Source organism: Agelaius tricolor, unplaced genomic scaffold (genome assembly GCF_023055355.1).
Source record: "Agelaius tricolor isolate 1412-34295 unplaced genomic scaffold, bAgeTri1.0.p SCAF_19, whole genome shotgun sequence".
Classification (NCBI taxonomy): domain Eukaryota; kingdom Metazoa; phylum Chordata; class Aves; order Passeriformes; family Icteridae; genus Agelaius; species Agelaius tricolor.
In genome coordinates, this window is record NW_027269279.1 from 11219849 (window position 1) to 11334536 (window position 114688).

A 114688-nucleotide genomic window follows, 5' to 3' on the forward strand; every position below is an offset into this window, starting at 1 on the left:
AGGATCTCATCTCTTACATGGAGATTACAGCTTAAAAGCAATGAATCCTTTCCATGAGTTCAAAGTAGGCCACTCAAAGATCTGTGTGGGGACAGGATAATGGGATTTTCTTCTGTAGCTGAAGTTGGGGCCAGAACCTGCAGCCCTCCATAATCCCTTCCTCACAGTTTAGGTACCTTTAAAGTTATTTTTGGCCTTGCTCCAGGTGCCCTCTCCTATCTGAATGACCCTGTTGTTGAGCCTTGGGCAGCAGCTGAGGTATCAAGACCTTATTGAAGTGATCCCTTTTACTTTGTGTGCAGTGCTTTTCCTGACAGAAACAAAAGTCACAGCAGGAAGTTGGTCTTGTGGCTGGAACAATTCTCTGAAACTTGTCCAGCAATGTCCAAATGTTTATCAGTCTGTGTTTATCTGTCTTGAAACTATGTCAAGAGGGACTTGTAGAGAGTTAAAGGTGTGCACAGGTAGTCCAGGAGATCAGGGAGGGAATTATCCTGAAATCAGCTGTAAGCAGGATGGTTGTTAAGGTCCTTACTGTACTGTAGAATTTGCCTAATGCTCTCCTGTCAGGCTGTGAAACCACATCTTTATGCTGGGGTATGTCCCTTCTAATTCACAAGTCACTTCTGCTCAGTTTAAAGCCATTTTCTGCTATTTCAGGTTTCACTCCCAAAAAATTGCTGAAATTCCGCCCTTTTTAATGCAGTCCTCGTTCTGCAAGCCCTGTGAAAAAGCAGCCAGGTGCCCTGCAGATGTTGGTAGCTGTGATCACTGTGGGCAAGTGAAAACCACACTGATCCAGCTTTATTTTTCCTGGCCTGAAGAGACAAACTCTGCCCCTGATTACTCTTGTGGGTACCAGCTGCCTGGGCTGCTGTGTCCCTCAGCTGGATGGCAGCTGTTCCAGCTGCTGGGTGAGCCATGCAACATCCCTGTATTTGCTGACAGCAAAATCATTAAACCCCCCCAAGGACCAGAAGTGAGGCACTCAGGAGAGCTGACCAGGCTGGGTAATCCAAAAGTGCAGGAACTGAGAATTCTCCTGGCTATGTGTGTGAGCTATGTGCACAGAAGGAAAAGAGAATAAGACAAAAGAATATGTCAAAGAAAGAGTTATTGTGCTCTAAACTCCTTGGGCTGTTCTTGTGGAGGGTTCTTAAAATCCTGACCCAGGAAGATGGGGATAACTCCAGCAGAGCACATCCAAAGCTAATTTGTGTGAGTGCTGTCAGGAGGCACTGTGGGAGAGAGATGATGACTTTGTGCCAGCACAGGGTGTCTTGAGCACCAGCTGAGTGCTTCAGTTGTGAGTTCAGCTTAGTTTTGAAGTGTCTGAAGTTCTGTAATGCCACTTTTAATTTTAAAGTGGTTTTGAGTATGTTAGGCTGAAAGAGAAGATACAGAGGACTCCTTCAGCACAAAACTGTGACCTGGGCCAGCTGTATTTCACTGGACACTGGTTTCAGGAGGATTTCAGTGCTGCACATGAGCTGCTCTATTTGCTTCTCAGATATTTTGCCAGGCAAGATGCCCAGTGATTATGCACTGAAAGATCAAGAGACACACTGGTGCTCCTAACCAAATGATTTCACTTTCAGAGCATGAGGAACTCATGCAAGTGACAGGTCAGAGAGCGGATTAATTTGAGCACAGTGTGCTTCTCTTGAACAGTCCTGCTTGGAGGGGAAGTGTTTCTTCTCAAAAAATAATAATTAAACAAGAGTGAGTTAGATTATGTACCTCTGGATATGCTTTGCACTGCTCTGTCTCTCATTAGCTCTTGCAAAATTACTGGTCAGAGAAATATAACTCATCTGTTTCATGGTGCCTCTATCAATTAGGAGCAATGACATTATGCAAGAAATTAAAAGAGGATAAAACCTTTCATGGCTGAACCTAGTCTTTTTCCTTGACCCCCCTTTTCTCCTGGCATCCATTTCATTTTATTTCTCAGAAAATGGTCAAATTACTGATTAATTGATTAATGCTATGAAATACAGAAATTTTTCTGCAGAGCAAATGGAGTATTTCTCTTGCTGTGCTGTTGGTTGGGTGCTGCTCTCAGTGGCTCATGGCAAAAGGGCTCAGAGTTTCCTGGAGCAGTCAGAGCAGTGCATTAAGAAGCTCAGAAATACTATTTTTTTTTTCCTTTTTTGTCTGTCAGCTATGACACTTTCCCATCTGCCTTTGTAAGTCTCTGGATTGTTGTAACAGCATTAATCAGCATTGTTGACAAAACCCAAATGACAGAGAAAGACCCAGAGTTGCCTCATCCATGCTTTTGTAGGGGCTGAGCAGTCACATTCTGCCTGAGCTGTCAGCTTCCTGCTCTGCTCTGAAACATTCCCTGGGCAGCAGAGTCAGGGAGCTCAGGTCTGGCTCTCAGTGTCTCCTGGGGAGGGGCTGTAGCAGGATCTGCTGGCAGGAGTGTCCTGGCCTGTGCCTGCCTGTGATGTGCTTTGTGCAGAGGAATTACTGGAACTAAAGCAGCAAACACTCAAACACTCAAAAAGTGTGAAAAATTCTGTCCCTCCCAGCTGATCTGGAAGGGCTGGTTATCAGTACCCTGTCCAGTGGCATCCTCTGGGAATAAATCACTTCCAGGACAAAGGCAGGAAATGTTGATTTAAGCCTCTTACACTCCTGACAGAGTCACTCATCAGCCACTCACACAAAACCAAAGCTGATGCACAAGGACAATGCCAAATGGGCTTCCACATTCCTGGGAGCTCTGTGCCCTGTTCCCCTTCCTTAGCCAGCTTGGTGCTGCAGCCAGCAGTAGCAGAACCTTTCTAGCTTAAATTTATAACCAGATTAAAAAACCTTTGGCAGCATTTTTTGAGTAAAATCATTATCCTGTGACTTACAGTCTGCAGTATCTAAGGCTGCCCTTAAAGTTAAGAAGGGTTTTAAGATGTGGAGCTGCAGCATCCTAATCACTGAGGGATGGCTTGTGTCTAGAGCAGACTACACCCAAAGCAAAGCTAAAAGCAACAGGCAGTTTCTAATGATGATTTATAATAGATAATATCTTTAGCCCTAATTGTGTTTACTGTAAGTGAGGCCCTTGAGGGAAAACCAATACAAGCAATTTCTCAGTCAAGAATGGAGCCACAAGACAGGCACATAGTTTAAAATAAAATCCACTGCCTGCTAGTGAGCTTTACATTTTTGGAAGGTGGAATAACAGTTGCAGGGTAAATATTTGCCTGTTAGGGTGATGCTGACTCCTAAAGCCCTGACAATTGTGTCAGCATTGGCACAAATGGAGACATCCTGGCTTGGCAGCTTCCTGGTTCCTGTGACTGGAAAAGAGCTGAGTTTTTGGCCCTGGGACAGTGGATTTGGAATAACTGACAATAGTGTGCTTTTCTGTGTTGCCATAAGAAATAGTGCATAGTACCTCAAATAGTCCCTATTCCAACACCCCAAATTAAGACAGATTTTTTTTTTTTTTAGTCCATATTATCCCTGCAGACCCAGACCACAGGCTGCAGTAAAACACTGGTGTGGACTGGACACACATGGCAAGATGAGAAGCCCAAAACCAATACCAAGATTGCTCCAATGCAAGAGCATTTTTTGGGTTCTGTGCAGAGAGCAGCCATGAAGTCAATTAGGGAAAAGGAGAGAGAGGAAACATCAAAGCTGTGGAGCTGCTTTGTCCAAGGGCCATTGCTGCTGTGCTTTTTCCTCTGACACTTTTCCCCTCTGTGCCAAACAAGTGGCTGCCCCCAGGTTTTATGCTCGAGAGACAGCAGAGTGTTTAAAGAGCTGAGAAATGTGTGTAGCTTGGGAAGATGGAAAAACTGCACCAGGCTGTGGCCTGGGATGGGAGGGGAGGGAGGGCTCAGATCCTGCTCCTGAGCTCTCCTGATGCTCAAAAAGCTGACATGCAGATGCTCACCTTCACCAAACTAAGGGGAATTCAGAGTGAACGCTGCAACCCATGAGCAGGGAGTGCTCCTGCTGACTCCTAGTTTGAAAAATCAGGTGTTGCTGGGGTATTTGAACTTCAACAAGATTACATCTCCTTATTTTCAAGTCTGTTTTATCAGCACATTTTCCTTTGTTATGAAAGCACCTGAATACATCATGAGGAACTTGAAAATATGAATAATATCTGGTTTAGTTTGGTTTTAATTTGGTTTTTTTTTGTTTGTTTTTTTTTTTTTTTTTCTTTGTTTTATTTTGGTTTTTATGGTTTTTGATGTTTGTTTGGGTTTTGGTTCTGTTTGTTTGTTTATTTTCTTTTTCACATGCATAGATTGTGAATGTCTCAGACAAAAGGGAGATCTGGGGCTGACCAATCTTTTCAAAAGAGAAGCAAGTCATCCCTGAACAATTGGGTACCTGGTGGCAGCACAGTGGTGAGGCTGCAGGGCTGCTTCTTCGATTGCCTGGCTGAAGTGAAAAATTGAAAGCAATTTCACTCTGAATCAGCTCAAAACAAAACATGGACTGAATTGGAAAATACAGGTTGCATGAAATGGATCATTGTATTTGGCATAAAGCATCTCTGCTATGATGCAGCATTTAAGAAATAATAATAATAATAATAATAATAATAATAATAATAATAATAATAATAATAATAATAATAATAATAATAATAATAATAATAATAACAGTCTAAACCTATTACTGAGGTGGTATTTCCAGAGGCTGTAGAGTGATAACCTTGATGGAGTTGCAGCAGATTCAGCTTCAGAATGGGGAATCACCACACTGCTCACAGAATGAATTTAGTGAGCACTTCTTTCCAAGTCAGCCAGAAGATTTTATTCCTCTCATGTCTGCTGAAATATTTATGTGTCTAGGTTAAGTATTGGACCATGTACAAAAATTTATATGATTAATAAAATCAACCTTTATACAGCAAATTCTGGTGCATTGGTCCAGAATTTGAGAGTGCAGGTGGAGGATTAATGGAAAAGCACAAGGTTACAGGAGAAAATTGTAAAAAGAAATGAAGGGCAGTGCTGCAATACTGTTGTCACCTGGATACAGCCTATACCTGGAGAAACCCTAAAGAACAGGAGCCCTCCTCCTTCTTTAGTGTTTATGATCTGGAATGTTGTTTCCTGTTTATTCCTATTTAGTCCTCCTTACTTCAGCAGAGACTGGAGGAAGTCATGGCATCATCTGAATGTTTAATTGAACCAAATATTGATTTAATATCACCCTGAAAAAATCAGAGCTGGTAAGGGCTTCTGTCTCCTGTGTGCTCTGCTTTCCCAAAGGTTAAAGGGTGTTAGACACATCCCAAAGCTGTCACTAACCCATATAAAACTGAGCATGTATTGGGGTTATTGTTCCTAAACAACACTGCACAGGAGTGACTCTCTACAGGCTGACTGTGAAATCTTTCCTGGGGTCAAAAGATAATTAGAGATCAGCAGAAAGGAATTCAACACACACAGAGCTCTGCAAAATCTGGAGAGAAGGATGAGGTGCAAACTGACCTGATGAAGTCGTAGGAAGTGTTATACTGATTTCTTCCTAAAGATATAATTTAATTCAAACAATGTCTCTAGGAATTTTAGTATTTTCCAATGACTTGTTGCATCTTGAGGAAATACAGCTGATGAAAAGAGAGCAGATACAAAAAATTCCCTGATCAGACCAGTCTTATTTTGGCTTTCTCCTTGTCAGCTGCCATGGTGTTGGCATAAAATAATTTTCAATAGTCCCTAAAAACCAACAAAGATGGGACAATTCTGCACCTCTGCAGCTCATCACAAGCAGAAAGGACAGCCACTTCAAGCTGCCATCTTTGTGCAAACACCTCTCTTATGTTTCCAATCTTCCCCTGCTTCATACCCTAGTGCAATGCAAACATTAAATCCTTCTATTTTTGTATTTACCATACAAAGAGGAATTAATTTTTTTAGTATTGCATTAATGCCTCAGAATTTTCTGAAAATAACAAGAAATTGTGAGGCTGCATTAAATTCTTTGGTTGTTTTTGTTTTGTTTTTTCAAGAATATAGAGCCAGTGGCTGACTCTGCTAAATAACTAATGAAATAAACACCTGGAACTGTCAGTTTAAAGAGTTAAAAAAAAATTACTGTGATGCCTGCCCCTGCATGGCCAGTTCCCACTGCCAAAGCATCCCAGCCAGTCACTACAGAGAGAATTTTTGTGACAATTTCTCCATGCTGTGAGAACAGCCCTCAGTTGAAAGGAAGGAAAGGCTAAAACTAAAGGCAGATCCTGTGAGCCCTCCTGGTTTTATCCTTCTTTTGCTCCTGCCCTTTCCCCACCCTGAGGGCAGGAGGAGGGAGAACCCCAGGAGACACTGAAGGCTCAATCTGCCTCCACGAGAGAAACCTGAACTGTGGAAGAAGGAATTTTCTCAAACACTTCTCTCCCAAAACAGAGGCAGGAAGCAGTGAGGAGGATGGCAAAAGACTGGGAGCAAGGTAGCTGAGTATTTCCTGTTTGCTTTCTCTGAAACAAAAGGGCTGGGCAGCATTTCCTTTGGTGCTGGGAGCAGGGTCAGTGTGGGAAATGTGTGTGTGTAACAGCTCCAGAGCCATGGCCAGCCAGAGCTGAGGACAATTCTCCACCCTCTGTGCTGCAGAAGGTTCTGGAGGCTGCACAAACAAGGTCACAGGGACACAGAGGGATGGAGTGAGCCCTGGGGGGTTCCCTGCAGGAGCTGCAGCACCCCTGTTCCAGATCCTTCCCCCAGAATGGCTGCAGGGAGCCTCAACACTCATCCATCCAATGGACATGGCGCTGCCTGGAGATTTTAAATCTTATTTACTTGTTGACTTAATACATTTACTCCCTTACTCCATCAAATTTGTACAGAGGATTTGACCTGTTCTTGACTCTCTCCACATGCACACGTTTTTGAGCAGCGTTTTCTGATATTTGAGCTCCCGAGGAAGATTCAAAATTAGATGAACAATTTCTATTCATTTTCTATTCATTTTCTATTTCATTTCTATTCATTTTCTTAATTGTCAGTTTCTTCGTCAGTGTTTGGTCTTTCCTTGCACACAGACTTGCAGAAAGTACATTGAACTCCTTGCATCAAGGGTTGTTTGTGTTTGCCTGTACCACACACAAATGTTTCTGTCAATATAAAATACAGAGTGATACATCTCTACCCACTCAGTGCAGTTTCTGTGCATTGATCTATATGTTGATTTACAGGATTAAATGGTTGGTTGTATTGGGACCCCCTTTATGTGTTTGAAGGGTTTCCTCAGAGGTGGAATGCAGCAGCAGTTTAAATGGAGAAGTGTGCAGCTCTGCAAGAGAATGAGTGAAAATATTCCCATATATTTTCCACCTCAATACACTAATGACTATTTTCTTACCACTCATCTGATCTAGAGAAGTACTCTCTGAGAATGTTCCAATCATATTTAAACAGGTTTACCTTTATCAGCTCGTCCTGTCCATCAGTTTGTAAGATGCCATCACTTGTGGCTGTCCTGGACTTCACCCAAAGGACTGTACAATTGTCATTATTGTACAGCCCTTTGAAATAAAGCACAGCTACATTTTCTCCTAATCTCTATTCAAGTTGTGCAGTAGAGAAATATGAAGTGCCATAAAAAGAACCTGTGAACGTTGTGGAAAGCATAAACAAGCTTCTTTCTTAAGGACAAGCTGCAGTTAGAAAAACAACAGCCCCACTGTTTATTGGGTGGCTTTAACAAGCCAGATCAGTCCTGCACCTCTGTAAGGAGAGGTTTTAATCCTTGCATACATCATTCCCCTTCTCCTGCCAACCGGAATTCTCACTAAATCTCTTTCAAACCAATTTTGATTTCTGCAATTTAGATATGAGTATTCATGGCACATCATAATCTAAGCATCAAATGCAGGGTGTAGCCCTGTGCCCAAAGGAGGGCTGTGCTAATGAGCTCTCACAGCTCAGGTTCTGTCCATGGGGCTGCAAGAGAATCACCAGGGTAGGGAGCACTATTCAGTTTGCTTCATTTGCTTCAGTTAGAGCAAAATAATTTCCTAGGAACTATTCTCTGCAATGCAAGATGTCACTAACCTCAGCACTTCACTGAAATTGTGGAGGGAGTGGGGTTTAGTCTGTTCTTCTGTCTGAATTGATCTGAGTCTACATCTGGAATGTGAATCTCTTGGGGATCTGTGTGGTCTTCAGTCCTGAAGCTCTCAGTCAGTGCAGTTCTTTTTGATAAGAACAGTCCAAGGTTTATTAATCCAATGGTGAAGGGATTACAGGATCACCTATTGATGAGAGGAATCTTCTGTATGAAAAAAAGAGTCCAGAACCCAAGCTCCCCCTGAGATGATTTGTACATTTGGGCCAACAGAGACAGCTGAGAGACTCAAGCAATCTTCTCTTCCCTAGGAACTGCCCTTGCTGGAGGTTCCCACATTCATTGGGATGGGTCAGGACTCTAAAAAGGGGGAAAAGCACCAATCCCCCTCTGGCTATTGTTCTGCAGAAAGGAATGGGGTAAATATTTTGGCTCCTGAAGGGAAGGAGGGTTGGGAACCCCAATCAGAGGAGGAGGAGCCTATGGCTGAAAGTTCCTCAGTTCTTTTCAAAAGATGACTTCAGGCACTGTTTTCTGACTATTTGTCAGTTTTATTTCCTATATTCCATCAGCCTGACATGTGCTCCATGGGGCTCTAGAACAAATGGTGTGCCCCACTGCCTGGCTGAACCCAAACCCAGCCCATGTCTGTGCTCACATGCACCCTCTGCACAGCTCCTCTGCATGTGAGAGCCTTACATCTGTCCACTGCCTTCCAAGAAAAAATTTGCCTTATTTCAACATTGTAAAAATTTCCATTTCCTTTAATTCTAAGTAAAAAATGCCACCAGCATGAAGGATATTCTGAAATTGGCTTTGTCAAAGCCAATTTATCTCAAGGCCATCTGCCCTTTTATGGCTTCAGTGTGCCTCTAATGGAACAGGGCAGAGAGCTCTGCCTCCCCATCTCTTTTCCTGGCAAGTGTAGCCATTGGCTGCTTGGTGTGAGAAGCCTCTACAGGTCTCCAGCACAGCCTGATTGCACTTTCTGAGACTCTACAGACTCGTATCTAAAAAAAGAATTGATTAGGACAATGAATGCTAAGACTGGTCATTAAATATTTAAACCTGGTAGGCTTTCAAGAGGGCAGGCTTGCCAGCCTGTGAAAACATCCTTGTTTTGCCAGATCTAACTTGCTGTTGTTAGTCTTCAGAAGGCTGGGGGTAATGTGTGCATGAGATTTAATATTCAGAGTCTTTTAAGGGAAAAAAGAAGACAGAGACTGTGCCTTTAATTGTGTCTTGTAGATTGAAACAAGTAACCATACATTAAAAAATGTAGCTGGGAGAATGCCTCTCTCCCTCCCTGGCGTGGGAGTGAAAATGCTGATGGAATCATTGCCCAAAATTAAACAAACACAAATATTCTAACCCATATATCACATTGATCACTAACACAGGAAATAGCATCTTGTTACATGGACTGTGGCTGTGGGTCCTGCTCCAAACTTCTGGAAACAAGAGAGCACAGAATCTTCTGGATGCCAGGACATTGGAGCCTGGTACTGCTCTCTCCCCATCGTATTATTTTCCATCTCTGTTTTCATTCACTTGATAGATCTAGCACCATGGGAATTTTTATCTAAGCCTTTTCTCAAGAAAAAAAAAAAAATTCTAGTTATTGATAGTTTTTTCTTGCTGTGTAGTGCATTGCATTTTCAAGTGTTTTGGAAGAATCTATTTGTCCAGGTAATTCCTATTGCTAATAAGAGTCAATCTTTCACCAAAAGGGAGGAAAAGATATTTGTATCAGTTTAACCACAGCTATGACAGAATGTCTATTGATAGTGAACAGAGCTCTTTGTAGGATACAGAGTTCAAGTGTAGATGTGACCTCTGCGTGCAATTTGGGATCTAAACAGAATTTAGACAGACTGGGAAAAGAGGAGAACAGTGCATAATCTGAGGATGGACAGGTAGTGAGGGAAGAAGAAATGTGGAAATTCCCCCAGGTAACTCTCCACAGGCAATTGCCATCTCTCAAGGCAGGTCACAACAACACCCCAACCCACAGTGTGGGAGAGGATTGTTTTGTAGGCTCTTTTTCACCACAAAGATTTTCCTGTGTATTCATTTGGACAGAGCATAGCTACTTTCTCTTTTCTCTTTTCTTTTCTTTTCTTTTCTTTTCTTTTCTTTTCTTTTCTTTTCTTTTCTTTTCTTTTCTTTTCTTTTCTTTTCTTTTTTTTCCTGTCTTATCATCCTTACAAATTATGTGATCATTATCATCATTCTTCATCATTGTGAATTATGAATATTATCATCCACTGTGTGGTGAAACAAATGTATTTAAATGACTGCAGATAACACAACATGATCTATATGTGCAGTTTTCTCAGAGTGGCTCAGCAGTCTGACTTGCTGCCATCTTTGGATCATGACAACTGTCAGAACTAGTTAAATATGAGTCAGTTTGATCTTTGCTTCAGTTCAAATTTGCAAACTCGTATGAAGGCCATAGCAATGTGTTTGTTGAGGAGCTGCTTTTACATTTTGCACTCCAAAAAGCAGCTGCCTGATTCAGTGCTGTGCACAGTGAGCACACTCAGAATGCTCACCCCTCCTCAGTGCTTGTGGTTGCTTTCTGCCTTGCAGATTAGCCTTGGATTAACCCCTTGGTGACACTCTGTACTGGAAAGGAAACTGCAGCTGTGCTGCTGCATCTCTCTTCAATGTTGATGCCTTTGCCTATCAGCTCCTGCCTGACCCTCAGCCTGCATCATGCAAACCCTGGGGTCTCAGTGAAGCATGCAAAGGAAGCTGCTTGGCAGCTGGTGCTGAGTTCCTGGCAAACAGGACTGAGCAGTGCTGAGCTGGCCAGGGATGGAAGCACAGGAGAAGCTTTCAGGAGGGGCAGAGGCTGAGGGATGTCAGTCTGCACAGGGCAGGCAGGGTGGCAGTGAGGCAGCTGGTGACAGTGACTGAGAGTGAGGGTAGAAGATGGCAGCTGAAGAGCAGGGAGCAGAGGACAGTATTTTATTTGTGTCAGGCAGTCAATATTAACAAAATGAAAAGCAAATGACAGAAACAGTTCTTCTTGAAGGCCGTGTTTTTCTTCTAGAATGGGTTTGGGTTATTTTAAGGAAGACTTTTGCATGAGAAGTAAAACCACCAAAAAGGCAAAACATCCCAACATCCTCTTAAAACATCCCAATTTCCCTGGAGCCCACCTTGCTGAAAAGCTCAGATTTTCTGTGCTTCTACTTCAGCACAATCCATAGGTGTTATTTTTCTTGAAGTAAAAAACTTATCCTTTTGACTGTGAAGACAAACGATCTGAAAAATCAGATTTGAGAGCTGAATGTTAAGTGACTGTACCAGGACCAACAGAGAGACAGCCTGACTGACCTTAAAATCTTTGGCAGCTGTGTAGCTTCTGACTGATGTGAAGCATCAAAAGATTCCTCTGCTTGTGATAAACATAATTCTTCTTTAGAAGGAGTGGAGCCTGAAAAAAAGATAGCAAAGAGAAAAAATAATCTTCAATGACTGGGTGGGTTGTGCCACCTGCCAACCTGCTCACTGATGACTTCTGCACTGCTATGGAGTCCCTTGTTTCCTGATAAAGAACCTGGAACTGTTTTGCTGTAAGAAAAGGAAAAAGCAACATAAGAAGATATCCCTGCTCAAGGCAAGTTTGTGCCAGCTGTCACTGTTTCACCAGCCAAATGAAATAGCCAGCTGGCCAGATTAGGAGTTAAGCAATACCTGTTTGGTAGGGTTTTTCTACACCTTCCAGGATGACAAAATGGGAGCTGATTACAACCTGGAGCTGACCTGCTCCTTGTCCATGACATTGTGTCCCAGGCTTGGCTGTGGGGTTCAGGAATTAATTTCTCACCCTATTATTAGGAGCGCTCTGGATTTGATAACTAAGTGTGGGGGCTAAATCCTCCCCTGAGGGAAAGGTGGAAAGATGTTTATTAAATTCTTTTTGAGACGGTTGTGTTAGTGCTACTCTCAGTACACTGTGTTATTGATGACTATATGGCAATTTGGGTCTTTGTTTTTATTATTTCAAATCTTTGTAAACTATTTGCAAGGTTATTTGTACCTTTTGTTAATGTGAATTGAATTTTAACCCTAACCACAGAGGATGATTTGTTTCTTTGTGAGCATTTTTTCCCTGGGTCTTGCTGCTATGATTTATCTGAGAACATCAAAGACATCCTCAGTTCCTACGCTTTGCAAACTGAACAGAGCTCATCTGAAGCATGATTCAGAATTACAGATGATTAAGATAGTGAGAGCACACAATAACTTGTCAGATGCCTGGTAGGAAAAAATGGATCTGGGAAAATAGAATGAGTGTATCCCATGATGTAGTAAACAGCCTTAAGTGAAAGGCAGACCCCACTCTTGGGGCTGGCACAATGTGGGTTCCAGCCAGCACTGGGACTGGACACGAGAGCATGAAGTGCAGTAGAGCAATCTGGACTCAAGCATACTTAATATGCCACATATTCAAGGAGTTAAGGGTACTTTTCCTCCTATTATTCTCTATTACAATCTTATTGCTCTAATCTTTAAGAGCCTGTTCCTAATTTCCAGGCACAGTTCATTCACGTCCAGCCTACACTCTCTGTGCTTGTGCCAACCATAGCTCTTAGATTAAATAGTTCTGAAGCCCAACTGGAAATCAGGATTGTCTTTGTGATGTGTGGAGCAATCCTAGGCCAATTCATGCCTTTTCAATAGAGGTGGGCAATATTTGCCCTATGTTGACAAGCAGCACCCATCTAATTATTTCAGAGCTGTTGAAGCCTCCTCATCCTTGCAGCAGCACAGGGACATGTATCACCCACCATTACTAATGAATCACATTACCTGATACATCTTCCCCCTACACACTCATTTCTTTGACTCAAATTGTGCGAGTAATTGCACTTTGAATACTCTAAATGAATGAAAAGGGGTATAATGATGCTATGCTATCAAGAAATCCTTCTGTTTCTTTTTTTTTTCTCCTGTCAGGACTGTTGAGGGAAATGCTCAGTCCCTGCAACAGCCCAGAGCAGTGTCTGAGTAAGCAGGGGATCACCCAGCAGGAAAGAGAGAGGCAGGTGAGTCCTGCAGCTCTGGACCTCCTCCTGCCCTCCTCCCAGCTGTGAGGTGCTCCTTGCTGGCCCAGCCCAGCAGCACTGGCTCTCGGGAACATTCCCAGCCCTGCCTGCATCCTGGGAAGGAGCTGCCCTGCTGCCGGCCCCCCACACCAGGGACAGAAGGAGCAAGGTAGGCACGAGGGCTGGAAATGATTAACTGATGGTCAATAATTGTGCTGAGAGAAAGGAGAAGGGCAGGGAGACAAGTTGGAGTTTGGGGGAAGCTGGAACATCTCCTGTCTCCAGCAGCTGTTGAAAAACAGAGGCAGGAAAATTCCCATTTCCTGGCTGTGGTAGCTGGGGGTGCACTGCACTCACACCCATAGGAGGGTCCCTCAAACCCCCCCTGTTGCTGGAAACCAGCCTGAGGCTGTGAGCATCCATTGCCATGGAACTCCCATGGGCTGTGAGTGTCTGCCTGGGAAGCAGAGGGAGAGAGGGAAGCAAGAGGGATGACTCAGGAGTGCTGAACCTTCGAGGAAAGAACAGCTGTAGTCCCAGATTGTGGCTGGGGGACTGCTCTGAACGGTGCTTGCTCATGCAGTGCATTCATCCTCCTCCACCTTGGAAAAAGCAGTTTTGGCACACAAAACAAAGGAGAAAAGATTGCCAGGAATAAATATTTAATTGTAGCTTTAATTAATATTTTAAGCAAAAGGAGTCATCAGTCCTGTAACTGTACCTTAGAAAGAGGTGAGATCTTGTGTGGAACAGAATGGGATGGAGAGGTAAAGTACTTTGGAAGAGAACCATGTGGTTCACATAGGAAGCTGGTTGCTGAATATTATGAGGCCTTTTCTAGATGCCCTGTCTCAGGTCAAACACACTCTGTTATGGGTCTTCTGTTTGCTTTTCCTCATGAAAAAAAAAAAAAAATGGCCTGCTAAGGTTTGTGTGCAGTAGTTTTATCACAAATTGTTTTGTGCCATGTCTTGTGTGATTTTGGCCAGCTAAAAGAGTGTATACTTCTGTCTCCAGAGTCTTACCTTTGTAATGATATGAGGGCATGCTTTGTCTGGTATCTACAAGTGGAAAAGAACTAGAATGGATTCGCTTTCTAAGCTCTCTTTGTAAAACTATCTTTAAAAATACTGTGGGTTATTATCAGCTAGGGAAATAATGCACAAATGAAAGCATTGCTGAAACTGGATGCTGGACGAAGACAGCACACTTTGTCCCAAGGTCTCTCAGGGATTTTTGTGCTCCCAGTAAAGTCCGTGACCATTAACTGGGAGCCTGTTGTCACTGCTGCCCCGGGCTGTGCCATCAGCTGTCCTGCTGCAGGCCCTGTGTGACAGCTCTGCTCACGCAGGAGATGCCAAGCACACCCAAATGATGACAGCACAGAGCACACACCGTGCGCTGTGTCGGCAGCGCACAGCACAGCCGTGTTCCTCGTCCCCACCGCGCCGCTCGGGAGGATTCACCGGGCAGGATTACCCAGCTGGAATTCCGCTGGTTCCACGGCGCTCTCCGCCCGCGCCATCCTTCCCTTCACACCGATCCCACTCGGCTGTTGTGTTTTACCGTCGTGCCGCCGTTCTGTGCCCGCAGCATCCCGGACAAGTTGCGGCGCTGTTGGCCGGGCCAGGTGTCCCCGGGCGGAGCGGGGCGGAGCGGGGCGGAGCGGGGCTGGCCCTGCCCGGCCCGGCCCTCCCGGCACAGCGACCGGGCCAGCCCGACACAGCCGGGGCAGCGGGGCCGCCGCCAGCCCGTCCTGCCCAGCCCAGCCCAGCCCGGCCCGGCCCAGGTGAGCGGGGTCTCTCCCGGAGCATCCCTCGGGGGGTTGGGTGGCCGGGCCGGGGGGAGCGGGCTCGGGGAGCCCCCGGGAGGTGCCGGTGCCGCCTGCTCCTCCTCCAGGGCGGTGGATTGATTTCGCCTCAGAGATCAGGGCCAGTTTCCTTTGTTTTGGTTTGTTTGTTTGTTGCGTTTTTTTAACACTTTCGCCTTCTTGTTGCGCTTGGGACCGGCGGGTGTGACATTGTTCCTCGGAGGGTGGCTCGTTCTAGAGATGACGAGCGAGAGAGACAAAGAGCGCTAAAGCAGCGCTTTGGAGCCCGGGGGAGAGAAAGGACTCAGCGCTGGCTGCTCAGAGGGGCACTGCAGAACTCGGAGCCTCGCTAAAGGCTCTGTTGCTGTAGCGTGAACTGCCCGCTCTGAGAGTCAGCACTTCTGCTCGGGAGAACGGGGAAAGCAAAAAAATCGAGAAGCAACCCTTTTATCGTGCTCCCTCGGCATGTTGGATGTGTGTGCGTGTCACTTCTTGCTCTTGCAGAGAAGCCTCCGAGGCTGATTTTTGGATCTATGCCTCTGAATTTGGCTTTCAAGGAGGGGAATTTGAGCTCTTTTCTGATGCTGTTTTTGCTGGCCCTGTCGAGCTACTTCTGAGAAATGTTTGCAAAACCTTTTGTGGTGTTAGATTTGATTTCTTAGAGAGTCTCAGAAAACTTTCAGGCTGCTTTGTTGTGACTCTCCTCGTCGTAATTTTTGCAAGGTTGAAAGGGTTTTTTTGACTGCTGTTCTTAACCTTTACTTTCTGACTATTATCTTATGTTTGGCAAACACAATTTCTGTCCTTCTGTTGATTATTAATAATGGACGATAGCAAGGCCTGTTAATGTAGCTGCAGAGGGCTCTGGCTTTCACAAATACATTTTAGTATCTCATTAAATCTAAAGAGGTTTAACTAACATACAGCAGTAAAGTTAAAAAAAGCCCCAACTCATATGAAGGCTTTGGGTGTTTACAGGAAAAAAAAAGTTGTGTGTGCCAAAGAAACTGTAGGAAAGATGAGCCTGTTCTCTGACAATGGGTTTATTTTCACTTTCTGTGTGGGGGTGTAAAGGAGAGAAAGCATGTGTTTTTCCTGGTGGCCCTTAGCAGGGGCAGAGCTGAGGCAGGAGCTGGTGCCACGGCCCCGTGTGTGCTGTGACACCCATGTGTGACCTGACCCAGGGTGTGGTTGTGATGCTGCCCTGTCCCCTCTGTCCTGGGCACGTGCTGCTGGCTGCAGCTACCCTGCACTGTCCCGAGCTTCTGCCTCTGCTGTGCCCAGGGTTGTAAATATTTTGACCAGCACCATCCTCTCCTTTACTCACGTGTATGTAAGCACAGAAATGCTTATCTGCAAGTAATTTGAAATTAGCCAGATAAGGCCAGGTGATGCTGCCTTCTGTCTCCTCTTACCACTGTGGCTTTCTGGGTAGTGCTGTCCTTAGGGTGAATCCAGGGGTTATATCCAGCTGTAGAATGAAACCCACCATGAACATGAAGGTATCTGCTTCAGTAAATACAGCAAACTGCCAGGCCCTGTTCATGCACCACACCAAATGTTGTTCCTGGGGGGAAATGTGGTGTGTGGGGCTCTTTCCAGGTGATAGGACCAGCACTGTGCCAAGGCTGTTCTCGGTGTCAAGCCTGACAGTGACAGAAGAAAATAAATCCTTCCCCTGCTTCCATTTCACCCTGAGTGGGCTGTGGGGTGTAGAAGGGGTTGGGGTCTCTTTTATTGTGGCCGGGGTGTCTTCAGGGTGAAAGCTGAAGTTGTTTATTGCATCTTTTGGTCTATTTTTGTCTCAAGTTTCTGTAAGGAACAGTTTTTGAATCACTGGGCATGGAGTAGAGTTGGCAGGGATTGATAGTAACTGCTTGAAACTTGGGAAAAGACTGATGGGGATCAGCATTAGCAAAATTTATTGGTATTGTAACTGTTCAAGTCTAGATTGATAAATATTCTGAATGTTGGTGGTGAGAGTTGTTGATTAATCTGCCCCTCATCTGGAAGGTTTCTGGCAGAGACTAAGGAGAAGAATTCAGCTTGCAAAGTGTAAAGCCCATTAATATCAAGGGGAAGGATGAGTGGGGATCACATCCCTTCTCTGGGGTGGCAGCTGCCATCTCCTGGGGCCAGTAGGCTGGGAACAGCATTGTGCACAGCACAGGGGTGGCAGTCTTTGAAGAGGAAAGAAAAAAAAGGGGATGAAATGTTTGTTTTTCTTTCTGCACAACAGTTTTAAAAACTCTAATCCTGCTTTTTGCAACAGGTTGATATGGAAAACCAAACAAAAACCCCAACTGAAGCACTGTAAAGAAAGGAGAGATGCAGAGAGATGATTTGGGTTTGCATGATGCATCAGTCCCCAGCACTGTCCAGATAAAATGAGAAACAGAAAGCATTCATCTGACTGACTGAGCAGGGCAGAGGCAATTGTTCTGCTTCCTCCTCTCGCTGTGTCTTTTCCTGGTTCCTGAGGCAACTCCCATGAGGAATCAGTGATCTTTATTTCCTCCCTCCCGCAGTGATTGCGGCTCCCGGCTTTGTGCTCCCGGGGCTGCGGGGGCTCCTGCGTCTGCCTGGAGAGGCCTCAGCTGGGCAGGGGGCTCCAGGGCCTGTCTGAGCCACCCTCAGTGGGCCAGGCAGCTCCTAGGGTCTGTCTGAGCCACCCTCAGCAGCTCCCAGGGTCTGTCTGAGCCACCCTGAGCGGGCCAGGGGGCTCCCAGGGCCTGTCTGAGCCACCCTCAGCAGCTTCCAGGGTTTGTCTGAGCCACCCTGAGTGGGCCAGGGGGCTCCTAGGGCCTGTCTGAGTCACCCTCAGCTGGCCAGGGCCTGTCTGAGCCACCCTCAGCAGCTCCCAGGGTCTGTCTGAGCCACCCTGAGCGTCCCAGGGGGCTCCCAGGGCCTGTCTTAGCCACCCTCAGCTGGCCAGGGCCTGTCTGAGCCACCCTCAGCAGCTCCCAGGGTCTGTGTGAGCCACCCTGAGTGGGCCAGGCAGCTTCTAGGGTCTGTCTGAGCCACCCTGAGTGGGCCAGGGGGCTCCCAGGGCCTGTCTGAGCCACCCTGAGTGGGCCAGGGGGCTCCCAGGGCCTGTCTGAGCCACCCTCAGCTGGCCAGGGCCTGTCTGAGCCACCCTCAGCAGCTTCCAGGGTCTGTCTGAGCCACCCTGAGTGGGCCAGGGGGCTCCCAGGGCCTGTCTGAGCCACCCTGAGTGGGCCAGGGGGCTCCCAGGGCCTGTCTTAGCCACCCTCAGCTGGCCAGGGCCTGTCTGAGCCACCCTCAGCAGCTCCTAGCATCTGTCTGAGCCACCCTCAGCTGGCCAGGGTCTGTCTGAGCTACCCTGAGTGGGCCAGGCAGCTCCTAGGGTCTGTCCGAGCCACCCTCAGCAGGCCAGGCAGCTCCCAGGTCTGTCTTTGTGCTGCTCTGCTGTGGCTGCCATGCTGGAGCCCACGTTGGCCTGCAGAGCCCAGCGAGCAGGGCGAGCGCTGTGCTCGCCGCCGCTTCCCGAGAATAAACAGAGGCCTCCTGGCTTTTGTAAACAAGCAGAGCACGATCACTTTCTGCCGTGATCTTGGTTTGCCTCCCTCAGCTAGTGGCTGAGAAAAAGGCTAAGGTACGGAAGATGCAGAGATGGGATCCCCTCTGACAGGAGGTGACACCTCGGAGCATCGTCCCTGCCTCGGTGGCAGCCGGGAGAGGAACCAAACTGACGCTTTCTTTGTCTCTGCATTGTGCAGGAAGACACCCGGCTTTTGTTCCTGTCATTTTTGGGGCATGTGGAGCACACTAAAGTGGTGTGTTTGCCTCCCCCCCCCCCCCCCCCCCCCCGGAGGGAAGCTGTGCTATCCCATGTGAGTCAGATCGCATCTGCCCAGGCTTGGCTGTAGTGCCCCGGGGTAGCTGGGGTGTGGGTGCTGCCTGGGAGCTGAGCCTGCTCTAATGGACCGGCTTCAGCAGCCTGCAAACCCCTCCTGCCTCACTGAAATCAGCTGCATCCGTGTGGTTCCTCCCGTGCTACAATCCTACTGATGGACTCCAGGGCTTTGCTGGTTCTTTATTTGCCATTGGTTTGCACAGCAGCTTTTTTTCTTTGGGTCGATTTAAAATATAGATAGATAAATATATATATAACAAAGTAACCTATCCAATCTCTAAAAAATAACGATTGTCTTGGTTGTAGTGCCACTCACATTGAGGCTCTTGCATTATTAATGCAATTTGGAAATTGAATAGAAGTCTAAAGAAAATGAACATTAAATTTTTGATCCATGGTGCGAGTGTTAGGCTCTGCTTACCTTGAATTGTGTATTTCTGCAGGGAGGAGCTGGTGATAGAGTCAAGGTCTCAACAGATGTTTAAATAGGGCTGTTTCAAGGACAGCAATTGTGAATTTGACCTTTGGGTGCTTGCCCAGCTGTTTGGGTAATAATTGGTGGCGTGTGACCACACTTCTTGCCCAGCACTGGGATCTGGGAAGGTAAACCTGGGCTTGAGCTGCAGCTTCCCAGTGATCAGACAGCCGAGGGGTGAAGGCACACAGGGAACAAAACAACCTGCAGTTAAATCCCAAGGGGGTTGTGAACTGCAAGGGAGGGCTCTATTACCTCTCTCTGGAAAAAGCAAGCAGGCCTGTGTGCACCGTGTGTTCCTTACCCAGATGGCTCCATGCCTGATCTGATCACAGAGCGCTTTGTGTGGGACCAAGGAAAACAGAGAACCTTGACCTGGTATTTTCTCTGGAATATTAAACCTTGCTGGTCCTGTGCCATGTCTCATGAGCAGCACATGACTGGGGAAGTGACAGAGCACTAAGAGTTAAGGCTGGTCCCAAGGAGGGAAGCAAAGTGTGTGCTGGTGTTATCCAGGTGGGAGCTCGTGTGCCAAAGTGCTGGGGACTGCCTGGGAGCTGAAGCCAGGCTGGATGGGGCACTGATGGGGCTGCAGCCAGGAGGTTCCAGAGGAGCGTGGCCAGCATGGGAAGAGCTCCCACAGCACGCTGGCAGAGCCTCTAGCAAAGGGTCTGTCCTGCTCAGCCACTTGTCACATCAACCATGGTGTACTCATCCCATGGGGGAGGACGGGCTGCAGCTGCCTGCTGCAATTGCAGATCTTGGTGACTAACAGCAAAACCAAAACGTAAAATTGCTGAGAACTGGAGTGGGAACCTCTGCTTCCAAAGGACTGTTTATCAGCTGGCTGTTTGCAGGAGGTTTGCAGCCCATTCAGCATCTGATGTTCACCATGTCTTCCCAGAGCTGGTTTTGGGCAGGGTGGGAGGCCTGGTGACTTCTCTGCCATGGGGTGTTCCTCCAGGCACAACTCTATTTTCCAGGAGTGCTGCTTTTCCCAGGGTTTCAAATTCTTTGCCATTTGCTATTTAAGAAAATGACCAGACAAAGACTAGACTGTGTCCAGGAAATAAACATTTAATCTTGCCTGTCCAGTGGGGGAGGAATTTTCTTTTTATGTCAGTCCTGGTTTAATGTTTGGTTTGTTTACGTTGCACAGCCAGTCACGCTGATGGAGGCCCTCTGGCAAAATGGACTATACTGTTTCATGTGCTCCTGCCTTCTCAGTGCTTCTTGTCTGCTGCCTTTCCCTTCATGATATGATTTCAGAAGGCTGGTCAAAGGCATTTGCTTGTTTTCAGTTACATCAGTCATTTGATAAAAGAAAGTCTTGGTCGTGATTTCAACTTGTCAATTTCTTAAAAGGGTAAATGAAACTGCCAGAAAGCAACGTCAAAGAATTTCCTGTTTACAAAATTTATGCCTCTTGCTGGAGTGTAAATACACATTAAATACATGATTTGGGTCTTCTCACCCAGCTCATCAAGGCAGTGCCTTTCTGTGCAGTGGCAGGTGCAGAACAGGAGCGCTGCTGATCTCAGCCAGCAAAGGCAAAAAAAACCTGTGAAGACTGTGACTTTATTTTCTCCAATATTTGAAGAAAATCTAGCAATGAGAATTATGAAACATGGTGATAGCCTTTTTATGGAGCCTCTTTGTGATGGAGACTGGTAGGAGGAGTTCTTAAAGTTGTTTCAAACTATTAAAGTATTGGGCTCTTCATTTTACAGGTAGGGGAGACAGTAAATAGAGTGACTATCGATTTTCTGCTATATGGTGTTCCAGAAAGTGTGTTTGAATCTTACACAGGTCTCAGTTTCTGAATAAACATGTTCTCTTCTTTTCTATGCAGAAGGATGATTTTTCTCTACCCTGGGAACTGTGTCAGTCCTAGAAATTATTCTCACCAATGTTTAGGACACCAGGAGTTGAAGGAGTATCTTAATATACTTAAATATTTGTGCGGTTCCACTGGTTTCTGATAATTATTTTTTTGCATTGATTTTTTCTTTTCTCCTTGTACCAGCCTTAGACAAACATGGTCTCTGTCCTGGGGGATGTGTGATCCACTGCAGGGTCTTTTACCCATGGCAGCAGGGATTTCAGGACAGGAACTCACTGCTGGAACCCAGTCCAGGCTGAATCTGGCAGAACTGCTGCCCAGGCAATGCCAGCAGCATCTCAGCATCATGATGTCACCATGCTGCTGCCTGCACTACCCATTTTTCACATGCTCACCTTTCCTTCCATCCCTCAGGCTCTTCTGGTAGACAAACCTCACCTGAAAAACATCCCAGAGGAATAAAATTAGAAACAAAGGTAGTGCAGAGCTGTCTCAGCACTTACCACAGCCCCATGGGGACAAAAGTGGTTTTGCTGGCCACTCACTAGACTGGTACAGCTGGGGTCTGGGATTTTAATCAAATTTGTTCTTGAACATTGCAGTGTGGCTGCATTGCCTGTTCCCTGGCTTGAGTCCTGAGGAGGAGCCCTCTCTGGTACCCTGTGATGTGGAGCTGTGCAATCTCCTGGCCAGCAGGACCAGGGTGAACCCAGGGGATGTGCATGCAGTACCCTGATATGGCTTATTCTGGGCCTGGGGCTTGTTCCTGAGGCAGGCAGACCCTGAGGATCCTTAGCTGTGTAACACTGGGTTTCACACAAAGCATGCTCTAGATAAAAATAACAAAGGCACTGTTAAATATATCCCTGTCTTTGTTTCTTTACTGATCTCACATCACTCTTGGTAGTGGCTCTGGCCCAGTTTCATAAGGTCATGTAGCTATTAGCATGTGGCTAAACAGGCAAACTGAATCAAAACAATCCTTCAGAAAGGCATTCCCTGCTGCTCCTGTGTGCAGTGTTTGCTCTTCTTGTGTGTCCCATTGCCCCTGTGATTGAAGTAGATGCAGTTTTTTGGGGTAGTGATTGCTCTAACATAACACTTTAGTACAATTTCCTATTAAACATGTGTTTCTATATGGAGGTTTAGTTTTATACCTGAAGAATGTACATGCCTCAAGATTTGCCTGCTTTTTTTCAGCTACAACACTTGATTTTTACCTTGCCTGAAAAGCTTGAGTTGCCCCTTTGTGGTATTTGCTGGGTCCCCAGGACAAAGGAGGAATTGATGAATCTGACTCCGTGTTCTTAGAAAGCTAATTTATTATTTTATGATATTGTATTAAAGAATGCTATACTAAAAATGTAATAAAGAATAGAGAAAGGATACAGACAGAAGGCTTACCAAGAATGATAATAAAAACCTCGTGACTGACTCCTCAGAGTCTGACAGAGCTGATGGTGATTGGTCATTAATTAAAAACAATTCACATGAAACCAATCAAACATGCACCTCTTGGTAAACAATCTCCAGCCACATTCCAAAGCAGCAAAACAGGGAGAGGCAAATGAGATAATATTGTTTTTTCTCTGAGGCTTCTCATCTTCCCAGGAGAAGAAATCGTGGCGAAGGGATTGTTCAGAAGATCTGGCAGTGACACCCCTGCCCTTGCTGTGGTCTGTGCTGGCCTTTGAGCACTAACACAGCAGCCACAAACAACACAAAACCAGTGCCTGTGGTTCTGGACAGCTCTGTCCTGCCCAGCACAGCAGTGGGGCCGTGGCTCTGGAACTCACAGAGCAGTGAATGGTTTTGTTTGGGTGAATAGGCACGAAATGCAGCCCTGCACACGTGCCCGTGCTGGCTCTGCGGTTTTGCAGCCACTGCAGCACAGTGTGACTCCTTCTGCCATTGCTGAGAGCACAGGCTGGATTGCTGAGCCAGAAAGACTGGTTTGTGCACACAGGATAATCAGGGAGGCCAGTCACACTCCCCACAGGCCCATTTCCCCATGTGGTGCCTGCAGTAGGCTGGCTGGACTAGGGGTACTGTAAGCATTTTTGAGACTTAAAAAGAATTTTTTCCCTAGAACTCTAAAGTGCATCATCAGTGGTGTTTTCCAAGCTGCCATACGAGAGGATGTGATGGAGGGTGTGTAGCAGCCAGAGGATTTGGGGTGTTTATTGGGGTGGCTGGTGTCCCTGGAGCAGCTCTGGAGGCTGAGAGCTGTGGGGTGTGCTCTGGAGGCATCACAGGTCTGAGTGCATGTGTAGGGGCTGCTGTCAGTGCAGCAGATCACACAGAGCTCTGTAAAGCAGCAGCTGGCAGGGGGGATAGGTGTGCTGCCAGGACTGAGCAGCTCTGTGAGGCAAAATGCTACATTTTCTGTTCAGCCAAGGAGTTTGGTTGTCTGTGTTAGCTTACATATTCTTTGTTCCACCAGTTGTTTGGTTATGTAAGAAAAACCAGACCTGTGCATCATATATATTTATGTAATTCTTATCCTGTAGACTTCAGTTAAACATATTAAGGCAGTTTCAGCTGAGAGTTCAGAGGTAACCATTAGTTTTACAGTGTTGATGGAGCACTTGCCTCCTGCTGGAGCATGAGGACACTGAGAGGGTCACAAGCACAAACTTGTGTACAGCATGGTGAGATACACTGGAAATTGTGTTGAGAGATGTAATGGAGGGGAGAAAAAACAGAAATGCAGTTGTTGAGTGGGCCTGTGATATTTAAATATCTATCTATCTATCTATCTGTTTTTCCATTAAAATTTAGGTCTATCATCCCACCAGATGCAGAGCATTTTCTGTTTCTTAAAGTATTTCAGTCAATTTTATATCTTTTGGCCATTACTTGATATTGATGTAGGTTCATAATTCTGTCTCCATCACAAACCTTTTGTTTAATTGATTTCTGAGTGATCTTTTTGAAATAGACCCAAGTTATTAATCTGAGATGCTTAAAAATATGCATAGAAAGTGTCAGGCAGTGAGGCTGGGATGTGTTCTGTGCATTGGGATAACCAGAAAGTAGAGCCTGGCCTGCCCAGAAGGGCATCTGGGGTCTCTGGGTGCCTCACAGAGCTGGTGTGAGGATGAAGCTGGTTTTGAGTGGTTTCTGACTCTGTACCCTGCCAACTGCATCTTGCTGCAATGCTGGCAGATGAAATACTCTCAGAGGATTTTTTTCCTTGCCAATACACGTATGCCTCATAAATTTCCATGGTTATAGATCTCTGTAATGTGAACTGTTTTCCCCTATTGAAAATGTTGATTAGGGAGGAAACACAGTGAGCTAATTGTTCTGAGTAACACTTGAGCCACATAAATATTTCAGGGGATTTCAGTAGCCTTAAAAGGCTCAAAGTTGCACATGAACAAACTTAACCACAATTGTGCCTGAAGTTTTGTGATGTCAGAGGAGGCTGAAAAGGGGACAACTTTTCAAAAGTGCCTAGGGATTTACATATGTATAACTTCTTTGTAATAGTATGACACTGCATAACCCATTTGCCTTGTAGATGAGCTTTAAGATGCTTAGACACAAGACACATGAGAGATTTTCATGTTCTGGTATAAATATTTTCTGCCAATATGAAATAAATCCTGGAATAAATTCAAGGAGGATGCTCCAGCATGGAAGCAATGGCAGAGGGAAATCTTCAGACTTGCAAAAAGACTGAAGGAGGAGCTGGGTTCCAAAGCTGGAGAACAAGCACTGGAAGGGACAGAAAGTTCCCTTTTCAGCCATATATTGTGTTTTGTCTGGGAAACACATCAGCTCACTGTGACTGAGCATGTTAACAAGTTTAGGATGAGATATATGAAGTGTTGCCTCTGCTATCCCAGAGCAGAGTTCCCAGCCCTGGCTAATGGAGGAGAGATGAAGGCAGCAGGAACTTGGAGTGACCAGCACAATGGTTCTGTGCTGGGGACAATAAAACATTGAATAGATAATATCTGCTTTCTGGCCCAAAACAGCCATCTTGTTGACAAAGCTAAATCTTCAGAAATATTTGATACTAGTGGGGTTTATTGTCTAAGAAAGAGTCATGGCAGCCATTCAAGTGACAAAGTGGGGAGTGTTTTGTTTTAAAAAGGCACATGGTTTTTAATTTGTGCTTGGAAATTTAAAGGGGAGGGGGGCAAGATTACCAGAAACAGCTTGTAACTATTCTTGCTCTCTATCCTCTTTATGTCTCTTCTGCTAGAAAATTTAAGGTTTGATTTATGAATAAGTCTGTACATCCTTTCCTGTGTGCTCCTCTAAGCTAATGTTTTTTTTCCATTTGTTTCATTATTCCTTTTCTAATTTATTGTTGCCTTTCAATCTCACTGTCCTTTCTTAATTTCCCTGTAAAAAGGGCCTCTCCTCACAGTCCACTAAAAGGAGTGGAGGCCCTTTCTTCATAGATACTTAAGCTGTGGGATTCCTTGCCACAGGATACTGCAGAGGTTAAAAGATTATATGAGCTCAGGAAGGGCCTGAAAAATCTCCTAGGAGGTTATTAAATACCACTATGCAACTTTTAGTTGGCCATTTCTTTAAATGAGGATGCAGGAAAGGTGTTGATGGTAAGCAATATATACATAATAATAATAATACATGCTGCTCTCACCTTGTATTTAACTCTGACCTGGGCAGCTTCACCTGGCTACCAGTGTTGGATCAAGTAAAGTCATCCTGATGATCCCCAGCTTTACTGCAAGGCTCCTTTGGGATCTCCCTTCACACTGCCCTGTACCCTAATCACAGCTCTGAGGACACTGGGGACACCAACACTTGCTCCTGGGGGTGACCTCTTGTGTGCTTGGCTTCAGGGAAGGGGCACCTGGCTTGGAGCTGGGCTTTGGGAGCTGGTGTCTGTGCTTCTGCTCTGGGTTCTGGCACGGTGGGGGCACCTGGCAGTGGCTTTGGGAGCAGCTGGGCACTGCTGTGACAGGGTGGCCCTGCTGGCAGTGGCTTTGGGAGCAGCTGGGCACTGCTGTGACAGGGTGGCCCTGCTGGCAGTGGCTTTGGGAGCAGCTGGGCACTGCTGTGACAGGGTGGCCCTGCTGGCAGTGGCTTTGGGAGCAGCTGGGCACTGCTGTGACAGGGTGGCCCTGCTGGCACAGGAACAGCCAGGGCTGGAGCCTGGCAGCTCACCCAGCTGGCAGACCAAAAGCAAGGCAGGATGCTGGGCATCTCAGCCCAGGCTGGTGCTGGCTCAGTGCCCCTGGGTGTGCTGCGGGCACAGGGATGGGTGTGCCAGCCCATCCCACAGGGCACTGCCACCTGCCTGGTTGGTGACAGGCTGTGGTGTCCTGCCCAGGTGAGAATCCCCACCTTTTTCTGCTGTTATTTAAATACTTGATTACATTAACCAATATTATAGGTGCACAGCAAATTAAGTCGCTGGGCAACACTTGCACCTAATTACCACCATCATCATCTTCAACCACCATCTTCAGCCTTGCCTGGAAGAGCTCCCAGAGGAGGATGCTTGTCTGGAACCTGTCACTGCTTGTCCAGGCTCACCACGAGCTAGGGAGAGTTTTCCACCTCCTGCAATCTGTTCTTTAAACAAAAGGAGCTGGAAAAATGAGATTTTATAAGCAAAGTGAGGGCCTGGGCTTCTCCTGTGAGAGAGTGTGAGGGAAGGCGTGCTGGTCTTGGGACAGCTCCGTGCCATTCCCAGCACTGTCCTGAGGAACTTGCCTTACCACTGGCTGGTGGTGTGCTCTGCTCCCACTGAAGTACATTTTTACAAGGGGCAGGATGGAAGCTGGTCCTTCCCATGTGATTGAGCACACTCTGTCCCCTGGCAGCTGACAGTGCATTTGTTACAGCCTCCTGTGCTCACTGACCAGTGGAGGACCCTGGCTAGCTCTGCTCAGCTTGGAGCAACAAGTTTGTGCATCATCAATCATGGCAAATGCTGGATTTCCAGTGAGAGAGAATCCTGATTCCTCTGTATTTTTGATAAAATGAGCCACAGGGTATCACCATATATCCTTCAGTATAATCCTAAACCAGTTGAAACATGTACTTAATCTGACTAATCACTCACTCAGTTCCTTCACCTAAACTTTTTTTTCTTTGAGCTTTCATGAACAGTGGAAAACATGGGACTGCAGGCAGTCCTCATCTCTGTCAGTGTGCTGTATAGGCTGCTGATGACTGAGTTCCTCCCCATCCCTCTCTGTGAGCACTGCTCTGCAGGGTGGGTTTGTGCTGCCTGAGCAGGGTTTCCTTCAGACACAGACACTGCTCACTGCAGGAGCAGAAGGGCACCCCCAGCATCTGGGGACAAAATGTTCAGTGCTGAGATTGCTTGGAAATAGCTGCTACCGTTTGTAAACTAAACCCTGCTTTAACCCAAATTAATTTGTACACCCAAACAAGCCATAGGAATTTTCCTTGTTGCATTTTGCTTACCTTGTAATTAGGCTTTTACTGGACATGTCCTGGTCTCCATTAAGTGACAGATCACTCCAGTGTGTGGGCACTCTGCAGCCTCCAAGAGCATCATGTTTATATCATAATCCTCTGTGACATGTCACATGCATGTTGCAACTCCTCTGAGTTTCAGTGCTAATTGAAATACCAGTATGAACTGTGGAAAGTTAGTCATGCAGACTAAGCTGGAAGGGGAAGCTCTCAGAAGCTGTTTCGTAACTGTTTGTGTTTTGTAAGTGCCTCACCCTGAGGTGCAGGGGCAGTGCTGGGATGCTCACAGTGCTGGGATCCTTGTGTGCACGGGGTCCCAGTGCCACAAAGGGCTCAGGAAGGAGCTCCAGGGAGGAGCTGTGCTCTGGCTGGTGCTCAGGCACCTCAGAGAGGGAGCTGGGAGCTGCTGTAGGACTGGGGACACCCTCAGTCCCTCACCTTTATCAGGGCACAGAGCAGGGAGTCCTGGTGCCTTCACTCTCTCAGAGATGGGAGCCAGGGGCTGTGGATTTTCTTGCTGAGATGAGGTTTTTTGGGTGTCAGCTGAAGAGCAGGTGGAGCTCAGGGGTTTATCTGCACAGCTTCCTTGGAGAAGGAAAGAAATGCAGCTGCACAGAATAAGTGTGGAAACCAGGATGTTTGAAAGTGAAAATTAAAAAAAAAGTAAGCAGAGTTTCCGGTGTTGTTTCTAAATCCAGGAAAAGCCCAGAAAACAATCAGATTTTCAGATGTATTTTAGACATACTTTTCAAATTCCTTTTAGAGATTGAAATGAAAGAGATCTTGCAGAAGCTGCAGCTGAAAGCAGCTGCTCTTGGGGAGTTTTGTTCTGTCTTTGAGAAAAACCCTCATTTTCCAGGCAAGCATAGCCAGTGCTGTCCTGTTCATGGGCCATTGTGGCACCATCTGAAAGCAGCTCCTCCAGGCAGGGCTGTTTCCAGACTAAGGAGGCCAGAAGAGCATTTTCTGCATGCTGGAGCACTGGAGGATGCAGAGCAGCATTCCCTGGGGATGTTCACTGGAGGTGTTGCAGTCTGTGATGTGAAAAAGAAACCATTCATAGATGGAGAGATTTCATGGAGCCTGCCACCCTGCCACATCCATTTGGACTATTTCCAGGCATTTACATGAATTAAAAGTGAGACAAGATTTCTGTGGTAGTGTTGTGCTGGTCAGAATGGATAACTTCCCCAAACCTGCTATTTTTGGGTATTCCTAGAGGTATGGGGCAGACTTTAAGAGAAATAGGATGTATAGCTGTATAGAGAAATTATGGTGATATCTATATACCCCCAACCTTATCACTTCAATTGCTTTTTAAAGTTATTTTTCATGGAGAATTTCAGAAATTTCTCCTGCATGCATTGTAGCTCACTTGTTACAGGTGCTTTGTAGGTCACTTGTTGTAGATGACATTTTGGGGTCTCTTTCTGCACACATTGGCCAATTTTTCTAAAAAAGGTATGCTAAAAAATATTTTTGCTTTGAAATGTTAAATTAGTCTACTTTTGCCATGACGCTACTGTAATTCATTTTATTTATATTCCAGTTTGCTGCATTCCTAAACATAAATATTTAAAAAAATCACACTGGAGAAAGAGAAATGATGCATGTTGAAATATGGGGCGATTTCAGGGTAATGTGGCACGTGGCTGGAGTTTCCTAAAGAGCCTGAAAACATCCCCACCCTACGTCATGTTGCACTCACTCTGTAAATCCCCGCAGGCACGTGTTTTGCTGGCTCAAGCAGCAGAGAGCTGCTGTCCCTGCTGCTGGCCTGGCTGGGATCTCACTGCTGGCCTTTCTGCAGAGCTGGCACAGGGGGCTGGGTGCTCCTGGTAGCTCAGGGTGCCTGCACTGCTGGTGCTCTTGGGCTTTGTGGGATGATGTCCTTGCCATGGCCAAGGGGAGAGTGCTGGCTGGGCTGGGGGAAATGCAGGGGGTTTCCTGGTTGTAGGGGAAAATTAGGGGAAAACCTGATGGACGTGGGTTGGGAGATGTAAGGGGCTTCTGACTTCTGAGAGATATAGGAAAGTGGGTTTGTTCAGCTAGTCACAGAGTCAAAAAATGAGGAAGGAATTTGTGGGTGCTGAGGAAGGGCTGCCATCCAAGTTCCAGGGGTGATCCTTGATTTTACAGGGAGTCAGTTCAGAACCCAGGATAACATCTGGAAAACATCTCTGCAGACTGCTGGTAACTGCCTTAGGAAGGCAAAGCATTTGTGAGGAGGCGGCTGGGAGGGCTGGGGTGTGGGTTTTGTTTTGTTTTGAGTTTTTGCTGTAGGCTTCCTGTGTCAACACTGCCCGGCCTCCAGCTGCGCCTGCGAGTGGGGAGAGTGTCTGCTCCTGCAGGAGGGCTGCCAAGGGAAATGAGCTAATCCCTGCATGAACAACGTCAACAAGTGGCCACACCGGCATGAACTGAAACAGCCCAGCTGCACCTTTGTCTTTGTGAAGGTCCAGATGAGCTGATCCTCTGCCACAGGAGGTGGGAGCTGCTGCCATCCTGCTGTACACACACGGTTCATCTTGGTCGGTCAGGCTCCCATCCTTCTCATTGTGCCTGGTTTGTAGAGCTGGCAGAGAAGCCCAGAGGCAGAGGGATGAGGCAGTGCACTCTCCTGTGCAGAGATGCACCATCCTGCCTGCCTGCCTGTAGAGACTGAGCTGCAGCACGGGCTCTGCATCCCCCCATGTCCCCACTGGTTGTGGTGGAGGTGAAGGTGTGGCTGCTGCTCTCTGCCTTCAGCTGTGTGGTTTTGGGTCAGGTCTCACCCAGCTCTGAGCACAATGCAGAGCTCCTGTATTAGCAGTGATGAGAGTTGAGGCTATTCGCCCACCTTTGCCGTGGGCAGAGAACAAAAAGGACATTTGTGCAGTGACACTGCACTGAATGTTCCACATCGCTGGTTTATTTTACCTGTGCGGAGCAAAGGGCACCAAAATAATACAAATGGGAACAATAACATATGGTAGCACGCTTCTAACTCCATTTAGTCTTCTTTATTTGTAAATATTTTTGTGGTTTGTCTGTGTTTTGAAGAAAGGAGGGAACATTCTGCCTCTCTAGCCTTGTTTGAGGAAGGGGACAGGCAGCACTCTGTGGCTGTATTGCAGTAGATGGGTGAATACTCTGCATTTTGCTTGTCACCTGACAAGCTGGTTTATATTTAGATGAGGAGAGAAAGCATGTGATTCTAAAAGCTGTGTTTTCACTTGTGCCAGCCCATGTGTGCTGAGTTATCAGAATAAGGTTTTTATTGTTTGCTCTTATTTTTCCTGTGTCTTACTAGGGCTATGGTCCTGCTGTGTCAAACACATTCCTTGAAAGCGAGGTGTCAAAAGGAGAGGGCTTTAGAAAATTGAGACTTCCTCTGTACCAGCCAGCACAGCAGGTCTATTTTGAGGAGGAGGAAGTTTGGAAAATCCTGACCCTTTGGTGTTATCATCTTGGTCTGAGCTGGGCACTGTGCTGTGACACTGGGCAGGGCATTAGCTCATAGGTGACAGATACCATCCATATGTGAAATTCCATCCCCAAAGCTGGGGTTTTGTTCTCAGCTGAGTTGTTCTTGAGAACAGTTAGGAAAGCTCAAGCTTGTAGAGGAGGGAGTATGACTGACTATTCATTTCTATCTTCTGAGCACCCTGAGCAATTAAAGACAAAAGCCTTTGTTCCCTGGTGACTTCATTCTTAAGAAGCCTTTTTAATTTTAGTCTTTATTTTCAGGAAGAAATAATATGGATTTGTCATTGACAAGAAGGCTGCATCTCTCAAATGTCATGTCAAGGATCCACTCCATAATTCATGGGCTGGGGAGTGTGGGTGTCAAGAGGAGGGTGCATAATGGATATGAGAGATTTCAGTTCAATTAAACTACTGGTCTTAAAGGCAGCTTTTCTTGCCTTCGTGATATTTTCTTGACTCAGATCGCCACATTTTTTGCTAACTCATCCAGATAACCAGGTATTTTTAGTCTTCTTCAGTAAGACTGTAGTGGGTTATTGGTTATTTTTGCAAATCATCTTCCCCTTTCAGTGTGGTTGGGGACTTGTATAGTAATATCAGAACAGTGTTGGTTATTTCCTCTTATTTCTGCCACTGCTGCTGTGAGCCATGCATTTATATATGTGTAGAAGTGCTGCTGTTTCTGATCCTGCTCCTTGCATGGATTCTGGGAGTTCTGCCTGTTGTGTGATCAGATGTATTCTGTTCATGTGCTGAGAAGGGCATCTTCACCCTCCTGGCCTGTAGGACCTGAGCAAGAGCACACCTGAGCCTGCTGGGGGTGTGGATGAAGGTGTGGACTGTTGGCATCCTAGCTGCTGGGAGGCTGTGGCAGGCTCAGACCCCCAAAGGGGATTGCTGGGTCTGCCAGATCTGCCAGGCAGGAGGGGTCAGCTCCTCAGGGCTGGCACTGCCTCCCAGCTTTGCCTGTGCTCCTTCCCAGGCAGAGTAAATCAGCTGTCTGGCTGGCTCAGGCTGAGGGGAATTAAGCAGCTCTCCTCTGATTCTCTTCTCACAGCCAAGCTGGAGGTGTTATGAGCTGACAGAGCCGTGTTAATAAGTGAGCAGCAGCAATGAAGTTATCATGGTGATCACACAGCAAAACCAACCTGCAGCACTGGAGGTGCAGCTTTATCTCAGCATTTCTTCTTCAAGGGCTTCTTTCTTGTGATGTGTGTTTGTGTGCAGATGTGTGCAGCTCCTCTCTGCTGCCTGTGGTCAAAGCCCATCATCATTGTGGGAGGTGTGTGGGGCACACCAAGATCAGGAGCTGGGTTCAGCTGTGAGTAAGGCAGCAGTGAGCAAACACGTTGGTTGAGGAGTAATCTGTTTGCAGAGGAGCTTCCTACTACAGCTGACAAAACTGTGACATTTCAAAAGAAATAAACTTTACAAAACATCAGCTCACTGATACGGAGCAGAGCTGGCGGTGGGAGCTGTGTCCGTGTGTACGTCTGCAGGAAGTGAGTCACGTTCTTACAAAATCAGCATCACAAATATCCGTGGCGTTTACGACAATTCCCGTCTGGGGCTAAATCAGATCCCTTCCTCTCTCCAGGCTCTGCTCCGGCCTCAGGAATGTCTGCTGAGCCCAGCTCCTCCTCCTCGTCGCCGCCGTGCCCCGGCTCTGCCGCGCCGCCCAGCTCGCTGCACCTGCCCGAGAGCCGCCGGCCGCGGGAGCGCTCCCCGTCCCCGCTGCGGGGCTACCTCATCCCCAGCCCGCTGCCCACCCGCCGCACCAGGACCTTCTCGGCGTGAGTACTGCCCCGCCCGGGCCCCGCGAGCGCGGCAGCCTGCCCAGAGAGCGGGAAAATGCCTTTTCTCACCGCGCATTTGTGGGACTTTCAGAGAGTTGTAGAGAAACAATGATAACTTATTAGTGTAAACGACCTACAAGTAGTGATTTCCTGCTCTGTTTGTCTGTTCTTCTCAAAAACTGTTCGTAAGGAAAATGTTTTTATTAATTAACCAATCAAGTATTAATTAATTAACCAACCAATGTCAAACCTATCTATAAAAGAAGAGAATTTTCATACCTATCTAAAGAGAATTCCAAGATTCTTTTAACTATCTATAAAAGAACCAACCAATGTCAAACCTATCTATAAAAGAAGAGAATTTTCATATCTATCTATAAGAGAATTGCAATATTCTTTTAACTATCTATAAAAGAACCAACCAGTGTCAAACCTATCTATAAAAGAAGAGAATTTTCATATCTATCTATAAAAGAAGAGAATTCCAATGTCCTTTTAACTATCTATAAAAGAAGAGAAGAAAAATGTTTTTATTAATTAACCAATCAATTAGAATATGTCAAACCTATCTATAAAAGGAGAGAGTTTTCATATTAAAGCTACTGTTCTGTAAACCAACCTTCTAATAATCTGTGTAATTTCTTACTCAGCAGTAACAGGACACCACCAGCAGTCCCTGCACGGGGCTGGAGGGGCCTGGTGTCTGAAGATGCTTTGTGATACTCTTCTCCAAGAAGTTCTGATGCCTTTGGACTTTCAGCCCAAGTGATTTTTAGTTTTTCAATGCTCTGTTTTAGAAAAGGATGTTCAAAGTCACTTAGCTTTTTAAGACAAAAGTTTTACAGGGAGGGGAAAAATACACCGAGATTTCTCAAAACAGTTTGTTTGAAGCTTTGCTTCACTTCAGACATTGGGTTCTGGCTTCCAGCACCAGTTTGTGTTGGTGCTTCCTTCTCAGATCCTGATTTTTTTTTTTGGCATGGTCTCTCTTCTCACTGCCCCTGAAGCACTGGACCAAACCTCACTGGAAGTTTTGGGTTTTTTACTCCTGACACCTGTGCTAACATCATCAAAGTTACCTTTTAGGGATGCTTCATCACTTTTCAGAGGAAAGTGGCTTATTATTCAGTGGAATTATTTATTATTTCCTTGTTTCCTTTTCTTATTCAGCTTTTATACCTTCATCTTAAGATTGTTCAAATAGACCTGTTAAAGAATATGCTGGTTATCAAGGAGATCAGTTATGCCTGATCTCTTTCTCTGAGGTTTTTTGTATGATGTTTTCCATGAAACAAGGTAATAATTGTTTATTTTTGTAGTTCTTTGAGGTAGTGATCTTTCACCAGAGCTTTCCAGGGGCCCTGTGGTGCTGTGCAGGCTCCTGTGAGCCCTGTCCAGAGGGAACTCCTCCCAGTGCAGCAGCTGAGGATGGTGTGGCCAGGTTTGGCCATTGCAAAGAATCCCCAGTGCCTGTCAGAGGCCTCCCAATGAGGAGCAGACCTGAAGAAGGCAATGTGGGCTCCTTTGTTCATCTCAGAGCCTTTGAATCTGGGTACTATGTGAAGCTTCTGCCACAGCCTTTTGTTTCTGTGTGAGGAAGGTCTGGCAGTGCTGAATGGAAGCTGTGGCAGTAAGATCTCAGCCCCACAGCCAGCCTGTTTTGGGCCACTCACTCTGGTTGGTGTGCTTTTCCCTTTTGCTTCTTGCAGTGTTATCCAGCTCTTTTCTTCCAGAGTTATCCATGAGGATTTAAATAATAAGTCTCACTGATGCTTCATATTATTACTTCTGAATTCAAAATGAGGCAAAAAAAGAAGAGAAGCAGAAGAAAAGTTTATATATTGTCAGTTCCAAAAGCTTTCAAATGCCCTGAACTTCCTGATGGAAGTAGATTGCTAAAAGGAACATAATTGACTTAATAATTGGGGTTGCCCTTGAAAAGCAAGTCCAAGCTAGCTTGCTTCAGTGCTGTGTTAATAATGAACTCTTTGTAAATCTTCTCAGCTGTTAATCTTAGTTTGGTTCTTACAGAAAGAAAGAATTTGTTATTTGGCTTCCACAGTTCTTTAATTAGTGTAGGAATCTTGCTGTATTTGTTTGCCCTGAAAACCAAAATAGCTCTGAATTTTTTTTTTGTGTGTGTCCTCTTTAAACAAGAGCTCTAGGTGAGCAGTTGTATAAAGAGATGAATGTGACAGGCAGTGGCTTATTATTCAGTGGTATTATTTAATTTTGGTTCACTGGGAGTGGGGGGCCTCATCCCCCACAGTGCCTTATCTCTTTGAAAGATGCAATTGAACTTTAATAGCTTGTTTAGGACAGTGAGTGCTTTTCTGTGTAACGAGCACTTGTGAGGTCAGGTGTGTTGACAGCTTTATAGAGCTGGAAATCAAGTGATTTAATGGAGATTTCTTTCTTTAGCACTTTCAACTACATTTCTTTATTGTTAGTTTGATTTAAGGAACAAAGCTGTTACCATTCTTTAAAAACAATTTCATTTGGACTTCAGTAAAATTTAAGCATTTGGGACAAGGATGTCCAAGTTGCCATGATGCACATAAACAAATGGCTGCACTGTCATTGTGCTTGAAGAATTGCATCAAAATCCTCTTCTAACATGGAACCTACTGGATATTCCTAGCATGAAGAAAGTTCTGACCTAGCAATGATCAGAGTAAACCCCATAATATGTCTAAACCAGTTGGTTTTCATTAATGGAAGTGTTTGAGTGAGTTTGGAACCCTGGATCCAAACCCTGGATCAGTGTATTTGATGCAGAAAAGGATTTAACCACACAGTTTTCAGGACAAGTAATTTTTTTTGATGGCAGTACCATCAAAACCCTAAAGTTGGTTCTGCAAATGTGTCTCATTTTAAAATACAAGTGCCATGGCAGTGGAGGAGGAGTTCAGGCATGAGTCTGGCTGTTATGCACCACAGCTGGGCTTCACACTTCCTGTGAAATCTGTGAAAGCACAGCACTTAGGTGGACACTGGTACCCCCAAACTCATCAAAGGCAGAAGATTCATACATTTAGCAGAGATTATTTCTTTTGGTGTTTGATAACACTTGTGTGGAGCCCCTTCTCTTTTTTAACTGATTGGGTACAAGTGAGTCCTGCTTCCTTGTGCTTACTGCAGACAGTTCTCAACCTGGTAGAAATAGTTGTCCTAGGGAAATGTCATGGCTCTTTGGTGTGATGAGGTTTTGTTTTTCTCAGATTCATACTTCACTCCTCTTTAGAGCAAACACAAAATATGCTTGGTGTAGTGAATATAAAGCCCTAGCTGGCAAGCATGGAGGCAGAGGAGTTGCTGAGATAGTAATTCAGATAACATCTCTGGAAAGCAGGAAGCAAAGGCAGGATGGTGTCTGGAAGTGGAAGATTCTCACATTTAGTGTGGTGTCTGGAGGAAAACATGGCCCAGTGATGGAGCAGTTGGATTCAAGATGGCAGTAGATGCATTACAGTGCTAACAAACATCATCTTCATCTGAGTGTCCCCTCCAAAGGCCCCAGGCAGTGCAGTGTGGGGCAGTGAGAGCCGAGCGCTGCTGCAGAGCTCACAGGGAGGGAGGGAGGGCTTGGCCACTGTGCCCAGTGTGCCCTGGTGACAGTGGGAGCGTGCCCAGCCCTGAGCTGCTCTTTGTGCTTCCTCCTGCAGCACGGTGAGGGCCTCGGAGGGGCCCATCTACAAAGGGGTCTGCAAGTGCTTCTGCCGCTCCAAGGGCCACGGCTTCATCACCCCTGCGGACGGAGGGCCCGACATCTTCGTGCACATCTCAGAGTGAGTTCTGTCCCTGTGCCTCCAGCCCCACTCTTCTCTGCACAGACAAAAGCAAGGCACAATTCTTCCCAAGAATATTCTTATCTCGTTTGCTGTGCCTGTGTTTGTGCCAAAGTAGAATGCAATATGGAGATTGGTTACCCACAGTGATGGTGTTTTGTTCCTTGGCCTGTCAGGGCCAGGTGTGTGTGTGTGTGTGTCAGGACTGTGGGCTGATAGTCACGAGATTCTGGGCAGGGTGTGCAGAGTTGAGTGCTTGGCAGATTCAGTTTAGATGTAATGTAATATAGTATAGAATAATATAGTATAATAAAATAATGAATTAGCCTTCTGATAAGATGGAGTCAGATGCATCATTTCTCTCTCCCCCTCATCAGGGCTTCCCTGCAAATACAAAATGTGCCCAAGGGGAGCTGCAGCTCTGCTTTGCCTTCATTACCAACTGCTCTCGACATTTCAGACACAATCTGGCTTATAATCTGTCATCCTTACTCCAGCAAAGAGGGGTTATGCAGATGTTACTGGCAGCAATAGATTATGCAGTTCTTTTCCTGTTGTTATTTTTATAAATCTGTTGAGTTAAAAACTAGAAGATGATCCTTAAATCTCTTAGAATAAGCTATGAGTTTTGCCCAGACCCAGAAACTTGCATTCACCTGAAGCAAATATTTCATGCAGTGTCTGGTTTTAACGTAAAGATTTATAACACTGAAAATTCACTACTTTTACTTTGCACTGCTTGTACCATTATTAAACTAAAGGTTAATTGCCTTTACTGTTGAGAAAAGTCACACTTTATTACTTCCTTGAATTTATCTAGCTTAGGTTGTGAGCAATTTATAGTTGAAGCTTTCTCTGTAAAAGGGTTCATTAGTACTTGAACCCTTTTTGTCCTGAACACACTGAGAACCACCCCCTCTGAATTTACCTTTTGATAAACTAAGCAGATAAAGCTTTTTAAGTCCCTTGCTGAGAATTTTTCTCCAGTCTAAGCCAGTCTTTGCAGCATGCTTAGAAAAGAGACTGAAGAATTTAAGCATAATGTTAAGACTATACACTGCACACACACTTTCAGTGTAAGGAGATAAAATCTCCAGTTCTGCTCTGTTTCTCTTTCTGTACATCCCATAATCGCATTAGCCCTTGATCCCCAGTCTTTGCAGCGTTGCTTACCTGCTGTGCCCTCAGCATCCTCTGCAGTGTCAAAGTTTGGTGCAGATCCAGCCTGGCATTCCCAGCTGTGGCTGCATTCCTGATTCCTGGATGTGAGGCTCCTGGCTTGGCTGCAGGGCAGCACATCCCCTGGGACAGCCCTGCCTGCCCAGCACATCCCCTGGGACAGCCCTGCCTGCTCAGGAATGCCCAGCACATCCCCTGGGACAGCCCTGCCTGCCCAGGAATGCCCAGCACATCCCCTGGGACAGCCCTGCCTGCTCAGGAATGCCCAGCACATCCCCTGGGACAGCCCTGCCTGCCCAGGAATGCCCAGCACATCCCCTGGGACAGCCCTGCCTGCCCAGCACATCCCCTGGGACAGCCCTGCCTGCCCAGGAATGCCCAGCACATCCCCTGGGACAGCCCTGCCTGCTCAGGAATGCCCAGCACATCCCCTGGGACAGCCCTGCCTGCCCAGCACATCCCCTGCCTGCACTGCCCTTGGTGTTTATGGCCTGGCTAATCTGCAAGGTTTAATGGGCAATTTTAATATTTGTTCCTAGGCTGGGATGTTGACCAGTGGCTGTTGTCTCTGAGGGTGTGTGTGTTAAGACTGATGTTTATTCTCCTGTAACCTCTTCTACCACCAGTTTTATTTTACCTATTGCCCACAGTACTGAAGCTGTATAATCCTTATTTGTTGTTCAGAGTGGTTATCCAGTGGTAAGTCAACAAAAGCCTCACCAAACCCACTCCCATTGCCCCAGCTGTCTTTCCTGGCTGTGTGTGCAGTACATGTCCTTGGAGAAGGAGCACTTGGCTTTCCTCCAGGTTTCTGGAATGTTGCTGCACTGTGGGCATTGACAGCCCAAAGCTTTGTAGGGCTCATGGGTGCAAATAGGTTCAGTGCTCTGACTTGTGTTCAGCCCAAGGAAGTGACATTTTTAATACCTCCTTTCTCTTTTGTCTAATGCAAATGCACTATTTCTCCTCATTTCCTGAATAACTTAAAAATAGCATTTCCTATGTCACAATTTAAAAAAATTTAACTGTGAACATCTAGTCTGACCTATACAGTTACTGATCAGCAGGGGTTTAGTTACAACAGCCTTCTTGCAGAAACATGAATTTTCAGCCTTCTAATGAATTCCTTTTAAAGAACTGTCTATTTTCAGTCCTGGTTTTTTTTCCCTGTACATTTTCTCTTCCAACTAGTTCAGTAAAATTTTCTTCAGTTATGTGAAATTATTCCTTTTAAAACCCTGGAGATGACTTTTTGATTGGGGTTGCTGTTTTGTTTGTCTGTACAAACTGAACTGCTCTTTCAGGTCCCTATCCTACTGGCCAACACATCTTTCTGTCTTGGACTTGATTCTGGGTGCACAAGGTGTTCCTGCCCTCAATTCCCCTCCACTCAGTAACAACTCCAGAGATGTTTTTTCTGTTTCCCTGTTTAAGACTCCCATATGTCTCCTATGCTGAGGTCCCAAGTGACATTACAAAAATAACTTTGTGTGCTGTGATTTTTGGTGCTCTGTGCGAGGCCCCTGTGACAGGAGTCCCCTCTGGTGGGCTGTGCTGTTGGTGTATTGATCCCATCTGCTCTCAAACTGCTCTGACTGGGAGCCATCAATAACCTGTACTGGAGTAACCAGAGAGCTGTGCCACCCACTCCCTCCATCCTCAAGCACCACTGAATGAGCCAAAAGGTTGTAAAAGTTTATGGCCAGCCTCACTGGTGGAGGTGTTTTCAGGCTTTTTTCAGTGTTTGTTTGGCTGGCACAGGAGGTTCTCTGCTCTGGCAGCCTCCCCCAGCTGTGTCCTTGCACCACCCTTGTGTGGGGAGGCTGGAGTGGGGCAGGGCTGCTCTGTGGGCAGGGCTGGGGGGCTCTGGGCCCTCAGACACAGCCCAGCCACGGGACCAGCCTGGCTCTCTCCATTCTCAGCTGTGCCATTTCAGTCATTCCACACCAGGAACAGGCTCCCTGTGCTGTGGTGTCCCTGCAGTGCAGCAGGAGAAGGCTGCAGGGCACCTCCTGTACCCCATCCATTCTGGGAGGCATCTGTACCTTTCTGGCAGAGGCTTTGCCCCACCATGGCTGCCAGTCCAGTGCTGAGGGTCCTCTCCCTCCCTGGTGCTCTCCTCCTGCCACAGACAGGCTCTGAGCCCACTGTGGTGTTTTTACTGACTTGGCTTTCACCATGGACCTCCACTTCTCCTCCCATCTCACAGCAGGCAAACCATGCCCTTCTCCTGGCAGAAACTGTGTTCAAAGGCTCTTTTCCTCCCACTTTCAGAAACATCTTAGTTCATATAGATTTTGTAGGACTGAAGTGTTTTGTGTTTTTACAGCTCCTCTAGGTCAATTCTGCTCTCTTGAATTCAGCAGCATTTTCTATTGTAGCAGGAATGGGCCACTGTTTGAAATGTTTCAAATGTAGGTACTGTCTCTGAGCTTCAGTTCAAAAATAGCTGATGTTTCTGCCTCAACCTGTTAGTGAAAAGTGCTATTATTGAAGTACTGAAGGTTTCAGCACATTGTGTTCTTTAATTACTCAGAGTATATTTGAGTTGCTGGAAACAGCTTTTCGTGCTGGAGGGTGATGGTGTCACTGTCTTAATCCTGATGCAAGGCAACACTGGAAGGACACATTAGTAATGCCTTTCATTTCAGTTTATTTCACAGTGAATTTGATAGATTGCTCTTTATTAACTGGAATTGCTTTTTGTGGCAGCATTCTGTAACCAGGCCTGTGGCTCAGGGGACGCCAGTGACTCTGGTTTGCACAGAGTTTTGAGATCCTCCTCATGTTTATCAAGTGATTCTTTTCCATCTATTTATTCAGTTAAATCTGAATGTGAGGGAGATGTTAGCCTGTTCACTGTCTCAGGCATCTTCTCATGAAATGAGAGCGGATTGTTTCTCCCAAATTCTTCCCAAAAGCTGGGATTTCAGGAGCTTGGATAAAATGGTTATGCCAGTTTGGATTCACCAAGATAGACTGTTCCTCTGTGCTCATCACTAAGCTGTGATGATTAGTGAAGGTTTTAAGCATAGGCACCAGCTGCCTGACTTGCACACAGATTATTATGATTTTCAACATAAACTTTTAATTTGAGGAATTAAATTATTTTCTTCTGTAAGCTTTGAGGAGCTGTGAGGCTACATTTTAGTGAAAATGTCTTCCATAGGATGGGATGTCTGTTTCCTGTAAGTTTCTTTATTTTTTGTAAGATAATAACAACATTTGGGTTGGCATTTCCTTTTTATAAGTGAACATTAGCCCAAAAATAAAGTCAAATATATGTGGCATTCAAAAGCTTCACTTGATATCTGCAAAATTTTCTGTGTATCTGTGCAGGAATGTGGACATGTAGACATGTTTTATGAGTGGAAGTTGCACCAAAGCTGCTTTATTGAGTTGGACTTGTGAGATATGGGTAGAAATATGGGATCATAGAATTGTTTGGGTTGGGAGGAACCTGTGGAGAACATCTAGGCCACTGTCCTTGCCAAGGCAGGGTCAGCTAGAGCAGGTTACACAGGAATGCATCCAGGAGGGTTTGGAATGTCCCCAGACAGGGAGGGTTCACTCTCTCCCTGGGCAGGGCCAGTCACCTTCCACATAAAGAATTCCTTCCTCATGATGAGGAACTTCTGGTGTTTAGTTTATGGCCATTGCTCCTTGTCCCCTTGCTGGGCACCACTGGAAAGAGCCTGGCACCATCCTCTTGGCAACTGCCTTTGAGATAATTCAATCGAATGAGATCCCCTCTCCGCCCTGTCTCCTCCAAACTGAACTGGCCCTGCTCCTGCAGTCTCTCCTCTCAGGGGCTGCTGCAGACCCCTCACCATCTCTGTGGCCTCTGTGGGCCCTCTCTGGTGGCTCCTTGTCATTCTCCTGAGGAGCTCAGGCCTGGCCACTGCCCTGCAGCTGTGCCTCAGTGGGGCTGAGCAGAGGGCAGGGGACACAGCCCTGCAGCTGTGCCTCAGTGGGGCTGAGCAGAGGGCAGGGGACACAGCCCTGCAGCTGTGCCTCAGTGGGGCTGAGCAGAGGGCAGGGGACACTGCCCTGCAGCTGTGCCTCAGTGGGGCTGAGCAGAGGGCAGGGGACACAGCCCTGCAGCTGTGCCTCAGTGGGGCTGAGCAGAGGGCAGGCTCACCTCCCTGCCCTGCTGGCCACACTCCCCCCAGGGCACCCCAGGCTCCCCCTGGCTCTCCTGGCCCCCAGGACACATCATGGTCACTTGTCACCCACCAGCACCCCGAGGTCCCTCTCTGCAGAGCTGCCATCCAGTGGGTGAGCCCAGCCTGTGCTGGTGCCTGGGGTTATCCCTCCCCAGCTGCAGGACCCTGCCCTGGCCTGGGCTGGAGCTCAGCAGCTGCTCCTGCCCAGTTCTGCAGCCTGTCAGGGTCTGGCTGCATGGCAGCACAGCCTTTGGAAAGGGCCTTTTGTGCTGGCTTTGATTTAATGTGGCTCTGAAGGCTGCAGAGATTATTTGTTTTGGTGTTTGATAACACTTGTGTGGAGCCACTTCTCTTTTTTAGCTGATTGGGTACAAGTGAGTCCTGGTTCCTTGTGCTTACTGCAGACAGTTCTCAACCTGGTAGAAATAGTTGTGCTAGGGAAATGTCATGGCTCTTTGGTGTGATGAGGTTTTGTTTTTCTCAGATTCATCCAGATTCACCCCTCTCTAGAACAAACACAAGTGAATATAAAGCCCTAGCTGGCAAGCATGGAGGCAGAGGAGTTGCTGAGATGGTAATTCAGATAACATCTCTGGAAAGCAGGAAGCAAAGGCAAATTCATTTGCCTGGAGTGAAATTTTTAAAAAGGCCATAATTACATTTTTAATAGCAACATGTACAGTCAGTGCTTCCATTTCCACCAGCCTGTCAGATGATCCACTGTCACCAAACTGGTGGTGGTGTTACAGCATCAGTGTGAGAGCTTTATCCTCCTGTATGGTGGTGTCACAGCTTTATCCTCCTGTGTGTCATCTCCTTGGCTCGTGTTCCCTCCTAGGATTAAATCAGCTCTCCCAGACACTCCCTGCTGTGGCTGCCAGCACACACAGTGCCTCTGGTGGCCTCCCTCTCCCCCTCTTGCTGTCCCACCTGTAGCTGTGGGATGTTCCCAGAGGGCAGACAGGACTCCCTGCAGTGCTGGCTGTTGGTGTTTCAGGTTCTGCCTTGCACTCAGGTTCCCATCAGCTTCCCTTCCCAGCTGGGCTGCTGAGGGCTGGGGGACATGGGGGAGCAGATCAAATGTTGTGCATTAGAGCACTGCACCCACTCTTCTACTTCTCCAGAGCATTTGGGAGTGGGCACATGATGGAGATGGTTTGTGCCCCAGGATTTTGCATTTATCTGGGATTTGGCCTGAAGCCTGTGTACTTGCAAGGGCAAGGCAAGGAGGTGGCTCACCAGGGAGCAGTGATGGATGAATGACCACACTCTTGGTGTTTTAAAAGATTTTGTTTTGCAAAAGCAGCATATTTAATGAAAAAGAAAAAAGCATGCAGTGCTTGTGGGTTTTCTGCAGTTTGCCAGCACTTGGCTCTGAAGGGGAAACTGCTGCATTGCAGAGAGGCCTTCAGGCTGTCCTTCAGGCTGGGTTCCTGACCCGTGGGCAGTGATGGCTCTGGAGGAGGACTGGTGCTGTGCTTCCCCAGGGACACTGGCACACAGCACCCCAGGGACACCCTCAGCTTGCTGTGCTTCACTTCTCCGCTGTGGTGTGATCTCAGTTTTGCCTCCAGTGTCTGTAACTCACCAGGGCTGGGCTCCCAGGTGGGGATGGTCCCTTTCTGCTGGTGCATTCCAGCTGCTGTGCTGGAGATGTTCTGTCAGCTGCATCTTCCTGCAGGGAGAGCCCAGCTGTGTCCCTGCTGCTCTGAGGAGCTGGCTCTGAGCTGCTTGTGTCCATGGAGAGATCATCTTGTCATGCTCCTTCCTTTCCTCTGTTTCCTGCCAGATCACTGTTTGGTGCAAAGCATTAGTGCCACATCTCCTGGCTTCTCTGTGGTGCTGCTCCTCTGCTGGAGTGGAACAATATGGGCTGGAAATTAAAATTACTTGGTAATTCTAAATGATCTGAGAGCTGAATCTGAGCTGAGAGAACAAACTTCTCTGGCCTCTCTGGCTTTTCTGTGAGCTACCAGCAAAACAGTTCCTGCTGACTGCAACCAACTGCTCTGGGGGTGCTGGGAAACCAAATCTCAGCTTTCTGATTGCCTTCAAAATCCTGGATGACTTACATGCTTTGGACAGCACACATCCTTCCTGATGGGCTCCCCTTCTGATGCTTTGCTGCAGGGTGAAGTGTCTGAAATAGGTAAATTATCTGGGGCAGGAAGGAGAGGCAGCAGAATTCCAGATCTTTCTTGAGAGGGGTTTGGAAATGAATAGAACATGGATAATCTTTTTCCTAAGGGTTTTCCACCCCCCCACCCCAGCTGGCTCAGAAAACTCCCTTTGCAGTGGTGCATGCAGGAGAGTCAGGTTGCTGTGATCATTCTTGCAGTGAAGTCTCCCCAGAAGCTGCCCCTCCATGATCCAAACTGTGCTGGCTGGGATTGTGGCAGGATCCAGGCTGGCTGTGTGCAGGAGCAGGTGTGAGTGAGTGACAGAGGCATCCCTGCAAAGCTCTCTCCTGTTCCTCCTCCCAGGGTGTCTGTGCTGCCTGGGCTGGAATTGGCTGCTGGAAGTAGATTTGGAGCCATAGCTATCCCTGAATGGGGATTCAGACCCCATGGAGCTGGGCACCAGGGTGGTGCATCCACTGAGCTGGGAGTGCAGCTCCTGGGAAGTTTCTCTGCAGCAGCTCAGGGACCAGGGGATGCTGGAGCAGAGGCCTTGGGTATGAACTGCTGGGATTCTTCAGAGTCTGAGCCTCTCTACACTGGTGTGTCCCAGTCCCTGGTGTGGCTGGTGGGACAGGCAGCCCTGCTCCTGCCTGCCAGCTCCCTGAGGTCACTGCTGGCTTTGTGCTGGCTGCTGGGGCCCTTGGCTTGCATGGGAGGGCATTTGGGATTAGTAACTCACAATGGTTCATTACTCTCTTGTATCTTGCTGTTAAAAACACCTCAGGTTTCTTGAGGCAAATGTTGAGGTGTTAAATGAGCTTTAAGAAGCCCAGGAGGAAACAGAGCCCATGGAAGTGCCCATGGTGTCACCCATGGTGGGCTTGGTGACCAGCAAGGCTCAGAATTCTCTGAAAACTCTTGTTCCAAAATGTTTCCATGTGACTTTGGCTTTGTCCCAAGAGGTTTAACTAGAGCCCTGGAATATGAATAGCAGCTGTGGGGAGGAAGAACTAGAACATTCCTTATTTAGGTAATTTCCTAATAACCTCCCAGTTCCCTAAAAATAGTGCAGGATAAAATGCTCCACCATACCAGACTGGCACTGAGCTGGGAAATGGGAGGTGCTGGATAATCTAAAACTCACTCTATTGTGTCTCTCTCTGACTCTAACATCAGGGAAGCATTTCCTATTTTTAGCTTGAATTTGAAGTTGTTGAAGTGCCTTAAGATTCCTGGGTATGTAGATATTCATTATTTTGAATTGAAAGTGCACTTCAATATCTCAAACAGAAGTGGAAACCTCCACATTCCTCTAGACCAACATTTAATATATGTGGAAGGGTGTAAGTAAAAAATACAGACCTAAAATTATTTAATCAATATGTAACATCAAAAAAGTCCATGTTTAACTTCCTTTACCAAATTTTCCAGGTAACTTCCATTGTTTACAGAATGTCTGTTGTAGGCTGAGTGTTCCAAGAGCTCTGTTTACTCTCTCTGATCTTTTCCAGGTCATTTCCTGCCCAGTGCTGGAGGTTTGCATCCTGCTGGAGGGTGTCCCCCAGCTCTGTGCAGGGCTCTGCCTCCCCTGCCACATCCCACCCCCTCTGAGTGCCATCAGATTGTCCTTTCTGCCTGCCCCACCAGCACTGCACAACCTGGCTGTGGTTTGTTCCTCCTTCCAAGCAGCACATGTAGTCACAGCAGGGCTGGAGTGGCTCTGTGCCTGTCCCAGCAGCAGCTTTTGGTGGCAAACCCTGCCCAGGGGACACTGCTCACTCTCAGCTCTGTTCAGGCTGCAGACCTTTGTCCTCTTGCTTTTCATGTGCACTGGGGGCAGTGAGCTAATGATCTCGTGTTTGTTAGGCACCAAAAATAACTAGGGATCACAAACCTGCAGGAGAAAAAAGAATATCTGATCTGTGGGAGGAAAGTTTAAAGGCCAAAAGCAGAGAATGAAATTGGAGATGTTTGTGTGGCCACAGCCTTGACACACAGCTGTGCAAAGGACAGGCCTGGCTCTGGTGGGGCAGGGTCACCTCAACAAGTGAGCAAAGACAGCAGAGTAGGGATCAGATGAAGCTGTCCTGGGGTTGAATGAGGTTTTATCATAAGCTCTAGTCACCTGTAGTGTCAGCTTGGATAAGCAGTGAAACCAAGAAAGGCTCTGATGCTGTCAGCATAATGCTCAGCCCTGCCAGAAATGCTCTCTAGCAGAGAAAAGTGCCCCTGGCTGGGCTGGGTAATGCTCAGGGCTCTGTGGGGCATAATCTGATCCCTTCACTAGAAGGAACACGAGTGTTTAACCTCATGATTCAGCATAAGAAATGTGGCTCAGCAAATATTTTGGGTTTTTTCCTTGGCAGACCAGGGGCTGACAGGCAGTGCCCAAAGAGTCACCCCCAAGGCCTGGGGGACGTGGTGGCTTTCAGTGACAGCTGAGTGTGTGCTGCAGTCTGGGCCTTTGCTTCTCCTCCCTCTGGCTGCAGTGTGGGGTGTGTTAGCCATGTTCTGTGTGTGTACTGATTCACTTGGTCTTGTTTCTTGGAAAAGCAGAATCACTTTGTTACCAGTGTACCTGCAACATACACCTTACCAGAACCTGTCCAGGTACATATTCATATTTCCATTTAAATAAAACATTCCCTAACAAAACACCCATCCTTTTAAATGCTCAAGCTGCACTTCTTCCTCACTTGATTTTGAATATTCAAGTGATTCCTCATTTACCTCCATTTTTCAAGACCTTAAAGCTTTTTTATATTGGTGCTTTGGGAGACTCTGAATCCACTTTCCTTTTGCATTAACCATATTTACCTACTCTTGCAGATTTCAAACGTTTATTTTACTAACTGTGGCTTATCCTGTTTTACAGGAGGTTTTAAAAAACATGTAAGGTTCCTGTTTGTTAAAAAAAAAGATGTTTCAGCCAAACCTGAGATCCCTTCCTGGGCAGGGCATCCGTTTGGGGGGTGGCTGTGCACTGGTGATGAGTTCCTGCTCCCCCTGGGGCCTGGGGCTCTGCAGTGGTGCCTGGAGCACCAAGGGGAGATGCTGCTTCAGTTTTAGTGGTTTTAGCTTTATTGCAAGATTTTTTATCTCTTTTTTTTTTTTTTTTTGCCATGAAAGATCAAGGTTCCTTTGATCCTTCTTGAGATTCAAGAAGTTTAAGTAGGAAAGGTGATGTCATTTTTTTTATATACCACTTTTATTTTCACTTCTGGTTTGACTCTTTTAACCCTTTCCTGTGTCTCTTGTTGGGGCTTTTATGTCCCCTCATCAGGTTCCAGTACATCCTCTCTGCAAAACTGCTGTTTCAAGTCAGGGTAAGCTTCTGGGTCTTTGGCACTAGAAAAGGTGAATTAGATTCTGCTCCTGGAAGGACAGTAGGGGTTGGGTGTGCAATCCCTCCACACCTGAAAGGATCCCAAACCTGATGGAACTGGGGGAAATGGTGCACAGATGGAGGCAGTGCCTGGAGAGGACAGCACAGCAAAGGTCAGATGTGAGAGCTTGAGCAGAGCCTGTCCAGTGTGATACTGGGCTGGGCTGACAGGGTGGCCTGGAGACTTTGGAAGTAAATAAAGGTCAGCTGGATCAGCCTGTGTGGGTTGGAAAGGGCTGTCAGGTCTGATGAAGGAGGCTTTATCTCGATTTTTGCTGTAAATATTTCTTCTGCCTTCAATTTACTCCCATTTTCCCAGGCACTGCTCTGAAGGGTTCAGCTCAGGACTTGCCCTCCTGGGTCTGATTGCCACAGTCAGGGGCAGCTCTGGAGTAGAGATATTTCCAGGGAAAGAAAGTTTGAAGGACTTTATTCCCTCAAACATTTCAAGCCCCAGGCCTTGGGAGTGCCTTTAACTCCTCATAGCAGGTTTTAGATTAATATTTAGATACAGGAGCATTTTCAATATCATGTTGATACAATCAGTTAGCAAACAATGACTTTTCTTTTGAGTTTCCCATGGGAGAAGGCTTGATGTAGGGGTCATTTTTAGCTTCCCTTGTACATGCCTGCTTACCCTGTCCTGTGTGGGTTGGGCTGCTCTGGCTCACCACAGCCTGAGCTGCACCTGCAGGGCTCAGACAGGAGCCCTCAAAAGGGGAAGGGCTGGGAGAGGCAGTGCTGGTGATGGAGCTGGAGCAGTTTTGCAGAACTGTGAGGAGAAGCAAACTCTGATGTGAGGTTAGAAGTGGTAGTAGGGGCCAGTGTATTTACCTCCTATCAGTCCTGCCAGCCTTTCCTGCAATAGAAAATCCCTAAGATTAGTGGGTCACAAAATGAGAGTGGATATAAAGGGCACTGCTAAAATCTGAGATCCCTGCTATTAACAAAACATGGGGTAAAATTCCTGGGTGGGGTGAGCGTGCTCCCAGTGAGCTCTCAGAGAAGGCAAATATCAAACTCAGTGGTGCACTACAAGTGGTCCTGACCTAGACCAATTATTTTATTTCCTGGACCCAAATCTTACCTCCAGTGTAACAGGAGCTCACAAGCAAGTCTCACCAATTAGACATCCAGTAGAATTTGTTTTTAGTGTTGATCTGTTCCCAAATACAGATATTGCTGAGAAACACTGAAAACCTTCACTGAGAAATGTCAGGGCACCTCAAGCTGAGCCTGTAGGTGTGGGTACATTTAAAGAAAGGTGAAGTGGCATCCTCTGTACTGCCAGAGCCTCATGGCAAGGCAGGAGGGAGGAATCTCTGCCAGTGTTCAGTGGCACATGCTGGGATTTTTATTACAAAGCCCTGATCTCAAACACAGGGTGGAGGTGAGGAGGGCTGTTTGCAGCTCTCTGTGTCATCAGCACCTTGATCTGAGCAGAAGCTGAAGCCCTTTTGGCATCTCCCACTGATTCCAACCCCGGGCTCACGTGCAGTAGCAAATGCACAGTGCAGGTCTTGCAGCATCCCCTGGCATCACTCTGGGGGAGGTGAGGCCAGGAGGAGCCTCCTGGAAATCTCCCTGAGTGCTGAGTGGGTGTTTCTGCAGGCTCACACATCGGGAAAGCAGAGCTCTCTTGCAGGGGGATAGAATATAAAAAAATAAAGACAGCGTAGAGAGGAATCTTACCCCTAAGGAGCTGCAGCTGGGCCAATTATCAAAGATCAGGAACAGGCCTGACTTTAACAGGCCACAGGTGTAAGCAATGAGAAGAAGATGCTATAAAAGAGTGGGGGTGGCTGGGTGAGAAGGGAACTGGAGTCAGTGGCTGCTTTGGGTAGAAGGAAGAGTCAGTGCTGTGAGGAGCTGCCCATGAGAAACACCAAGAAGATCCGAAACTTTTGTAATAAGGAGACAGCAGTATAGAACGCCTGCAATAAGATGACAACACTCTCTTTTCTCACAGCAAGTAATTTTGAAATATTTTATACCATATCTCACTTGGGCTCCTTTTTTATTTTATACCACAAACTAAGTAATCTAAAGGGAAAATCTTGCCATTACATGGTACAGTTCTTTTTAAGAAAAAATGGGAAAAAAAAACCAAACCCAAAGTGAAATTTCAAAAGCTTAAGTGAGAAGGGGGAAAAAAACAACCAAAAAGAGATCAATGTTCTTTAGTTTAAAATCCATATCCTCGAAGTAAGTGGCAGCCCTGCCCTCTAGTGCTGTTGCAAGTGAGGTGCTGGTGCACAGCTCTCAGCCCAAGCCTTGGCACACCTGAGTATTCTTTAAAGCAGATTGGAGTGGGGATTTCTGTGGGTTTTAATGGGTTTTATTTTGTACTTCTTGTGGTTGGTTGATTTTTTTAGGACGATGGTGGTGTTTATAATGTTTTCATAGGATTTCACTGTGAGACAACCAAAATCAGCCTCAGACTTTGACAGATGACAGGCTCTATAAAATCCCTGAAGGACTTTGAGCATCTAAGCTAACATTTATGATAAAAAATTCAGTCAGCTGCAGAAGAGTATGAGTGTTTCTGTGACTCCTGACTAACTGGAGCTTCCCTCCGCAGCATTGAAGGCGAGTACGTGCCCGTGGCAGGCGACGAGGTCACCTACAAGATGTGCACCATCCCTCCCAAGAACGAGAAGCTGCAGGCAGTGGAGGTGGTGATCACCCACCTGGCCCCTGGCACCAAGCACGAGACCTGGTCAGGGCACGTCATCAGCTCCTGAGGGGTCCCCTGGAGCCTGGCTGCTGCCAGGGGGGCTCTGCTCAGCACCTGGCTGCAGGACCTGGCTGAAGAATTCTGTGTGAGGAAATACTGCATTGTCAATAAAGCAGATGCAGGCCAAAATCACCATTTTTTTTACAGCTGGCCTGATTAAAAAAAAAAAAGGCAATTCAAATGCTAATGAAAAAAATCTAGCGTAATGTGTTTACAAGAAATGTATTTAAAGAGACCTAGTTTGTGTGCTTGGTGGAGGAGGGGAGGTTTGGGTTTTCTTTTGTCTCGTGAACTGATTCCAGGAAATGCCCGGGGGAAGGGGGGAGAGGTTTCAAGGAGAGCTCTTCTAGTGCAGGTGGTCCAGCCCAGCTCAGAGCCCTGGGTGTGGGGTGAGCCCTGTGCTCCCTCTGCTGCTCTCCAGGGCTGCAGTACCTTCACTGCTGATTTAGTGCCTGAATGCCCTGGCTGACAGACAGAGGTGTTCATTGCTGACTTGTTTTCCTCATGGAAGGAAGTTCACAAACAGAGCAGCTGCCACAGGGTGGAAAATCTCCATCAGGTGGTTGTGCTCCAGTGCCCATCAGGTGCACCCCTGCAAATGGTGTGGCTGCACAGGTGTGGAAACTGTGTTGTACTGGGAAAGCTGGGGTTGTTTGTGAATTTACTTAGGTGCCTTGATGGTTGATTAGCAACAGATTTTATAGGCCAGTATTAAAAAAAAATAAAAAATCCATCCCAAATTTAAATTTGCTCCAAGGTAAGTGGTAGAAAACCGTAGAGTAGTGGACACTTCATTGCCTCAGAGGGTGTCTGAATTTTGACCAAGCTGAGGATTTGCCTTTCAGACTGCATACAGCAGACTGGCATGGTGTGCCAGGGGCAGGCAGGACACCTGCACTGCTGCACAGCAGGTGTGGGCTGCCCAGGCTCAGCTGTCTTGGTGAAGTAAATTCTGCATCTGTTTCCCTGGCAAACTCCCTTGGTAGGATGTGATAGGGCCACCCTTCCCCAGACTTTCGTGTAGTTGTAGTGCTACTAAATTGTTCTTGCTCCTATTTGCCTTCCACATTTTTTTTTTCAAATGAAGCATTTTTCTCTGTTATTTTCCTAACAGTGGATTTTTATTGACTTTGCAAATAAAAGTTAAAAAAAATACACAACTCTTGTTAGTTGTATGAAACAGTGCAGCTTCAGTTGTGTATTTGGAGCTTCACCAAAGGTGCTGGCTGTCAGGAGCTGTCCTGAGCCTTTCCCAGCAGCCAGTCTGTTCCCAGGTGTGATGTGGGGTCAGGAACTGCTGTGCTGGCTTCTTTTCTTTAGCTGTGCCTGTGTTACACCGTGCTCTAGTGGGCTTTGGGTTTGGTTGTGTTTTTATGACCCATAAGCCTTGGTGGTAGTGGTGGGTTTATCACTGTGCAACTTGTTGGAATATCACCCCCTGCTTTCTTTACAATAAATGCAACCATTTCAGTGCTTCCATGTGTTTCCAGTCTGCTCCCTGGGTAGCTGGTGCTGAGGAGGATCAGCTTTAAGGAAGGGGAGAATGCTGCTGCCTGCACATGCACCTCTGTGTGGTGACTTCAGTTGTATTTAAGGAAATGTTTTCCCAGCCACTGACTGCACTTAGCAGAACAATGAGGAAATAACAAGGCCAGCACATGTCAGAGGAGGCTCCCAGGACAGAGCAGCCAGAAATGTTGTGTTTGGGACTGAAACCAATCAAAGCAGCAGCTCTTAAACTGTTGTCCTTAAAGAGCATTCCTGCACTAGGGATGGTCCTGGTCCCAGGTCAGCTCCCATGAAAACAGGAATTAGTTAGGGAAGAAGGGTGCTGGGAGACAAAAGTTTTGGTGCATGAGGTGCATTGCAGCTCCCCTCTGTTTTTGTAAGCCCTTTTGGGGTTTTTGGTGGTACCAAGATTCTATTCTCTGCTTTTTTATTGTGCAAGTATCCCATGAACCTGGAACTGGAAAAATTAATATTATTAATTTTTTGGTACAGACAGCAGCATGCAACAGGTCTGCTTCAAGTATTTTATTTTCCATAATGACAAATCAAACCAGGATATTTTAATGATAAAATCAGATTTTATTCTCCTTTACTAAATCAAACCGTTTATACTCAAGATTACTTTCCTAATGCCAGATGAGAAAAGTAATATTAACAGTTACACAGACTGCCAGGCATTGACTTGAATTTTAACAGAAACATAGTTCAGGTCATTTTTGTAGTATGAAAAATCTCACCTACCCTTAATGCCTTAACCAGGAATCTCAGAAAATGAACAGAAAGTGGCAGAAATAGATTTCACTAATGTGCTGAAGTTATTTTAATTAATTTTTAGAACTGACTTTTTAGATTTGGTCTGCACAGAGTGTAGGTAGCATGACCTGACTTGTGCCTTGGCACCACATCCATCCTGAGGAGGGAACTTTGGCACCAGCTGCTCCAGCATTCCCAGGGATGGCAGTCAGGGATTTCTGGTTCAGTGCCATCTTTCCAACCCCAGGAAGAAATAAAACATTTCCCTTTTACTCATCTTCCAGTTTTAGAAAAAAAACCTGTCTTATAATTCATGTTAATTCATATAGCACAAGGTAAGTATTTTTAAAAAAATCAACTGCTTCTTTTAAAAAGCTGCCTCAACATAAAAAACTAAGGATTAAGCCTTGCAGGCCAATTTTAAGACCATGAATCAACTAGAGGCAGATTATGCCTCCCCTTCCCTCCCTAAATTGTAATTAATTAGTTAAGGACGTTTACAGCTATCTTAAAAACCAACCCAAAATATAACCCAACCCAAACCCCAAAACCAAGCAAAAAGAAAACAAATTTTATGTGATTGGAAATTGAAAGGATGGTGCTAAAAGCTCTGCTGTGTTCCCCCAGGCAGCAAGGGGTATTCAAGTAAAACATTTCCCTTTGCTAATGAGTGACCTGCAAAGCACCTGCTATACATGACTGATTACATAAAAACAATACAGAATGAAGAGGATGTTTCAAGTTATTTTGCTGTTTTAACTGTCCTCAAAGTGCGAATTCTGAAGTCTTCTTTTATTTAAAAAATAGCTCTTCACAGATTCTTCTTGTATCCTCTGGGGATGTGACACTGTGGCCTTCTGTTCTGGAGTCTGTGAAAATTTCATAGTCATTCCCTCCCTGGAAGCAGAAGATGATTTAATTTTATTTAACAGAAAGCACAGTCACAAATAGGGACAGATGAAAGGAAACAGGGGGAAAATGGACTTTTTCCAAGGGCCTGCAGTGATTAGGCTCAGTGAACAACAGCACTGCCCTGGATGAGCACAGATCCCCAAAATCCATCCCTAGCTTCATTCCCAAATTTCTGTTTGCCACACTGCTTCCCCAGGTCAGCATCAGCTCTCAGTACTTCAACGCTCTGGCAATGCTGCACTGCCACTCAGAGGGTCTGAAATGAACTGTCTGTGAGCCCTGTGCCAGAGGGACAGGTGATTCCTTTTGCAGCTGATGTCAGGGGGGAAAAAACTTCAATTTCAAGCTTGTCTTTCTCTTATAAAATGTTATTTTCTGAAATTTATAAAGTCCTGTGTAATTTAAGAGTTTTGTAACTGTGAGTTCTTATCAAAACAAGCCTTTTCTTATAAAACTTAGCCTGCCACTGTTCTTTGGCCATATTCAGATAGCTTTAATTTCAAGCAAGTCCTTGTGCTTGCCAGTGCCCTCACAAGCTCTTGTCAGGTCTCTGATCAGGTGTCTGATTTTTAAAAGCCTCTGAATTGCCCTGCAGAGCTCTGCTCCATGGTGAGAGACAAGGGACTCTGCTCACTTCCCCAGGGTGGAGCCAGACAGAGTAGTGAGCAAAGGCACAGTGTTAAATAAGACAGGAAATAAATATGTTTAATAAACACCAGCCAACAAAAATCAATCTACACTGAGCAGGCAGGACAATCAGTTTCACACAGTCATGACACCTAGGCATTTAATAGAATTATAAAGTTCAATTTTAAAACAACCTCTGTTAAGGCAAGAACCCTGTGTTCAATTCAGGAGACAAGGAAAACTTCTCATCTGCAGCCAGGTAAACATGGACACAAGTTTATGCCCTGACTTCAGCTCTTGTCAGGATTAAGGTTGTAAGGTTAGAACCTGCACTCCTTGAGGTTTAATTCCAGCAGCTCTCAAATCAGTGTATCAAACTAATGTACTCACTGGCATGGTCTTGTCTCCGAAGAAATAAATAGTCTTGTATCCATCCTTGGCAACAATTCCTAAGCAGTACCTTTTATCCCAGCCATCTGGGAACACATCAATGCTGATCTGCCCTCCTAGGAGAGACAGGAACCAAGACTTGTTACATTTTTACAATGTATTGCTGAGGGGAGAAGAAGGGAAAAAACCCCAAACCGGGTAAGATTTCAGGCAGAGGGAGCTTTGCAAAGACACAGAAATGTTGTTAGACTCTGGAGTTAAGTCCTGCAAGTACAGAAAGAGTTTTATAGGATATCAGTTATTAGAGCTGTGATTCAGAGATTATTTATCCATTCAACAAAGTCTGAGCACGTTCCCAAATACTCACTGCTATCCAAATGAACCTTTTAGAAGAACTACATTTAATCTCTTTACTTTCAGAAAGAAAGGACACATGAACACAGCCACTGATCTATGTACAGCCATAAAATCGTAGGCAAAAGACCTTCTAAGGCTTTCAGAGTAGGAAAGGGAAGAAATCAGCCTTTTCAGCAGCTGTTCCAATTCTGAGCCCTTGGCCTTCACCAATACCCAAGAGCATGATTCCCAGCTGAAGCAGGTGTCCAAAAGGTATTTACAACATAAAGGAGACACTGAACTGCAGTTCCCTTTTGCCTTAGTGCTTCAGCACTAATGCCAACCATACTTTGCAGTTCTGAAAAACAATAAAAGGCAGGAGTGTGGGACTATGTTAGGAGAGAGGGTAAAATGAAAAATGCATCAAAAATTAATTCCCCCTTATTATATTTATTCCTTAAGTTTGCACTTGCTTTTGGATTCTTTCCTTCCTCCCACACAGTGCAGGTACAGCTGAAGAACCAAGGGCAACTGGAACAGCACTGAGGGAGTAGCTCTGATCAAAACTGATTCACAGAAACAACTCTGACTAATCTGAAGCATCTAATATGCTCCAAAATGAGCAGAATCAGTCACACAACTGACATTAAAGGACAATGAACTGATGACAAGAAATGAAGTTCTCTTTGTTGATGGATTTCAATTAAAATATCCCAATAAAAGGCTGAGAGGAAAAAGAGGCTCAGTCTTGCCTGCAACCACCCCCAGAGAGACCTGTCACACAAATGAGATGGGATGTCACAGCCATAAGAGAGTATGACTTAAATGAAATTTAAATTAATTGATGTTTTAAATGACATTCTTTTAAAGTATTACCTATTGAAAATGTGAGGCCTTTGCCTGCAAATTCTCTTTGTAGATCAGCTACAAATTTCTCTCTTATATGCTCCTTCTGTTAAGGAAAAAAGAAAACAAAACCAAACAACAGTTACATGCTGTAACTGTGTTGATTTAGCAATGAAAAGATAACCCAAAAAAAAAACCTCTAAAAAAGAATGGTTTTATTGATTTGAATGGACCCAGGCTGGTTACACTATAGAGGACAACATAAAGTATGGTTTTACCTAGGACAGGGTTTTTTAGAAACCCCATGTATAGAAGTAGGATGTTCAGTACTCTGGATATTGGATTAAAAACATGAGCCAAACCCACCCTTCTGCAAGTAATCCTTGCTATTCCAACAAAAAACCCATTGTCTATTGCTTTAGGTCTGAATGAACAGATTAGTTAAACCACATGGAAAGGATTAAAATGAAAAAAAACAAAAAACTATTGCACAAATGATGAAAGCTTTTAAAAAATCATAACCTGGCCATAACTGCCTCCTCCAGGAGAGCTGGGTATTTTTCAGGAGTTGTAACTCACTTTATCAAGTTCATAGAACTCAAGTCGTTCCTCCTGGCTGCAGCTTCTTCCAATGGGGGACACATTTAACATCCCATTTCTGAACTCAATGAAAGTGCCTCTGCAAGGGAATTGATCACGAGACAGAAAATGGATGAGAAAACTGCTCAAAGCACTAAATATCACAGTAAATTTCCATTTAATTCTACAGGCAGTGGGAATCACCTGTCTCACTACATGCAGGTACCTCTGGCACCAGTAAGTCTTTTGGACTTGGAATCTGGCAACCTCATCATCATCATCCTTACAGGCTTTTGAAAGCACCTTTTGGTTTAACAAGTGTGACTGGAGCATCCCATCAAGCCCAGGGCCTGACAGGCCAGGCTGTCAGTGTGGGGTGAAGCTGCAGAATTCCCAGCAGTGTGGGCAGTGCCCTGCCCTGCCTCACAGGGCACCTTTCAGTGTCTGCACAGCTGCACCTCACACCTCACACAGAGCTGCTCTGGCTGCACTTCTCATCTCTGAATTCCAAACATGGCAAGGGAACTCTCCTACTTCAAACCTGAATCTCCTTCCCTCTGACACAAAGTGCTGATCAGTATTTCAATCCCTGTGCTCCAGCTGGGGACTTGTCTTTGTATGCATGGACTGAGCTCTGTTTCACACACACAGTGCTGCTCCCCAAGCAGAAATTACTCATTTTTTTGCTGAGCACCCTGAGCTGAGCTTTACATCCCCCATGGAGAACAGGGCCACACTGAGATGTCTGTGGGCACATACCTCTTCTTTGGCAGTTTGATCTTTGCAATGTAACTCAGGCAGTAGTTGATGACATCTTGAAGGATGTCCTCGCCCAGGTGGCCCTGAATGCTCTAACAAAACAAACACCATTCAACCAAGGGTCCAGAATTTGAGATTCTAAAAGCAAGTCACATGGAAAACACAGACATTGGGTAATCAGGCATGGTTAATAGCACAGAGAAACAAACATGCCTTCAATCAGTAACATCAGCTGATGCTCACATGGTACTAGCTAAAGGCTCTCTTTTTTCTTTTTGTTCACTTTATAACACCAAACTGTCCTTTAATATGATTCCCAGTTGTACCTGCTTCAGAAGGAAACTGTGCCACAGGCAGCAGCCCCAAACAAAAAGCTCCATTTAATGTCTGCTATAGCCAAACATGAAGAAATGGAGCTCGTTCCTGCAGTAAACTGGAACCACTGGTCAAGGCAGCAAATTCAGCCAGGATCTCTTAAATGTTTACTCTCCATTATTTATGTTAAACATTACATGCCAAATGAATGATCCATTAACAGGACTAACATATGAAAGCAGCAGCAACTTTGGTCTTTGAAAGGGTGATTACAAAGGACTACACTGTACAAATAAATCAAAATATTGTTTAGAAGATTTCTTTTTCTCACTATTGGAAATTTCATACTTACCTGCTTGCTCAGGAATTTCCCATCTTTGTATGCTACCAGGCCATTTTCTGAGAACACATAGTCATATTTTTCAATCACTGCAAACAAGCAAAAAGACAGTAACTCATCATTTCCCCTCAATGCTTTATGCAGAATTGTCTTAAATGTTAAATAGCTTAAAATACAGCAAACATTAGCTCCTAAAGCATGAGAATTTCAGCAGCATAGCATCAAGAGCAAGATTAAAGCTTGTCTCATTTCTCACTATGATTAACACACACCTCAAATCATGTGAAGTCAGTTGTTTGACTTACCTGTGGTTTTACTTAACTCTTTGCATTAAATGTAAAGGAATGACCAAACAACTGGCACTTGGCCTGGCTTGAGAGCAAGTCAAATATTGCCCTTTTAGGTTTGTTTCCTCAGTGTCACTAATGTTCAGCAGATGTCTGGGAGCTGTCTCAGCACCACACAAGATGATATGGTTTACTGGAGAGCACTTGGAAGGCAAACAAACTCTGAGCTGTCTGGGCACAGTTAAGGAGGCTGTCAGTGGCATCAGTTAAGTAAAGACCATTAAGAATAAAGGAGTAAGGCAAGAATCCATAGTGAACCCCACAGTGAACAAATCCAGGTCCTCAGGGATGTGCTCTGCAGCTGAGCAGCCCACACGTGTATGTCACACACAGGCCTGCACTGTACACAGCAGTGTGACAAAGCCTTGCCAGGGCTCTGCCACCAAGGCAGGATTTCACCATTAGCAGCAACCTCTTAATTTAACATCGAGATACCTGCAGAGTGCAAACAGGCTGCGATTTCCAAACGCCGGGCAGCAGCTCCCCACAGCCTGAGTGCAACGCAGCACCACCAGGAAGACAATTACAAGCAAGGGAAGAAGGGGATGGACGGGGTTCAACCTCCACCTGCCCTTGGCGGCTGCCCGGGGCCCGGAGCGCGGATGGCCCCGGCACGGATCGCCTCAGGGGATGGCCTCAGGGGGATGGCCCCAGGGGGATGGCCCCAGCGGGATGGCCTCAGGGGGATAGCCCCAGCGGGATGGCCCCAGCGGGATGGCCCCAGCGGGATGGCCCCAGCGGAATGGCCCCAGCGGGATCGCCTCAGGGGGATAGCCCCAGCGGGATGGCCCCAGCGCGGATCGCCCTTACCGTCCTCGCCCAGCTGCTCGCGGATCTTGGCCAGGTCCGAGCCGCCCACCACCCCCACCTTCATCTTCTGCCGCAGCCGCTGCATGAACGCCGCCATCTCCGCCGAGATTCTCTGCAGTCCAAAACAGAGCCGTCAGATTTGCCAGAGGCCAGCGCCTCCATTCCGGAACAAGCAGCCCGTGCGGGTCCTTCAGCAGCGTTAAATGAATGAAGTGCGCCCACAGAGGCCGCGACACAGGGCACAGCCGGGCCCCTCGCTGTGCCATCCGCCCCGCTCCCGCGGGCCCGCAGCCCCGTCCCGCACTCGCCTGGCGCGGCGCCGTGAGGGTGCCATCCACGTCGAACAGGCAGAGCGCTGAGGGCGGCGCCGCCATGGCTGCACCGCGGGGCCGCCCCTCCCGTCGGGCCGCGCGCGGGGCGGGGAGAGCGCAGCCGCGGAGCGGCGGCGGGGCCATGGCGGCGGTGAGGGCCGGGGCTGCTGGCGGGGGCCGTTCCCCCTTGCCCTCCTTCTCCCCTTTCTCCCCAGCTCGCCTTTCTCCATCTTTCCCTTTTTCCATCCCTTTTTCCATCCCTGTCTCCGGCCGCTCGGCGGTCCCTGCACGGGTGTCCGTGCGTGTTGCAGCATGGCGGGGACAGCGCGGAACCTCCGTTCCTGCCTTTGCGCCTTCCCAGCGTCCGCTCCCTCCTTCGGCCTGATCGCGGCCTCCTCTCCTTTACCGTGCTTTGTCCACTTTTTTCTGTTTCCCTAAAACTGCTGTATAAGTGGTTATTTAAGGAGTAGGCGATTCCAGCGGCTTTCCTGGTTTGTTGCTCAGCCAGCGGGAGGCAGGGGGTGTGCCAGGGTCGGTCACTGAGCTCACTGGTATCAGCTGTGTTAGCAAAGTTTTCCCTCTCGGTCTGCAGGGAGGGATGCGAGCACAATCACCGGTTTTTTATCACAACACTGGTTTAAGGTTACAGTGACCCGGGGGTTGTGCTTTACTGTCTGTAGGGGCTCGAGGGGGCAACTCTGAGCTCACTTGGGTTTAAATAGGACTCAGACGATGACCCGTGGGAATCTACCTTACAGGCTTGGCTCTGCACAGTCAGGACTACAGCCTGCACAGCAGCACCTGCTGGGAGATCGCTACAGAAGGAGCTCTGGACAAGGCCATGGAGAAGGGAAGCTGCTCGCCTGCCCTGGATTGCTGCTTCGTGGCAGTGTTTGCAGTCACAAGCCCAGCGAGCTCATGGTGTCAGGAGTTATCTCAGGAGACTGCGAGAGCCGTCCGTGTGTCTGTCCCACTTGGCCCCTGCTGCTGTGGTCCAGCAGAAGGCTGTGGATGGGAGGACAGAAGAGTTCAAACTGGTGTACAGGTTCCCAGGGATAAAATACTGCAGGGTCCTGTCGAGACTGAAGCTGCTGCAGACTGCCACCTCCGTGATCATGCTGCCTCCCATGTGCTACCTCTACCTGCAGGGCCAGGTGTCCCAGAATATCCTCCTCTACACAACTGGCATCGCTGTCTTTGCTGGGGCAATGCTGTATGGTATGAGCTACTTTTTCAGAAGAATTATTGGATTCATCTACTTAAGTGAAACTGGACAAACTGTCAGAGTGGCCCACTTGACATTTTGGGGAAGACGTAATGACATTTACTGTCCCATAGAGACAGTGGTGACTTTGGATGAAGTTGGAGATAGCAAGGATGAGCTCCTTCAGCAGTTCAAGCGATATAACAGTACAGATACTTTGTATTTTACAATTAAGTATGGCCAGATTGTAGACAGACAGAAATTTGCTCAAATATTTGGAGAATTTGTGTGACACAGCAGCTCATTTCCAATGACTTTCCATGTCTATTGTGCTTATTCCACGAGGTTTAAATAGTTCACCAAACTACACATCCCTGTCCATTTCCTGTGCAAAGCCTGCTGTAAGTGCACCCAGTGTACAAAGTCACAGTGGTAAGGCACAGCCCACTGGATTAAAGGTCCTGCATCTTGTGTATGGTGTGAGGAGTGTCTGTTCCATGTAGCATTCAGTAATGTCATAGCATTCCAAGCCTGAACTGTCCTCAGAATGTGCCAAATTACTGGGGATGAAACATGAAAAATCTCTCGAAATGAAATGCAGGAGCTGCCAGAGCGTCCCCACTTCAAACTCAGTGTTTCTTTTAGGTCATTTCAGGTTGGCTGGGAAGCCTCTGGAAATTAAAGCTGGTCTGGTACATCCATATGATGGGTACTGCTGAATGTCAGAGAGGGACATGCTCGTGTATCAATGCAATTGAGGGCACTGGGAAGGAGTGTGGGCTGTCCTGGCCTCAGGAGGGTCCTCCAGGATGGGAGTGGAGCTGGGCAAAAGAGACACTGGCAGCTCAGCTGTTAAGTTAGAGGCTGGGACAAAATTTCAGGAGCCTCTTACAGAAATTGCCATTCTTCATTGGAATAGGAGAAGCAGCACCTGTCTCCATGAAGGATTGTGGTTTTATTCCATGGTATTGGCATGAGTTGTCCTTTTCTGAAACCTTGGTAGAAATGAGGAATTTAAACCCAAGAAAGAACCAAACATATCACCTATAACATGAAACACATTTTTTGAATTGTCAGAAGCAAGATAACTCCTTACACCCCTCTTCTAGTTCTAGCTTAATTTGTTACTGGCAAATAAACTGACTCTCACCAATAATCTGGAGTGTTCTTTCCTTATTGTTTCTTCATGTGAAGTGAAACCTCTGTTTCTTGGTGGGTCACCAAAGGATCAGTTAAGTAAAATTGCCATTTAAGTGCACAGGGTAACCCTGAATTACTATTTCTCGTGTTTAACTTTTCCTAATGGAGTTCTGGGAGTTTAAATTTTGGCTGACACTGTGTAGCACAGCAGTATCAAAGGAAATCCAAATGTTCCTTGGTGTAAACACCATGGCAGCAAAATACAGTGATGAAGATAAACCTCCAAAAAATAATATATACAGACATATATTATTTTTTTGAGGTTTATCTTAATCAGAATGTATTTAATATGTACTAATGGTTCAGTTCAGGCATGTACTGGGTGTAAAATGAAAAGCCCTGGAGAAGTTCAATTATAAATATTTTATTTAAGAATATTGATTACACATTATTGATGTCATTTGTTATGAATCTGTGTACAGTTACTAGTTACACCATGAAGTGTACTTAAGTATTTGTTTAAACATTTATTTGGCACTGTCTACAGTATGCTGTAAACAATATTAACTTTATATGCTTGAGCTGCAGTGCTTTCTATGGTATTCTCTAACGATTTCATCAACATGTTGTACACAATTATACAGTTACTGAGTGTCAGTAAAAATTATAAAAACACCTAGAGTAGTCATAATAAAAGTGAAGATGTGGTAAGACTTCAAATTACTGGACCTTTGTTTCTGTAAAAGTACAAGACTTGCTAGAGACATTCACTAAAACTACTGCACTGATATGTTGAACAAACTAATTCCCAAAATGCTGTCAAATCCAGTTCTTGGTTTGACTTTTCTTTGCTGATAATACGCTTACAAGGACAGCGATGACAATGAAGTTTTGTTGAACACCAATTTTTACCAGTCCTTCCCCCAGATTTCTACAACCTCTCTTCAAAAACCTGCTCAGGTTCTGCCCAGCTGGCACCAGAATTCTGCTTTCTGCAGAGGTTTACAGAAATCCCACTGGGTTTAAGCTGGCAGAAGTGACTGTGCTGGAGTTTCCCAATACCAGTACTTTAAAATGGGAAAACCATGATTAACACTTCTCAAAGCAGGTAAGGAACCTTTTCACATTTTGGTAGTTGTATTAAACATGTAAATCTTTTAACTTCTCTGTTTCTTATTATGCACTTAAAAATTGTAGTCAGGTCCTGAAAGGGCAACTGTAAAAGTCCATTGTGGTCCCTGTTTTTTGGTGCACAACAAAAAGTTAAAATTAGTAAACAAAATCCAGATGCTGACCAAGAAAAAGAAAAAGAAAGGCACCAGATCTAGTTCAAGTCAGCCTTCAGCAAACAGTAAAGAGACATCTAAAACAATTCTCTGAAGAAAAATCAATGAACTGTTGACACATTTTTGATCCTGTGGCTTTCTAGAAGATCTCTGAAATATTGATGACTTAGAATATACTATTAGAACAAAAATAGAATTACTTTGCATTATAAATGTGCAGGCAGGACTAGGCCTTCACTGTAGTGGCTCTGATACCAGATAATGGCATTTCTGCTTTAGTTTTACAAAATACCTCAAGTATTCGTGTAGAAGTTATAATAGATAAATTAATGGCTATTGTGTGTTCTGGGCAAATGGTAAAATAATCTGGAATCATTCTAGACTGCTGGCAGAAGTGGAAGAATGTGCTTTGCATGGTTCTCTAAGCTTTGTCAGATTACATACCTCAGGGTAGAATTTTCTCTGTACAAGTCTGCTTGTAAGAGAAGTCAAAAGTTTTAAAACCCATCTGTGATGAGGACAGAAGGACGAGGGCTTCAGTGCCACTTGCAGTGCTGCAGGTGTGGCTGAGGGCACCAGAGCCCCTGAAGCAGTGAGTGCAGGCTGGGCAGAGCTGCCCTGATGCAGCTGGTGTGGCAGATGCCTGTACTCGAGGGAATAAAGCTGGAAATTATTCTGTAAAATACTGTGCTTGGCAGTGGTGGAAAGCAGAGCTTTCCTTGGAACGCTGATTTGATCCCAGCTGCCATTAGAGAAGGGCACTCTGTGTGGCAGGCGTGTGGCTCCCAGTGTTTGGCCACGCTTTGCTGCTTCTGGATGCAAATCTACCAGGGTCACCCGTGGAAACAGACTGTTCCAGGTCCTGCTCAGACAGTGCAGAGTCAGGGACATGGCTGTAGGAGGACTCTGCAGTCAGCATGGCCCAGGCCAGAAGAGGGAGGTTCTGGGGATGCACAGTGAGGGACAGCTGCATGGACCTGCTGGTGACCAGTGCCACTGCTCTGCCTGGGGCGCGTGTGCATGGAGCAGCTTGCCTTGGGCAGGATTACAGACAGAACACAAACCTCAGTTTATGACTTTACACTTATCTTGTAAGTAGAGAAGACATGAATTAATGCAAACTAATTTCATAATCAGCTGTTCAGTGCAAGGGAACTGCTTTTTACTTGAAGTTTGCTAAGATGTCACTGAAAATGTTCAGGAAGAGGTGCGCGTGGTGGTCCTTGAAGATCAGCGTGGGACGAAAACGGATGGATCTGTCTCCACAGCCTCCCAGGACAACACCTGAAATGAGAACACAAGAGGTCCTCTAGTCATTTCCATTTTTGCCAAATAACCAGAAAAATTCAGGTCTCTGAATGGGGATACCCTCACTGTGGAAGGCCAACAGATGCTCCCCAGATCCTGCTAGGCACACCATGGTACAGCATATTGTGGTGTGAATGGCCTCAAGCTTCACAGCAGCTTAGAAGAACACTGTGGGTGCCTGGAGCTGTTCTATAAAACTCTTGGAGTATTGGGACTAATCCTGACAGCAATGGAAAGAATCCATCCAGCACAGAGATCAAACAGCATCTGAGATTTCAGATGCTGCCATACTCTCCTGGTCAAGTGTCCTGGTGCCACAACAAGACACAGGAGGTTTCTCTGCATTGGTTTTTAAACTAATTTGTTTTTAATGACAAGAAGTTAAAATGTCTCAGTGCCTGCAAACCTCTCTCTGCAGTGTTTTAAATGCACAAATTTTTAGCCCAAAATAGATTTTTGGAAATGTTTGAATGGGATCCCATATTACTAAGCTGAGCTTACCCTGCCTCAAAGCAGAACCTCGGTTTACCATGAAACAAACCACTTGCCTTCTCTCCCTGCTGGCTTACTTTCCAGAACAAAAAATGGTGTCTTTTACACTTTAAAAGTTTGGTTTCACCACAGTTTAGATGCACCATGCCTGCTTTTTCAACAGAAAGGAGTAACAGCAAAAACAGCAGCAAACACAGGGCCCGCACAGTTAAAGAGAGAATTTTAGGTGTGGATCCCAAGGTTCCTTCTGGATACCTGGGCCTGTCTGCAGCTGTTAACAGTTCTGTGGGAAAAGAGGGATGCCACTGTAGATCTGTGCCCATTTTAGGCACTTGTATTTAATCATTAGGCATTCCTAGGTATAGGAATTATGTATTTATAGAACTCATCATTCTTCTCCCTGTGTTTTCCTGAGTGACATTGACTTCCTTCTAACTTTCCAGTTTCTAGAAGTAAACCATGTCCATGGGCACCTAAAGTCACTGCAAAGGACTCTCAACCTGATGTCACAAAATCTCATCCCATACACAGATCTCTTCCAGTAACTTCAGACCTGCAGAGGCTGGTAAATGTACATGCAACAGACTTCTCTGAGGGCTCTGACAACAAGTATTTCCAGAAAAGCCTAAATCCAACTTTTTTAATTTTACTACTGTCCTCTGATACTGAAATACTCACGCAGGATATGAAAAGGAAAATGTGAAGCATTACCTTCACATGTGAAGCTCATCCACACACAAAAAAATTCTTACCTTTGTTTCTGGCTATTGTAATTAACTTGTTTCTAGTTGCATCATTTGGAGTGTCAAATGAACAGAATGTTCCTCTTCCTCTCACTCTGCTGATGAGATGGGGGTAACGAGCCTGCAGAGGGAGGAGAGACAAACACATGGCAGGTGCTGCAACAGAGGGCACCTGGTGGCAGGGCTGGCTCTGCCAGGTGGAAACCCTGCTGCCTCCTCGCTCTGCTGGAGTGGAGCGTGGCTCACATGGTGCTCTGCTCAGCCTGCAGAGCCCCACACAAAGCAGGGAGGGAGAATGAGTCTGACCCACGAGCTGGGTCAAGTAAAATATTCTTTGGAACGAGCATAACACACCTTATTTACATCTACAGTGGACTCCAGGAAAACCTGAGCATAAACCATCTGCACTGGGGCTGGAAACCAGCTTGGTCTTACCCTGCACCGAGACACTTGCCAGTAGTATCTGCATCACTTATTCTCAGTCACAGCCCTCATCTTTTGGAAGAGCAATCTTTTGGATAGGACTGGCTGTATTCTGGCCCTCCAAAGTATGAGATTATAGTGTTTTCTGTTCTCCTGCCTGCTATGTGTTAAAGGTGTGGAGAGAGCAGAGACTGTTTTTGGGATTATTCTGTGCAAAATGCCTTTGGGAGGTAAGCACCTGCAAGCCCATCTCTAAATGCCTGTCTGTAGAGCTCCACAGTAGAAGCTGTAAGGAATTTCCCTTAAACAAGGGAGGGAAAGATACAATTTTCTTATTTCAACAGCCCAGAAGAATTGGAACAAAATATGAAAAGACCTTCCTTTGAAAAGAACTTTAGGACAAGGCAATACCAGCTGCTTACATTACTTCCAGCAAAGTAATTTAATTAGCTGCAGTACATACCTTCAGATATTTTGGGGATCACCCTTTATATTGGATTAAGCCATACAAACCCAGCATTTTTAAGTCAGTAAAAGAAAGTTTACTTCAATTCCAAATGGGACACAGTTATTCAGGCCTGTATTGAAGTTACTATAACGGTCTAGACCCCAGCTCTAGCTCCTCAGCTCAAATGTTTAAACTGGATGAGGTCAGATCCTACTTCAGCACCAAATTTCTTCTTCTTATCCACAGTCCTTCCAGATGTTTACCTGCAAATCCAGCAGCCCAGTCAGCAGTGCTTTCCCAGCATGGGTTGCATTGTTTAGAAGGTCTTCTGTTTTAATAACCTTAATGACTTCAGCAAGCATAAGGTTCTTGGATGGATCTCCAAGCCAGGTGTTAAAAATCCGGTAGGGCTTGGGAAAGAGTGGGAAAAGAGTTGTGGAACATGTTAACAGGCAAATCACTATAAATTAAGAAAAGCAAGGCATCACACTGGCAGTTCAAACATGGTGTATGAAAAGGCATGCACCAATCTCACCAACCACCCTTATTTGTGCTGTAAAGGAAAATCCCATTTGCTGAGCTGAAACATAGGGTAATTACTTCATGCTTCTCATTTAATGCACTCTGCCTTGCTACTCTGATGTCTCATTGGAACACAGCTACAGATGACAGGAAATCAGCATCATCTATACAGACTTTACATCAAGCTTTATCTTCTTCCCCTTAATTTGACTTTTCATTTATTACATCTAAAATGTCATTAGTGCAAAGAAGAAATTTTGCTGACAGAATCTGTAATGCTGACATACAAGCTCTGAAATTCCCAAGTTGCCCTACAGGAGAAGGTGTCAGTTTGTGGTTGGATTTTGTACTGAAGGTTTATTTCATTAGGCTTAACCCAGTTCTCCTCTCCCCCCCACCAGCTTTATGACCTTGGTGACTGATAACAACTGGAATAAAAGTGAAGAGGTGATGGTAACTGTTGTGTGAGCACACAGTAAGTTTCTGTAAAACAGAAGCCCCATCCAGCTGGAGGAAACCTTGTCCCTTCCAAGGATGTCACAGTCACTCCTCAGGGGGTCACCAACCAGCACAGAGTCCAAGTTTCATTAAAAATCTTACAGCATTTGGCCTGAACTCCTCTTTGTGGAAAAATCCTCCTGTCATCATCTTCTTACTGAATGTGACCACATCAGCTGGGTCATCCAGGCCCCAGTGCTCGTGTGCCCAGAATTTTCCTGTGCAGCCGCCTCCTGTCTGCACCTCGTCCACCAGGAAAGCACAGCCATGCTGCAGAGACACACGAGAGCAGCAGGGAGTGTGAGCCCCCTTCCCAGACCAGAACCACCTCCCTCAGTGAGCACATCAACACAAGCCAGTCACAGGCTACACCCCTCCTTCCTCTCCCTTCACTCCCCTCCTTGACCCCTCCACCAATGCCACTCATGTGTCAGATTTCACAATCAAAAATTCAGCTCTTTTTGCAGGAAGGCACTAGAAATTTGTTTTCTACCCATACTCATCAAGTACATGTTTTTATGTAGTCTTGAGCATTTCTAGAGGATACCTGAAAACACCTGGGAGGAGCAGAGGTGGCATTTTCAAAGCCCCTGAGGGAAGCAGAGTGTCATTTCTAGGGACTTTGTTTGTTGGAAATATGAAGTCTCTGTGTCCAGTCAGAGCTGGGCATTATGTGGCACAGAGGCAGTACCAGCAGCATGAGCTGGTCTTTTTTGGGGGGCATGAAAAGCTGCCTTTTCAGACAATTGTGCTGAAAGAGCTACTGGTGAGCTGGCAATGTGGGGTTTTTATGTGAAGGACTATTTTGTCCAAACTTTGTGACAGGGAGAGCAAGCTATATCATAATTCTGTATTTAAAAACAATGGGTAAGTACTTTTGGCAGTATCTCTTCAGCACACAGATGTTTTGAGGGTGAAAAAAAGCATGAAGTATTACTGAGGGTCATAGCTTCTAAATAGGTAACTTTACATTCCAAATATCAAGACATCTGTCCTTTTCATTGTTTTATTGGAACATCAGCACTATGGCTGGTCTCAAGTTGAGTTTCAGGGCGGGTTTTTTTTTGCAATTAAAACCATGTAATTAAAAATTTATACTTTTCACAACCTGCTTCTTCAGAAACTGAACCTCCTCAACCAACAAGCATGATCATTTAAAGAACACACCTGCAGAATTCATAGCTAATAAATCAGAGTAATTTCTCTCTCACTTTAAAATTAGAAGATTATTTATTGGACTGAGGAAAGCATTAGTGTGAATCAAATGGAAGAGAGCAGGGATTGCTGCTATGTGGTACACACCTACCCTGACTGCTGCTAAGGAGGCCTGTGAGACCCTCCAAGAGCCTGGGGCAGGGCAAAGCCTCTGGAGACACCCACAATGTGTGGGTGCATGTTTCAGCTACCCCTGAGTACCCAGAGAAATGTTTTATTACCTTCCTGGCAATATCTCTTAGCTTTCTGAAGAAGTCATCTGAAGCATGATTGTCCCCACCCTCTGACTGTATTGGTTCCACAATGATTCCAGCCACAATCTTCTTCTTTTTCCTGTACTTTACAATCAGGTCTTCCACCTGCAAATCAAACACTTATGAATGTACATCTTCCTTCCAGAACATTTGTACATTTCCTCCCAGCTGGATGAAATCTCATCAGAACCTCAACTTTGCATGGAAATTCCTGGCTATAAAGGAACCAGGAGGTACAAAGGATTAACAAGTGGTTTCCTCCAGCATTTACCACTGCCTTCTTGTTCCTGAATGTTTTAAACCATGTCCTAATCACACTGTAACTAGCTGCACATTGATCTGCAGTGTTGTGAAAGCTCTAGCCAGGTTCAGCTGGCAGTGTGCTGAGCACCACTGCAGCTCACTGGGCCACTGCTGTCATTCTACCTAAGTGATATGGGATAGGTTTTGAGTCAGAAACTAAAACTGTGCTAATGCATTAGAAAAAGTAATCTGGAAAATTCACTTTTTCCAGTCACCCACTTCAGATACATTAAAATTAATCAGATGAAATAGTGCAAAAATCCTGTTGTTGTAAGGGGCTGACAGATAATTCTCATTAACCTCCTAGTGCCAGTTGCTGCAATTAATGTTGTGTTTGTGCTTGAAATCCCTCTCACAGCCCTCAGGGCCACAGCCCCTGCAGGCTGTGCAAAGCAACGATTTCCAAAGGGGGCCAGTAAGCCCAGCACAGACCTGCTAAGAAAATGTTTGGCTTTTTGGTTTGCTTGTTTGTTTGTAAAATAATGGCACACAGCATTGCACTTCTCCCAGCAAAGCTACCCTGGGGCAGCCCAGGGAGTGCATTTGCTGTGCTCTCTGAAGTGAGGCAGGTCTGGCTAAGTGGACTCACAGGTCCACCCCTGCACAATCAGAGCTTTATGCCAGAAGCTGCATGGAGAAGCTGGAAAGGCTGAAATACTCTTAGAGGCCCTCTCTGCAGAGAGGGTTATCCACAGTCATCCACACTGTGCTCTCTCTCAGCCCTTTGGCAAGAGCTGGCAGGTGAGTTCACTGTGTTACAACCAAGTTCTGAGGGTGAAATTTCACTTTGGTGTCACTCTTGCAGCCCTGAATTCCCAGTGAGCTGGCAGGGAGAAAGGTCTGACTGTAAACAACAGTGAATGCTGCTCCAATCACAGGCTGTTCCAATCCCTGAAAACATTCTTTTAGTGAAAAGCACTAATCCTACCAACACTATTCATTATTTCAAATCAACAACAACAGAAAGCTGCCAGGGAATTTTTTACCTCCTCTAAACAACGGGCTTCTTCCTGTTGATTCTCTTTCACAAAGTCTTCCAGGGGATATTTTAGCCTTGGAAATGGAGCAATAGGCCAGTCCAGTGAGGGAATGTCCAGTTTGTGAATTGCTTTAGAGTGAGTTGTAGCCAAGCAACCTAAGCCCAGAGAAGGAAAAATTAAAATAATACCCATCTAGGACCAATACAAGAAAAAAGCCACCAAGAGATGAAATGGCCTGATTGTAGAATTCTTTTAACTTCTCTGTGTTTTTACTGTCTTCTGAAATAACGGTTAATTGGATTTAGTCAGGCTTAAATGGATTGCTCTAGATCTTAAGCATCAGTTTCCACATGCACTATGTTCCAGAAGAGCAGGAGAACCTCTGTCAGTCTGAACAGGTTGCTCAGACAAGGTGGTTTCATCCCTCCAAAGACACAAAGCTCACAGTTACAGCACTCTCAGGTAACATGCTTAGAACAAGGACTGAGCTGATATAAACCAGTAAAAGTGAGTGACAGCATGTTTTGGTGATTTTCCCCCAGGAATTATATTTTCATGAGTACAGACAGGAAACTGCACATTCAGAATGAAAATAAGAGCCTGTCTGAAAAGAACTTTTTAAAAACCACAAAATCAATTCCTACTGTCACTCAACCATTCCAGTGCTGGTGGGGCTTCCAAGGCAAGCCTTAATGAACCTGCAGCTTCTGCAGTGGTGCTGTGTGTGTAAGGACAAGCACAGTGAGCTGAGGGGGACAAGGGACAGCTTACCCAGGGTCCTGCCGTGGAAGCCGCCCATGAAGGAGAGCATGGCGTAGTCAGGGCAGCCAGGGGGCTGCAAGCAGAGCACACAGCGGGGTCAGCCAGGGAAAAACATCCCCCCACTGCCCCCTGAGCTCCTCTTCCACCAGGCACCACAAATTGCTCCAGCCTCCCCCCTTCAGCACACACAGTGGTGACCCCAGCCCTGGCCTCAGGTCCCAAACCCCGGGGTGAACAGGGATAAATCCTTGGTGTGTCCTGGCAGCACTGCCCAGCTGAGCTCAGGCAAGGCTGAGCCTGCAGCACAGTCCCCCCTTTGTAGGCAAATTAGGAGCACATGTTTGTGGGGTGGCTGTGCCTGGGGGTGGCCTGGGGGCTCAGAGAGGAGAGGCTGGGGCTCCCCTGTGCTGACCCCCATGCATTCCTGATGGCTCCCTGATCTTTGTGGGGAGCAGTCTGTATTTCACCATTTCCTAAATGTACAAAGCCCAGATTCCACTTCACTTGTAGCAAACCAAACTCTTCCTCCCAATCTTCCCTTCCAAGCCCAAACCACTGGTACATTGTAGGTGTGGTAAAGAACAAATGTTACCTGGTTAATCATGCAGGATTCCAGTTCTTCTTTTGTGACATTATTATGGCCCCTCTCCTTGTTCTGCAAAAAAATCCAAACAACCCAACATGAGTGTTCCTGTAGTTGTAAGCAAGGCATTTATGGCTGAACCACAAACCAGGAATGCTGGTATTCAAAACTGGATTCAAGGAAGACCCTGACTATAGCTTTCACATGCTGCCTACAATCTGCATTTTCTTTATTTCCTTTACTTTATAACTTCTAAAGTTGTGTCAATATAAAGTAAAAGCTTAGACAAAGAGGTTTTAATAAAGATTTTATGCTAGATTGCACATAAACAACATAATGAGCAAGACAACCTCCAAGCCTCATTTTGTTTTGCAATAACAATTCTGATTATGAGTAAGTACTCATTTCTACATCTAAACCTATAAAAATACCTTAATGTTTTACTTACTCTGTACCACATGAATATTGCTTTAAAGGCATTTTCATTAGAGCAGGATCCACAAGACATGGTCATCACCTGTGACAAACCCTTAGGAGCCACCTGTCAGCAAAGACAGAAAAATTACTCTTGAAATACTGAACACAAGTATAGTGCAAAATGATAATAACAGTGGTGATAAGAATAGTGATCAGTCCTCAGGTATCTCAAACTTACTGATAGCAAAGACTCCTTCAGTTTTTCTGTAAAGTTCTCTGGAGGTAAAATGCCTAGGGCAGGTCTGTTGATAAAAGTGCTCTAAAAAGACAAAGGAAGAGGAATTGTTAGGTCTTACTATCACATGGAAAACATGTCAATATCAAAGCAGTTCCATTTTATTCTAATCATAAATACCAGGCAGAAATCTGTATCATGGCACACGTGGTTTTAAGGTAGAGATTACTATTCCTGCCTTAGCATATGTTTTTCTGTCCAATCCTCATTACTTTATTCTTGCAGGATACCTTAGGAAAGTTGCATGCTAACTCACCCTGACATTTCCTCTTCAATATTGCCATTTTAGCTGCTCAATCTCCATTTGCCTTATACACAGGAAATATGCTTTAAAATCTTTATGACTTGCTTTCAGTTTGAGTAGCTAAATTCAGTTAGGATAGCAGCATTTCCATCCCTACTGAGCTTCAAGACAGACCATTTTGGAACCCTGGGAAGGTGGAGCCAGGCTCCAGGCTCTTCAGTGGAAGATGAGAAGCCATGGGCATGAATTAAAGCATGACAAGTACAGATTTGGGTATAGGGAAAAGGTTTTGCAGGTTTTGCAATGAAACAGGCTGCTCTTTTGGAGGTCTTCAAGGTCCCAGATAAAACCCTGAGCACCCTGGTCTCATCTCACAGCCACCCATCTTGGAGCAGGAGGTTGGCCAAGACACCACCTGAGGTCTCTTCCAAGCTCAGTGGTGCTGTGAACTGGCCACATCAGGATTCCCAACTTTGGGAAAGGTAATTTTGGTGTCAGGGAACAGCAGCCTGCAGCCCACATAGGGGTTTCTAGGGAGCAGCTCTGGAAAAAGCCCCTCAGCCTCCCCAGTCCACTAATGGAGATGAATGTCACATTTATGCAATTAATTTAAATTGTGTCATGGATTAAAATCGATTCATTGCTGCTCTTGGTCTTTGTGGGTAATCTTATTTGATTCATACCGTGCTACTCTTTATTTTAAATTACATTTTCTCAGAGAAGGACAAGCTCAATAAATTTGCCAACTGCCAAGCAGCTTTATTTGCCCTTTTCTTTTGTTTGTTGTTTTTCTTGTTGAACAAGTAATGGCTGAAATTAAAGGCTGAGCTTTGATAAGTTAAGCCTCAATGGGTCTCCAGAGGGGACACACAGCCTCCCCCAAAACACTTGTATTTTCAGTGCAGCTCAAGTTTGCTCATTTATCAGCATCCTTCAGTGCTTCTCCTCAGCACAAATATTTATTCCAAGGGGTGTAAGTGGTCACACTGCACCTGCAAGGACATTTCACCAGGATTCCTAGGGAAAACCAAGTATCACACAGGACAGAACACTGGATGTGCTTGGACTTTGTGAATTAAGTGTCTTACTTCCAAAACACTGTTCCAACAGACTCAAGCTTAAAACAAAAGCTAAGCAAGCATGTTAATGACAGGCTAACACAAAGCTTTTGTTTAGTAGCTATGAGAAATTGTACTTGACTTTTTATCTCAGTTCAGAAGTAAATTTTCATATCAAGTTCAAAAGAGAAGACCACACATTTGTTGTGGATTTGATTATGGGTTGTCACAGTCAATTGACAACATTTGCCATTAAGCAGAAGAGAGTATTTTTCTTCTGTAGTTAATGAGCTACCCAGAGCTGAGAAAAATAGCACATTGACATCAAGCTGCTGTGGGCTCAAATAAACAGATGCACATTCTGTGTTTACAGCTGGCTGCAGAGAGGGTATGTGGAGCATGACAGACAAACCAGATAAAAAGGTCTCTCCAGGAAAACACCCACCCCTTTGCTAACACTAAGGGAAGTTGTGCCACTCGTGTGGGACTTTGGGGGAGTTCCTTCACTGCAGGCTTCCAGCACTACCACCTGCCCTTCCCCAGTGGGCAAATCAGTAACTGCCACCAGCAAATGGGCATTTTGATTTTTTAAATTGGTTTGGGGATTTTTGTTTGTTCATTTTTTAAATCTGGTTTTGCCTACTGCTGCATTATAGTGAATATATTATTCTCAGAAATCATATTTATGAGTTAATAAAGATGATTAAGTTAATAAAGAGTTAATAAAGTTAATAAAGAGTTAATAATATTCATAAATATTAAACCATCCAAAATATTGAGATTTGCCTTTGATAACTCCAGCATTTCTAGTCCTGGGGTTTTTTTTTTGTTTGTTTGTTTGGGTTTTTGTTTTGTTTTTGGAGGTTTTTTAAATTTGGTTTTTTATTTGTTTGGTTTTTTGGTTTTGGTTTTTTTTAACTTAAGGTATTTTAGTCCTGGGAAAGGCAGAATTTCTCACCTGAAGACATGAGTACTCCATGAAGGAAATCAGCTCAGGGAACTCAAATGCCTGCATTGCTTTGCCCAGCTGGAGTGCACTTAGGAGATGGGAATCAGTCACTATGCCCAACTTCAAAAAAACCCCTAAACTTCCCACAGCATTCCAGATGTAGGGCACCATGTCCAAGATATTCTCTCTCAAGATTTTGGGTTTGCTTTCAGGCTCAAAAAATCTTCAGAAAACATTATTAAAATGGTTAATTTGAGACAGTAAGTTTGAACTAGGATTTAAATGTGGCTGCAAATATATCAAGTGCTTGCAACACCAAATGTTTACATTTTGTAAAACTTCCCAGAGGTTTTGGTGTTTTCTTAAACACCACAAAGCTCTTTTCATCTAGTGAGAAGTAAAGCAAGCAGATCCTATCATACATTAAATGGAATCATTAGCATTCACTATCAGTCTGAGGAAAAAAGAGAAAGCCCACAACAAGGAGAGAGAGAACTCCTTCACATCCTTCATGTTCTAATTCACTTACCAGGTTCTGGGGCTGCTGTAAAAGCTTTATCAGAGAGGGATGGCTGTAACCTAATTAAAAAGAACAAAGAAAGAAAGCAGTTCTTTTTATCTGGTTTCAATGAAGTAATGCAAAGCATAATCTAGAGAATAACCATAACTTCATGCTTGACTGTTTATATGTAACTTGTATATTTTTAACTACTAATAATGGGACTTCTTTTGAAGTAGGACAAACCTCTGGGCTCTTTGTCCCTCAGCAGCCTGTCTGGGTGCAGGGCACAGCACAGCACTGCTGTTGGGAGCTGTGGCACCCATTTCCTTACTGTGACAAAATTTTGCTTGATGCAAAAAGATGCAAGAGTTTATCCTTCTTACTAAGAAACTAAGATAGCTTCAGTGCTTAATTTATACCCATTGATAGTCTAAAGGATAACTTGGCTTGCTTTACAGGCAAAACCAATTTATCTGCTGTTAAGAAAAATAATCTTTGAAGGAGGCCAGAAATTTCATTTTAAGCCTGATCTCTATGTATGAAATACCAACGCCAGAGATTAACATTATCTTTTGAATTTTCTTGTAGAAACAGTTGGAAACCTCATCTTCCCTACTGCTCAAGAAGTCAGACAATGGTAATTTTGTTACAAAAGCTTTTTGTGCTTCTGAATCCCCATTCCAGTGGAATGACAACAGCCCTGATTATCCTGTTTGAGCAATGGAGCATTAGGAGACTATGTTAACAAAACAATTATAAATTCAGTTTTGAATATATTAGCTGAAAACAAAAGAATATCCATATTGTTTTAGCAGCATGTCATGCTGATAAATCTGTTAAAATTATTATGAAGATAATAATACTGACTATTTGGGACACAGAACAACTAAATCTGCATGGCATCAGCTGTCATGGGAAGAGGGAATGACACATTGAGAGCTGTGTCCTTGAGAACTGCACCTGGGGCTGCCACTAAGAGCCCCTTTGAGAGCAAATCAAGTGTTTTAGGAATCTCCAAAGCACAGCTACTATTGTTCAGGAAGCCCAGGGATCAGCTCTGGGTTGCCTGTAAGAACTGCTGCTGCTGTTCCCATAGTGGATGCCTTTGTGTCAGAGCTACCACTCTCCTGCACAACACAAACCCCTGATTTCCCCTGATTTACCCTTTCACACCCACACTGAATCTCTCTCCCGTTCACTTCAGGCCAAGGGGTCTGGTGTTCTCCTAACACCCCCTCATCCCTGTGCCTCCTCAGAGGGGCCCCAGGGAAGGAGGGCAGGACCCTGCAGGCCCAGCTGCTGTGCCAGGGGCTGTGTGACAGGGGCTGAGCTGCCATGTGGGCTCACGGGCAGCAACTGACACCAGCAAGGAGTAAATGCTTGAATGACCATTCTCTAAGTGTGGTGGACAAGGCAAAGAGCTCCAGGCTGGCATGGCAGACAGGCACTAACTCCTTGCAGTGCCATGAGCAGCACAGGGGTTTGCAGGGCTACAAATCTGCTCCCAGAGCTGGCTCTAAGGAAGGGCACCTGCTCCATCTCTCTTGCTGGGTGTCTGGATCAGTGTGACAGGAACGTACATGTCCTCCAGGCTCATGAATGTGCCTGTCTGCAAAAGGAAAAACAACTAGAGCCTGCTAAAATAATGAGATGGAGAAAGCCCAAAGAATCCTTTGAACTGAGCAGCAGGCTGCTGTCAATAATATCAAACTACACCTCTCTGCATCTCCCCAAACAAAACAGACCTTCCCAGCACTGAAAACCACATTGTTTCATTTGCTATTCCAGGATGTTTGCTGGCAAACATGTCAATAACATCCTTCTTGCATTTGGCTCCATGGGGTTTCTAACTCTATTAGACAAAATAGATGCAGGATGAAAGGACAGTTGTGCTACAACTGCCCATAAAAGTGTGGTAAAAAACTATTTCAATTTTTGTTTTTCAGCAAGAGACAGCCTAGAGCATCTTAGCCTAGAGGTTTTTTATACTTTATTTCTTATCTCTCCACACAGGCACTTATTACTTCTCAACCTCTGCTGATAAATATATTCTAGTGTAACAGATCATTATTAAATCTTGGGGAGTCCTGACAGACTCATGAAAGGTTTTATTGGATTTACTTGCAGAGAGATAAGCACAGATGACTAACAAGCACTTTGTGATCTTGTTTTGCTCTCCCAATCCAGGCCCTACCTCTGTCACCAAGAGGGACATTATTAGTAACCTGGGCAGCTTCAGATAATCTTGTCACTCAGTACAACTGAAACATATAAATTAATGTTGTGTGTGAGGCTTAGGTCAGCCTGTAAGTATGAAAGTTCCATTTCCTCTTTGTTGCTGCACCCCCAGAGCCATTCTCTGAGAAGGTGCAAGAAGCACTGCACTGTAGCTCCTTTGGAACTGAGGAATGTGTTCCCCAGGATAAAACCCAGCTTGTCCTTGGGAGGGCATTGCCTCATGAGAAGGAGGAACTACATGGCTTAGGAGGTCAGTCACTGCACTGGAGTCTTGTCCTGTTCACCAGTTTCAACCAACCAGAGAAAGTAAACTGCAGAGCCCCTGCCCATTTCTGCCCATTAGGAAAATATCTCCTCCTTAATACTTCAATATTTTATACACAAAACTGTTAAAAGAGGTGTGCTTGCACCATCCAGCACCAGAATATCAGAAAGCCCCAGTGCACTGTCTGTACAATTTCATGCTTTTGGAGTATGAACTTTTATACTTTGGAGTGGGCATTTGACTACATGATTGAGATTTGTTTCTCCAAATCTATTTCTTGTGTGAAGAATGGGAAGCCATGTAAATGCATCTCCTTTCCTAGAACCTAAAATTCCAGCTCACTGGTATCTAAGCATTGTGCTCCTGTGTCTCACCCCTATTTCCTCATGAGCAGAGGCCAAATTATCTCAGTGCAGCCTGAAAGATAAAAAGCAGTGAGAATTTGTGTTGGGAGAAACAAGCTACAGACATTGCAGGGCTCTGGAATGGTTTCACTGACTGAGTGCTACAGGACAGCAACAACCTTGGCTGCAAAGAGGGCTGGGGTAAGTGAACACCCACAGCAGTCACAAGGTCTTAGATGCCACAAGTTTGGTAACAACCTGAACATCATCAAATTCTGTTTCCCAGGAAAGGAGGCCTGTAGGAATGATTTTGAGTCATCACATTTTCTATACATAGCACAAGATCTACCTTTTAAATTACCCCAGCACTTCTGCAGAAGTGTATTTTTAAGCAGCTGAGAGGAACCACGGGTGAGAGGAGCAAACAAACTGGACTGAAGTGAACTCCTACTGAAACCTGTGTGCCTTGCAGTTGGGGCTCACATTTCTGCCTTGCTTCTGCTTGCAAGGCTTCACAAAGCAATCAGCTGACTCTCCCAGGCACTTGCCAGGCCCTGTGCCTGCTCCCCCAGACAAATGAGCTGCCACCTTTGCTTTCAGTCAGCACCACAGCTCAGTGCTGGGCTTGTTTCATCCTGCTGCAGTCCACGTGGCCCACTCCTTTCTCCCCCCAATTATTGAGACAGAAATGTTAACTAAAGCATATAATTTCAAGTTAAAAATGTCCACATTATGCTTATTAATGTTTAAAACAGTAACATACTGTTACAGAATCACAAAGTCACAGATCCAAGCCAACAAAAGACAACCTGAATTGTGGAACTTGCACATTCAAATTGAGATTAATACTAGATCTCTTCCTAGCACCACTATGCACTTTGAGAGAGCTTTAGGTATAGAATTTGTAGCTCCTTCAGCTACCCAAACCCACCACTACACAGTACACAGCAGTGAGCTGTCCCTGATCACAACAAGGTGTTCATTACATCACTTCTGTTTCTTAAAATGAATCAACCAACTTCTCTGGTAGTGCTTGAGATAAGAAAATTACAGGACAAAACAAAAGAGGTTGAGGACAAAACAAAACATTTTGGTACAACTGCCTCCTACCTATTGGGATGGAAGAAATCTGAGAGTAGAGATCCAACATACGATTGCCATCTACGTCTACGAGGTAATTCCCTCGGCTCTCCTCGTAATTGCAAAAGAAGTGCACAGCTTCTGCATTCTTCAGGAAAAAAAAAAAAACAATGAGTGCTTTCAAAAGTGGTAGTATGTAGGAAGGTGCAACTAATGGTTATACAGCCAAATCTGATAAAAATATCTAATGCTAGGATAAAAAGACACATTATATTCATGGCATGGGAATAAGTGTACAGCTATTTTTATAATGGCTGTTAAAAGGGCAAGTCTTTACTTTTTCTACAGAAGTGAAGCACAGACATGGAGAAATTGCTCATCTTAGGAAGGCAATATGCACTCAGGCTGACATATTTTTAAACTCAAGCCATAATATACCTTACTTTCATTGGCCACTCTCTAACAATTCTGAAGTTTTTCTTTAGACACACATAGTTTAAACAGAAAAAAAATCCCTGATCCTAGCAAAATGATCCTGTAGTATTCACAATATACTACGAAAGATTTCATTCAAATGCATATATAAACCACACATAATGTACTCAGTGTGGAAACCTGCAATCAGTGTTTCACCTTTCTTTGTGGCAAAAACATACAAACCAGGATTTTAAAACAAGTTCTGAAATCAAAGTGTTAACACCCCCCAAAACACAGAAAACTTGACAAATTACCTGAATGCCATTCAGCTTCTTCATTAATTCCTGCAGAAAAACAAATGTTACAGTCTCAGGTGTGTAATTAGCAAATACTGATGGAGAATGTTTATTTCTTTTTTATGATCCCATAAATCTTATGCAAACTTTGTAGTCCTGTGTGCTTACCAGGCAACTCTACCTGCCACAGGAACTTTCATGGTGCATCTTGCAAATATTACAGTCAAAACTATGACCTGTGGCATGCAGAGCTAAACGGGCTGCAAACACAGTTTAACTGTAAATCTCCAAAAAGGGAAAGCTGCCTCTTCTATATTGACCAACTGAACTGAGAAAACAAGAGAGAAATCAGAAAATAAGAGAAGCCAGAGTCACACAGAAGGGATACTGGTACATTGGTTCTAGAAAGACAGCTCCTTTTTATTAAAAACAACAAAAAACCTCACAAAAACCAAAACCCACCACATGCACAAATGCTGACTTTGCCAGAGTAAAATAACATCCAGCAAATTCAAACTCTTGCTTCATTTCAAAACCAAAGCATTATTTCACATAATGAAAAGCTTCTATTTCAGCAGGAGCACAAGTGACCAAGCTTGATCAGCTGTTTTATTAAAATGATGCTCTTTTGCTTTGAATTATTCTATGGGAATTATTATTATTATATGGGAACTTGGCAGTTGAGATTCAGATCTGCCTCTCAGAGAGGGGCATTTTATTAATGAGCTTTTCATTCTCAACCTCCTGATAAAAGTGGGCATAGACTTATGGAATTATATTTATTCATATCAGATGTAAGGTTTGAAATGAATCTGTCTTCTAGCAAGTTAGACACAGCTAAAGATAAAAAAACCAAGCTACTATACTTTGGAAACTTACTCTAGATCGTGGTCCAGGAACTTCTGTCTTCATCAGAGGTCCATCATAATCAAAATCCACATCAATTTTAGCTGCAGCTTGACTGATATACCTGTGTCCTGTAAGAAATAATGAAAACCTGAGTACAGACCATATTTTCTGTGCTCTCCTTTTAGAAGATACATCCATACCTTGCCTGCCTGAAAACATTTGACAGATGAGACCAATTACATTGAGCTGTCTGAAGTGAACTATGTATCTCATCTTTGACCAGTCTTAAAATAAAACCAATACCAGTGAGGTGGCTTAAAAAAAACAACAAACCAAAAAATCCCAAGGGAAATCACAAGGCAACCCTAGAGAAACAGAGGCAAAGCACAGGAGGATTGAGAGCACATTTTTTCAGTCTCTTTTGTTGAGTCTGTCCATTATGCCCTGTGCAAGCCTTTGCCATAAATTCCCCACTCCTACACAGAGATGGTCAGCTACCAGTAATAACCAAAAAGCCTGATGGAGTCCACAGGAAAAATCCAGTATGATGTTTTTCAATAGCCCAAAGAACACTTTTTGGGAAAGATTTGTCTCAGAAAGGTAAATGGCCTTGTCTCACATAAACCAGCATCCTGCAGTGCAGCTCTGAAATCTGAGTCCCAGTCAGTGCCAGTTTTCCTTCTGATCTTGCTGGTTTTTATCCACATGCATGGGGAATCATAATAAACTTGACACCTTAATGAAAACACAAGGCAAAACTATCCTGTGCTTTACCAATAACAGGCTCTGCTTCCCTTTCTGAAATAACTGTTTTAAAACACAGTTTAGGCAAACTTCATATGACAGAAACAGTTCTGGTACGTATGTATTCCAAATATGTTCATATTCCATTAAGGGGGTTATGGGATAATATGGGGATTGTACATTTGCAAAAAAAAGGAAATACAGATACCAAAGCTCTATAAGGTGACCAGCAGAGACTATGAGCTTCCTCTGGTTACATATTGAACTAAACCAACATTCTTGGCAATTACATTTTTGTCATGGAGCATCTGCAAGCCTCTACCCAGCATGTTATCAACAACAAATTTTTCTTAATACTTGGGGGAATCATACTCAGACCTGAAAGAAGAGGGCATAACTTCTATAATACCTGTGGTAGGTATTTTTAAGCTGGTGCAATCTGAATGGCCTAAAATGAAGATCCTTAGCTCTCCTTGTCACCAGCTGCAGCTCAGATCTAGGATCAGCATGGCAAGTCAGGCAACATCAGCTCTTGCCTGGGGCACTTGGAGCAGCAGAGTCTGAAGGTACCACTCACCACGTCCTGCTGTGCCAGGGCCATGCTGCCAGGTGCTAAACCAATAAACTGCAGCCCAGTTTGGCAGAGGGGCAGGGAGGGAGATGCCTGGGAAGCCAGGCCAGCAGTCAAACACATGGAAATCCCTGGGGTGCAGCACTGCCACCAGAAACCCTGGCAGCACCACTTCCATCCATACCCACCTCTCACTGCCAGAGCTCTGTTCCAGCAATGTACTGAAAATGTTTTGTGTTTGGAAGTAACAGTTGTTAAATAAACCAAATATTTATCAAGGAAAACAGAAGGTATCCTGTGATACTGCTCAGCAGTGCTCTGAGCACAGCCATTCAGCTGAAATTTCCAACAGTGACTCGAGACATTTGCCTCAGCTTGTGTCAGCCCAAGCTGGGATGTCTCAAGCAAGCCTGATTTCAAGAAACTATTTGGAAAATCACCGCCCTTTGAAAGCATCTTTGAGTACTTAAAGTCACTGCTCATCTTGGGAAAACTTAGTCTGCAAAGATGATTATTCTCCCCAGCTTTAATTCAGATGCGTCAGTGCCTCTCTGCAAAGCTATTAATAGGTTTTGTTACAGCAACACCATTTTTGTGTCATTCTGTTTAACATTCATGTAAATTGGAGACTGCATGGCAACTGCTCCACTGAGGGGGGAAAAGCTAGTGCACATAAAAGATCAAAAGGTGACTCTATTGGCACAGCCAGGGGATAGTGGGGGCTGTGCCAGCCACAGCACTGACCCACAAGGAGCTCTCCTGGCTGAGGGCACCTGAACAGCACAGACACAAATTCTCTTACTGCCACAGGGCCCAAGACTTCTGCAGCCCAATGCTCCCTTGGTGCTCAGGGACGTGGCCAAGGCCTTGTGGTGACAAAGGCAAAGAAGCCCAGCAGTTTGGAGTAGCTGAGAACTACTTCAACAGTTTTCAGAGCACAGGCTATGGCCCCAGCCCTGCTCCCTCTCACAGCCCATTCCCTCATTTCCAGCCTCACAACTGCCCTTGCTCTGCAGGCCAAACAGGAGCCCAGGCCACTCTCCAGAGGCACAGAGGAGGTCAGAGCCCTGCCTGAGCACTCATGGCTTTCTGGCACCCCTCTCTCCACACCCCCTGCAAGGCTTTGTTCTGCAGGCCCCGAGAACAGCAGGACACGGTTCTGCCTCCTGCTCTCCAGTGCCTGTGGCCCTGCTCACAGCACAGCTCTGGGACGTGGCTGCTCTCCTGTAAAGGCTTTTCCAGGCACTTGGACAGGGTGATGGATGGCTGCATCAATACTTGCTTTGTTTAGCCTGGAGGAGGATTTCAGGCCATGCTCTGTCTCCCTTGCTTCCCCCAGGCCCAGCATCAGCACCACAGTCTCCTAATGGTGCAAGAAAATGCAAATAAATCAGGTCACTCACTGTAGTGCTTCATCCCCTGGGAAACTGCAGCAGGCTTTGCTCAGCAGGCATTTTTATCTTGAAGGTACTCAATGAGCTTTGCAACTCTGCCCAAATTTTTACTGTTTGACTTTTTAATATCAACTTAACCAGCAACAGAAACCCTGAAGATACAAGAGACAATGTAATTCAGGCTACTCCAACTGGATATTTGGGAGTTTTAGAATTTGCAGGCCAGGACTGGGTTTTTGCCTCCCAAAAAGACAGCAGAGATGGGACAGGTAAAAACTGAGATTGTCACTATGACAATGCAAGGTATTTTTGAGAATTGATAATCCCTGGTGGGATTCTCATCCTTCAGTGAACTAACAGCATTAACTTTGTAATAAAAGGTAATCCCTTGATTTTCTGTTGACATCTGAACAAACTGCCTTAGAAAAAGGGGATTTTGTGTTATATTATCTTAAGAAGAGGAGCAAATGACATAACCTCTCATGTTACAAGTGTGTAGAGCTAATGGGTTCTGACCAAGTGTCCTTCTCTAAAGAAGCATTACCAAAGCTCTTAAATTACATTTAGCTGACATGACCAAGAACAGCACCCTTTTATCCCTGGTAAACAAAGCAGTCTCTTTTTTATCATGGCAAAAGTAAAAACACAAGCACAGGTTAATGAACCTCATTCAGACAGCACATAGGCTGAACAATTTGCACAGAATTTTCCACCCATTCCATTTAAAGAAGGTGGGCAAGTTAAATTCTACTTTTCTTGCAGACTTCTCAAAGTTCTCATCACACATCATCTTTCTGAACACTTGAATAACATCAGCAAATTATCACATCCTTCCTTTTCATCCAACAGGATGTCATCACTTGCTAGCAGGCAGAAAAGATCATTTCCCAACTCTGCTTCCCCATGCTGCCCCCCTTGCCCTCCAGGGGTCCCAGTCAGCAATTTTAACAAAGTGCCACATTGCTATAGCAACATAATTAATAGAAGTGCACCCTGCTAATTTGGGGATGCTGGGAGTCACAAAGCACCACTGCTGCAGGTCTGTGCTGATCTCTGATAACAGAGATGCAATCAAGGCATGGCTGGAAAGAGCCTGAACCTCTCATGTGTTTGACCAAAAATAACAGTCCTATTAACACAGTTCCTGAGTGTGCAACTGGATATTAGCTGGGAGAAACACCAGTGGAGGCACTGAAAGGACAGGGGTGTAATGAAGAGAAGGAACAATTCCAATTCCAAGGAAAAGCAGAGGAATGAAAGCCCATGCTGGCATAAGCAGAGCTCTCAAACACAAGTGTCTTGCTGTGAAGGGTGTAAGGGGAAGCTCTGCAGTGCCCAGGGAGGCACATGCCCTGTGCCACACCACTGCTGCCCTGGGCACTGCAGACAGGCAACCTCCCCTAGACTTCCCCTCCAGTGTTGATCAAAGCACCTTCCAGACAGGGTTTTTAGAGCATGGAGGCCCTGACAGCCAAAAGTAGGAGGACTGTGATTTCCTCTGAGTCCTCTTTATGTGTTACAAGTAGAATCTGTTACTAACAGATCTTGAAAGGGAATGGCAAAAGGCCAGGCTAGCTAGAGATGTTTGGGAAATGAACATCACTATTGCATAACATTGTGAAAAGTGAGATTGCTATTTACAGAGTGCGTATGCTGCAAGATCAGAAGCTCTTCAACATGAGATTGTCTGTGTTTCAGCACTCCCACATGCACACTTTGGATTCTCCAAAGATGAAGAAAAAACTAATACCACACAGGCTGTAAAGGAGTGGAAACTCCTGGAAGAAAAAACAAGAGAAGTTCCCCTTCTCCATCCCAGCACAATCCCAAATCAACTCCTCAGGAGAGTTACAGGAGCATCCAACTCTTGTAGAGTTTGTGGTCTGAACCAGTTGTAACATCCTCCTTCTTCCAACAGTTCAACAGCTCCAGAGCTCACCAGGGCACCTCTGGAGGTGAGCAACCAAGGAACAGCCAGGTGGGAAAGCAGCCAGCACTGCTACAGCCACCCTTTGTGGCACAGAAAACTGGATAGGAATATCACATTCACTCAAGGAACTGAGAACAGCAGTCCCAGCTTGGACTCTGCCTTGTACCAGAGCCTGCTTACCACAACAGGTTTTATGTGATTGTTTTTATATAGCTCAGCCTTTTGTGGAAGTGTTTGATCAGACAGAAAAGCAAACGTTCCTCAGTCCAGCAGAAGAGGTTGCAGTCCAGTTTCCAGGGCTCCAGTTGAAGCTGACCTCAAGCTGACCTCCACAATCCCAAGAAGGGGATTGTTCTCTGCTTCTGCCACACATCCCTCACACAAATCCAGGCTGTTCTCTCTGATTTCCTTAGAGAGGCACTTAATGTACAAACCAAATAAAAAAAAGTAAAATGTCTTAGCAAGGATCAATACTGCAGACATAAGTGTGACTGAGAATAAATCATTCTCATGGCTTTCCAACCTCTCTGTGGTAACTGTGATGGGAACAAGTCAATAACTAGTATGAAAATCTCTCAGACTTGGCTGCAGTGCACCCAGGTGCTAAACATTATTATCCTCTCCAGAGAGACAGGAAACAGGCTGAGTTAGGTGAGGTACAGCCTCAACAAGTGCTAGTGCACTGCACTGGAAGGACACAGAGTCTGGAGGAGAAAAATTGAACCTACGAGGAGAGACTCAAACAGAATTCAGCAGAGAGAAAAGTATGAGGTCTTGGGGAAGACAACAGTTATCAAACATGCAAAAGGCTGCTGCAAAGAAAAAATGAACATTCCAGCCTCCAGGTCCTCTGAGGGCAGGACAAATAGCATGGATTTGATTTTTTTCCTGTTGTGAAACTTAGGCTAAATATTAGGAAAAAAAGTTTTAAAGGTAAGGTCAGTCCAGCAATGAACAAATTGCCTGGGGAGGCTGCAGAAGCTGCAGAACAGATCAGCATCCTAGAAGGGCATGGGCATGCACTAATGCAAACTGATGCTACCTTCAGGCAGCAGCCTGACCTTCTGCCAGGCTTTCAGTGCAGGATTCAAAGACAAATTCAACCCCTTTGGGTAATCAGCAGGAAACTGAACTACATCTCTGGAGTGCAGCCTGTCCTCATAGCTATGGTAGTGCCCTACCAGCCAGCAGCCAACTGCCTCCAAACATGGAGCCAGAAGAGCTTTCCTGCTGCAGTGCCCAGCTGGTAAAACCAGAGCTGGCACAAAGGGAATAAACACTGACATGCACAGTACCAGCTGTGATCAGCCTGCAGCACACCAGGCTGACAGGAGCCACAGAACTCAGTTCAGGTAAGATGCAACACCAAGATACACCCTCATTTCTCCACCATCAGCTGCCCCTCCTGGCCCTGCCTGGCTGATTCCCACAGAGAGCACAATGCAGAGGCTTTGTAAAAGGAAGATTAGGTTAGTTACTCACTCTATTGTCATTCTGCCACCCTTCACATTCTAGTGAACCTTATCTTTGAGGGCAAACTATCAAGCAGATCAAATAGAGAAGGAAAACAAAAGCATACCTGATTAAGGGCTTATTTTCAAGAAGGGCATGACACTTACAGGCTTCACATTTCTGGGTAAAATTTAAGTTGGGTATTGCTTATCATTTATTACATATGATCATGTGTTTTGCTTAGCTTTTACATTTTGATCAACTTAAATTATTTCTATTTTCCATTTCTAGTTTGCTTGCCAAGGTTTAACATTGTGTGGGTAAGGAGAACAGTGTGCAGTGGTTAAGTAACAAAGATTTTCCAACTAGAGAAACAGTCAAGGATGAAAAAAATCCCTTTGTGTAAATAAATTTATTGTAGATTCAAGATGAACAAGAAGATTTGCTTAATGCACACATACAACTGAAAAATGACAGCCTACAGACACAAAGACCCACCAAGTGGCAATCTATTCCCTCCTCTCCACCTCCATCCCCCCTTGGCAACACTGTCATTTCATTATCCACAAAAAAAAAAAAAGTACCATCCCAAATGGCACTGCAGGATTTCTGTGGGAGTAATGTACAGTCTCTTTTTTAGCCTGTAAAGCTCTGAACTCCAGTGCTCAAAAATACCTTGGAGGAGAGGGCTCTGGAGCAGAGAGCTGCTGGATGTCACCCTGAGCACTTCCCTAAAGGCCACAGAGCCCAGCAGCGCTGCAATCTGAGCTGGGGCTCAGGGAAATGGCCTGGAGCTCCAGCTTTGCCTTCAGCCACCAGAGCCTCCTGTGTGCTCTGTGAGGCTGCAGGGCCCAGCACACAGCTCCTCCTGAGAGGGGCTCTCCTCTTGCTCCATCACTCCTATCTCTGCTCACTCACGCCCACAGGTCCCTTACACAGCCTGCAGCCAAGGATCTCTATTATTTCCTTCAGTATTTTAGCAGGCTTGGAAGTTTCCTGGAAGCAAGGATGGATTAATGCAGCCCAGAGCTGCCTTCCTTTCTCATGGGGATCTACACTCCCTCACTGATGGTGAGAGAGGAGGAGGAGTTTGGGCACCTGCCCTCCACTGGCCACCTGCACCTCTGTGCTTGGGAAGCAGCAGGAATTGCACAAGACACTGGGAGGGACAGGGAGCATTAAGTGATGCTGAGATTAACTCAAAGGACTGCCAGCTAACAAGGCCTGCTTGCTGCAAGCACTTTCCTCTGCCCATGATCACCCAACAATCCCTGCTCCTGCCCAGGGTGGATAATCAGTGAGTCACTCCCAGGAACAGACACACATCCTGCACTGAAACACTGACCTAATATCTTCTAATAGTTATAAGACATGACTTGGTGTTCTTCAGTCAAAGGACAGTTGCTCCCTGAAGTATATTATTTAAAAGGAAATCAAGGATGTTGAAATTTCTGAGCAAATGGAAGGGTGTGCTTGGTTTATCCTGGCAGTGGCAGAAGGAACACAGTGGCACTGCAGGAGGGTGGAAGGACAGGAGAAACACTAAGATTTACTCAGTCACAAAAAAAGCCATTCAGCCACACTGTACTCAGTGTAAAAGTACATGAATGAATGTTCATAAGACTCCACACTGCTTTGTCCAACACAGCCAACAAGAATTTAGTTTTTTTTTATCTATTTCAGAGAGACTGCAGGTGTAATATACACATACACATGCTAAATTTCAAGCCAAGGCTAAGCCAAAACTTGCCATTCACTTAGGAGAAAGTAGTTTGAGCTGTGTGGCAGGTTTTTATTTCACACTAGAGCTCACTCAAGGCAGAAACACCCAACCCCAGTGAGGGTCACATCTTCATGCCAATCACACAAAACCTCTGCACAAGGGAAGATGGGCAAGGTTGTGCTACACAGCACAAAGAGAAAACCCAGCTCATTTTGATGGATGATTGTCTCATCTCTGCACCATGTAGTGCCAGAGAGTAAAACCAGAGTTTCAAGGGCTGAAGAGCTTTACTTCAGTTAGCATATTTACAGGGCAAATCATTAACTTGATATATTCTTGTCTGAAGAATGAAAAAAAATCAGATATACTTTGGACTACAACTGGACTACAACTGCATCATTATCTAAGACACAGAACATCATATTCCTCAAGTTTTGAAAGACTCAACACCACAGGATAAACCCCACCAATGTTCAAATTGGAATTCTGTCCACCAGCACAAAGTTAACACTTACCAAGCACAAAGCAGGAAAATACAAGGAAACACTTACCAAGAACAAAGCAGGAAAATGCAAGGAAACACTTACCAAATACCAGGAGTCTGGAGTTTTGCTGCAGGCAACAGGTAAGCTGTCGACTAAGCAACATTGACGCCATTTTATCTTTTCTTTACTGAAAAAGACTCAATCTTGAGAGATTTCTTTCTGGTTGATGTTCTGGGAAAATAAAAAAAAAAAAAAAAAAAAAGAAAATCAAACACTTATTCATGTCCCTGTAGATGCAGCCACTATTACTGTGCTGTTCAACTCCTCCTTTCATTAATTCCTCCTTTCATTAATTTCCATGCAAAGGCACAGAGAGCATGGTTGGATGGATTAATGCTGATGTTCAGAGCAGTCTCAGGATTGAGCCCCACATCTGATTCTTGGCTTGGTCTTGCTAAGGTCAATGAGTTCTAGGCCAAAGCTGTATGTCCCAGCCTCAGCAGGGCTGGGGTAAAGGTCAGTACCGATTTGCCCTTGCTCTTCCTCTCTACCTTCTCTGTATGTGTAACCTATGTTGAACTTTAAAAAAAAATGTTTCCAGTCAGTCTCTCAAGCCAAAGCTGCTGGTTTTGATTTGCTCTAAGTTTATGAGAAAAACCTCATCTAATACAAAAGAGAGGAGGACAAGCATTAGGAAATAAAAGAAAATAAATCCCCATAAAAAACAGCCTTTTAGTCATTAATTACAACTCTGTGAAGAGAGAATGTGAGAGCTGAGATTGTCCAGCCTGAAGGCTCAGGTTGCATCCCATCAATGTGTAATAAATACTTGATGGGAGGGAGTAAAGAAGGAGCCAGGGCTTCTCAGAGGTATCCAGTGATGGGATAAGAGGCAATGGGCACAAACTAAAATACTCTGAGCTCCACCTAAACACAGGAAAACTCCCAGCAGGTTTCCCAGAGAGAGTATGGAATCACCATGCCTGGGGATATCCACAACCCAAATGGTCCAGAGCAGATTGCTTTGGGTGTCACTGCTTGGGCACAGGGCTGGACCAGACCCCTCAGCTCCCTCCCAAGCTCAGCCATTCCGTGGTTCTACCTCAGCTGGTTACACACAAATGACCTTGGAAAGTCAAGCAGCATGACAGATAACATGCCTCCCTTTTCACTGTGGATCACTTGTGCAGAAAGCCGGGCTGGAAGTCAGGAATAGATAAAACAGGTCCTTGAATTATTATCCAGGACACAGGTTAAATTCAAACTTCACACTTATCAGCATGGCCCCTGTGTTCAGTGTAGGACACTGGAGCCCTTTGCCTGGCATTTGCACCTTGCTGGATGCAGACCATGGAGCAGTAGCGGACCGAGGCTTGCAGTCCAAGTGACAAAATGTCACTGTTATCCATAAACCTGAAAAAAATTCTATTTAACAAATACATTCAGAGTAGAGCTGGTCTTCCAGCAGAAAGAGAACACAGTTCACAGCTTCCATCAGTCCTATGTCATCAATAAAACATGCCAGCAGATGTTCATGACCAGATGCAGGGAAGTAGCTGAACTATTGCTACCATGACAGCAAGTATCTTGTACCCAGAACTAAAATATCAGAAATTTAGTTTCTGTATTATCTTTATGTGAAACACTATTTGTTCTCCTTCACATGTGGGCTTTTTCAAAATATATAAAAGAAAATAAAAAATTTCTTGCCTACAGAGATTTATAAATTCACAGACCTATTAAGAGTCAGGAACAAAACCAATTCCCTGTGCCTCCCCAGACAATTGACACAGCACTTGGTTTCACTTAGTTCAAATGAAAATCCAAGGTAGTTTGCAATGTACCAAGATGAGCAAACACTTGCACAACACTTGTGCACACACTGGAAAAGCAAGATTACCTTCCTAAGGCTCTGGGTCACAACTGCAGAGTGAACTAATTAATTTTGTTTTCAGTAAAGAGAAACTTCACTTATAAAACAAGATTAGTTTAATTAATTCATAATGTTTTCTCTCTCAGCTTCTTTCTTTACTTGTGCTAACTTTTGCACAATCAGTGTGTGAAGAAATATCCCAACACCATGGATTTCTTATCTCATGACCACCCTCTAACAAAAACCAAATGGCAAAAAAATGCCCAGCACCTCGATTGATGTCCTCTGCTCAGAGCTGTTTATCTGCTCTATACTACTCCAGTCTCCAATTCCCTCCAGAAGTTTGCTCTGCATGGTGTTACTTTTTTAGAGTCTTTAGGAAGCTGTTAAAAGGTGAGCACAGGAACTCACAAAAGGACAGTGCAAAAATACTTAACACCCACCAAGGTTCACTGCTTATTCTCATACCCTTCAGTCGTCTCCCATGGGGGTTTTGCTGCCCAGCTGCCCAAATTTCCTCCTCCACAAGGATGAGATGCCTCTTCACCTTCAAATCAAACACACCTTCCACAGCTGTAGCAGGTTTCCCTTCTTCCTTCCCTAGGTGAACCACACCTATGTCTGCTTCCAGAAATGCTATTTATTTCTAATTATATTTACTGTTTATCTCAACTCCTTTAATAGCTAAACTACAGTATTCATTAGAGGCTGAAAAATATAATTGGGAATGATATTGGCTTTCTGAACTACTCATAGAAAAAAAACTACTGCATGAGGCTTAAAAATAAAGTGGCTTAGCCCTAATTTTCCTTGACAGTTCTTACATAAAAAGTTTTACCATTTTCTAGTCCAGAGTCAGAATAAATCACATAACACCACATGTGACTATAACCAAACCCAGTGTCTTTTCCATTTCCATTATGCACACAGGCTCTCACAGGAGATCAGCTGATGTGATTGGGATCTTAGTCTAAGCACACAATATTTGGTTATCACAATAACTAACTGAATTTTGCCTCCATAACCCATCTCCTGATGGATTCCCAGTGGCCCACCCTGATCCTGCACTGCAAGCAGCAGCAGCAGAGTTTGCAATCCAGCAGAATCAGCTCCTGCACGTGTCACAGCCGCAGCGATGGCACACTCCATCGCCCTGCTGCTCCAGAGCCCCTGCAGCCACACAAATCCCCAAAGCCAGGCAGAACACTGCCACCAATTTCAGATATCTGACAGGAAAGGGGATGGGAAGGACCATCAGAATACAAAGATGTGACACACTTCCAGAAAAAGATTCCTAAGTCTTCCCTAAATATTTTTCCTCTACTGGCAGCTGTCTGAGCTGGAGCAGGCCATCGGTGCAGATGACTCCACAGAACTGCTATTCTGAAGTGAATCTCAGTACCTTAATTTTTCCAAATACATTTGCATAATTTTGCCTGTAATTCTGCATTATATAAACTGTGTTTGCCACTGCATGTGTTTAAGTCACAGCCACATTCTTCTAGTAAGAAAAATTATTTTCATTTTCAAAGAGAAAGCTCAGTCCGGGTTTATCGCACACATGAAACATAAGGATATGTGGATTTTTTAAATGCATGCTGTGAAATTAGATGTATTTTTTTTAAACAGCAGCTGCTAGATTTCTGTACCAAGAGATTATTTCTGACAGATTAAACTAGTTACTAGAGAGAACAGCAGTCATTCAGCAGCAGCAGCCTACTGGGAACACAGAAAGAAGTATTGTTTCCATGAGTGAACGACCTTGTGTTTCCTGGGGAGAAACCCTGGAAAAAGTTTTAGAAAGAGGGGGCTTGATCCTGATACAAGAGAGAAAATAGACAAACTAGGAGTCTGTGCAGCAATCTCACTCCCTAGCAGAGAAGCTAATGCAGCATGACATCGAGTGCCAGGCTGCAGCTCACAGACCCTGCCCTGGCAAACATCCTCTGGGGAGCTGCACAGGTGAAGGCAAAACTGAGCAGTATGGGAGAAGTTAGCTCTGCACATTTGCATCTCTTTCTTGCAACTCTGCCAAAGACACAGAAATCTGTTTGAAATTCATGGGGGCACATTCATCTGTCCCTCAGCTGCTCCAAACCCATTTAACCAGGAACAATTAAGTGGTTTAGAAACAGCAGCACAAGCTGCATTGGGCAATTGCTTCACAAGGCTTCCAAAAAGTGGATTTGGGAGCAGGGAGGATCCTAAAGGCAAATTCATTCCTTTTTTTACTGTTTTCCTTTGCTTGACTCTTCTGGGCTGCACAGCAAGGGTACAGTCATGCTAAGTGCTAATTGTGACATTTCAAGCATCTCTTAGTCCTGTTTGCTTGGATCCACCTGGATGTGAGCCCGGCAGTAAGCTCACACACTGGGAGCTGCACAGGGGCTGCTGGGGGCTGCAGAAGCCTCTCAGAGCTCAGGGCAGCAGCAGCACTGTGCCCCAATGGCAACCCTCCCTTCCCACAGGTGAGCTGGCACAGACAGGCTGCAAGGAGGGAGTCCCTCCAAGGGTCTTTATTTCACAGCTCAGCATGCTTTGACACTGCTCTTTCTGCCTTTTAACAGCAGAGGAACTGCAAATTGAGGAACCAAGCCAGCTGTGACTAAAAAGGACAATGTTGAAAAGTCAGGCAGGACTCAGGTCCATCTTGGACTTGTTAAAGGGGTGCAGATCTCCCGGTTTGTAGTGTTCATGAACAAGCATCTTTATTGACATAGGTGATTTAGCTCAGGTATTTTACCTCTGTGAACAGCTCAAGGAGATCTCAGACTCTGGAACAGCCCCACAATTACACAAAGAAATATAAGTAGGGGCAAGGTGGAAGACAGTCAAGGCTGTCATCTGTTAAACACAATCATATCCTTCCTTAGTCTGCATTTGAGCAAGAATCAGGTAATGCAATGTCATCATGCATAAAAAGATCCAAAGAACACAGCACTTGCTGACTGAAATGGCACAGCCCCAGCCTCCTTTGGGGAGTCCTCATGCAGCAGAGCACAGGAGGAAACAACTGAAGGAGCTCACCAGTTACTGACAGAGCACAGGGTGACTTTAGAAATCCTGACTTGCTGCTTTAGCCACTTAAACATAGTAAACAATGAAAATAAAGAGGCCTGGCAGCAAGCTGACGTATTTAACTGCAGTTCACTTGGTCCCAGGAGCAGAGTTAAGAGTTCAGTATAGATTATGCATTTATCAAAGCCTGAGTACACACAATGAAATGCAACAGGTCCTTTTACTTCAGCTGGGGTTTTATCCCAGAGTATAGCTCTGAAACAAATTTGGATTAGCTTACAGCAGCATTTGCAGGAGAAGTCTATAAGAGTAACACCTAGAATTTAGAAATTCAGTCAGAGCTAGGCCAAAGTTATCTCAAATGGAATAGAATTGAATTGAAAAGTCCTGTTAAGAGGAGTTGGAAGAAAATTTACATCTGGTGTTCATAAAAGGCTGGCATTAGATTTTTTCATTAAATATCTATACAAACCCAGCGCAAAATAGAACTGGAACCCTCATTTTTGAGAGGAACAGTACAGAGGCAGCATCCTCATGAGAGGGCACAGCAAAGAAAAAGGAGCTGCTCATCCCCCACCTTGGTAAACCAAAGGCCACAGCCTCACACTCCAAAAAGTGAAGGTGTTTACAGGCACCCCACAACATGGAGCCCACACAGCAGGGTCAGGACAGAGATGGACACTCTGAAAGAGGTGTGCTGGGTCTGCAGGACCCAGCCAAAAAGAGCCCTGAGCATTCTGAAGCTCAACACTTACATGGCCCAATTTCATGGGCAGCAGCCAAAAAGAGCCAAGTGTGGCTGTCCCCAAGGCCTGGAGAGCCTGTCCCTGCAGAGCTCACCCAGGCAATTCCCACCAGGAGCACCAGTAACAGATCTGCACATGGAAACGTGTATCCACCACATGGATTTGGCCAAAAACCACTTCACAAGCTGACAGGCTGTTTATGCCTCTAATAATCTTAATGGCTTTGTGTAGAACAGGATGCAATTGAAAACTCCATGATTGTACTTAAGTTGTCAAGGACACAGTTGTCATAGTTACAAGTAAAGCTCAAGTGTTGGTTATTCAGGGCTGCCTATTTATTTATCGACACCAACAGTGTTGGACAGTCCCACGAGTCCTCAGAAGAACAGAAATGGAGAGACTGGTTTTGTCCTCCAAGTCTTGACAAAACAGCTAATATTGCACACAAAAGCATAATAAACTGGGTTTTCTGCACAGCTCTCTCCTCTCCCTCCACATGCAGCTGGCATTCAAGTCAGTCTGCTGTGAGCACTGCAGCAAAAGCACAAACCAAGCTTCACTGCACAAGATGGAAACCTCACACCTACAGCTTGGAATTACTGTCCATATCCAGCAGGACACAACAATCCCTACCTGCTTCATGGCACCTGCACTCAGGTCAGGGATGAACCAGCAGCAAAGCCAGAACATGTTCAGCCCTTCCATCAAGTTTTAAAACTCATTTGGAGTCTAAAGTCTCACTACACTCATGTGTCCAAGTTCTCCTCCTCAGGTGCCCTCTAAGCAGGGTTTGGTGGCTGGATATGAATACATGATCTTCTTTTTTTGTAAAATAAAAAAAATCTTTCTGCCCTTGTCTCTGTTTACCCTCTCTCCAAAAAATATTGGGCCAAGGAAACTCTCCTGGTCCCTAAACCAATGAACAAGAACAGGCAGGAATGTTGTGATTATGGCACACTAGGATCCAGGTGACCCACTAAACTTCTGAGCAGCTCATTTCTGATCCAAGAACTATTGGCACAGCTGAGGTGGGATGAGATGTGCCTATACCTTCCCTGTGAAAGTACATTGTCTCAGGAAAACAAAAACTGGAATTTGAAAAAGCATCTGCTAGAAATGGGGCGAATTCTAGATGCAAAACCAACAGTACCTACATAAATGGTATACATAAATGCTGATAAAAACCAAGCACAATTAAACTTACATTAGCTAAAAAAATTCTAAATTTCTTGGGGGAATTTCTTTGTAGCTCCTCCTGAAATAACCTGCACATTGATATTTCAGTGAACTTTACCAGTGAGGTACATATAAAAACATGTCTTCAAGCCTGTATTAAACATCCCTTCAAGCATATTTTAAATGCATTATTTTAAATGCAGATGGCAACAACATATCCAAAACATGCCTGTTCATTTCCACACATTTCCCAGACCAAAAGAGCCCAGCTCACAACGGATTAAACAAATTATGGCACAGCCGTGTTTTTCAGTTTAGTTGCTCCACAAGCATTTTGTAGTTTTGAAAAAATTTAAGTACTGCGAAATACCCTCAAGTGGCATTTCCAAGGAAATTCAGTTTTATTCCTTGTAAGATTTTATTCCTAGCATCTTACTGCTGCCTCCTCAGAGATCAGGAAAATAGATAAATAGCACCAAATAAAAGCACAATTTATTTTCCTGTGCCATAAGGCATAAACCAGCTCACTTGGAGCCAGCCTGCACCAAACCAAGGGAAAACATCTCAAGCTGGGGCGAGAGCTGTGGTTTCTCAAGGTGACCCCCATTCCAGCTGAGGACATGAACAGCAGAGCCACGCAGGAGATTTCTTGTACAAGGGGGCCAGAAAACAAACCAGGAGCAGCTATCCCTGCACATCCACGGCAGGGACACCATAACAACACCCCCACACCTGCCCAGACCCAATCCCCACGTTCCCCTGGGCACAGAGAGTGCAGCAGGGCAGACTCGGTGCCCACCCCACGCCCGCGGGCACACACAGAGGCACTTACAGGGCTTGGATCCAAACTCCAGCTCTCCCGTTGGAAGTGCTGCTCCCAAGCTGCCCACAGCCAGCTCCTGGCTTGGAAGTGCTGCTCCTGCTTCACTGCCTGCTTGCCTTCAGCGCAGGCTGCTGCTGGCTGTGCTGGTGAGGAATGCCATTGCTGCCAGCTCCTCGCAGCGCGGCGGGGACGGGCAGCACCCGGAGGAAGCCCTGTGCTGCAGCCCTGCAGCTCAGCTGGGGGGATGCCCCACTTAATGAAGGTTAATGGAACCAGCTCCTGGCAGCTACAGCCTGTGCTCAGCCAAAGCCAGCAGAGAGGAACACACGACTCGTCTCAAATCTGAGAGGATCTGGCTCTGGAATGAGGGTGTCCGAGTCCATCCGAAAGCCTCCTCGGCAGCTTTATGAAAACAAATTGTGAGAGGCAGAGCCAGACTGCGTTAAGGTTTGAAATGGCTCCTCAGTTTCCAACAATTGTGGAAGTTGAAGAACGGGTTTTGTCCCTAAACCCCTTATTTTGACTCTGGTTTGCAAATCTCCTGAGGGTGACACCCAGGCAGACAAGTGTCACAAAATAACCTTGGTTTGGTTGACTCCCTCCAGGTGGTGCACAGGCAGCACGGCAGGCAGCAGCATCCCAGAGCACCTCCCGCTGCTCCTGACAGGAATGGGGGGATGTGGATACCCACACAACACCAGCAGCCTCCCTTCAGGCACAGGGATGCAGGGAAAAGCAGCACAGGGTGCCATGGCCGAGGCTGGGCTACCACGGCCAGGTTGCCATGGTGCCGGGGGGCAAGAGGGAAGATGTGCCAGAACGCAGAGAGGCTGAGCCGCTTCGGATTTAAATCCCTGTGACAGCATTTCGGCCGAGCCACTGCACGGTTGCTGTGGCAACAGACAAGTGAAAAATCACAGAGGAAATCTGTAATTATTACAAGCGAGGTGGTGACTTACCCACTTCAGTAATCAGAGCAGAGGAGGGGGAGCTCGTGCCCCCCAACAGGCAGGGCTGCAGTGCAGCAGGGAGGCAGGCACGAGACCCAAGCTGGGGCTCCTGCTTTAGGCTTTGCAGGCTCCAGCTGTGGGATGCAAGCTTTGGGCAGGATGCTTCCTCAGCACAGGGTTGTGACTGAGGTGCTGCACCCAGTCTGCAAGGGGGGAGCCGAGGGAGCAGCCAGAGCGAGCCCCAGACTTGTGCTGCTGGTTCAGCATAAGCAGAGCTGGGTGCAAGGAAGGGCCTGAGGCAGCAGAGGCAAGGACAGATACCAGCAGCAAGGGACAGAGATGGAAGATGCAATGCTTGCAGGAGGCAGATAAGATCCCTGGAAACTGCATGATTCCAGTTTGTGCTGCTCCTGCAGCATCACCTTCCCTGTCCCCTTCTCTCAGAGCAGCCACAGCAGCATCATTGGCTGGGTTGGGGTGGGTGGTGTGATGGTCACTGTGCTAACACAGGAGCAGTGAGGGACAGAGGCAGTGATGGTCACTGTGCTAACACAGGAGCAGTGAGGGACACAGGCAGTGATGGTCACTGTGCTAACACAGGAGCAGTGAGGGACACAGGCAGTGATGGTCACTGTGCTAACACAGGAGCAGTGAGGGACACAGGCAGTGATGGTCACTGTGCTAACACAGGAGCAGTGAGGGACACAGGCAGTGATGGTCACTGTGCTAACACAGGAGCAGTGAGGGACAGAGGCAGTGATGGTCACTGTGCTAACACAGGAGCAGAGGGGGTTCAGAGGCAGTGATGGTCACTGTGCTAACACAGGAGCAGTGAGGGACACAGGCAGTGATGGTCACTGTGCTAACACAGGAGCAGTGAGGGACAGAGGCAGTGATGGTCACTGTGCTAACACAGGAGCAGTGAGGGACACAGGCAGTGATGGTCACTGTGCTAACACAGGAGCAGTGAGGGACACAGGCAGTGATGGTCACTGTGCTAACACAGGAGCAGTGAGGGACACAGGCAGTGATGGTCACTGTGCTAACACAGGAGCAGTGAGGGACACAGGCAGTGATGGTCACTGTGCTAACACAGGAGCAGTGAGGGACAGAGGCAGTGATGGTCACTGTGCTAACACAGGAGCAGTGAGGGACACAGGCAGTGATGGTCACTGTGCTAACACAGGAGCAGTGAGGGACACAGGCAGTGATGGTCACTGTGCTAACACAGGAGCAGGGGTGGTTCAGAGGCAGTGATGGTCACTGTGCTAACACAGGAGCAGTGAGGGACAGAGGCAGTGATGGTCACTGTGCTAACACAGGAGCAGTGAGGGACAGAGGCAGTGATGGTCACTGTGCTAACACAGGAGCAGTGAGGGACAAAGCCGTGCAGGCAGAGCAGACACACTCTGCAGTGTCTCCTGTAACAATACCTGGCCCAGGCCATTTACACACCAACACCTGCTTCCACCCAACCCATTTACACCCATTAATGGGGGAGTACAAATTTTTAAGCCACCATGTTATTTTCCAGAGCTTTTCTGCACAAAATGGACAATTGATCAGCATCCAGACAAACTGCCAATCAAAATGCCACTAACACAAACAAGGAAGAGAATCCAATGTGGTTAATCCTGTTCTGGTTCCCTTCTCCTTTGCAGGAGACTGTAGCCTGGGATCTCATGTGAGTACTATGAACAACTGCCAAGAAAGGAGCCCTGACTGCAGTTATTTGTAAGACAGATCCCATAACCAGCAGTTGATTTGATCCAAAGTAAGAACTGAACCTCACCCCTCACCTTCTTCATAATTAAAAAGCTCTTATTAATTATATACACAGACTGTAAACAACACATTTAAACTGGCCTGTACTGGTTACCAGTCATTAGAACAGACTGGTGGCTCTAAACTGAACTGTTAGCCAGATAATCTACCACACAAAGTGCCACAGTCTTATTCAGACATGGTTAATGCAGGTACACATCACAAAGCAGAGGGGGAAGGACTGAGAAAAGCTATAGGTGCTTAGACTCACCATGTATAAAACACTGAATTCAAGAGCAATTCATTGTGTCAGTGATTTATTACTAATAATAATCAGGATTACAGCTCCTAAGGAAGACTAAGTTTCTTGTGCCTCTGCTGAGTGTTTCTTGGGATGATGTAAGGCTAAACTCATTAACCAAAATGATGCTGGATGAAAAGTACTTGGTGCTGCAAAGTGCTAACAAGTTATATGGCAACATCATGTAGAGACTCCAGTCAGCCCTGTTCCCCTTCATGCTGAGTCATGTTGTGTCCAACTGCTTGGAAACCCATCCTGCAGGGAGACAACAGCTCCCTTGTAGGCTTTTATTTGTAGTGGATTTCTTTTGCTTTAACCCTTGCATCAAACAGCTTAACACCAAACTGCCTGAGTAAAGCCTGAATTCTTCTTGTTCTGTATGGCTGCTTTCATCCTCCATACCCACAATTACCCTGCCTGGCAGGCTGCACGCACAAAGAGGATGACAATGACTATTTAAGTCCTGTTGCAGGGCAAAAAACTTGGTTTGACACAACTGTAACTATTAAAAATTTCTTTAAGATGTATTAAAAATGTGCAGTTCTCAAAAGTGGGAGCTGTAATGAAAACCTTGTGGATTTGCAATTGATTTAATCAAGAGAACATTGGTACAGAAATCTGTTTAAACAGTCTGTTATTGGAAAGGATGTGGCCAATCACATGCACTAAGTTCACCTTCTGCTCTGATTTGCAGTTGTCAAAGATTCACTCAGTACACAATCCTTCCCTGCTAGAAAGTAATCTCCAGCTTCAGCAGAACCAACAGTTAGTATATTTCTCTGTATCAATGCTACAAACATCCTTCTGAAATACACAATGATGATACAAAACAAAACAGGGATCAGATTCTGGCCAGGCTGGTCCACAACACCAAAAAAAGCACATGGTTAGTATCAAAGATATTTTGTTTTTATGGAAAGTATTGGAAGGTTTACTGTGTTACCAGTGCATTTCACTGCAAATGATGGCAAATTTCTCCAGAAGCAACTCCACAGCTCTCCTTAACCCCTGCCTCACACCCTAGAAAGCATCTGCTACACTTTGTAAAGAAAAACAGAGCATTTCAAACAACGCAGCCACAGTGCTTGAGGAGAATTCAGCACTCAGAAACAGCAGCTCCAGGGTAGAGACAAGATGTCAAAATCCTAAATGTCATACACATCTGCAAGAAATGGGAACAAAACACATCAGTATCACAATGCAGAGAGCAAAGCATGCAGGATACTCAGCAGCAAGTCTTAGTCCTCCAAAAAACAGAGGTGCCACAAGATTCAAGAGCAGGGTCTCAGGACTCCAATCCTGCATGAAGAGGGAAAGCAATGCCTCTCCTAAGGGCTTGCTGTGTTTGGAGAAGGAATAGAGCACAAGCTGGAGTGTCAAATCAACTTTTAGGTACTGTGAGCAGTAATCACTAGGTTCACCTTAAAACATATTAAAAAGTATTTCAGTACAGCTGGAAGGAAACAAAGACTATAAAAATGGTGGCCCCAAGTTAATTACAAAAATCTGAGCAAACCATTTGCAGATAGTAGGATAAGGATCTTATTTGGCTGAAGAAGATTACCATGAAGGGCAAATCAAAATAAAAAGGACAACTGGGATTGCTTAGCTTTGTGGGAAAGCCAGCACACTGCAGCTTTCCAGCCTGTGGCTGGCCAGAAGGCTGCTTCCTACCCTAGCACATCCAGTAACTTTACACTCCGTGCACAGAGGCAGCTTTTCTTTTGTCAAAGAAGTTAAAAGGCTCATGAACAGAGTGGAATTCAGCACAATCAATACCACTAACTGCAGGGATTTCATTTGTGGGCAGATGTTGAGCTTGAGAAAGAGGTTGCACGTGTGCAGGGCACAGCTGACCTGCCCCTGCACTACTCACTAATGAGTAACTGCTGCAACTCCCACTGACCCAGGCACAGGGGATCACCCCCTCTGCTCTTCAGATGTCAACTGCTTTCATTCCCATTAAACCTGAGAACTTCACATTCAGAAGGAAAGGGATATAGGAATTAAACGCAATTACTATGAAAATTCTACTATTAAGAAGTCCTATTATTTCCTGTTTATTCAGGCAATAGGTAAAAAGGAACAGCAGCTGGGGAGTTTTCAAAACAGTTCAGGAAACACAGATATGTACAGAGTGTTAAAAAGACTGTTACTAAATTCCCTAGTATGTTTAGAACATTATTTTTGGGCTCCAGATGGAGAAAGAAACTAGTGCCAATCTGATTCAGCAAGATACATCTTTCTCGAGTGGTCCCTTTTACTTCTCTGGGCCCATTCACAAAACAAGAGCTGGGAATGAGCCAAGGAACTCTGCTGAATTAAAGGCAAGGTAGAAAAACTGGGAACTGGAAGACTCTCTGGTGATCAAAAGCTGAAAGTTACCCACTAGGGAAAAATCCACAAGGCTGCTGCATGAACTGTGCTTATTTACTCCTTATATATTGCCTGTTTAACCAAACTAATGAATCTGCTGCATTATCACACAGGTACTAAATACCTGGATAGGAATTTGAGGAGATAAATTGGAGCTTACTAAGTGTGCTAATGGCTCAACTCACTGGTTAAGGCTCATCAAGGTACATCTCTACTGCACCCTCAACTCTCATGGTAACACTGACACCCATAGGAAACTGGGCTCTGCTCTTCGGTCTGGCACATCCAAGTGGACATTTTATGCACCACATTTAGGTAGTTAAAAAGTGTTGATCAATTTTGGGAAAACTTCCATAAAGATTTGATAAATCTCTATAGGAGTTCTAATACAAGTTAAGCAAGTCCAGTTTACTTGCTGGGGTAAGAGAAGAGGGACCCAGAATCAAGAAACTGATGAAGACTGCCTTGTATTACTGTGATGTTAAGAGAGGCTGCATGAACAGTGGGAAAATCCAGGATAACAAATCCAGGATGAGTACAATCAGCATGGAACTATGAGCTAGTAGTTAGGTTGAACAGCTTGTTTATTTATTTAACAAAAACTTTTTGTGGGAGATGTTTATCTTCCTAAGGGTAGCTTAAAAAATAAGGGCATCATTAGCACAATGGGACAGGGAGGTTCCCTTCAGAGTGCTGCCCTCACTGGTTCTTAACCCCTCTCAAGAGGGCACTGTCACAGAAGCTCAGGAAAAGAACAACAGCAAATGTCCCTTCTCCTTAATAAAACCAGGGTTTCACCAAATGGATGCAACTAGAGGATTTATCAGTAATCAGGTAATTCTTCACAGAAGATACATCACATGCCTTGTTAGTGTCAGTATCATCTCAAGCTGCCCCTTCTCCCCCTCTGCTGTTAACTAGTGACAATAAATAAACAATATTCAGAGGCTGCAGTTTCACAAGAGATGAGAGAAATGTGGCTGCAAGCCTGCTAATCTTGCTCCACCAGGCAGAGCAGAGGATCAGTTATGCAAGGCTGCATGTGGATTTTGACCAGATATAACAAACAGTTCCTTTCTCTTCTCTTTCCCATTTGGAACAACAAAAGAGAAGCTGTGAGCCATTTCCTAACATTTATCACATCACTCGGGAAACTCATTTTCTCTGCATATTTTTGGGGAAAAAAAGGATACTTTATGCAAGTGTTGCATCCCAAAATGATGCAACCAGCCTTGGGTTTGCAGGGTAGTAGCACCTTCTGAGCTTCTTTTCTGAAGAACCCCACTTTGAGCTAGCTTTCCTGCTCCCATCACTCAGTCTCTCATCCACACCAGAGAGATTCCTAAGTTGAGGAAGAAAAATCACCAAACCCTTCTGGTGTGCAGTGGAGTTCACAAGTTCAGCTTGGAGCAAACCAGTGAAAGGAAACAACCAAGCAGTGTGAGGCACAAGAAGTCCACCCTGAGGAGCCACCACAGCTGACTCCCTGTTGAAACATCACCTACCCATGGCACCCATGGCCACAGTCTGTCCTAAAATTAATTCTGATTGAACCAAATCCTACTACACCAAAATCGACAGAGAAGCAAAACAACAAACTCTAAACTGATACACAAGCAGGTAATGGTCCAATTTTTATGGATAAATGAACAGTGGGAATCCTACAGCCTGATCAGAAACAAGAGGTGTTTTCCAATCACCTTCTTGGCCAAAGGAAAAAAAAAATACTGATGAGAAATTAGGCAAGCAGTCTCCTGTTATTGCTAAAAGGAACTGGCATTTTACTTTCATTATTATAAGAAGAAAAGCACAAGATTTGTCAGTGATAGTTACTGCAATGCACAGATTGTTGCTGCAATCAGCAAAGTCCTTCCTGGTCAAAGGCCCTACAACATGAATCCAGCCCCTTGCACTGCTTGTCATTGTCTCCACTTGCCTCTGCTCCCTCCCTCTGTAACACAAACCAGCTCTCTCTGTGCTCTGCTTCAGCTGCTTTTCACAACAGCCAAGGCAGAAGCATCTCATCTCATTGCAGCAGCCCCTTCCAACACCCAGAGCCCAAGCCACAGAACAAAGATCTGCTTCCCTGTAGATCCATTACCTGGTAAAACCACCCTGCAAACAAGGAATGTGGAGTTCATCCGAGCCCAGCACATCCTCTGCTTTCCTACCTCCACCAGCACACTCTGATTGTGTAATCCTATTTCTCTCTCCAGGAAGCTGCATTGCAGCAATAGCTGTGGAGCAAAAAACAGGGCTTGCTTTATACTGGAGCTGACAGGGGAGAACATGATAGGGAATGGCAGCTCAGTCCACACAGGTAAATCCCATCCCTCACACCCAGAGCATGGTCCATACAGGTAAATTCCATCCCAGCTCAGTCCATACAGGTAAATCCCATCCCTCACAGCCACAGCTCAGTCCATACAGGTAAATCCCATCCCTCACACCCACAGCATGGTCCATACAGGTAAATCCCATCCCTCACACCCACAGCTCAGTCCATACAGGTAAATCCCATCCCTCACACCCACAGCATGGTCCATACAGGTAAATCCCATCCCTCACACCCACAGCATGGTCCATACAGGTAAATCCCATCCCTCACACCCACAGCTCAGTCCATACAGGTAAATCCCATCCCTCACACCCACAGCTCAGTCCATACAGGTAAATCCCATCCCTCACACCCACAGCTCAGTCCATACAGGTAAATGCCATCCCAGCTCAGTCCATACAGGTAAATCCCATCCCTCACAGCCACAGCATGGTCCATACAGGTAAATCCCATCCCTCACAGCCACAGCTCAGTCCATACAGGTAAATCCCATCCATCACACCCACAGCTCAGTCCATACAGGTAAATGCCATCCCTCACACCTGCAGCATGGTCCATACAGGTAAATGCCATCCCTCACACCCACAGCATGGTCCATACAGGTAAATCCCATCCCTCACATCTGCAGCATGGTCCATACAGGTAAATCCTATCCCTCACACCTGCCACAGGAGTGTCAGTGGGCTCAGCTTTGCCTGAAGAGATGCAGCTGTTAAGGATGCAGAAGTCATGGCTTTTAGCCTGGCCACAGCACCCTGTGGCAGGCTTACCCTCTGGCCTGTTGCCATAAAGGATCTTATGCCTGAAATCTTTCCAGAGCAGTTTGGTTTGGTTTCTAACAGCTTTTTAACCTGTCATGTTCTCTAATTCCCACTGAGGCAATCATTTATATAATCAGATAAATACAGTGATGACTGTTAATAATGCTTCAGTAAAACTTACTACCTCCATCTTGCTCCCAATGTCTTAATTTTTTTGTGAACATCACAACATCAATATGAAGCAAGAACCTTGCAAAAAACCGTGTAATTCCTGACAGATATGGAAAGAGATTTAACAGAGAAGAACAAGATGGCTGGTTCCCATTATTTGAGAAGGAACCTGACAGACAAATGGAGAGGAAACATAATACAAACAGAAAATATCACTGCTATTAGGTTACACCAAGTTTATTTAAAATACTCAATTTTCATTGTATTTATGTTACTTATGCACATTTCTGTAGAATTGCCAGACCAATTAAAACATAGGAGTTGATTTCAGTTGTGTTTGTTGTCAAGAGATGCTGCCAAGAACCTCCGCATTTCATCCTTCACTAAAAGAGGAAGCCAAAATTGGAATGCTGTGGTGATGTTCAGAGTCTTTAATCAAAATTGAGCTTGATGAGTTACAAATACAAATGAGGGATATTATTTTTTCCTTTCCCTGCAAACTAATTTTCATTTCCTGTTCTCCTCAGTGCAGGAATACAGGCTTCAGAAGCCACTATCTCATTCAGAAAGGAGCAGGTCTGGAAGGGCAGGAGGTGGAATCTCCTGTGAAAAGTCTGTGGGGTTGTTCATTTGCTGGGAGGAAAGAGGAAGAGGAAGGGGTGATTTATATTGAGAGTACAGCCAACAAAGCCACCATGAAATCTCCCAGCACTGGGTTAGAAATTCCTAACTATGAGGAACTTGCTGCCCTGTGCTTTGCCCAGTACAAGGCTTCCTGATGGCATCTGGATGCTTTAAAATTGAGCCAAACATCAGAAATAGGACACCACAAAAACATCATCACTAATTTATGTGTCTTCCCAACACCCACTGTTCTGTGAGAAACCTGTGAGAAACCAAGGTTACAAGGGAAGGGGGGAAAAAAAAAGCCCTGAATAAAACCCAATACCCCAACAAAAACAGCTAGAAAGAAAACCTCATGCTGGCAACCCACACTCTTGGGTAACATTTCTCCATGATTCCTGTAACCATTCCACCCACAGGTAGGCTGTGTGGTCCAGGCTGAGCTGTCCACTGACACCAGAGGCAGGGCAACACCTCTCCAGTGCTTCCCTCAGCTCACCCCATGCTCTGCCAGCTTCCCTCTCCACACAGCAGCTCCTTCCCCCAGCAGGACAGTGGATGTTCTGCCATGCCTCCTGCAGAGATATAATGGTCCTCTAGGCAGAGCCATCTGTTTTTAGAGCTGACAGGTAGGACTAAAAGCTCTTCAAACAGGTCTGAGACACCATAAACACAAGGGCTGGAAAGTGTGGGAAGAGCAGTGGAAATGGAGAGCACATCACCCTGACACTGTGGGCAGGCTGGAAGGCTCCACAAGAGGAAATGTGGTGCTCCTGATGTGCAGATGGCAGAAAAGATGAAAGGAAATGCATGAGAGAAGCTCTGATCCCATAATTTCAGGATGGAATTCCCATTCCCATGGTGCCAAACACGGCCCATAGAGCTGGGACAGTGACAAGGTCTGTGGGGAACAGAGAGCAGACTGACACAGGAACCTGAACCCAAAGCTCTCCACTGACCCAGCAAAGGCACCCTGAGGGAGCCAGCACAGAACACAAATGCACCAGAAGCCAAAGGAGGCATGTTCAGGTTTCTCCCACAACAGCAGCCCCTTCCTGAGGCAAAGGAACAGATTTCTGCCTGGGAGGACATCCCAGGATTGCACTCCCAGAAGAACAGTCTGGGTCCCACCAGCTGCCCACACCTTGGAAAAGGCACATTGTCACAACCCAGGCAGGCCAGGGTTAAATTGGATTAGTGTATTCTAGCAGGTGCCCGGTCAGGATTTCCCAATTTCTCTGTTATACAGCCAATTTTCAAGGTACTTGAACTTGCAAGGTTTCAAACTTCAGGCATTTTGAGGCCATTGCTAAAAAATTCCTAAGTAAAACAAAATTATATATAGGCAGAACAGCAGCAAAGCAATGTATTTTCATTTGTAAAATTAAAACTGAACTTTGTTTGGAGAGAGCAAGGGAAATTCCTGCTGGAATAAGGTATATTTTTAAGTGTTTGAGATAAGGGAAAGCTGGAGATAGGTTTAGAAGTTTTTTCTACTCTCAGAATTACAGCTACACAGCTAAACCAGTAAGTTTGGCACTTCATTCTGTCACCTGGAGTGTATTTGAGACATACTGGCTTTTTACATGAATTGTTCAGCAAGCTGCAGAACATTCCCCAGGAACACCAGCAGAACTTGATGTTAGTGTTTAAACTGCCAGGTTTGCCAAGAGTCACAAGAAGGTAAACACTCCCTGCCAATGCCAATTGCATTTCAGGAAAATCACAAAATGTAAATGGGAAAGTCACCAAGTCTGAAGCTTTATTGCTTTCCAAGTGCCTTTCACCTTGCCACAGAAATTCTACAGTACACTCACTGCCTTTCAGCCAGAGTCCCAAGCAGGGGTTTGATACAACACAAGCACTCACTACACAAATACTTTATCTCCTGCATAAAAACTGAGAGAGGTTCACTGAAATAATGGCAGAAGACATTACAAAGGGGAATTAAGTGTGAAAAACTAAGTTCACATTTCTTCAAGCTGACAGCATTCACTTACTGAAGGCAGTACTTTTAGCTGAGTGACTTCAGTGCTTTCTCATATCAAACAGGACAGCACAGCTTTATCATTTTATAAAAGTTGAGTTCATCACTAGGGCAGACCTGTGTCCTGGACACTGCAGATGCCCAACCGTAACCCTTCACAAAGGCACTTCATGAGATCAGCTCCTTGCTGGTGCCATAAAATCATTCCTTGACTGTCCAGCCCTTGCCAGGACATGCATCCATTTCCACACCAGAATTTATGGCTGTAGAAGCTGTCACAGATAAAATTCAAAATACTCCAAATGCACAAACTAGGAAAAGGAAACTAAACTTCCTGCTGCAAAAAGTGGGATTTCTTTTCAACAAGACAATTATACCCTCCAAAAATATTCTCCCTGCTGCAAGTAGATGCACCTGTACTGGGCAGCAAGAGAGACAAGCTGCTTCTTCCACACAGCCAAGAGCTGCAACACATAAGCAAGGTTCCTATCTCATTCCTCTGCTGAATTTCTAGTACTGGCTAAATGTGGAAAATGAAGAGTCAAATAAATTGTGAAAGAAAAGACAAACAATCTCATACAAGGAAACACTATAGAACCTTACTCCCACAGATCAGAGAGCCACAGAAATAGCTTACAACAATATTCTCTGGTTTAGACACTTTGCTTGCTTTGGAAAACCCCCAGAATACTGTTATTTTTGCACAAACACCATATGGCTATGAAAATATCACTTTCTCTGTTTGCCTGGACCATAGCTGTCACTTCAGGCAACAGGACCATGATCACAACATTCAGAAAACTAAGAGGGGACAGAGGTGGTTTTCAAGCTACAGAAGAGTGGCTGTAGTGGAGGAATTTTCTACTTTTAGTTGGTAGCAGCTCTGACCCCTAAGGCAACCTCTTCTATACATAAAGAAGAGAAATTTGAAAGTGGATCCATCTGTAAAAAGAATAGGGTGTTTTCAGCCTCTGGAAAGATAAATCTGTTACATAACTTTTAAAGCACATCCATCCTTCCACAGGCAATGGGGCTCACAGTGATAATTATCTGTGTGGTGGATTCTTGGTCTTCAAGCTTCACTGCTCCTGATGTGTTATTTTTGCATTACTTACCTGTACTTTCACAGCTCCCTACACACCAGCACCAGCTGCTTTCCTTCTGATGGAACCCAGCTCTTTCATGCTCCTTATTCTTTCAAATGGGATAAGACACCTCACTGTTTGATTCAGACTTATCACTATGCCTGAAAAGCTCTTAAGAGTTTAAAAAGAACTGCAAAAGAAGAACAGGCACTACTGGGAAAGCCTGCTTGAACACACAGATGGACAAGGTGCAACATACAAGGAGGAACAAAAATGTATTTGAAAACAATAATGAGAAAGGGCTTACGTGAAATCTGAGAATTACTCAAAATCTGTTCTCCTCCCTGCTCCCTCTGACAAAGGCAAAGCCAAAAGCAAAGGAGATTCATCCAAGTTCAGAGTCCCCACCTGATTTAAAGTTTCTGGTATACAGCCAATCCAGCAAGATTTAAAGATCCAACTGGGTTGTATCTTTACAATAGACACAGCAGTGGGTGCCACCCTGTTCATACAGCACCTACACACTCAACAGCCTTCTCTCCTGAGACACTTCCACAGGCTGCTTCCATTTGGGTAAGAAAGGAAGGGAATTTAATTTGTAATTGAAACAGACAAAAAAAATTAGCAGTGTGTCTGGAATGGACTCTCAATCCTAGAATCCATGAAACAGAGCTTGTAAACCAAGAACCAGATCCAATTGGCCTTAGAGCAGCCGTGAACTCTAATCCTGTGAACCCTAATAATTCCTGGAATTATGAGGCTTAGCAGCAGCACAGGGATATCATTACATGATCTGAGCTGTTTTAATTGAGGCCCAGCCCTCAGAACACAAACCCAGAGGAAGACTCTGCACTCCCAGGGCAGGAGTGGTGCCTGTGCAGCTGCACCTGCCCACACAGGCAGCTACAGCTGGGCTGCTGCCCAGCGTGCCTGGGGGTAAGGAAGGCATTGGATAAATTGCTCTCAGACATGGCTGTTAAGCAGCACATCACACAGACAGGGCAAGGGGAACCACCTGGAAACCCCCAAGCTGCTGGTTTGAGCCCCAAGAGCTGGTTTGAATGAACACAGACATGGCAGGCAAGAATCTGAATTCCTCCCTGCTTCTGCAAAAATCCAGATCAGGATGTTCTCCTTTCCCAATGACAGCACAGCTGCCAGCAGGACACCTACTGATTTGCTTGGTGTTTATTTGCATGCTATGCTTGCTTACTGCCTCTGGGTATAAATATCCAATTTTATCCACTTATTTGACTTTACTTTGTGTTTGGGTGCACAAGACACCTCACTGTACAGTATGCCTCCGAGGCTGTCATCCCTCAGAAGACTAAAGGCTTAATGAAAGACTAATAAAACAGTTCTATCACATTTTCCCACACGTAATTTGCAAGAGGTCAGCTTGTCTGATAGCACCACACACGAACTGACTCAGGTCCCCATTTATCTGCAGATCTCTGAATCACTGTCCTCTGCACTCGGGGTGTCCAGGAGGAGCCACACACACACTGCAGACACAGACCTGAACACTGATTCCCAGTCCACAAGGCTACCCAGCATGTAATAACAATATTGCAATATACAATAACAGCTTTCCCATCTATACAGCCAGACCAGTGATGTTTGATGAGCGCTGTAAACACTACAGATGAGAAACACTATGAAATCCAGGTGTTACCCTTCTTTGCATACACTGTGCTTCAGTATGGTGAGCTGTGATCCTGCATTTGAATCACTGACCTCCAAGTCTCCATTTGTAACTCCAGTCAGAGAAGACAAACTGCCCCCAGACAGAATTTGCCAAATACTGACACTACAGAAAAGACAATTACAACAAAAAACCAGTGCAAAAAGCACTGCAAAATTGCTAATTCAATTTATAACACAATAACCAGATCGTAACAGGATTCAATAGGTAATTTCCTTACTGCAGAGCTTCCAGAAGGTAACCCTAGTATTACCCTCCTTTTATACCAGTTGGCTTTCAACCTTTACCAAATTCCTTGCTTCAAACTGTAAGAGCAAAGACCCTTTTAACAGCCTATACCCATCAACTGTGCCTTTGAACTGTAGGGCAAAATCCAGTATTTCTAAGCCTGAACGTTCATTACTGATTACAAAATTACTTGGAAACCTCCCACAGTAGTTCAGTTTCTTTGTATATCATTTCCTTCTCTGTTTATTTCATAAACAGAGATGGAGAACCACAGAGGCAAAAGCCAGGCAGGGGCAAAGCCCTGGCTGAAGAGCCCCGCGCTACTTTAGGCGCTGTAAGAGAAGTGATGCTAAGGATGTATCAAACCACAGCGTGAGGTTTGGCTCATGCTTGGGTTTTGCATCACCAGCACCAGCTGAAAAACAGGAAACTGAAAAGCCCGGCTGAACCCCAGCTGAAGTGCAGCACCAGGCCTCCACCAACACCATTACTCAGCTGCCTGCAGCACCTCAGCCAGGGCGCCCTCCCCGCAAAGGCAGAGCCGTTCTCCCCACGGTTTCTTGGTGCCCTCCGGTTCCCTTTCCCCCTTCCCCGCCGCAGCTCCGTGCCGGGCCCACCCGCCCGCCGCGGGTGCCGCTGCCGGGGCACGGAGCATCCCACACCCGCCTCCCGGCGCGGCCGAACGCGCGGGGAACACGAACCCCCCTGCGCCCCTCGGTCCCCCGGGGAGGGCGCCGGGCCCCGCCGGGCTGCGCCCACGCTCGGGTCCGACAGGGCAGGGCAGGGCCCCCGAGCAGGGGGGCAGCACGGCACCGGCCCCCGCGACCCCAGCAGAAGCCCCGCGATCGTGGCCCGGGGTCGCCCCGCTGCCCGCAGGGTGCGCCGGGCCGGGGAGCCGGCGGAAGGGCACCGGGGAGCTGAGGGGGACGCGCGGCTGCCCCGGCAACGCGGGTACCGCCGCCCGCGGGGATGGAGACGGGGCCCCGCGGGGAGTCCCGCTGCCGGGCGGGAGCGGCGGGCGGCGAAGGCAGCGGCCCCTCCGCGGGCCCGCGCGGTTCGGGCGCTCACCGGGAGGTGCGGGAGGTGCGGGCTGCGCGTCCTGCGGCGGCCGCGCTGGGTGCGCTGCGCTGGGCTGGGTGCGCTGCGCTGGGCCGGCCGCGTCCTGCCGGCCCCGCCGCGCCCCGCCCGCCCCGCGCGGCGCAGCCAATCAGCGCCGCCGCCCGCGGCCCCGCGCCCGCCGCGGCCAATGGGAGAGCGCGGCCGGGGCTCGCCCCCGCCGGGAGGGGCGGGGCCGGCCGGACCCTCAGGGATGGCGGGGCCGGAGCGGCCGCGTCCCTCGGCCAGGGCTGTCCGCCCTCCTTCCTCTCCCTGCCCGCCTCCTCCGCTCCGCCTGCCCGCGCCCCCTGCTCCGGGAGCCACCGCGGCAAGGGCAGCGGAGTCCGTTTCCTCCATCCATCGCGCACCCGCGAGAAGCGCAGCGGAGCCTCTTTCAGGACCGCGCTGGGAATCCGTGCTGCACTGTTACAGCTCCACAAAGACCCACTGCCCTTTCCTTACCGCTACTTGGGACATACTTAATTTAGCAAAGGCAGCAATTGAGAAAGTCTTTTGGTCTTCTAACTCTGATTAGAAATTCAAATTAAACCTAGTGTTATGTCAAACCCCGAATTAAAAACCCAAATCTTCACCAGCATTTAAGCCTGACTTAGACAAAACTTGTTTTTGCTGTGGACAGTAATGGACTGAAGCAGCTCATTACGGGACCATAATGAGCCCTTCTGTTCTGCTGCTGCTTGGTTCTGCTACAGCAATGTGGTATTTGCAGGCACAATGCTGCCCTTGAAGCTCCAGCCCAGTAATAAATATTATTATCCACAACAGAACCTATGGCAAGCGTGCTGAACCCTACCTGGACTCTCATCTTACAGAACTCATGTCTAATTCACAGCCTTGGTTTTCTTCAAAGCCTAAGACCTGGCCACAAAAGGCCGATAAGAGAAATATCACCTCCATCCCCTCTCCTGTGAGCAGCACATGGGCACCTTCTCCCTGTACATAAGGGATGCACTGAAGAAAGTGAAAGGGAAGCACTCATAAGGAATGCACTCAAGAAAATCAAGACAGAGGAGCTGTCAGACCCTACCCAGCCCTCGAGGACCTCCGTGGGAAGCTCCAGGGAGAATCCTGGAGCAGCAATTGTGGCAGAGCAGCTGAAGGACACCAGACAGGAGAGCTGGAGAGGACACAAGCAAGGCAGGAATGCTGCGGGCTCTGAGAGGCCAGAGCTGTTCTTAGTGCTGCCACACCATCGATTTGCAGATGGTGTTACAGGATCCTTCTGTCCCTGCACACACCACTGGAGGCCAGGCCATCTATGCCTCCTCATTTCCACTCACCCTGCCCAGAACCCTCATGTCTGTCAGTCTGTTCCAGTAAGAAGGATTTAATGGTCCAAAATCGCAAGAGAGGCGGCAGTTGAGCCATTCAGATGGCAGTCAGCTGTTTGTAGCATAAAGGACAAGGAAGCACTAGAACAGATTACAGGATCTCTATGATGAGAGCCTTTGATAACAAACACTTAGCAAGATTCTCAGATGAATATGATTCTGCTTTGAGAGGAATACAGAACAGATGATTTCAGATAATTTCTTGGTGCCCCTTCTGATCATCCTACAATGTAAACCTGCTACTGATATCCCACAGAACAAGAACAGAGCAGTAAACTTTACTTTTTTTCATGCTATCTTCTGTCCAACTCCCTGTCAACTTTCTTGCCTAATTTGTTATATGCATTTTTACTTTGAGGCAGAAATGATGTTACTTCTAATTGTTATTAACATCTTACATATCTTATTCATTATCTGACAAGTATCCCCTTTGAATATTTGCTCAAAAAGCTTAGGGAATACACACAGCTTGCTCACAAGCTAGGGATCTTCCTTTGCATCTCTTCTTGCTCACACCAGTGGGGCTGCCCTGGGCAATGAGTAAATAAACACACATACACATATATATATGTAGATGTTTTGTTACTGCCTTTAGGTGCTGGTATTGTTAAAGAAATTCCATGTGCCACCTGCTGGGGGAAACTTTCTCTGAGGCAATGTGGCAATGTGCTGTACTGACACAGCTGACTGCACTGCTGGCAGCATGAGGAGGCAGCTATTGCTCAAGAGGAAGCTTTATTCTGTTAATGCATCAACTTCCAGCACAGATGCAAAGGACACACAGAAGGTCAGGGTCAAGATGAGTCTGTAAAAGAACACAAACCTCTCGACCTCTGTCACAGCATGACAGCCTGGCAGCAAGAAGGAGCTCGTTTTCAAATCCTACTTCACTTGAACCTCCCAAGTGTTCAGCTTACAAATGCCATGATCACACTCAGGAGGTGAACTGCATTTTAAAGACAAGTTATTTAGCTATTCACTAAGTGAATAATTCCCAATTTACTTGCAGATTGAAAAATCTCTGCAAGCTTTTGAGACAGGCAGCTTTCCTTGCCATGCCATAACAAGCAGACAAGAATGCAGCACCCACTTTTCAGAAGCACTCTTCAGTTTCCTGAACCCAACACTCAGCACCAGTAACTGTCTTTAAAACCACCAGCAGCATTTGGCTGTCACACTCGTGGCAGTCTGCCTGGGTAATGTGGTTTCAGGCACAGGACTGAGGAAAATCAGCTTTGCTAACCCACCCTGCACTGCCACATTGGGAGCACACTTACACATAACTCCAAAGTGGACCCAGATATCCACTGCTATCAAAATAGCTGCTCTTTCTTTATATTCCCAGCAACAGATCCCCACTGAGTGATCACAGGAGTCAGCTGGATTAGGCCTCATTGATCCAATAGAAAACTACACTTACAATTAGGTTTCCTGGGAATCAAAAACATCAGAATCCAGATTTCAAAATTGCTATAACCAACAACATGAAAGGGGGAAATATAAAACTAGAACATAAAATAAGCTCAGTAAGTAGAAATCTCAGACAAAATTATTTCTCCAAGTTTTAAGATGCTGTCTACCAGAACAAAAAAACAAAGCAAACAAAACAAAACCCAGAAATGCAACTGCCAGGGACATTGCTCTTAATTCTCTGGTGAAAAGGGAAAAGAACTGGCACTAATGGTGGGTGTAGAAGTCCACAAATGGTCGAGTTAATGAACAGACAATCTCATGATAGTTTCCTGCTATAAAACTTTGAGATACAATTTAAGTCCTCATCTTCTAAGGAATGAGAAGTTCCTACCACACACACCCACACATATACACAAAGTACATCCACTTTATCCTGGAATGTTTCCTGAAAACCCCAAACTGCTGGAGGCAA

The 114688-nt window shown here is 45.6% G+C and overlaps 4 protein-coding genes across 9 annotated transcripts; 2 read left to right on the plus strand and 2 right to left on the minus strand.

Annotated features, from left to right (window-relative positions):
- The first annotated feature begins 12918 nt into the window (after positions 1-12918).
- On the plus strand, positions 12919-51659 carry CARHSP1 (calcium regulated heat stable protein 1). 3 transcript variants are annotated; one of them, XM_071444266.1, is made up of 4 exons: positions 12919-13272; positions 32609-32804; positions 36473-36595; positions 50027-51659. In XM_071444266.1, the coding sequence occupies exons 2-4, from the start codon at positions 32629-32631 to the stop codon at positions 50187-50189; spliced, it is 462 nt and encodes a 153-aa protein (XP_071300367.1). In that variant the 5' UTR covers positions 12919-13272; positions 32609-32628; the 3' UTR covers positions 50190-51659. The 3 variants fall into 3 exon arrangements, with proteins under 3 accessions (XP_071300367.1, XP_071300366.1, XP_071300368.1); XM_071444265.1 differs by lacking the exon at positions 12919-13272 and adding an exon at positions 14461-14892; XM_071444267.1 differs by lacking the exon at positions 12919-13272 and adding an exon at positions 14789-14927.
- Positions 51660-52201: 542 nt separating this feature from the next.
- On the minus strand, positions 52202-59139 carry PMM2 (phosphomannomutase 2). The gene is made up of 8 exons (XM_071444269.1): positions 59014-59139; positions 58706-58817; positions 57561-57637; positions 56894-56985; positions 56135-56234; positions 55586-55661; positions 54374-54489; positions 52202-53341 (listed from the first exon to the last, which is right to left on the minus strand). The coding sequence occupies exons 1-8, from the start codon at positions 59077-59079 to the stop codon at positions 53237-53239; spliced, it is 744 nt and encodes a 247-aa protein (XP_071300370.1). The 5' UTR covers positions 59080-59139; the 3' UTR covers positions 52202-53236.
- Positions 59140-59158: 19 nt separating this feature from the next.
- On the plus strand, positions 59159-60691 carry TMEM186 (transmembrane protein 186). Its single transcript, XM_071444697.1, has 2 exons — positions 59159-59167; positions 59739-60691. Exons 1-2 carry the CDS (start codon positions 59159-59161, stop codon positions 60510-60512), a joined length of 783 nt encoding a protein of 260 aa, XP_071300798.1. The 3' UTR covers positions 60513-60691.
- Positions 60692-61768: 1077 nt separating this feature from the next.
- On the minus strand, positions 61769-111565 carry ABAT (4-aminobutyrate aminotransferase). 4 transcript variants are annotated; one of them, XM_071444262.1, is made up of 16 exons: positions 111425-111565; positions 88533-88661; positions 80162-80259; positions 79301-79330; positions 78600-78717; positions 74670-74719; positions 71833-71913; positions 71626-71718; positions 71187-71249; positions 70604-70667; positions 69839-69987; positions 68517-68654; positions 67183-67350; positions 66324-66470; positions 65199-65310; positions 61769-63930 (listed from the first exon to the last, which is right to left on the minus strand). In XM_071444262.1, the coding sequence occupies exons 2-16, from the start codon at positions 88600-88602 to the stop codon at positions 63809-63811; spliced, it is 1503 nt and encodes a 500-aa protein (XP_071300363.1). In that variant the 5' UTR covers positions 88603-88661; positions 111425-111565; the 3' UTR covers positions 61769-63808. The 4 variants fall into 4 exon arrangements, with proteins under 4 accessions (XP_071300363.1, XP_071300364.1, XP_071300362.1 ...); XM_071444263.1 differs by lacking the exon at positions 111425-111565 and adding an exon at positions 103559-103686; XM_071444261.1 differs by lacking the exon at positions 111425-111565 and adding an exon at positions 96076-96724.
- Positions 111566-114688: the final 3123 nt, after the last annotated feature.

Coding starts and splice junctions, on each gene's coding strand:
- PMM2 (XM_071444269.1), bottom strand. CDS start 59,079: ATGGCGGCGCCGCCCTCAGCGCTCTGCCTGTTCGACGTGGATGGCACC. Junction 57,638..58,705: donor CGAGCAGCTGGGCGAGGACG/GTAAGGGCGATC, acceptor GCTTGTTTGCAG/TGATTGAAAAATATGACTAT. Junction 53,342..54,373: donor TCGGAGACAAGACCATGCCA/GTGAGTACATTA, acceptor TTCTGCTTCCAG/GGAGGGAATGACTATGAAAT.
- ABAT (XM_071444262.1), bottom strand. CDS start 88,602: ATGGCGTCAATGTTGCTTAGTCGACAGCTTACCTGTTGCCTGCAGCAA. Junction 71,250..71,625: donor CAATATTCATGTGGTACAGA/GTAAGTAAAACA, acceptor ATTTTTTTGCAG/AACAAGGAGAGGGGCCATAA. Junction 63,931..65,198: donor TACAATAGCCAGAAACAAAG/GTAAGAATTTTT, acceptor TTCTCATTTCAG/GTGTTGTCCTGGGAGGCTGT.
- CARHSP1 (XM_071444265.1), top strand. CDS start 14,475: ATGATGACAGCACAGAGCACACACCGTGCGCTGTGTCGGCAGCGCACA. Junction 14,893..32,608: donor CCCAGCCCGGCCCGGCCCAG/GTGAGCGGGGTC, acceptor TCCTCTCTCCAG/GCTCTGCTCCGGCCTCAGGA. Junction 32,805..36,472: donor CGCACCAGGACCTTCTCGGC/GTGAGTACTGCC, acceptor TTCCTCCTGCAG/CACGGTGAGGGCCTCGGAGG.